At 43.3% G+C, this 134,412-nt stretch overlaps 1 protein-coding gene across 1 annotated transcript; it reads right to left on the reverse strand.

Moving 5' to 3' along the window:
* Positions 1-61,214: 61,214 nt before the first annotated feature.
* Positions 61,215-119,988, reverse strand: LOC145348578 (procollagen galactosyltransferase 2-like). Its single transcript, XM_080196767.1, has 9 exons — positions 119,981-119,988; positions 117,611-117,721; positions 115,450-115,658; positions 110,719-110,946; positions 80,482-80,601; positions 76,238-76,314; positions 69,682-69,788; positions 63,628-63,760; positions 61,215-61,346 (listed from the first exon to the last, which is right to left on the reverse strand). The coding sequence occupies exons 1-9, from the start codon at positions 119,986-119,988 to the stop codon at positions 61,215-61,217; spliced, it is 1,125 nt and encodes a 374-aa protein (XP_080052893.1).
* Between the last annotated feature and the right edge of the window lie 14,424 nt (positions 119,989-134,412).

A 134,412-nucleotide genomic window follows, 5' to 3' on the forward strand; every position in this document is an offset into this window, starting at 1 on the left:
CTTTCCGCATCTACCCTGTCTAACCCTGTTAGAATATTGTAAGTTTCTCTGAGATCCCCTCTCATTCTTCTAAACTCCAATGAATATATTCCGAACCAACTTAATCACTCCTCATATGACAGACCTGCTAACCAAGGAATCAGCCTGGTGAAGTTTTCCTGTACTCTTTCTATAGAAATTACATCCATCTGCAGATAAGGACAGTAAAACTGCGCATACTACACCAGATGTATCCACATGAACACCCGAGAGTGGGATTGAAGAACTTAGCAGTCATGATTGAATGGTGGCATTGAATTGATGTGCCAAACAGCCGAATTCTGCTCCCATATCTTATGGTCTTAAAGGTAAGTGAGAAGGAGACATCAGTCCGAAGCTGGAAAGGGGATGCTTCGGGGTGGCGTGATTGAATAGCCAGAATCGGGAGGGGTTCTCCAGGAAGGGCTGGGCCTTGCTGCTGGGATGGGTAGCTCATTGGCCAAAATGAGATTTTGGCCCTGTCCCTCACATAAAATATGAGCTGCAGCTGCGGAAGAAAACTTCTCAATAGATTATCAATTGATCTCAAGTGGTCTAAAGGAAGGCAGGTATCTGCCAACGATCCTACCACCATGGTAACATACCAGTGGAGCCAAGTAGACAAGGACACAAGCGTCCTCAAGAAGACAATGACTCAATGAATTATATTTTGACTACTGCCTGCCAACCTGTTAATTACCTTCCTGCTTCTAAAAAGCAGCACGGACGTGGATTGCTTCCACGTGTGACTTGAAAGATGATGTGCAGTCAAATCTAAGATATAAATGAGACAAACATCAGACTGGAGTCAAGCCTAAATGAAACATGGAATTTAGAAGATGGCAGTCAGACGTAAATAGATGTGAAAAGTAGACTTCATGTCCATTGCCTATTTAATGCTCACTTTGTCTGAAGACGACAATTCCATGTTTAATGTGAACAGTGAGCCAGTCTGGGTTATAATCTATTAGGCACTCTTTCTATAGAAATTACATCTGTCCGCAGATAAGGACACTAAAACTGTGTGTACTACACCAGATGTATCCACGTGAACACCTGAGAGTGGGACTGAGGAACTTAGCAGTCATGATTGAATGATGGCATTGCTTTGATGTGCCAAACAGCCTAATTCTGCTCCCATATCTTATCGCCTTAAAGGTAAGTGAGAAGGAGTCATCAGTCTGAACCTGGAAAGGGGATGATAGGGGTGGTGTGATTGAAAAGCCAGAATGGGGAGGGGTTCTCCAGGAAGGGCTGGGCCTGGCTGCTGGGATGGGTAGCTCATTGGCCACAATGTGATTTTGGCCCTGTCCCTCACATAAAATATGAGCTGAAGCTGTGGAAGAAAACTTCTTAATCGTTTATCAATTGAGCTCAAGTGGTCTAAAGTAGGGCAAGGTACCTGCCAACGATCCTACCACCATGGTAACATACCAGTGGAGCCAAGTAGACAACGGACACAAGCATCCCCTGCCAACTGACTCAATGTAATTGTGTCTACTGCCTGCCAACCTGTTCCCTGTAACGAGGGATTGTAAAATTCCAGCCAATTTTTCGAGAAGTGTTTCGAAGAAGCAATGATTCCGAGTGATCTTTGCCTCGTGTCATTGATCTCACTACGGTCTGACAACTGCAGCATAAATCTGTGACCGTGAAATGTTTTTCAACCATGACAACACCAATGAAGATGTAAAAGTAGTTAATTACCTTTCTGCTTTTAAAAAGCAGCACGGACGTGGATTGCTTCCACGTGTGACTTGAAAGATGATGTGCAGTCAAATCTAAGATATAAATGAGCCAAACATAAGACTGGAGTCAAGCCTACATTAAACATGGAAGGTAGAAGATAGCAGTCAGACTTAAATAGATGTGAAAAGCTGACTTCATGTCCATTGCCTTTTTAATGTTCACTTCGTCTGAATAAGAAAATTTCAACTTTAACCTGACCAGTGAGCCAGCCTGGGATATAATCTATTGGGCACCTTAGTACATCACCCAAAGTAGAAGCTCTAAACATCAAAAAGTGTGATTTGACTGATATGCTGAGCATTAAAATGAATAGTCAGACTGGTTGTGGGTGGTCACCATTTTGGTCATTCAGGACGTGGCGTATTTGCTTTGTGTGGGCATATCTTAAACTCCCACACATTTTTGCAACACAGCCCATATCGCTTGCTGGACCTCTTGCACCTTGTTATTGCATACCGGCAAGTTAAACCTCTATCTGTGGGGTGAAAGATTGAGCTTGTCCGTCAATGTGAATATGGCATGTTGTGGCTGAAAAGCTGCAAGTGGAGTGGTGATGGGGGAGGTCGGGGGCTGCTTGGGGCGGGTGTGTGGTGCTGGGGTTGACTTATTCACCTGCCGGCGTGGGGTGACGTCAATGAATGCGGCGGGAGCAGAGACTCCTGCCACTAGCACCAATGTCCTACGTCCTCTGACGGGAAACATACAGCTGGGAGTCCGGATAATCTCGTCAATGATTGGGGCTGAAAACAAGGTTGTCTTACACACCCGGTCCATTTAAACGCTGTGATCTGTGGTAAAATATTTTAGTTCTGACAGTGTAGTAACCAACTGAGGATAAACAATCACCTGTCTTATTTCCAAACAGCTGCACAAAACTTGGATTATTTTATAAAAGTTGACTTCGAAGATAATATCCAATCAAATCTAAAATATAAAGGAGAACACATCAGATTTACATCAAAATTAAATTAAAATCTAACAGTTGAAGACTGCACCCAAACTTTGGAGGATAAATGTCACAGTTTTCATATGCCATTTCATATAAAAGCAATGAGTCTTAAAAATAGTTTGTACGTTATGCTGGTGTAATATTCACAATTTGTATTACGTCACTAAACAAGTCAGCATTGACAATCTAGTGAACAATTGAGGATTGCTAATCACCTTTCTGCTTAAAAGCAATGGCAAGGAATGACTCCAACAAGTTGAATTCTGTGATGATGTCCAGTCAAACCTAACAGGTAAATGAGATCAGCATCAGATTGGAGCCAATCCTAAATTAAACATAAGATGTGGAAAAAACATGGAAACAAAGAATCTGGAAGCAGGAGTAGGCCATTCAGCCCTTCAAGATTGCTCCACCATTCATTTTGATCACGGCTGATCACTGAATTCAATATCCTGAATCCCTCTTTCCCCCCATATGCCTTGATCCTGTTAACACCAAGAGATATCTAATTTCTTCTTGAACGCACACAACATTTTGGCCTCAATGACATTCTGCAGTAGTGAATTCCACACATTCACCACCCTGTGGGTGAAGAAATTTCTCCTCACCTCTGTTCTAAAAGTGTTACCCCTTATCCTCAAAATATGCCCCCCCCGCTAGTTCTGGACTCCCCCACCATTGGGAACATTCTTTCTGAATCTACCCTGTCTCGCCTGTTAGAATATTGTAAGTATCTCTGAGATCCCCACTCACTCTTCTAACTCCAATGAATATATTCCGAACCAACTTAATCAGTCCTCATATGACAGACCTGCCAACCAAGGAATCAGCCTGGTGAAGTTTTCCTGCACTCTTTCTATAGAAATTACATCCGTCCGCAGATAAGGACACTAAAACTGTGCATACTACACCAGATGTATCCTCATCAACACCCGAGTGTGGGATTGAGGAACTTAGCAGTCATGATTGAATGGTGGCATTGCTTTGATGTGCCAAACAGCCTAATTCTGCTCCCATATCTTATGGTCTTAAAGGTAAGTGAGAAGGAGTCATCAGTCCGAACCTGGAAAGGGGATGATAGGGGTGGTGTGATTGAATAGCCAGAATGGGGAGGGGTTCTCCAGGAAGGGCTGGGCCTGGCTGCTGGGATGGTAGCACCTTGGCCACAATGAGATTTTGGCCCTGTCCCTCAGATAAAATATGAGCTGCAGCTGCGGAAGAAAACTTCTTAATAGTTTGTCAATTGAGCTCAAGTGGTCTAAAGCAGGGCGAGGTACCTACCACCATGGTAACCTACCAGTGGAGCCAAAGTAGACAACGGACACAAGCATCCCCTGCCAACTGACTCAATGTAATTGTGTCTACTGCCTGCCAACCTGTTCCCTGTAACGAGGGATTGTGAAATTCCAGCCGATTTTTCGAGAAGTGTTTCTAAGAAGCAATGATTCCGAGTGATCTTTGCCACGTGTCATTGATCTCACTACGGTCTGACGACTGCAGCATAAAGCTGTAACCATGAAATGTGTTTCAACCGTGACAACATAAATGAAGAAGTGAAAATCGTTAATTACCTTTCTGCTTCTAAACAGCAGCACGGACGTGGATTGCTTCCACGTGTGACTTCAAAAATGGTGTGCAGTCAAATCTAAGATATAAATGAGACAAACATCAGACTGGACTCAAGCCTAAATGAAACATGGAAGGAAGAAGATGGCAGTCAGATGTAAATAGATGCGAAATGCCGACTTCATGTCCATTGCCTTTTTCATGTCCACTTTGTCTGAAGACGACAATTACAACTTTAAAGTGAACAGTGAGTCAGCCTGGGATATAATCTATTAGGCACCTCAGTACATCAGCCAAAGTAGAACCTCAAAACATCAAAAAGTGTGATTTGACTGATATGCTGAGCATAAAAATGAACAGTCAAATTGGTTGTGGGTGGTCACCGTTTTGGTCATTCAGCAGGTGGCATATTTGCTTTGTATGGGCATATCATAAACTCCCACACATTTTTGCAACACAGCCCATATCGCTTGCTGGACCTCTTGCGCCTATTTATTGCATACCGGCAAGTTAAACCTCTGCCTGTGGGGTGAAAGATTGAAGTTGTCCGTCAATGTGAAAATGGCATGTTGTGGCTGAAAAGCTGCAAGTGGAGTGGTGATGGGGGAGGTGGGGGGCTGCTTGGGGCGGGGGTGGGGTGCTGGGGTTGACTTATTCACCTGCCGGCGTGGGGTGACGTCAATGAATGCGGCGGGAGCAGAGACTCCTGCCACTCGCACCAATGTCCTACGTCCTCTGACGGGAAACATACAGCTGGGAGTCCGGATAATCTCGTCAATGATTGGGGCTGAAAACGGGGTTGTCTTACACACCCGGTCCATTTAAACACTGTGATCTGTGGTAAAATATTTTAGTTCTGACAGTGTAGTAACCAACTGAGGACAAACAATCACCTGTCTTATTTCCAAACAGCTGCACAAAAGTTGGATTATTTTATAAAAGTAGACTTCGAAGATAATATCCAATCAAATCTAAAATATAAAGGAGAACACATCAGATTTACATCAAAATTAAATTAAAATCTAACAGTTGAAGACTGCACCCAAACTTTGGAGGATAAATGTCACAGTTTTCATATGCCATTTCATATAAAAGCAATGAGTCTTAAAAATAGTTTGTACGTTGTGCTGGTGTAATATTCACAATTTGTATTACGTCACTAAACAAGTCAGCATTGACAATCTAGTGAACAATTGAGGATTGCTAATCACCTTTCTGCTTAAAAGCAATGGCAAGGAATGACTTCCACAAGTTGAATTCTGTGATGATGTCCAGTCAAACCTAACAGGTAAATGAGATCAGCATCAGATTGGAGCCAATCCTAAATTAAACATAAGATGTGGAAAAAACATGGAAACAAAGAATCTGGAAGCAGGAGTAGGCCATTCAGCCCTTCAAGATTGCTCCACCATTCATTTTGATCACGGCTGATCACTGAATTCAATATCCTGAATCCCTCTTTCCCCCCATATGCCTTGATCCTGTTAACACCAAGAGATATCTAATTTCTTCTTGAACGCACACAACATTTTGGCCTCAATGACATTCTGCAGTAGTGAATTCCACACATTCACCACCCTGTGGGTGAAGAAATTTCTCCTCACCTCTGTTCTAAAAGTGTTACCCCTTATCCTCAAAATATGCCCCCCTCCCGCTAGTTCTGGACTCCCCCACCATTGGGAACATTCTTTCTGAATCTACCCTGTCTCGCCTGTTAGAATATTGTAAGTATCTCTGAGATCCCCACTCACTCTTCTAAACTCCAATGAATATATTCCGAACCAACTTAATCAGTCCTCATATGACAGACCTGCCAACCAAGGAATCAGCCTGGTGAAGTTTTCCTGCACTCTTTCTATAGAAATTACATCCGTCCGCAGATAAGGACACTAAAACTGTGCATACTACACCAGATGTATCCTCATCAACACCCGAGTGTGGGATTGAGGAACTTAGCAGTCATGATTGAATGGTGGCATTGCTTTGATGTGCCAAACAGCCTAATTCTGCTCCCATATCTTATGGTCTTAAAGGTAAGTGAGAAGGAGTCATCAGTCCGAACCTGGAAAGGGGATGATAGGGGTGGTGTGATTGAATAGCCAGAATGGGGAGGGGTTCTCCAGGAAGGGCTGGGCCTGGCTGCTGGGATGGTAGCACCTTGGCCACAATGAGATTTTGGCCCTGTCCCTCAGATAAAATATGAGCTGCAGCTGCGGAAGAAAACTTCTTAATAGTTTGTCAATTGAGCTCAAGTGGTCTAAAGCAGGGCGAGGTACCTACCACCATGGTAACCTACCAGTGGAGCCAAAGTAGACAACGGACACAAGCATCCCCTGCCAACTGACTCAATGTAATTGTGTCTACTGCCTGCCAACCTGTTCCCTGTAACGAGGGATTGTGAAATTCCAGCCGATTTTTCGAGAAGTGTTTCTAAGAAGCAATGATTCCGAGTGATCTTTGCCACGTGTCATTGATCTCACTACGGTCTGACGACTGCAGCATAAAGCTGTAACCATGAAATGTGTTTCAACCGTGACAACATAAATGAAGAAGTGAAAATTGTTAATTACCTTTCTGCTTCTAAACAGCAGCACGGACGTGGATTGCTTCCACGTGTGACTTCAAAAATGGTGTGCAGTCAAATCTAAGATATAAATGAGACAAACATCAGACTGGACTCAAGCCTAAATGAAACATGGAAGGAAGAAGATGGCAGTCAGATGTAAATAGATGCGAAATGCCGACTTCATGTCCATTGCCTTTTTCATGTCCACTTTGTCTGAAGACGACAATTACAACTTTAAAGTGAACAGTGAGTCAGCCTGGGATATAATCTATTAGGCACCTCAGTACATCAGCCAAAGTAGAACCTCAAAACATCAAAAAGTGTGATTTGACTGATATGCTGAGCATAAAAATGAACAGTCAAATTGGTTGTGGGTGGTCACCGTTTTGGTCATTCAGCAGGTGGCATATTTGCTTTGTATGGGCATATCATAAACTCCCACACATTTTTGCAACACAGCCCATATCGCTTGCTGGACCTCTTGCGCCTATTTATTGCATACCGGCAAGTTAAACCTCTGCCTGTGGGGTGAAAGATTGAAGTTGTCCGTCAATGTGAAAATGGCATGTTGTGGCTGAAAAGCTGCAAGTGGAGTGGTGATGGGGGAGGTGGGGGGCTGCTTGGGGCGGGGGTGGGGTGCTGGGGTTGACTTATTCACCTGCCGGCGTGGGGTGACGTCAATGAATGCGGCGGGAGCAGAGACTCCTGCCACTCGCACCAATGTCCTACGTCCTCTGACGGGAAACATACAGCTGGGAGTCCGGATAATCTCGTCAATGATTGGGGCTGAAAACGGGGTTGTCTTACACACCCGGTCCATTTAAACACTGTGATCTGTGGTAAAATATTTTAGTTCTGACAGTGTAGTAACCAACTGAGGACAAACAATCACCTGTCTTATTTCCAAACAGCTGCACAAAAGTTGGATTATTTTATAAAAGTAGACTTCGAAGATAATATCCAATCAAATCTAAAATATAAAGGAGAACACATCAGATTTACATCAAAATTAAATTAAAATCTAACAGTTGAAGACTGCACCCAAACTTTGGAGGATAAATGTCACAGTTTTCATATGCCATTTCATATAAAAGCAATGAGTCTTAAAAATAGTTTGTACGTTGTGCTGGTGTAATATTCACAATTTGTATTACGTCACTAAACAAGTCAGCATTGACAATCTAGTGAACAATTGAGGATTGCTAATCACCTTTCTGCTTAAAAGCAATGGCAAGGAATGACTTCCACAAGTTGAATTCTGTGATGATGTCCAGTCAAACCTTACAGGTAAATGAGATCAGCATCAGATTGGAGCCAATCCTAAATTAAACATAAGATGTGGAAAAAACATGGAAACAAAGAATCTGGAAGCAGGAGTAGGCCATTCAGCCCTTCAAGATTGCTCCACCATTCATTTTGATCACGGCTGATCACTGAATTCAATATCCTGAATCCCTCTTTCCCCCCATATGCCTTGATCCTGTTAACACCAAGAGATATCTAATTTCTTCTTGAACGCACACAACATTTTGGCCTCAATGACATTCTGCAGTAGTGAATTCCACACATTCACCACCCTGTGGGTGAAGAAATTTCTCCTCACCTCTGTTCTAAAAGTGTTACCCCTTATCCTCAAAATATGCCCCCCCCCGCTAGTTCTGGACTCCCCCACCATTGGGAACATTCTTTCTGAATCTACCCTGTCTCGCCTGTTAGAATATTGTAAGTATCTCTGAGATCCCCACTCACTCTTCTAAACTCCAATGAATATATTCCGAACCAACTTAATCAGTCCTCATATGACAGACCTGCCAACCAAGGAATCAGCCTGGTGAAGTTTTCCTGCACTCTTTCTATAGAAATTACATCCGTCCGCAGATAAGGACACTAAAACTGTGCATACTACACCAGATGTATCCTCATCAACACCCGAGTGTGGGATTGAGGAACTTAGCAGTCATGATTGAATGGTGGCATTGCTTTGATGTGCCAAACAGCCTAATTCTGCTCCCATATCTTATGGTCTTAAAGGTAAGTGAGAAGGAGTCATCAGTCCGAACCTGGAAAGGGGATGATAGGGGTGGTGTGATTGAATAGCCAGAATGGGGAGGGGTTCTCCAGGAAGGGCTGGGCCTGGCTGCTGGGATGGTAGCACCTTGGCCACAATGAGATTTTGGCCCTGTCCCTCAGATAAAATATGAGCTGCAGCTGCGGAAGAAAACTTCTTAATAGTTTGTCAATTGAGCTCAAGTGGTCTAAAGCAGGGCGAGGTACCTACCACCATGGTAACCTTCCAGTGGAGCCAAAGTAGACAACGGACACAAGCATCCCCTGCCAACTGACTCAATGTAATTGTGTCTACTGCCTGCCAACCTGTTCCCTGTAACGAGGGATTGTGAAATTCCAGCCGATTTTTCGAGAAGTGTTTCTAAGAAGCAATGATTCCGAGTGATCTTTGCCACGTGTCATTGATCTCACTACGGTCTGACGACTGCAGCATAAAGCTGTAACCATGAAATGTGTTTCAACCGTGACAACATAAATGAAGAAGTGAAAATCGTTAATTACCTTTCTGCTTCTAAACAGCAGCACGGACGTGGATTGCTTCCACGTGTGACTTCAAAAATGGTGTGCAGTCAAATCTAAGATATAAATGAGACAAACATCAGACTGGACTCAAGCCTAAATGAAACATGGAAGGAAGAAGATGGCAGTCAGATGTAAATAGATGCGAAATGCTGACTTCATGTCCATTGCCTTTTTCATGTCCACTTTGTCTGAAGACGACAATTACAACTTTAAAGTGAACAGTGAGTCAGCCTGGGATATAACCTATTAGGCACCTCAGTACATCAGCCAAAGTAGAACCTCAAAACATCAAAAAGTGTGATTTGACTGATATGCTGAGCATAAAAATGAACAGTCAAATTGGTTGTGGGTGGTCACCGTTTTGGTCATTCAGCAGGTGGCATATTTGCTTTGTATGGGCATATCATAAACTCCCACACATTTTTGCAACACAGCCCATATCGCTTGCTGGACCTCTTGCGCCTATTTATTGCATACCGGCAAGTTAAACCTCTGCCTGTGGGGTGAAAGATTGAAGTTGTCCGTCAATGTGAATATGGCATGTTGTGGCTGAAAAGCTGCAAGTGGAGTGGTGATGGGGGAGGTGGGGGGCTGCTTGGGGCGGGGGTGGGGTGCTGGGGTTGACTTATTCACCTGCCGGCGTGGGGTGACGTCAATGAATGCGGCGGGAGCAGAGACTCCTGCCACTAGCATCAATGTCCTACGTCCTCTGACGGGAAACATACAGCTGGGAGTCCGGATAATCTCGTCAATGATTGGGGCTGAAAACGGGGTTGTCTTACACACCCGGTCCATTTAAACGCTGTGATCTGTGGTAAAATATTTTAGTTCTGACAGTGTAGTAACCAACTGAGGATAAACAATCACCTGTCTTATTTCCAAACAGCTGCACAAAACTTGGATTATTTTATAAAAGTAGACTTCGAAGATAATATCCAATCAAATCTAAAATATAAAGGAGAACACATCAGATTTACATCAAAATTAAACTAAAATCTAACAGTTGAAGACTGCACCCAAACTTTGGAGGATAAATGTCACAGTTTTCATTTGCCGTTTCATATAAAAGCAATGAGTCTTAAATGTACTTTGTACGTTGTGCTGGTGTAATATTCACAATTTGTATTACGTCACTAAACAAATCAGCATTGACAATCTAGTGAACAATTGAGGATTGCTAATCACCTTTCTGCTTAAAAGCAATGGCAAGGAATGACTTCCACAAGTTGAATTCTGTGATGATGTCCAGTCAATCCTAAAAGATAAATGAGGTCAGCATCAGATTGGAGACAATCCTAAATTAAACATAAGATGTGGAAAAAACATGGAAAAAAAGAATCTGGAAGCAGGAGTAGGCCATTCAGCCCTTCAAGATTGCTCCACCATTCATTTTGATCACGGCTGATCACTGAATTCAATATCCTGAATCCCTCTTTCCCCCATATGCCTTGATCCTGTTAACACCAAGAGATATCTAATTTCTTCTTGAAAGCACACAACATTTTGGCCTCAATGACATTCTGCAGTAGTGAATTCCACACATTCACCACCCTGTGGGTGAAGAAATTTCTCCTCACCTCTGTTCTAAAAGGCTTACCCTTTATCCTCAAACTATGACCCCTAGTTCTGGACTCCCCCACCATTGGGAACATTCTTTTTGAATCTACCCTCTCTCGCCCTGTTAGACTTTTGTAAGTTTCTCTGAGATACCCTCTGATTCTTTTAAACTCCAATGAATATAATCCGAGCCAACTTAATCTCACCTCAAACGACAGACTTGCCAACCCAGGAATCAACCTGGTGAAGTTTTCCTGTATTCTTTCGATAGAAATTACTTCCTTCCTTGGATAAGGACACAAAAACGGTGCAAAATAATGTAGATATGGCCTCACCAACACCCGAGAGTGGGATTGAGGAACTTAGTAGTCATGATTAAATGGTGGCATTGACTTGTTCTGCCAAACAGCCTAATTCTGCTCCCATATCTTATTGCCTTAAAGGTAAGTGAGAAAGAGTCATCAGTCCGAACCTGGAAAGGGGATGGTAGGGGTGCTGTGATTGAATAACCAGAATGGGGAGGGGTTCTCCAGGAAGGGCTGGGCCTGGCTGCTGGGATGGGTTGCTCATTGGCCACAATGAGATTTTGGCCCTGTCCCTCACATAAAATATGAGCTGCAGCTGCGGAAGAAAACTTCTTAATAGTTTATCAACTGATCTCAAATGGTCTAAAGGAAGGCAGGTATTTGCCAACAATCCTACCACCATGGTAACATACCAGTGGATCCAAGTGGACAAGGACACAAGCGTCCTCAAGAAGACCATGGACTCAATGAATTATATCGTGCTTACTGTCCGCCAACCTGTTCCATGTGATGAGGGATTGTAAAATTCTGGCCAATTTTTCGAAAAGTTTTTCTAAGAAGCAATGATTCCGAGTGATCTTTGCCTCGTGTCATTGATCTCATTATTGTCTGACGACTGCGGCATAAATCTGTAACCATGAAATGTGCTTCAACCATGACAACATTAATGAACAAGTGAAAGTAGTTAATTACCTTTCTGCTTCTAAAAAGCAGCACGGACGTGAATTGCTTCCACGTGTGACTTGAAAGATGATGTGCAGTTAAATCTAAGATGTAAATGAGACAAATATCATACTGGAGTTAAGCCTAAATTAAACATAGAAGGTAGAAGATGGCAGTCAGACGTAAATAGATGTGAAAAGCTGACTTCATGTCCATTGCCTTATTAATGTTCACTACTTCATAATAAGGAAATTTCAACTTTAACGTGAACAGTGAGCCAGCCTGGAGCATAATCTATTCGGCACCTCAGTACCTCACACAAAGTAGAACCTCAAAACATCAAAAAGTGTGATTTGACTGATATGCTGAGCATAAAAATGAACGGTCAAACTGGTTGTGGGTGGTCACCATTTTGGTCATTCAGCATGTGGCGTATTTGCTTTGTATGGGCATATCATAAACTCCCCCTCATTTTCGCAACACAGCCCATATCGCTTGCTGGACCGCTTGCACCTAGTTATTGCATACCGGCAAGTTAACCTCTATCTGTGGGGTGAAAGATTGAAGTTGTCTGTCAATGTGAATATGACATGTTGTGGCTGAAAAGCTGCAAGTGGAGTGGTGATGGGAGAGGTGGGGGTCTGCGTTGGGTGCTAGGGTTGACTTACTCACCTGCCGGCGTGGGCTGACGTCAATGACTGCAGCGGGAGCAGAGACTCCTGCCACTAGCAAACAACGTCCTACCTCTCACTGGCGGGAAACATATAGTTTGGAGGCCGGATAATCTCGTCAACGACTGGGGCTGAAAACAGGGTTGTCTTACACACCCTGTCAATTTAAACACTGTGATCTGTGGTAAAATATTTTAGTTCTGACAATGTAGTAACCAACTGAGGATTAACAATCACCTGTCTTCTTTCCAAACAGCTGCACAAAACTTGGATTATTTTATAAAAGTCGACTTCGAAGATAATATCCAATCAAATCTAAAATATAAAGGAGAACACATCAGATTTACATCAAAATTAAATTAAAATCTAACAGTTGAAGACTGCACCCAAACTTTAGGGGATAAATGTCACAGTTTTCATTTGCCGTTTCATATAAAAGCAATGAGTCTTATATATACTTTGTACGTTGTGCTGTTGTAATATTCACAAATTGTATTACATCACTGAACAATTCAGCACTGACAATCTAGTGAACAATTGAGGATTGCTAATCGCCTTTCTGCTTAAAAGCAACAGCAAGGAATGACTTCCACAAGTTGAATTCTTTGATGATATGCAGTAAAACCTGAAAGGTAAATGAGATCAGCATCAGGTTGGAGCCAATCCTAAATTAAACATAAGATGTGGAAAATACATGGAAACTGCGTATGATAATCCTGATGTGGCCTCATCCACACCTGAGAGTAGGATTGAGGAACTTAGCAGTCATGATTAAGTGGTGGCATTGAGTTGACGTACCAAACAGCCTAATTCTGCTCCCATATTTTGTGGCCTTAAAGGTAAGTGAGAAGGTGTCTTCAGTCTGAACCTGGAAAGGGGATGCTTGGGGGTGGTGTGATTGAACAGACAGAATGGGGAGGGGATCTGCAGGAAGGGCTGGGCCTTGTTGCTGGGGTGGGTTGCTCATTGGTCAAAATGAGATTTTGGCCCTGTCCTTCACATAAAATATGAGCTGCAGCTGCAGAAGAAAACTTCTTAATAGTTTATCAGTTGAGCTCAAGTGGTCTAAAGTAGGGTGAGGTACCTGCCAACGATCCTACCACCATGGTAACATACCAGTGGATCCAAGTAGACAACGGACACAAGCATCCCCTGCCAACTGACTCAATGTAATTGTGTCTACTGCCTGCCAACCTGCTCCCTGTGACAAGGAATTGTAAAATTCCGGCCTATTTTTCAAAAAGTTCTTCGAAGAAGCAATGATTCTGAGTAATCTTTGCCTCGTGTCATTGATCTCACTACAGTCTGATGACTGCAGCATAAATCTGTAACCATGAAATGTGTTTCAACCATGACAACATTAATGAACAAGTGAAAGTAGTTAATCACCTTTCTGCTTCTAAAAAGCAGCACGGACGTGAATTGCTTCCACGTGTGACTTGAAAGATGATGTGCAGTCAAATCTAAGATGTAAATGAGACAAATATCATACTGGAGTTAAGCCTAAATTAAACATGGAAGGAAGAAGATGGCAGTTAGACTTAAATAGATGTGAAAAGCTGACTTCATGTCCATTGCCTTTTTAATGTTCGTTTTATCTGAATAAGAAAATTTCAACTTTAACCTGACCAGTGAGCCAGCCTGGGATATAATCTATTAGGCACCTCAGTACATCACCCAAAGCAGAACCTCAAAACATCAAAAAGTGTGATTTGACTTATATGCTGAGCATAAAAATGAACAGTCAAACTGGTTGTGAGTGGTCACCATTTTGGTCATTCAGCACGTGGCGTATTTGCTTTCTGTGGGCAAATCTGAAACTCCCACACATTTTCGCAACACAGTCCATATTGCTTGCTGGATCTCTTGCACCAAGTTATTGCATACCAGTAAGTAAAACCTCTGTCTGTGGGGTGAAAGATTGAGGTTGACTATCAATGTGAATATGGCATGTTGTGGCTGAAAAGCTGCAAGTGGAGTGGTGATGGGGGAGGTGGGGGTCTGCGTGGGGTGTGGATGGGGTGGTGGGGTTGACTTATTCACCTGCCGGCATCGGGTGAAGTCAATGAATGCAGCGGGAGCATAAACTCCTGCCACTAGCAAACAACGTGCTACCTCCCGCAGGTGGAAAACTTACAGCTGGGAGGCCGGATAATCTATCAATGATTGGGCCTGAAAACAGGATTGTCTTATACACTGGGTCAATTTAGCACTGTGATATGTGGTAAAATATTTCAGTGCTGACAGTGTCGTGACCAACTAAGGATAAACAATCACCTGTCTTCTTTTGAAACAGCTGCACAAAACTTGGATTATTTTATAAAAGTAGACTTCAATGATGATATCCAGTCAAATCTAAAATATAAAGGAGAACACATCAGAGTTACATCAAAATTAAATTAAGAACTAAAAGTTGAATATTGCATCCAATCTTAAATGCTGGGTGATAAATGTCACAGTTTTCATATGCCACCATTTTTTTGCCCTTTCAGGGTCTGCTAAGTCTTCCTCAGAAACGTAATACTTTAATTTGTGCAGTCAACATTTTTCAATGCACTTATTCAAATTCAATCTCCCCTCACCCAATTGTGTTGCGCCTCTGTGGCGCTTCACGCTCTCCATGTGCTTCTGAGATTTTGCACAGTTCTTTTTTACTCTGTTGTTCAAAGCAACATCTTCCTTTCTTTTTATTTTTTACCTTCTCAGCCAGCTAACATGGCCTTCATTAATTTCACATTCATGCCACTCCCTCAAGATCTGAATGCCCTGTTAAATTGTCACAGGAGAAACCAACACATGTCAGCCGAGACAGTCTGGGATTGAATCTTTCAGATACCTCAGTGGGCCACTCAAAATGGGATTTTTGATTTATATAACACCTTGCACAACTGGAAGGATGCCCAAAGAGCCTCATACCAGAAGTACTTCATTGGCTGTAATACTGTAAATGCTTGTTAGAACTGCAATGAGCTCTAGCAAGTTAGTCAAACATGATTTGGCTTTATAAAAATATGCTGATCTGATGGATAGTGTTTTGACTTCATCATAGTCACAGTCATAGAGTCATAGAGGTTTATAGCATGGAAACAGGCCCTTCGGCCCAACTTGCCCATGCTGCCTTTTTTTTATTACCCCTAAGCTAAACCCAATTACCCACATTTGGCCCATATCCCTCTATATCCTTTGTACCTATGTAACTATATAAGTGCTTTGTCCTGATGTTGCTCCCTTGATAATTGCTTCTAACACTTTCCCAACAACAGATGCCAAACTAACTGTTGACAATTTGCAGGCAGCGAGTTCCCATAAACTGTTTGAGAAAATGATCAGATCGTCTACTTTAATGTTGTTTGTGGCATGCATGTTAGCGGGAATACCAGGGAGAAGTCCAGTGTTCTTCATCAAATAGTACCGTGGAATCTTACAGCCAATCAGGCAGGCAGACAGGAGCTCAGGTTAACATTTGAAAAATGACACTTCTGACAATGCGACACCTGCTTGGTATCGAACATTTTTGTCAGCCTAGATTTTCTGCTCAGATGACTATAATCCAGTCAGAGAGCTGCCATTGATGCAAGTCTGAAATTACTTCTGGCAGCATTGTCATGGTGCAGCAATCATGGATGGGAATGGAAGCAGAAAAGGCCAGAAGGCAAAGAAGCTCACCATTGCCTTCTGCCTCTTCAGGAATTGTTTTTTCTCCTGACCCTTTTTCCACAATTCACTGTGGTGGCTTTAGAATTACACACGAGTAGTTACAAACATGCTCAGCTATTGCAAAGTTAACTGATAAATCCAGGTCAATTTAACAATTTTTTAATTGTGATAATAATGTTTAAATCTATCATGTGCCACCCAATGCAACAATTTTAAGTTAATATACACTGTAGTGTATGTATGTAAGTTTGTACGTCACTGTGGCAATAGGTGAGAGTTGCATTCATTGACTTATTTGGCTGTTGGCAATTGCAATAATAATCTAGGTAGCATTGCACATCATTGTTTAATAAATGGTAAGGTCCTTTAAGAGAACTTTTTCACAGAGTTCCTGACTGGTGTAATCAACGATGGAGACTTTCCACAAGTGAAGTATTCCACCAGCATTTACAATATATGGTTATTAAAGTATACTCCTTTCAGTGTTTGCAAGGAGTTTTTATAAAAGCAATGAGTCTTAAATATATATACTTTGTATGTTGTGCTGGTGTAATATTCAGACCCAACAGGGTCTGAATATTACATCATTAAACAATTCAGCATTGACAATCTAGTGAACAATTGAGGATTGCTAATCATCTGTCTGCTTGAAAACAACAGCACGGAATTACTCCCACAAGTTGAATTCTATGATGATATACAGTCAAATCTAAAGGGTAAATGAGAACAGCATCAGATTGGAGCCAATCCTAAAGTAAACATAAGATGTGGAAAAAACATGGAAACATAGAAACTAGAAGCAGTAGTAGGCCATTCAGCCCTTCAAGACTGCTCCACCATTCATTTTGATTACAGCTTATCATCGAATTCAATATCCTGATTCCCTCCTTCCTCCCATATCCCTCAATCCTGTTAGCACCAAAAGATATCTAATTTTTTCTTGAAAACACACAGCATTTTTGCCTCAATTAACATTCACCACCCTGTGGGTGAAGAAATTTCTCCTCACCTCAGTTCTAAGAAGTTTACCCCTTATCCTCAAAATATGACCCCTCGTTCTGAACTTCCCCACCATTGGGAACATCCTTTCTGAATCTACCCTGCCTAACCCTGTTTGAATTTTGTAGTTTCTATGAGAACTCCTCTTACTTTTCTTATAATCCTAACCAACTTAATCTCTCCTCATATGACAGACCTGCCAACCCAGAAATCCTGTATTCCATCTATTGAAAGGACACCCTTCCTCAGATAAGGAAACTAAAACTGTGCAAAATAATCTAGATGTGGCCTCACCAACACCCGAGAGTGGGATTGAGGAACTTAACAGTCATGATTGAATGGTGGCGTAGACTTGATGTGCCAAACAGCCTAATTCTGCTCCCATATCTTATGGTCTTAAAGGTAAGTGAGAAGGAGACATCAGTCCGAACCTGAAAAGAGGATGATTAGGGGTGGTGTGATTGAGTGGCCAGAATGGGGAGAGGTTCTCCAGGAAGGTGTGGGCCTTGCTGCTGGGATTGGTTGCCCATTGGCCACAAAGAGATTTTGTCCCTGTCCCTCACATAAAATATGAGATGCAGCTGAGGAAGAAAACCCCTTATCAGTTTATCAGTTGAGCTCAAGTGGTCTAAAGGAGGGCAGGTACCTGCCAACGATCCTACCACCATGGTAACATACCAGTGGAGCCAAGTAGACAATGGACACAAGCATCCCCTGCCAACTGACTCAATATAATTGTGTCTCCTGCCTGCCAACCTGCTCCCTGTGATGAAGGAATATAAAGTTACGGCCTATTTTTACAAGAGTATTGATCTGACAAAGGTCTGCAGCATAAATCTGTAACCATGAAATGTGTTCCAACCATGACAACATAAATGAAGTGGGGATAGTTAATCACCTTTCTGCTTCTAAGCAGCAGCACGGACGTTGGACTGTTTCCAAGTGTGACTTCAACGATGATATGCAGTCAAATCTAAAATATAAATGAGACAAACATCAGACACGAGTCAAACCTAAATTAAACATCGAAGGTAGAAGATGGCAGTCAGACTTAAGTCAATGCCAACAGCAAACTTCACGTCTATTGCCTTTTTAATGCTTACTTTGTCTCAATAAGAAAATTTCAACTTTAACACGACCACTGAGCCAGCCTGGGATATAATGACATAATATATAATAGATATAATGCATATAGTCCATCAAACAGCCAAGTCTACACATTTCACTTGTTGGGCTGGTGGACTGTCCAGAGTTGGGGACTCCTGTTGCCAATTTAGCGGTTCCACCAAAGGTCATCTTACCCTTGTTTTTCCCCAGTTGCATTGCTGTGTCCACACCATCAAATACTTCTACACCCATTCAATTGGCTGGCCTCTCTGGGGTTTGGTAAGATTCCAGACTTGCCTTAAATCCCTGCCTTCATTGCTGAATGCCTACTTGTGGACAGGTAGCGCTGCTGGGATTTAATTGTCTTGCAGTCTTGGAGACGAGACTACCACCCCTGATGTGGGCATTCAGCATGTCAGTAACTACCCAATAGTTGTTAAATGGCTGCCAAGTGAGCTGGCCAAGCAGGAGCAGACCTTGTCCCCAAATCTTACACTGAGTGGAAAACTGATGAGGCCATTTCAGAGGGCAGTAAGAGTCAACCACACTGCTGTTGACCTGTAGGCCAGTCCATGAAAGGATCGCAGATTGGTTGCCCATTGGCCACAAAGAGACTTGGGCCCTGTCCCTCACATAAAATATGAGCAGCAGCTGAGGAAGATATCCTCTTAAGAGGTTATCAATTCAGCTCGTGGTCTAAAGGAGGACAAGGTGCTTGCCAATGATCCTACCATCATGGTAACATACTAGTGGAGCCAAATAGACAATGGACACAAGCATCCCTTGCCAACTGACTCAATATAGTTGTGTCCAACGCCTGCCAACCTTTTCCTGTGATGAAGGATTTTAAAATTCCGGCCTATTTTTCCAAGAGTATTTTCTTAAATACATTGATCACACAAAGGTCTGCAGCATAAATCTGTAACCATGAAATGAATTCCAACTATGACAAAATAAATGAACAAGTGAGAATAGTTAATCACCTTTCTGCTTCTAAGCAGCAGCACGGAAGCTGGATTGCTTCCAAGTGTGACTTCTAAGATGATATGCAGTCAAATCTAAGATATAAATAAGACAAAATCAGACTCAAATCAACCCTAAATTAAAACATGAAAGGAAGAAGACTGCAGTCAGACTTAAATAGATGCCTAAAGCAAACTTCATGTCCATTGCCTTTTTAATGTTCGCTTTGTCTCAATAAGAATAGTTGAACTTTAACGTGACCAGTGAGACAGCCTGGTATATAATCTAATAGGCACCTCAACACATCATCCAAAATAGAACCTCAAAGGATATCCCAAAACACTTCCCACTTTCCAGGTGCTTCATTGGTTGCCATCACTGCTTTTAGGTAGAAAAGACACCAGATAATTTGCATACAGCAATTGTCATACACAGCGATGTGATATCGAATAGATCATCTATTTTAATGAATTTGTTTTGAGATTGATATTGGCCAGAACAGGAGTGATAACTCTGCTATTGTTTTTTGAATAGTATCATGGGATCTTATGACCACCTAAGGGACAGAGACTTGATGAAGTGTTTCATCCTGAAGGTGGCACCTCTGACAGAAGAAACATTTTCCATTTGCCCCAATTCAGACACAAATTTGGCCAATTTATTTTTGGTTGTGGGGAGCCATTGCCAATTGCCACAATGCAGACAGGATCACTCTCACTGGCATTCATGTTTCCATTTCTCCCACATCTGAATTTGACCTAACATTCCAACTTTGACAAATTCTGCTCAACTCACAGTGATTTCAAAATACCTGAAAGCGCTTCACGCAAAACCCGCGTGACGCTCCCGCAGTGGTTGTTCTTTCACTCCACTTCAAATAACGCTTTTCCAATAACTCTAAAAACTACTGAGAAAGAAAAAGGCAAGAAATACACTAAACAGCACTAAGATCGACAGTGTTCGCAACACGTTGACCCAAGCAGAAATGAAGTGCACAGCTGTTTTTGTTGACTATGTCATCATAGCTGGGAAAGTTTCCATGGTAACAGAATTATGCTGTCATAGAGCATTGTGAGGTCAGATCAATTTTAAAGGAAAACCTTGTTAAAAATCAAAGTCTGTTTGAACAGTTCAGACTGATGGAATATTTCACTTGTGGAAGCCTTCATCGCTAACAACATTGGGGTGTTGGCGGGGGGGGGCGGTGGTGATTGTTAGTTGGTGGAGGATTGGTAAATTGGGCTCCATGCTATGAGTTCACGTGGCCACTTATCTGTCCCCACATCACTGCTATTATACCAGCAGTGGGGGAAGATGTTGGGAGGATCACCCACTCATCCACAGGTTAGTTATGACCTCAGCATCTTCCCCCATCACTATTCCGATTTTACCTGTGGCAGGAAATGCCCAAGCCAAGTCTACTCATTTCACTGGTTGGGCTGGTGAGCTGTCCAGAGGTGGGGTGACACCATTTACAGGACTCCTGTTGCTCATTTAGAGGTTCCTGCAAAGGTCATCTTACCCTTCTTGCTTTTCCCCAATCACTCTGTTGTATCCACACCATCAAATACTTTCACACCTATTCAATTGGCTGGCCTCTCTGGGGTTTGGTAAGATCCCGGACTTGCCTTAAATCCCTGCCTTCATTGCTGAATGCCTACTTCTGGACTGGTAGCACTGCTGGGATTTGTCTTGCAGTCTTGGAGATGAGACTACCACCCCTGATGCAGGCGCACAGCATGCCAATAACTATCCAATAGTTGTTAAATGGCTGCTAAGTGAGCTGGCCAAGCGGGGGCAGACTTTGTCCCCAAATCTTACTCTGAGTGGAAAACTGACTAGGCCATTTCAGAGGGCAGTAAGAGTCAACCACACTGCTGTGGATCTGTAGGCCAGTCCATGAAAGGATGGCAGATTGGTTGCCCATTGGCCACAAAGAGACTTGGGCCCTATCCCTCACATAAAGTATGAGCAACAGCTGAGGAAGATAACTCTTAAGAGGTTATCAATTCAGCTCAAGTTGTCTAAAGGAGGGCAACGTACTTGCCAACTATCCTACCACCATGGTAACATACCAGTGGAGCCAAATAAACAATGGACACAAGCATTCCCTGCCAACTGTCTCAATATAGTTGTGTCCAATGCCTGCCAACCTGTTCCTGTGATGAAGGATTTTAAAATTCCGGTCTATTTTTCCAAGAGTATTTTCTTAAATACATTGATCACACAAAGGTCTGCAGCATAAATCTGTAACCATGAAATGAATTCCAACCATGACAAAATAAATGAACAAGTGAGAATAGTTAATCACCTTTCTGCTTCTAAGCAGCAGCACGGAAGCTGGATTGCTTCCAAGTGTGACTTCTAAGATGATATGCAGTCAAATCTAAGATATAAATAAGACAAAATCAGACTCAAATCAACCCTAAATTAAAACATGAAAGGAAGAAGACTGCAGTCAGACTTAAATAGATGCCTAAAGCAAACTTCATGTCCATTGCCTATTTAATGTTCGCTTTGTCTCAATAAGAATAGTTGAACTTTAACGTGACCAGTGAGACAGCCTGGTATATAATCTAATAGGCACCTCAACACATCATCCAAAATAGAACCTCAAAGGATATCCCAAAACACTTCCCACTTTCCAGGTGCTTCATTGGTTGCCATCACTGCTTTTAGGTAGAAAAGACACCAGATAATTTGCATACAGCAATTGTCATACACAGCGATGTGATATCGAATAGATCATCTATTTTAATGAATTTGTTTTGAGATTGATATTGGCCAGAACAGGAGTGATAACTCTGCTATTGTTTTTTGAATAGTATCATGGGATCTTATGACCACCTAAGGGACAGAGACTTGATGAAGTGTTTCATCCTGAAGGTGGCACCTCTGACAGAAGAAACATTTTCCATTTGCCCCAATTCAGACACAAATTTGGCCAATTTATTTTTGGTTGTGGGGAGCCATTGCCAATTGCCACAATGCAGACAGGATCACTCTCACTGGCATTCATGTTTCCATTTCTCCCACATCTGAATTTGACCTAACATTCCAACTTTGACAAATTCTGCTCAACTCACAGTGATTTCAAAATACCTGAAAGCGCTTCACGCAAAACCCGCGTGACGCTCCCGCAGTGGTTGTTCTTTCACTCCACTTCAAATAACGCTTTTCCAATAACTCTAAAAACTACTGAGAAAGAAAAAGGCAAGAAATACACTAAACAGCACTAAGATCGACAGTGTTCGCAACACGTTGACCCAAGCAGAAATGAAGTGCACAGCTGTTTTTGTTGACTATGTCATCATAGCTGGGAAAGTTTCCATGGTAACAGAATTATGCTGTCATAGAGCATTGTGAGGTCAGATCAATTTTAAAGGAAAACCTTGTTAAAAATCAAAGTCTGTTTGAACAATTCAGACTGATGGAATATTTCACTTGTGGAAGCCTTCATCGCTAACAACATCGGGGTGTTGGGGGGGGGGGTGGGGGGGGGGGGCGGTGGTGATTGTTAGTTGGTGGAGGATTGGTAAATTGGGCTCCATGCTATGAGTTCACGTGGCCACTTATCTGTCCCCACATCACTGCTATTATACCAGCAGTGGGGGAAGGTGTTGGGAGGATCACCCACTCATCCACAGGTTAGTTATGACCTCAGCCTCTTCCCCCATCACTATTCCGATTTTACCTGTGGCAGGAAATTCCCAAGCCAAGTCTACTCATTTCACTGGTTGGGCCGGTGGGCTGTCCAGAGGTGGGGTGACACCATTTTCAGGACTCCTGTTGCCAATTTAGAGGTTTCCCCAACCCTTGCTTTTCCCCAATCACTCTGCTGTGTCCACACCATCAAATACATCCACACCCATTCAATTCGCTGGCCTCTCTGGGGCCTGCTAAGATCCCAGACTTGCCTTAAATCCCTGCCTTCATTGCTGAATGCCTACTTCAGGACTGGCTGCAGTCCCACTAGTGGCGCTGCAGGGATATATTTGTCTTGCAGTCTTGGAGACGAGACTACCACCCCTGATGTAGGCCCACGGCATGCCAATAACTACCCAATAGTTTTTAAATGGCTGCCAAGTGAGCTGGCCAAGCGGGGGCAGACCTTGTCCCCGAAACTTACACTGAGTGAAAAACTGGCTAGGCCATTTCAGAGGGCAGTAAGAGTCAACCACACTGCTGTGGACCTGTAGGCCAGATCATGAAAGGACAGCAGATTTTCTTCCCTTAGTGAACCAAATGGGCTAAGCCTACTGTGATACTAATAAATAAACATAAAACTATATCGCAGGGCAATCATGATGCTTGGCAACCCTACACTCAGCAGAGATGCTACCTGACCATAAGACCAGAAAATATAGGAGCAGAATTAGGCCACTTGGTCCATCAAGTCTGCTCTGTCATTCAAGCATGGCTGATATGTTTCTCAATCTCATTGTCCTGCCTTTTCTCTGTAACCTTTGATACTCTTACCAGTGAAGAACCACTTATCTATGTTTTAAAAACGCTCAATGACGTGGCCTCCAAAGCCTTCTGTGGCAATGAATTCCATAGATTCACCACCTTTGCTGAAGAAGTTCCTCTTCATCTTGGTCGTAAAGAGTTGTCCCTTTATTCTGAGGCTGCGCCGTCAGATCATAGTCTCTCCTACTAATGGAAACACTCTCCCCACGTCCACGCTATCCAGGCCTTTCACTATTCTCTAAGTTTCAAGGAGGTCGCCCTTCATCCTTCCAAACTCCATTGAGTACAGGCCCAGACACTGAAATGTTCCGTAAATGTCAAGCCTTTCATTCCTGGGATGTATTTCATGAACCTCTGCTCCCTCTTCAAGGTCAACACATCCTTCCTTAGATACAGGGCCCAAAATTGTTCACAATATTTCAAATGTGGTCTGACCAAAGCCCTGTAAAGCTTCAGCAATGCATCCCATATTTTGCATTCTAGTTCTCTCAAAATGAAGGCTAACATCGCATTTGCTGTCCTAACTGCCAACTCAACCTGCAACCTAAGCTTGAGAGAACCCTGGATTAGGAGTCCCAAGTCCCTTTGAACTCTGATTTCTGAATTTTCTCCACATTTAGAAAATAGTCTAGCCTCTATTCTTCCTACCGAGGTGCATAACCTCACACTTTCCCACTTTGTATTCCATCTGCAACTACTTTGCCCACTCCCCTAACCTGTCCAAGTCCTTCTGCAACCTCCCCACCTCCTCAATACTACCTGTTCCTCTGCCTATCTTTGTATCATCTGCAAACATGGCCACAGTGTCGTCAGTTCCTTTTTGTTCCCACCACCCCCCCGCCCCCCCATACTCATGCTGCTTGCAAAAATATCAGTGAATCGGATTCTCACTGCAGAAGCCTGTGGGTGGGGCTTAATGTGCTGGAAACCCTGCCATATTGTAGGGCCCTGCCAGAGCAGTCCAGGCACCTGAACCGTATTTTCAGGAGCCCCATGCACCTCTCCACCATCGCGTGGGTGGCAACATGGGCCTTGTTGTCCCAGGTCTCTACCTCAGTCACAGGCCTCCCCACAGACATCATCAGCCAAGTCCAAAGCAGGTGCTCCATGTCACCCACGAGCCATCACTGCAGCCTGGGATCCTCCTCAAAGGCCTCTGGGATGTCTGAGCTCTTCAGAATCAAACTGTCTTGCAAGCTGCTGGGGTGTCTGGTGCAGACGTGCATGTTGCTCATCTTGTGGTCAAAAACCAGTTGGACATATAGTGAGCGGAACCCCTTTCTATCAAAGAATCTTTGTGGATTCTGAAGCGGGGTCTTGAGGATGACATGGGTGCAGTCTATAGCTCCCTACATATTCGGCATCCTTGCAATGATCATGAATGCTGAAGCTCGGGCTTCCTGCTGGGCCTGGTCCGGGTGAAATGTGATATACTGCCCAGCCTGGGCATACTGGGCATCCGTGACATCCCTGACACAGGTGTGGACAGCAGGCTGTGAAATGCCACATTCAGCTCTGCTGGGGATCTGGAAGGAGCCAATGTCAGAGCAACTGTCAATTTGTCTGCCAACGAGACTGGTGATCCTCCACCTCCCCACTGCCCCAAGGTACCAGGTCCTGCAACAAGTGGCACAGGTGTTGCACTGTCTCATTGTGGCCCAGAGCTGTTGGCAGCACATGGTCTCTGTCATTTGTTCAATTGACACTCGTGTGCAGAACTGCTGGGGTTTCTGCTTCCTCCTTCTCCTGCAACCCCCTCTGGGTGAATGGTGGCCACCTCCTCCCTCTGGTGATCGTCTCCGTCTGGCTGTGCAAGTGGTAAGGCTTGGGCCTCCTGTTCCTGCAATTCATCCTCCAGCTCCTCCTCCTCAGCTCCAGCAGCAACCGAAAGAACAGCAAGATCGATTGGTTGCATCGCAAAAGCCATCTCATCACTCTGAAGGGTGGGCGAATTTGGGGAAGGGAAGAAACACACGGAAAGGTTAAGGAATGCTGCTAGTCCAGCAACATACACTGCCCACAGGAGCCCAACCAACACACACCCTCATTCACCACCCACAGATCCCCCCACCAACACAGCTCCCCATTCCCCACCCACAGACCCCCCAACACAGTCCCCCGTTCCTCAGCCACAGACCCCGAGAAACAGACAACCCCATTTACAGACCCCCCCACCAATACACACCACCATTCCCCACCCACAGACCTCCCACCAACACAGTCCCCCATTCCCCACCCACAGGACCCCAGCAACACACCCCCATTGCCCATCCACACAACCTCCACCACCACAGTCCCCCATTCCCCACCCACAGACCCCTCCCCACCAACACAGCACCCCCATTCCCCACCCACAGATCCCCCCACCAACAGTCCCCCATTCCCCATCCACAGAGCCTCCACCAACACAGTCCCTATTCCCCACCCACACACCCCTCATTCCCTGACCACAGACCCCCACCAACACAGCCCTCCATTCCCCACCCACAGACCCCCCCACCAACACAGCCCCCCTATTCCCCATCTACAGACCCCCCCACCAACACAACCCCCCATTCCCTACCCATAGGCCCCCAGAAACACAGTCCCCAAATTCCCTACCCCCAGAGCACCCCCACCAACACAGCCCCCTCATTCACCACCCACAGGCCCCACCATTCCTCACCCACAGATGCCCCCCAACACAGCCCTCCCATTCCCCACCCACAGGCCCCCCATCAACACACCCCCCCCCCCCATCATCCCCCCAGTATTACTCATCCAGAACCCATGCAGTAGTGAGCATAGACACTGCAGCTTGAAAAGTTCTGAGACTGCAGCAGTGCAATTTCAAAGAGATTTGGGCACATCCTTAGCTGAAAGAGCGCTGCGTGCATTAGGACCCAGTAGCATCCCCAAAACCTGTGGTCAGTGCTAAGACATGTGTCCGTGCTACCAATCAGACATCAGACATCCTGCTGAACAACAGCACCTTCCTCCTCCATCCCGTCACTCCCCCCCACCCTACACACACACACACACACACACACACACTCGCAGAGTCCTCCTAGCCTGAAACACAACATGGCCACCATAAAAGCAATCCCCATAAGCAGCACAGGCCCATCCGATAACAGGCACTTACCTCCTCACTAACCTTCACTGATGAAGCACCTGAAACATAGAAACCAACATAGAAACCCTACAGTGCAGAAGAAGGCCATTCGGCCCATCGAGTCTGCACCAGCAACAGTCCCACCCAGACCCCATCCCCATAATCCCACATGTTTACCGTGCTAATCTGTCTAACCTACAGATCTCGGGACAGTAAGGGCCAATTTAGCATGGCCAATGTACCTAAACTGCTTGCCTTTCGAGTGTGGGAGGAAACCGGAGCACCCGGAGGAAATCCATGCAGACACAGGGAGAATGTGCACACCCTGCAGTGACCCAAGTCGGGAATCAAACCCAGGTCTCTGGCACTATGAGGCAGCAGTGCTAACCACTCACCTAACTAAATACGAGCACCATGTCTCCCAAGATCATGCACTTTTATTTGTGGTGGTGGATAGTGAGGGCAGTGCCTCTCACTTTGGGGAGGCAGGGCCTCTCATTCCTACATTTAAATAAGTCTCCCACAGTTTAGATGGGAGACCAATTTGAAACTTCACAGATTTGCCACCCTCAGGCCCGATTGAGGGCCTTCCTGCCTCAAACCCCCCTCTAATCCATCACCCACCTTCCTCCTACTCTCTCCAACCTGTACCCCCACCGCAAGTTGAGCAACCATCCCTTATTTTACGAGGTTGTCCCATCATCCTGTTTATGCTGTCATTTGGTCCTTTAAGCTTTCCTCATTTGCAGTACCCACCATCCCCATTTTGCATACCCCCACAGCTCTGGCACACCCACCATCCCAAAAACCCCGTGGCAGGCGAGAGTTGGTCCCCTGCCCCTCTCAATCACTCCTCTTTCCCTTCATCTCAAACAATGAAGAGACAGAGTACAGGAATAAGAACATAAGAACATAAGAAATAGGAGCAGCAGTAGGCCATCTAGCCCCTCGAGCCAGCCCTGCCATTCAATAAGATCATGGCTGATCTGAAGTGGATCAGTTCCACTTACCCACCTGCTCCCCATAACCCTTAATTCCCTTATCGATCAGAAATTTATCCACCTGTGACAAACATATTCAACGAGGTAGCCTCCATCACTTCAATGGGCAGAGAATTCCAGAGATTCACTGCCCTCTGAGAGAAGAAGTTCCTCCTCAATTCTGTTCTAAACTGCACCCCCCCCCTTATTTTGAGGCCATGCCCTCTAGTTCTGGTTTCCTTTCTAAGTGGAAAGAATCTCTCTCCCTCTATACTATCTATCCCCTCCATTATCTTATATGTCTCTATAAGATCCCCCCCTCATCCTTCTAAACTCCAATGAGTACATGCCCAATCTACTCAATCTCTCCTCATAAGCTAACACCCTCATCTCCAGTATCAACCTGGTGAACCTTCTCCCTCCAAGGCCAAGATATCCTTTCGCAAATAAGGAGACCAAAATTGCACACAGTACTCCAGTTGCAGCAAGACCTCCCTGCTTTTATATTCTATCCCCCTCGCTATAAAGGCCAACGTTCCATTCGCCTTCTTGATCACCTGCAGACTGGGTTTTTGCGATTCATGCACAAGGACCCCCAGGTTCCTCTGCACAGTAGCATGCTGCAACTTTTCACCATTTAAATAATATTCCATCTACTATTATTTCTTCCAAAGTGGATAACCTCACATTTGCCAACGTCATACTCCATCTGCTAGGTCCTCGCCCACTCACTGAGCCTACCCAAATCTCTCTGCAGACTTTCCGCGCCCTTCACGCAATTCACTTTTCCACTCATCTTCGTGTCATCAGCAAACTTTGTTACCCTACACTCAGCCCCCTCCTCCAGATCGTCTATGTATATGATAAACAGTTGAGTGAATTGAACTTTTATTGAACATATCTATTCCAGGCTGATTCCAGATTGGGCAAACGCGGTAGTAACGGCAAACATGCTGGTAAAGTGGGGTGTGCTGCTCATTAGTTGGATTGAATTCATGCAAAAATACTTAAATTGATGTCGCACCTGTTTGGGTGGGTTCCCGATCATTGCCATTTTCGGGCCTTGGTAAACTGCAAAACGGTGCAGAAACGGACACAGATCACACTACTCACCTCGTGCCTGACTTTACCAAACTTTCACACCCTAAAATGGGCACAATGCAATGGGAAAGTCACCCCCAAAGAGTTTACAGATGGATATTGATAGGCTAGAAGAGTGGAGCAGAACCTGGCAGCTGGAGTTTAATGTGGGTAAGTGTGAGATTATCTATTTTGGTTAGAAAAATAAAAGGGCAAATTATTATTTAAATGAGAAGCAGATTCAAAGTTCACCAGTGCAGAGGGATTCGGGTGTGCATGAATCGCAGGAAGTGTGTGTGCAGGTACAGCATATAATAAGAAAGGCAAATGGAAACTTGGCATTTATTGCAAAAAAAAAACTGGATTTTAAAAGTAGAAATGTTGTTCTAATTGTACATATTAATGGTGAGACCACATCTAGAACATCATGTCAGTTCTGGTCTCTGTATTTGAGGAAGGATATGCTGGCACTGAAGGCAGTTCAGAGGAGGTTCACCAGATTGATTCCAGGGATGAAAGGGCTGCCATGCAAGAACCAGCTGAATCACTTAGGCTTGTAATCGCTGGAGTTTGGAAGAATGAGGGGGATCTGATTGGCAGATATAAAACGATATTGATATAAAATGGTAATGATTTCACATCTGTCTTTACCCATGAGAATGAGAAGGTAGTTATGGAACTTGGGGAGAGAGACTGTGAGACTCTAGAGAAAATTATCATAGGGAGTGACAAGGTATTGCGCAAAGCTCCAGGTCCTGATGAATTGCATCCTAGGCTATTGTGGGAGGCAAGGGAGGAAATTGCAGGGGCTCTGACCCAAATTTTTAATTCTTCCCTGGCCACCGGGGAGGTGCCAAAGGACTGAAAAACAGCTAATGTGGTCCCACTATTTAAAAAAGGTTGTAGAGACAAGCCAGGGAATTAGAGACCAGTGAGTCTCACGCCTGTGATTGGGAAACTACTGGAGAAGATTCTTAAGGGGAGAATCTATCTCCATTTGGAGAGGCAATGTTTGCTCAGGGATAGACAGCATAATTTTGTCAGAGGGAGGTCATGCTGAACAAATTTGATTGAATTTTTTGAGCATGTAACCAAGTGTGTGGATTAGGGTAGTACAGTTGATGTAGCTTACATGGATTTCAGTAAAACCTTTGACAAAGTCCCACATGGGAAACTGATTAAGAAGGCAAATGCACATGGGGTACACGGTGATCTGACAAGGTGGATTCAAAATTGTCTTAGCGGTAGGAGACAGAGGATAATGACATATGGCTGCTTTAGTGACTGGATGCCAGTGGCATACCACAGGAATCCATGCTGTGCCCCCTACTGTTCGTCATTATATAAATGACATAGATGACTATGTGGGGGGTAGGATCTGTAGGTTTGCTGATGACACCAAGATTAGCCGGGTGGTTAACAGTGAGGTTGAGTGTCTAGGGTACAGGAAGATATAGATGAGATGGTCAAATGGGCAGATGGAATTTAACCCTGAAAAGTGTGAGGTGACACACTTTGGAAAGTGTAATTTGACAAGGAAGGAAATGACTGACACCAGGAAGTTCTGAAGAACAAAGGGACCTTGGCGTGTTTGTCCATAGATCTCTGAAGGCAGAAAGGCAGGTAGATAGGGTGGTGAAAAAGGCAATCGGGGTATAGATTACAAAAGCAGAAAAGTCAAGATGGAGTTGTATCGAACTTTGGTGAGGTCACAGCTGGAGTACAATGTGTAATTGTGGTCACCACATTATAGGAAGGACATGAATACAACGGAGGGGGTGCAGAGGAGATTCACCAGGATGCTATCTGGGATGGAACATTTAAATTATGAAGAGAGGTTGGTTAGGCTTGGTTTGTTTTCATTGGTGCAGAGAAGACTGAAGGGCAACCTGATTGAGGTGTTCAAGATTATGAGGAACATGGACAGGATACACAGGGAGCAGCTGTTCCCTTTATTTGATGGGTCAGTTGCGATGAGACACAAATTAAAAGCGAGGGGTGGAAGGTTTAGGAGAGATTTGTGGAAAAACTTTTTTACTCAGAGGGTCTGGAATGCACTGCCTGGGAGGGTGGTGGAGGTGAGATGCCTCACATCCTTTAAAAAGTGCCTGGAAAGCTACTTGGCATGCCATAATATTCAAGGCTATGGGCCTTGCTGGCAAGTGGGACTAGGTGGACAGGTCAGGGCATTTAATGCGTTGCTGAAGACTGGAAGGGTCGAAGGAGCTCTTGTGCACTGCAGTATTCTGTGATTCTGTGATAAAGTGGAGGTTGATCAAATGTGCCCCCTTGTGGGCAGTCTAGAACAAGAGGTTATAGATATAGAGTGAGGGGAGGTAGGTCCAAAACTGAGATGAGGAGAAACTCTTTGTCTCAGAAGGTTGTGAATCTGTGGAAATTACTGCTCCAGAGTGCAGTGGAGGCAGAATCAGTCAACAGACCAAGAAAGAGATAGATATGTTTCTGATGAAAAGCGGGATTAAGGGCTATGGGGAGCCGGCAGGAAAGTGAAGTTGAGACCAGGATAAGGTCTGCCATGATCATGTTAAATGGCGGAGTGGGCTCGATTAGCTGAATTGCCGACTCCTTCTCCTAATTCCAATGTTTCTTTGTTTGTGGTTGGAATGTGAAATGAGAGTGAAGATGATTTGCTGATACCTGATTCGAAATTCAAAGGAAGTAGAAGCACCTTCTTATCCTGTCTGTGCTCACTCCCTTAGGCATTCATATGATGAGCAGCACAGTGGCACAGTGGTTAGCGCCAGGGATTTGTGTTCAATCCTGGCCTTAGGCGACTGCCTGCGTGAAGTCCGCAGATTCTCCCTGTGTCTGTGTGGGTTTCTTCCGGGCGCTCAGATTTCCTGCCACACTCCAAAGATGTGAGGGTTAGGTGGATTGGCCGTGCTAAATTGCCACTTAGTGTCCCAAGATGTGTAGGTTAGATGAGATTAGCCATGGGAAATGTGTGGGATTGGGCGGGGCAGAGGGCCTGGGAAAGGTACTCTGTCAGAAAGTCAGTGTGGATTCGAAGGGCTGAATAGCCTCCTTCTGCACAGTAGGGATTCTATAATTCTGTGATAATCAAGAGGAGGAGCTTGCAGGTAATAAATCCCTCTTTGTCCTTCTTTTACACCTGCCCCTTTCTTACCTCCTTGCTGCTGATGGCTGCAGCCCAAGCTCCCAACTGCTGCTCGGTACAGCAAAGTCCTGTTCTGTCATTTCATACAGCCTCCCTGTCCCACACTTCCCTCAAATAGACTCCCTGTCAAGAGATATGCAGTGCCTACTTAAAGAGGCAGGCCAGGTTAAAAAACACACGACACTCCACAAAGCTTTCTGCATTTTTATTTAATTGTAAAATGTTCTATATATACACACACACATATATATATAATTCTACATTTGCAGAGGTGAAGAGATAGATTTAATAGATCTTATGGTCTCGATAAATAAAAAAGGACACTTACATTAGAACAGGGCATTTTTAAAAAAAATTGTTATCTAAAATCAATATCACCATTTCGAAAGGAAATTGGGTGAATGCTTGAAGGAGAAACCTTTGCAATGTTGAGGGGAAAGAGCAGGTTAAGTGGACCTAATTGGATATCTTTCAAAGCCCCAGCACAGGCACAATGGGCCAAATATCCACCCCTGTGCTATCTCAGTCTATAATTTACCAATAGTAAAAATAGGAGCTGCAAAGAGGACATTGATTTCTTAGCTTCAGTTTCATTCTTTTAGAAGCTATGATGCATTCACCAATTATCCAACTAAGATCTGTTAACCAATGTTCATATTTAAAACAGTTCATGTTTCTAAATTAGGTAATGGTGACACACACACACACACACATGTGCGCACACGTGTGCATGCTCATACGCACACACACATGTCCACACACACACGCACACGCACACGCATGCACGCACAATGCTCACAAATACAGGCACACACACACATATAATTGATCATTCTGAGTTTTTGGCTACATTCCTTTGTGAAAATAAGAATTGTTTAAAATAATCAATTACATCCCAAAAGTATTAGGTCATTTAAATAAACATATTAATAATATTTAAATAAACATTTAAATAAACATTTAAATAAATGGGATTAGGCGGGTGGCCAGGTGTCTCACGTGTGTCGGTGCAGACTCGATGGGTCGAAGGGCCTCTTCTGCACTGTATGATTCTTTGATTCTATGAAAATATAGTGCAGGAATTAATTTCTGTTTCTCGCATTCATAATTGATAGACAAACCAAGAAACCTCCTTGCCGAAGTTAGTTAGGAAATCACTTAAGATATATATATTAGATTTATGATTGCTGGGACATAATTGCTGCTTGCACTAATAAAAATGACCACACAATAACAGCGGGGAAGAAAACACCTTTGAATCGCTGACTGATCGAGGCTGAATGTGTCTTCAGACAATTAGAAAGGTTGTTTCCATGACTTGAAAAGCTTTTGGCAGTACAATGCCAAACTCACTTTCCAAGTAGCTCAGCCTCATCCCCTCTGTACCATATTAACATTGTCTCTGTACATGAATTCACACTCCAGCTTGGCTGTACTTTGTGTCGACATGGGGAAGCAGCAGGAAAATGCTGCTCCTAATGGCTTCGGGAAGGATACACAGGGAGCAATATTTCACCTTCCCAAGGCTAAGGGAGGCTTTTCTCCGTCGCGCCTTTGGTTCAAAATCAAGAATCCATGAATGAGTTGTTTTTTTGAATGGATAGTAGTGCTGTGTCTCAGCAAATCATTTCCCAATCAGAAAAATACCAGGATATCCTATACAGAATGTTGCAGGATGCAAATGATTTCCTTTGGGAAAGATTGGAAATGTTCATCAACAGTAATGCAGCCTGTTCTTCTCCAACACTAATCAAGCCATGCTACTTTTAATTTCCACATTAACTGCTATAAAACTTGCACACATAAAATCCCTACACTACAGAAGGAGGCCACTCGGCCCATCGAGTCAGCACTGACCACAATCCCACCCAGGCCCTATTCCACTAATCTCACTATTTAACCTACAAATCCCCCTGACACTAATGGTCAATTTGGCATGGCCAATCAAACTAACCAGCACACCTTTGGACTCTGGGAGGAAACCGAAGCACCAAGGGAAAACCCACGCAGGCACAGGGAGAACATGCAAACTCCATACAGACTGTGACCCAAGGCTGGAATTGAACCTGGGTCCCTGGCGCTGCGAGGCAGCAAGGCTAAGCACTTGCCATCCACACATGCAAAAGCTTCAATGGTAGACTTTCTGGCTAATGTTTCTTTGAGTGGAAAGGTATCGTGGACTGGTTCATGAACTTGCAGCTCACAGTATTAATATTGCTATCTGTCCTGGTTCTTGTTTTAAAAGCCCACTGGAATTTAGCGAGGTGTGGGGGATGGAGGTGTGAGGATCAGTAAAATGCTGATTGAGAAAGTTTCCCATTGGTAGGATTGCGAGCAGCTTGTTATCCGAATAAGCAATGGACAATTTAAGGGTGATTGTTCCTGGTTGCCTGTATTTGGTCAATGGCAGAGCAGCCCCATGACCACTACGGGAGGCTGCCAATTACATGGAAGCTCTGTGGCACAGGCAGAGGGCTGCCAGCAGCCAATCACATCCTGTCAGCCCAACACTGCTGCCAAAGGGGTCCCCCCTCCACCCACCCTGTACTGTGTGTCCTACCTGCTTCACAATTTATTGAATGCCCACCTTCATATGATGCCTCAAAATGGCAGTGCCCTCATGTTGTCCTTGCTGCCCCAGTAGTGGCACCTCTTTGAGTGCGGCCAACGCTCCAGAGCTGCCTGCCCTCTGATGGGGCTGGCGATGCGGAATGCTGTCCCACTGTCTCTAATTGGCTGCCAGCCCAGCATGTTGGCTTAATTGCCCCTTTCTGGCAATATCGCGTCCCACTTCTTACCCAAGTGCCACCCGAAAACTAGCCGAGTGAGACCTCCAGGACTTGGGCAAGTTCTTACCAAATCTTCTTTCAAAAACTTGTCAAAACAGTTTGCCAACTCCAAAGGACTAGGTGGTTAAATGTTACTAATGGACCTTCATGTTTCCCAGAATGCAGCACTGTCTGTAACCGCAATGGGACATCCTGAAGAAGGACGATTTGTTATTTCTTTAATCAACGTAAGGATATATGTACTGCGCACTGATGAATTACAGAATAATTAAATGCCTCATTCATAATGTCAATTAAATTATTATTGACTTTGACTCCCAGCATGGAAATTTTCGACTGCCAGTATGGGAATTCACAATTGGGGCAGCATGGCGGCAGTGGTTGGCATTGATACCTCACAGCTCCAGGGACCCGGGTTCAATTCCCGGCTTGGGTCACTGTCTGCGTGGAGTTTGCACATTCTCCCCATGTCTGCGTGGGTTTCCTCCGGGTGCTCCAGTTTCTTCCTGCAGTCCAAAGATGTGCGGGGTAGGTTGATTGGCCAGGCTAAATTGTGGAGATAGGGCCTGACATGAGATTCTTGTCGGTGAAAACTTGATGGGCTGAATGGCCTCCTTCTGCACTGTCGGGTTTCTATGACTTCTACAAATGTTCTAGCACTGTTATATCAACATTACTTCAATACATTGACATGAGGAACAGTTGTAAATGAATGGAACTCAAGGTGGAGGATAAACAATCTGAAACTGGTCGCTTTTGAGTAGTGTTTTTAGTTAACAACACACAGAGTTAATGAGATATTGCAACAATCAAACACCTATCAGATAAGCCCACCTGTCTGTCAGGCATTATTCCGAATGACCATGAAATATCCGCTTACAACCAGTTTGACTCTGAGTGCAGTTATATTGTTTATCCAGAACTCTGCAGAATTCAGTTTGTATCTGGCAAATGCACAATGTGTTGACATTCAAAATATTTGCACTCGCAGAGGGAGAAGGCGGGAGTTGATCAATCTATCAACTCTTCCATCATTCCCCAGACCCACTGAGAGAGAAAACAAGAAACAGTTCCTGTGCAGAACACATCTGTGGGAAGGATTTCTCTCCTGAGGAACGAGGCCGGAGTATCAGTAAGGGAAAATTTACTATGCTGAAAGCAGTTAATGACAGAATGTGTTCCCAGAGGAAAATAAAGAAGGGGGAAAGTGGTAGATTGAGAGTTATGTGCTGCAAGGTTCAGGTCAAAATCCTGAAACTCTCCCTGACCTAATTAATAGCACCTTCACCACAAGGATTAGAACAGTTCAGGAAGACAGCTCAACATCACCTTCTCAAAGGCAATTAGGGATGACCAATAAATGCTGGTTTTGTCCTCAGCACCGATATCTGAGAATGAATCTTTTACAGAAAGTGCAAATTGGGAAACTTACAATGATGGAACCAAAAGCAATATGGTGTATGTGTCCCAATAATGTACCTTTGCTGTGCTTACCCTGACTTCATTGCCACGGGTCAAAGTCCGAGCCAAGTGGGGAGGGAATTTGTTACCTCTTCCCTGCCCACGAAAGCGGGAAAACAGGGGGGAGGGGGAGGCTAAAATTTCATTAGTCTGAATCCTCACTGCAGCCTGCTGTGAAAGGGCCCATTTCCAGTTTATATGGAGATGGGTTGGATGGGGGTGGTGGGGTGGGGGGAGGGTGGGAGATAGTGGTAGAGGTGGTGGATGATTAACTTGCTCTGGAGAAGCAGCTCAGTTAATTCAAACTGATAGTAAGGTTCCTGCCTCAAATTTTTATCAGACTTTTAGAATCCAATTTTTGCTAATTAGGTTGTGGGTGAAGTTTGATTTCTGATTCCCTCAAGCAAACTTGCATTCACTCTCCAGGATCCAAAATCCCTCCCTTCACTCGATCTGAAGACCCTCCTGAATCTCTGTTTTTTTCCTACTGGCTGCTGTCTACCCAACACAGGTAACTAGCCTCTCAATCTGGCTGATTATCTGTGCTATGCTTCTATGATGAGATAAAGGTACCAATTCCTGCTAAGGAATTGTGTAAACACATTGTGGGTTCATTTATTGAGACTAGGCACATGAGAATAGATATACCCAGGTATAAAGCTTGAAGACACATCAGCAGCAGAGCTGTCTGGGTTGTGCTCTGCATTAAGCAAAAGTGTAACTAAAACTAAATCATACGATACACTTTCTTTCTAGTGATGCCATGATCCAATCCCATAAAGGGATCCACAACAGTCAGTCGGGCACTGCAGAAAACTATTCAAATGAGATCCTGATGAGAATTCAACACTTGTCTGCATTTTTGTTTCTCACAGCCACTAGAAACCTTCATCCTCCACCCCTACCACACACTGCAGATAATGGGTGGATCTAGTGAACTCCTGGGTTCATGATATGACACAGGACAGGATGCGTTTAATTCTGCAGGAGGTGAATTGTCAGCTTCCCAGGTGCGGGAAGAAAGTTGGGAACTTTCTTCTGGGTGGCATGGTAGCACAGTGGTTAGCACTGCTGCTTCACAGCTCCAGGGTCCAGAGTTCAATTCCTGGCTCGGGGTCACTGTCTGTGTGGAGTTTGCACATTCTCCTCGTGTCTGCGTGAGTTTCCTCTGGGTACTCCAGTTTCCTCCCACAGTCCAAAGATGTGCGGGTTAGGTTGATTGGCCAGGCTAAGAAATTGCCCCTTAGTGTCCAGAGATGCGTAAGTTAGAGGGATTAGTGGGTATAATATGTAGGGATATGGGGGTAGGGCCTGGGTGGGATTGTGTTCAGTGCAGACTTGATGGGCCAAAGGGCCTCCTTCTGCACTGTAGGGTTCTATGATTCTGTGAACTAAATGGGCAGTAGATTAAAGGTGGAACATGGTTCAGCAAGTGCCACATCAAGGTTCTGCTGGGGGGGCTGGAAGTGTATGAGGCTTCTGCTTGGAGATAGGCCATGTGGAGGCAGCCAATTAGATATTCAGAATCGAAACCAGTGGCGTGGTGAGCGGAGCCGGGAGGTTGATGACCCTGCTGTTACCTCAATGGGTCAAAGGTCCAGGGTCCATATTTTTAATACACACAGACAGGCCGACAGTGCCTACAATCCAGCAGCACCAGTCTGGCTGCCTGAGTTGTTACTTTGACAGTGCAACCATAAAATGAGCAAGATAAAAGGTTGCCTAATGTCAGGGAGTGCTTGAAGACTGGTGGTGATCTCAACATATTGACCCACACTAAGGAGAAGGTGGACAGTCTGGCCAGAAAGTAGGATAGATTCTCAGCTGCAGATGGTGAGGCCGGACTGCCAAGCCAACAAACAGCAGACACTGTGACACTGCATTGGGACATGGGATTGTGCATTATCTCAAGCTAATTTTTTGTGTTCTCCAATACAGGTCCTTGTAGATCAGCCACAGTCTGCCGCAAGCCAGAACTCCCACCTCTGTGGATGTTGACACAGAGCAGGTGGAGGATGAACCATTACATCTTTCCCTCATACCCTTCAGCAGTGCAAAGACAATCACCTTGTTGGGAATGCATTCGCAATTAGGCTCAGTGTCACAAACTAGGGAACACTTCAGAGATACGTCACAGCAGCTGATAAAGGATTTGACAGTCAGGGTTGCTGACAGTTGGAGGACTATGTGGGACTAGGCCTATGCTGAGCCCCATGTAGGGGATGAACCCTACCAGAGACACATGGTCAGACAACGAAAATCTGGCAGTGATGTCGAAGGTTACACGCAGCCTTGAGTGAAAGGTGGAGTAAGTCTTCTAAGCCATGAGATCTGTCATATCTCCAGCACACGTGGCTACCACCATGGAAAGAGCCAGGTCCAGCAGTACAATCAGTGACTGCTGGATATATGCTCAGACCAGCATCCTGTCACTCTGACAATGGGCTCTACACAATGGTGATAACCCAAGATGCAGAATGGAGCAGCCTGATCTCCATCCAGATATGTGCATATTCAAAGCAAAAGCAAAAGTGGATCATATTTTTCTTCTAGTGCTGTAATACTGCTATCCCATAAAGGCATTTTACAACACACAGCACCACATCAGGACATGTATGTGATCAATTGCTCCTTCTACCTGAGGAAGATATGGAGCTGGATCCAATAGCTCTGGCTTCCTGGCTCTCAGGGTCTGTGATTAATAACACAAAATCATTGGCCATTTTAGACATGATATTAATGAACTCCCTCATGCTGCTAGGTATGGTTGACTGGGAGGTGCCAAATGTGCGCACAATGGAGCCCTGAATAACAGAATGGCATAGAAATTCTAGGCCACAGTGATTTTTCAGGCTATTGGTGTTACAATGTCTTCCATTCCAGGGTTATAAGTCCTGCAACAGATGCCATAAGTCAGTTTCTTCCTACCTTGCTACTCTCAGCCATCTCTGATATTACCTCTCTGGCCTTTTTAGACAGTTACTCTGCATGCAGTATATTTGGTTACATGATGTTTTTTGGCATCACACTGACCCCTGATGGCCAGCATCCTGAACTGAACAGGCCACTGAGGTGCCTGGCCTCTGAGAAGTCCTCTGTCTGCTCCTCCCGTTCTCCATCACCACAGTAATGAAAAGCATTCAGTGTACGAGAGTTTTGCCGCCTGAGGGGAAGTGCGAACAGAGGCAGCGATGATCTGTCCATCCAGCCTATTTCACCCTCCTTCCTGACTTGATGACTGTGGATCTCTGGGGTGCCCGCTGCTCTGCATTGATGACACCCTGGTCTCCCCTCATCCCCACTGTGGCCAGCTCCCTCCTCAACTTGCTCCAAAACCATCTCTATTGCTTTCGTAGCTATTCCCTGGACACTTCCTCTTTGTAAGGATCTCAGTCATGTCCACTCACTTTGATCTGCCCTCAATCACCCATCACTGTCTTCTGTGACTCTCAAACTACCCATCCACCAACAATTGTCTGGCAATACAGAGCTATCCCCTACTAACATTGAGCTGCAGAATCCATCCCCCCCCCCCCCACCATCCCCTATCCCCGCACCAACCTCCGATCACTGTCTCCCCACCTTGGCACTCCTTCATCGTCAACATGCCAACTGTCACCTTTGAGCCTTCCTCTATCACCCATGATCTGCCCACAGTTACACTCAACTCTCCCTTTATCCTGCTTGAGCTATCAGTACAGAATGACCCTTCCTCTGTGGCCCAGCTCCCTCCTATGCTTTCCAACAACTCAACATCCCTCCCTTGGATGGCCATACTCCAACCTTCCTGGACGGCTGCTACCTGATCCCGATGCAACAGCTTAGGCCCAATAAAAATCCCCCTTCCAAGAAAAACCATTTTTATTCATTACAAATCAATCAGATAGACTACCTCACCTGCTGCACATCACCTTGAACCAGATGTGAATCATTCTCATTTACTGCCAACTTAATTGCAAATTTACAATTTAATCTAGAGACCATGAGTTTTAATGAGTATACATGACACACGATAGATTGACAGTAGCTTCCTGTTGCTGGCTATCAGGAACCAAGGTCCAGCTTTAATCCACCACCAACTTAGTTCCCAACTTTCATCCTACTATCAGGAAGCTGACATTTCACCTCCTACACAATGAAATGTCAACCGCCACCCCCCGCAGCCCATCCACTTCATTTCCTGCTCCAGCCAGCTTCACAGGATGCAACCCATGACCACAACCCCGTCTCCACAAATACAGGGGCCAAGGTTTTTGTCAGAAGTTTTAAGAAATGAGGTTTTCCTTTGCTAAACACAATGACAATTCAATTGGGTTTTGAGGAATGAAATTGTACAATGTTGTTGCAAAAACTCTTACACATGCACATGAAGTTCTTGCATGTTTGCTTTCGTTGAATACTGGTGACCTTGTACTGAGGGCAGAAACAATGGCTGTGTAGAGGAGAAGAATGCAGGGACAGATGGTGAAATAATACATTCTTCTGTCCTGGTTGACAACTTCTGCAAAGCTGCAGGATGAACTGATTGGAGGTAATCGAAACAGGAAAAACCCAACCCCTTCCTCCCTGTGAGTGTGTCTCTCTGGCCTGAAATTACAACAAAATAAATTACATTTGAGTTGTAATAAGAGCAAATTGCAACTATATAGAGAAGCAAGAGCTTCATTTATGTAGCACATTTCACAACCTCATCCAGAATACTCTGAGGCCAGTGAATAGGAAATTCAGTAACCAACTTGCATGCATCAAAATCCTAGCAACAGTAAGAATAATTCATTTTATTGATATTGGTCAAGGGATTAATATTAGTGAGGATGAACGCCCCACTCTTTTTTATATAATGCTATGGGATCTCTTACGTCTATCTGAGAGAGCAGATTTAACATTTTATTTGAAAGGCAGCGCCTCCTCGATGCTCATTCAGTTTGTCAGTGGAGGGTTAGTGCAGATTTTTGTGCTCAAATCTCTACAGTGGGAATTGAACCTATGGTCTGGAGCAAGAGAGGGTCTAACTAATGGGCCTGGACTTTTATTTTCGAGGTGAGTCGGTGAATTGGGAAAATTCCCTGCTTAGCTCACTTGCCTCAAGAGAAAGTCAGGACCTTCACTGCAAGGGGCTGGGGCTTGGTATGGGCTGAAGTTGGGCCAGTCCACCAGGTGAGAAGTACAGAGGCTGCTACAGGGGTTACCGTGTGCAGAGATGGGCTGTAAGACTTGCCGCAGTGCTGTAAGACATTGTCCCCATGAACAAAAATCACAAAGGTCCTCCAGTCCTCATCCCTCCTCTCTGCATATCCCCCTGTGCTAAGCTCTGCCCTTCCACTCAACCCTTATGTCCCCATGTGCCCTCAATGCCTAGCTCTGTCCTTCAATGTATTCCCTCAGGCCCAGGTTTGCCCTACCAATCCAGGGGCCTAGGTTTAACATTTCAGCTGAAAGATAGCATCTCTCGGATACTCGCTCAGTAATTCATGGGAGTTTCAGCCTAGATTTTTCTCCTCAAATCTCTGGAGTGGAACTGAAGTTACAACCTTTAGGCCTCGGAGTGAGGAGATGACTCAACCCCATATGACCTATGATGCCTTTACTGTAGTAAAACACCCAAGTTCCTTCACTGGAGTGTTGTCAGATAATGTTTGACATTGCTTGGTTAAAGGAGTTGATTTTAATGTGCATATTAAAGCGAGAGAGATAAGCGGATAGGTGTAGGTTAGGAATTCCTGAACTTAGGGATGTGACAGCTGAAGGCATGGCTGCTAATGTTGGAGTGATAAAAATCAGGGATACACAGCAGGACAGGGCTGGAAGACAATAGAGATCCCAAAAGGTTGGAGAGTTAATGAAAGATACTGAGATCTCACAGGGTAAACCAATAAATCATTGTTGGCACAAAATAGGTCATCATTTAGTTCTTTTGTGTTAATTTTTCCGAACAAATAATTGAATTCAAGGGGTTAGAATGCAGGCATTTTCCTTTGGATCAATAATTGCAAATAATGTGGGACCACCACAGCACTGCTCCTCCAGCCCAATCGCAGCCCCCACAACAATTCCTGGGCCAGCCCCGACACCAACCCCCCCCGTCCTGGAATGCCCCAATACCCTGGCCCCACCCCCCAACAATGGAGACCCCCCCCATCACCCTCACCCCAACAGTCCCTCCCCCTGCTAAGCCCCCCACCCCTCCTGGGGTCAGACCCACCCCTGGAGGCAGTCCCTCCCCACTGCAGACCACACCGCCTCCCTTGCAGACCAACCCAATCGCTGCCCTCCCTCCATCCCTGACCGATCCCAGTTCAGAGTGGCAGGGGGACCCTCTACCACCAATTGTACTGAGGCCCCACCCACAATAGGCCCATCCCCCTTGGCACTGCCTGTTGCCTGATGGGCAGTGCCAAGGTGCCCCCTGGGTATGGGCACTTTGCCCCTTGGCTGGCTTTGCCAGGGCGCCCATACCCTGGGAGCATCACCGCCCCCCCCCCATCGCCCGACACCATGGGGCCCCGTTTGTCCTCCTCATTCCGGTGGGCTCTCCCACTAATTCCCCGAATGAGGAGAGCTAGTCTGAACTCTGCCAGAATGAAGAACTCCCAGCTGGGTGGGGGATTCGATCGGGACCTGAAAGATCCCGATAATTAATTAACTAAATAGATTTTAAAAGGTTTTCAATTACTTAGCTGCCTTCCCTCTGGTTTCCAGGGTGCTCTGACCGGTGAGTGTTCGCCGGCTCTGGGAGATGTGCATGCATTCCCGGCGAATGCACAAATCCCCGTTCAAGGCCACAGGCGCAGACGCACATCTCCCAACTGGACCAGTCAGAAAAGTGATGGGTGCAGATGGGAGAATCACAACCAAAGTATCCATCACTTGAACTCTGCCGAGAGCAGGTTTTTGCATTTTGTATCAGGTCTCCAACACTGGAATCACATGGGGAGGTGAGAGTGAAGGGGAAATGAAGGGGCAGAGGCAGATCATGGAGGAAAACCATGAACTGAGGGCAGTGTTTTTCCCCTGCATTGGCCAATTAGTGACCAGAGAGTGTCCTGGATACCCAAGTTGGGATGGTGGGGAGGGGGGTGGGGGGGTGGGGGGTGGGTGGTGCGTGGGGACGAGTGTGGGGGCGGTGGGGGAGACACACAAAGCTGAAGGCCTTCAGCATGGAAGAAGCGGTAGCCTGCATTGCAGGTGAGGTCACCTCCATCTTGTGACCACCATCTCAGCCATTTCACAAGAATCTCAAATAAAAAAGGGCTAAGCTGCCAGGCCACGATTACGGTGGGAAAACTCTACCACAGGGTATCTTGTGGCCACAGCTGGATCTAGGTCGGTCGGTGTCTGTGATCCACCCCACCCGACCCTCCAGACTGCTGCCTGGAGACTGCTGCTGTGCTGTGGTTACTGTGAAGTGCCTCCAGGCTGCTTGAAATATTCTAATCAGAGTCTGGTAATTGGCCATACTTGGCCTTGTACTCATTTCAGTTGCTGCCCCACTGCTTGTATCTCTGTTTCCCCCTGATACGGTCTCCAGGAAAATTGCTAAAAGGTGACAAACCAACAGTCAGTGACAGACAATGACTTTTGCTCTTTCCCCATATTGAGGTGAAATATTTGCTCTTACTCTCTCAGATATATGTGCAATATAATCAGTTCACAGAATCCCTACAGTACAGAAGGAGGCCATTCGGCCCATCGAGCCTGCACTGACAATAATCCAACCCAGATCCTAACCCCATAACCCTACATAAGAACATAAGAACATAAGAAATAGGAGCAGGAGTAGGCCATCTGGCCCTTCGAGGCTGCCCCGCCATTCAATAAGATCATGGCTGATCTGTCGTGGCTCAGTTCCACTTTCCCGCCCTCTCCCCATAACCCTTAATCCCCTCTCTTATCAAAAACCCATCAACCCGCTTCTTAAAAATATTTAGCGAGGCAGCCTCCACCACTTCAACGGGCAGAGAATTCCAGAGATTCACCACCCTTTGAGTGAAGAAGTTCCTCCTCAACTCCGTTCTGAACTGCCCCCCCTTTATCTTGAGGCTGTGCCCCCGAGTCCTACTGTCTTTTTTGAGCGGGAAGAGTCTTTCCACCTCTATCCTATCCATCCCATTCATCATCTTATACGTCTCAATGAGATCTCCCCTCATTCTTCTAAACTCTAACGAGTACAAGCCTAGTTTATTCAGCCTCTCCTCATAGCTCAACCCCCTCAACTCCGGTATCAGCCTAGTAAACCTCCTCTGCACTCCCTCCAAGGCCAAAATATCCTTGCGCAGGTGCGGCGCCCAAAACTGCACACAGTACTCCAGCTGCGGCCTCACCAATGCCCTATACAGCTGCAGCAAGACCTCCCTACTTTTATATTCAATCCCCCTCGCTATGAAGGCCAGCATCCCATTCGCCTTCCTGACCACCTGCTGCACCTGCAGGCTGGGTTTTTGCAACTCATGCACAAGGACCCCGAGGTCCCTCTGCACCATCGCCTGCTGCAGTTTTTCGCCACGTAAGTAATAGTCCTTCCTACCATTCTTCCTACCAAAGTGGACCACCTCACACTTGCCAACATTAAATTCCATTTGCCATTTCCTGGCCCATTCACCCAGCCTATCTAGATCCTTCTGCAGACTCTCCACACCCTCCGCACAATTTGCCTTTCCCCCAATCTTGGTGTCATCAGCAAATTTCGACACCCTACACTCGGTTCCCTCCTCCAGATCATCTATATAAATGGTAAATAGCTGAGGCCCCAGCACCGACCCCTGGGGCACCCCACTAGTCACCAACCGCCAATCCGAATAGCACCCATTGACCCCCACTCTCTGCCTCCTATTTGACAACCAATCCTCTATCCACGCTAACACCCTACCCCCAACTCCATGTCCTCTGACCTTCTGCAATAACCTCTTGTGAGGTACCTTATCAAACGCCTTCTGAAAATCCAGAAAGACCACATCCACCGGCTCTCCTCTATCCACCGCCCTAGACACATCCTCATAGAACTCCAGTAAATTTGTCAGACACGACTTCCCTTTAATGAAACCGTGTTGCGTCTGCCCTATCAAGCAATTCCCTTCAAGATGCCTCGCAATTTCCTCCTTAATGACGGATTCTAACATTTTACCTACCACAGACGTTAAACTAACCGGCCTGTAATTCCCCGCCTTTTGCCTGGCACCCTTCTTAAACAACGGCGTAACATTAGCCGTTTTCCAATCCTCCGGCACTTCCCCGGAATCCAGCGACGTCTGGAAAATAACCACCAAGGCATCCACTATCACCTCCGCCATTTCTTTCAGAACCCTCGGATGCATTCCATCCGGTCCTGGGGACTTGTCCACAATCAGCCCCTCCAGTCTGTCGCGCACCACCTCTCTAGTAACAGTAATGTCATTAAGACCCTCCAGTCCTACCACCTTTCCATCGCTAACACCCGGCAAATTATTCACGTCCTCCTCCGTGAAGACAGAAACAAAAAAGTTATTCAAGACCTTAGCCATATCCCCATCCCCTACCACTAGGTCCCCTTTCTCATCCGCTAAGGGACCAACGTTCACCCTAGCCAGCCTCTTCCTTTTTATATATTTATAAAAACTCTTGCTATCCTTTTTTATATTAAGTGCTAGCCCAGCTTCATAGCTTCTTCTACCCTCCTTTATCAACTTTTTTGTCAATCTTTGTTGACATTTAAACCTTTCCCAATCCTCTTCTCGCCCACTGCTCTTAGCTACTCTAAATTCCTCCGCTTTTAATTTAACACTTTCCTTCACCTCCTTCGTTATCCACGGCTTATTACCTCTCTTCCTACTGTCCTTTTTAACCATCGGAATAAATTTCTGCTGAGCACCAAGAAAGATCTCCTTAAAGATCCTCCACTGCTCCTCAGCAGACCTACCTTCCAACGCGCTCCCCCAGTCCACATTCGCCAATTCTTCTCTCATCCTACCATACTCCCCTCTATTCAAACAAAGGACACGTGTCCGGGAACCCACTTTCTCCTCCTCCGTCTGCAACAGAAACTCCACCATACAATGATCACTCTCTCCAAGAGGATCCTTCACCTCAAGGTCCCTAATTCTACCCGCCTCATTACATAGCACCAGATCCAAGATAGCTCGCTCCCTCGTCGGCTCCAACACACACTGTTCCAGGAAACTATCCCGGCAGCATTCCAAGAACTCCTCCTCAAGCCCACCTCGTCCAACATGGGTCGACCAATCAATATGCAGATTGAAATCCCCCATAACTACTGCCGTCCCATTCCTGCACGCCGCACTTATTTGCGCGTTAACAGCCCGCCCCACCTCCAGATCATTATTCGGGGGCCTATAGACGACACCCACCAGCGTCTTCCTCCCTTTGCTGTTCCTAATCTCCACCCACAACGATTCCACTTTCTGCTCTTTGGCTCCGATATCATCCCTTGCTACCACCTTGATGCTGTCCTTAATCAGCAGAGCTACGCCACCCCCTCTTTCCTCCTGCCTATCCTTCCTAAACACTTGATAGCCCTGTACATTCATCTCCCAGTCCCTGTCACCTTGCAGCCACGTCTCTGTAATGGCCACCAGATCGTATCCATTTGTGTCGATCTGCGCCACCAGCTCATCCACTTTATTCCGAATGCTTCGTGCATTCAGATAAAGCGCTTTCATCCCAGCCTTCTTCTGGACCCTATTTGCCGTAACGCCACCACTTGGGACATCCTCAGCCTCTTCCCTTACCTGTACCCTATCCTTAACTGTAGACCTCCTAACATCACCTACCCTCGCACCCTCCCCCCCCCTAATTAGTTTAAAGCCCTGTCTACAGTTCTCTTTACTCGATTCGCCAGCACTCTGGTCCCAGCACGATTCAGACCAACCCCATCCCGCCCGAACAAGTCCCACCTACCCCAATACTGGTGCCAATGCCCCATAAATTCGATCCCATTCCTCCCACACCAATCTCTGAGCCACCCATTCACTTCCTTTATCCTGTCAACCCTACGCCCGTCTGCACTCAGTTCAGGCAGTAGCCCAGAGAAGACCACCTTGTCGGTTCTACTTTTTAATTCCATTCCCAGCTTCTCATACTCCCTCCCCAGATCCTCAGTCCGCACTTTGCCTACGTCGCTGGCACCCACATGTACCACCACAACTGGGTTCTCACCCTCCCACTCCAGATTCCTCTGCAGCCCAGCTGCGACATCCTGTACCCGAGCACCAGGCAGACAACACACCCTTCTGTGCACTTTGCCATTGTGACAAAGGACAGTGTCAATACCCTTCACCCCACTATCTCCAATCACTACTACGTTCCTTTTCCCCTTCTCTTTGCCTATGTCCTGCTGCATCACTGTACCGTGTGCAGTTTGCTCACCAACCTCACCTGCCTCGTCCTCTTCCAGACATATTTACCTTGCTAATCTCCCTGATACTGAAGGGCAATTTAAAGTGGCCAATCCACCTAACCTACACATCTTTGGACTGTGGGAGGAAACAGGAGCAACCGGAGGAAACCCATGCAGACATGGGGAGAATGTGTAAACTCCACACTGACAGTCACCCGAGGTCAGAATTGAACCCAGGTTCCTGGTGCTATGAGGCCTTTGAAGCGTGAGGTTCAGGTCAGGCTGAATAAGAATGATTATCATAAAATACTCATACTTCCTTTGGCACATTGGAATTGCCTGAGGTTATATTGCCAAGAGTTTAGAAAATGAGTGGTCCTCATTGAAATGTAGAAAGTTCTTCAGGGACTTCACAAATAGATGCTGGGAGGATATTTTCCCTGGCTAAGGGGATTCGAGTACGGTTTACAGGCTCAGGTGGTGGGCAGCAGACAAGATTTGCTATTGACTGTTGACAGGGTCTTCCAGTCCCACCAATTCTACAGCATTTTGCACGGCTCGCACCTTTCTTTCCCCACTGGGGGAATCAGCCGAGGGTGGGAGGGGGAGTCAACATCATCTGGACCGGATGATCCCGGAAGAAGGGTTGGAAAATTCAGGGTGTGGAGGTGCCGGCGTTGGACTGGGGTAAGCACAGTAAGAAGTCTCACAACACCAGGTTAAAGTCCAACAGCTTTATTTGGCAACACAAGCTTTCAGAGCAGTGCTCCTTCATCAGGTGAGTGGGAGTTGTAACTCCAAAAGCTGGTGCTGCCAAATAAACCTGTTGGACTTTAACCTGGAAAATTCAGCCCAGGATAAAGGGTCAGCTGTTTAGATCTGGGATGGGGAGCAATGTCTTCACTTAAACAATGTGAATGCTTGGCATTCATTAGCCCAGCGAGCTGTGATTGTGTCATTGTTAAGGGTACGCAGGAGAGAGGTTGAAAGATACAAAGGAAACAACAGCATATGGAGATAATTCAGGAAGATGTTGCGAAGTTAAAAGATCAGCCACCTTATTTGACTGAATGGTGGAGATGACTCGAGCAGCTCAATAGTTCACTCCTGCCCTAATTTCAGAACCATAGAAAAGTTATGGTGCAGGAAAAGGCCATTCATCCCATGTGTCTGTGCCAGCCACAAAAATATATTTTTTTAAACACCCAGCTACTCATTTTAATCCCATTTTCCAGCACCTGCTCTGTCCTCTTTGCAGGTTCCAGCACCTCAGACGCAGATCCAAGTACCTTTTAAATGAGTTGAGTATTTCAGCCTCAACCATCAATTTAGGCTGTGAATTCCAGAAGCCTACCACCCTCTGGGTGAAAACATGTTCCCTCTAATCTTTCTAACAAACTTAATGAGCCAGCCCCTACAGCTCTCTGTGCTAAAGAATTCCACAGATTCACTACTCCCTGAGAGAAGAAATTCCTCCTCATCTCTGCGTTAAATGGACAGACATTTACTCTGGGATTATGCCCTCTGGTCCTAGACTCTCCCACAAGGGGAAACGACCTCTCATCATCCACCCTGTCAAGTCCCCTGAGAATTCTGTACGTCTCAATAAGGTCACCTCTCATTCTTCTAAACTCTGGTGAGAACAGGCCCAACTTACTCAACCTCTCCTCTTATTTAAATAAGGGTGTGAGGAATAAACCAGAAAATTATGGGTTGGGCAGATGAGCAAATTATTGGAAACAAGATAAACTATCACTTAGAATGGCACAGATTGACCAGGACCAGTCAGCATAGTTTTGTTAGAAGAAGATCATGTCTTACTAACAATGAAAATTTTTGACAAAGTTACAAGGAAGATTGATGAGAGTAGAACAATGGGTGCTTAAATATATCATTAAATACATAAAAAAAAAGAGAGAGGCCAAAGTGAACTTAGTGAATGAGAGTGGGACAATAACCATGGGGAATCAGGACATGGCAGGGATTTAAACAACTTTCTAAACAACAACATTCCAAAAATACTAAATAATATTACACACCGCCAGCTCAAGAGGCATCACTGTTACTCCCAAATAATCCTCAGTGCATTTCCTGCCTTAATCCCTCTAACATACATTCCATCCTGGTGATTTATCCACCTTGAAGAATATCAGGCCCTCCAGTACTTCCTCTCTCACTATGCTTATTGTATCTAACATTTTAAACTCTTCCTCTTCAACCAGAATGTCTGCATCATCCCTCTCCATAGTGCTGACACAGACAAAGTACTCATTCAGACACCTGCCCTCATCTTCAGCATCAATGCATAAGTTACCACAAACATCTCTGCTGGCCCCGATCCTTCCCTTACTTGTTCTCTTGCCTCAATGTGCTGGTAAAACACCTTAGGGTTTTCTTCGATTTTAGTTATTAACGTCCTCTCTTTGCTCTCCTAATTTCCTTATTTACTTCACTCCCATACTTTCAATACACCTCAAGGTTTTCTACACTATTAAGCTTATTTGTGACCGTCATAAGCTTTCTTCTTCTGCTTTATTTTACCCTGTCTGTTTCTGAATGACCTTCTTATGAGTGACATTACCTGCAAGGTGACCCTGAGATCATAAACAGGGATTCAGAGATAATCTAAAGTCTTGAGAAGAACACTGCAGTTGTTTTAAATTGGATATACCATGGTCAGCCATAACACCATGGAGTCATAGAAATTTACAGCATAGAAACAGGCCCTTCAGCCCAACTTGCTCATGCTGCCCAATGTTTTTTAAGCTCGCCCCAATTGCCTGCGTTTAGCCCATAACCCTGTATACTAATTTTACCCATGTAACTGTCCAATGGCTTTCTAAAAACAAAATTGAACCTCCCTCTACCACTACCAGATACCCATAAGATTGACGATAACTCCATCGTGAATCACTTCATCAGTCATCATTCTCATTGTAGTAGCTCTTCATCCCAGTGAGACATACTGGAGAGAAAAAGATAAAACAAGGCAAACACTGCTTGGGGGTGGATGGCTAAAGAGAGTGGGGGAGGGATGTGGAGATATGGAGAGGGGTTAAATTGGTCTTCACCAGCTTCCTATTCTTTCATGGGTTATACACATTGTTAGCAAGGCCAGTATTTTGTTGTCCATCTCTAATGGACCTTGAAAAGATAGTGAGGAGCCACTTTCTTGTACCTCAACAGTCCCAGGGTTCTGAGTCAGCGACAGTGAAGGAACGATGAAATGGTTCCAAGTCAAGATGGTGTACAGCTTGGAGAGAAACTTAAAGATAGCTGCATCCCTATGCATCTGCTGCCCTTCTTCTTTGAGATGATAGAGGTCATGGGTTTGGAGGGTACTGCAAGGCTCTTGATAAGTTGCAACAGAGCTTCATCCAACAGAGCTTGTTGGAGCTGCACTTATCCAAGCAAGTGGAAAATATTCCATCACCCTCCTGACCTGTATCTTCTAGACAGTTGATAGGTTGTGGCGCAGGGGAAGGGGTGGTGAGGAGGTGTGTTAATTGCTGCAGTGTTCCAAGATTTGAACTGCTCTTGTAGCCATGGTATTTGTATGGCTGGTCCTAAATCAGCAACCCTTTTCACACCGACTGCAACAGGAAACATTATTGGGTATGATGTAAAATGTGCTGTCGTGAACCAATTCTGGGGAAGATCGATTTCATCCCTGTAACTGTGAAATTACAAACAGAAAATATAATGGAAATAGCCAGTCTGTAATGGGACTGCACTGTGGCACAGTGGTTAAAACTGTTGCCTCACAGCACCAGGGGCCCAGGTTTGATTCCTGGCTCATATCACTCTCTGTACAAAGTCTGCACATTCTCCCTGTGTCTGCATGAGTTTCCTCCAGGTGTTCTGGTTTCCTCCCACATGCTGGTTAGGTCCATGCTAAATTCTCCCTCAGTGTGCCCGAACAGGAGTGTGGTGACTAGGGGATTTTCACAGTACCTTACCTGCAGTGTTAATGTAAGCCTACTTGTGACAGTAATAAATAAACTTCAATGGAAACATAACTTCTGAGATTTTGTACATGACTCTATTCTAATGAAGAGTTAAGAAGGTCATATCTAAAGCATTCATTTAATTTCACTTTCAGATGCCGATATACTTTCTCTACATTTCAAGTGTTTTCTGCCTTTTCACTGCACATTACATGTTATCTGTCTATATTTGTTTGTGAATTGACAGCAAAATGCAATTAAGATAATGACTGCCTCATTTAATGTGTAGCATTGTACACTTGAGTGTGGGAGGGAAGTATATCATAAACTATTTTACAAAATGACTAAAAACATAACCACCCATTACAGCACACACCACAATTAAACCAAAGCTTCCATTAAGAGTCATACCTCAAAGTACTTTACGGGGATAATATATTTCCTGAACAAAAGAAGGGAATGACTAGGGGAGAAATGGAACAAAAGGCACCATCAAAAAGATGGACTTTTAAAAAAGCTTCCAAAGAACAGAGGAATTCTGCAGCAAATGGCTTTCAGAGAGGGCAGGGACTATTGATTGAGAAGAATACATTTACACATGCATCAAATCACGCAGACAGAGAGAATGACTTCTCATTTCTAATAACACAGTGAAGCCTTTTATTCTGAGTAGAATTTATTTTTTTTTAAGAACAATCACAGACAGAAAGAAATGCAGATTTGAAGCAGAACCAGTCTGAGTGACCCTGTCACCCACTGGGAACAATGCTGTAGCTGGGACCTGAGGTCTGGGACTTGAGAAGGTTCCTTTGTGAAATAACATGCTTTTTGTGTGATTGTTTAAATTCTGTTCACAGTCCGTATACAGAATTGTGCAGTTTGTGTGCATATGTGTGTGTGTGCGTATACGTGTACGTGTGTATTTGTATTTTAAGAAATACAGGTTTTGAAGGGGATGGTTAATGCAGGGAAATAAACTTACATGGAAAATACACTGTGGAAAGCACATAATATCCCATTTCCACACACAAAGATAAGCAAGATTTCAAAACACAAGATGAGAAATCAAATCAACGTCAGATAGCATCTTAACTGAGTGTGGAAAGAATAGTATTTTCACACTTACATTTATCCTTTAAACATGTCTAAATCATATCAAACCAAAAAGGGAAAGCTTTGTTCATCTTTTAGATCCTATTATGGTCAAGATGAAACACAGAAAGAGTTAAAAGTGATACATTAAGAAAAGTAAGAACATTCCATTGCTCAGGACATGAGAACTGAAGAACTCTTTGATTTTACACCAGTAAATTTTCCTATTTACATCATAGTCTAAAATAATTTAAAATTGCATCTTCAATACAAGGAATGTGCTTTTATAAATTAAACAATTAAAAAGAAAAAGAAGTAGTATTATATATTAATAAACACATTGTTGCTTTGACTGCTGTACAGTATAAAACTTTGGCAAGGATGAGAGAAACGCAAGATCAGGATGGAAGAGGTAGATGATGGCTGGGATTTTCCAGCCACGTTCACCCCAAAACTGGAAAATTCCTCCTGAGGTTAACGGCCCTTTGGTTGGCTGCCCCTGCCTACCCACCCTCCACCACCCCCCCACCCGCTACGATTCCCATGGTGGGCGGGACGGGAAAATTTCTTCAACATGTCTTCTGAGAAACCAAGAGCTAGGGAATATTCAGTGAGAAAGCACTCGTTGGAAAATTCAAAAAGAAAACAAATCTAAAAAATGCTGAGCTACAGAGATCTAAACCAGCAACTGGATCAGAGCTGCCTGAAAACTTAGCACCTGAAGCTTTGCTCCTGCATAACTCTCTATCTTCCCAAGTTGCGGTGCCACCAATTACAGAGAGAAATGGTGAATGCTAAACAACCACAAAGCATCTAGAAGTGTTTAATTTCACCCTCTCTGCTGCTTGTTCCTTTGGAATGCTCTTACTTTTCATTGCTCTACATCAAGCTGTTTAAATTGATATCACCCTGCTATTATCCAGAACATTTATTTTATATCAGGAAAATCGTCCTTAATAGCACTGTGGATGCTGGGACAGCTTAAAGTTTTGGTCAGGTAACTGTGTTAAGGGAAATGGATTAAAGGTAACTAAATTGAGTTACTAATCAGGAATGATTAAACCAAAACAGATTAATGTTCCTGTGTTTGGTGTACCATTCTATTCAAATGGTTCAAAAGAAATAGCTTTCCCAAATTGTGATCTTTTTCATGATATTTCCCAATGTTACGACATCAACATGATGGCTGAAGCGCCTCTTACGATGCTATAAAATTTGAAATTTGAGATTCCTAGAACAAAACTAAATTGTCCCAGTTATTTGCTGTTCCAGGTTATACCACTCTTGCAGTGGCCAACTCAGCAACCAAATTCATGGTGTGGCTAGGCTCCACCCACTCCCCCTGCTGGCAAGAATCACATTTTGCCTCTTTTTTCTCAGTGCCACGCGATTGTGACTGGGAGCTTACCCAAAAAATGGGTATAATTCTCTCCCATTTTCATGCTCGTTTGGCACTTTAGAATTTTTTTGGTAAGATCGTCTCCAGAAAGTTCCAGCAGCTGTTCTGAACACAGCCCACAGTGGACCTCCATGGCATTCAACATCAAGTACTGAACTATAAAATGATTACTAGCGTGATTAATAAATTATTATATATATAAATAATATATACACATAGAAAACAATGTTATTTACCAGTAGTTCACTGCCTATAACAGCCGAAAGGAGGGGATTAAGGGTTATGGGGAGAGGGCGGGAAAGTGGAACTGAGCCACGACAGATCAGCCATGATCTTATTGAATGGCGGGGCAGGCTCGAAGGGCTAGATGGCCTACTCCTGCTCCTATTTCTTATGTTCTTATGTTCTTATGTTCTTATGACATATTAACCCAAAACAGAGGCCTCCATGAGAAATACCACATTTTATACAAATGCAAATCTAACTTTTTCAATTTATGTTTTAATATCAGTTGGTTTAACACTGAGGACAAGTTCCTGTTCAATTTGATACCGGTATCACAGAAATCTGGAAAAATCAACTGCAACCAATAAGATGGACAAGAGAATGATCCGTGGATCATCCCAACATGCGATTCATGTGAAAACGAACAGTTCCTCTTTTGAACTTGCAGTTTCTAATGGCAACTGAGTCCATTAATTAGATCTCTGCAATTGTAATCATCTTCAATAATCCATTACGGGCAGTCCTTGACTTTATGATGTTCGAATTACGACGAACAGCAGTTATATTTATAAACCTACTTCAAATTTACAATGTTGGTTTTGACTTTTGGATGCCACGCCAGTGAACAATTTCACGCATTTATACGTTTGCATCAACACTTTATATTGCCCACCTCACTGACTCAGTTGCTTTTCTGGTGTGTTTTTACTTGATTATCTTTGGTTTCTGAACTTTTGCTTAGATTTATATTTTATAATAAAAGGTTATTATTATATTACTTTTTTTTATAATTGATTAAGTTTAAAATTTTGGGTTTTTTTTGGTGAAAGTTCAGGGACCAATCCGCCTTTTATAACATTGGGTGGAACTTCCTCGTTTCTTTTTCCAGAGTGTTAACTCAGGTGAGGAAATGGAGTGCCTAATCTGTTGGCTGCACTGCTGGGTTTTCCCTCCAAATTTTTAAACACTCTGCAAAAAAGTCAAGGACTTTTTGCAGGGAGGCAATCATATTTAAACAAATTTAAATGGGGTTCCCATCATTGCATGGCAGGATCTCCATGACATCATTGGTCAGGGGTGGGGACAATTGAGTGAGGAAGTCTGATTGGCACAGTGGTACAGTGATTAGCACTGCTGCCTCGCAGCACCAGAGACCTGAGTTCAATTCTGGTCTTGGTGGCTGTATGGAATTTGCACTTTCTCCAGGTGTCTGCGTGGGTTTCCTCCCACACTCCAAAGATGGGCAGGTTAGGTTGATAGGCTATGTTAAATTGACTCTTAATGTCAGGGAGATGAGCAGAGTAAACATATGGAGTTACAGGAATAATGACTAGGTGGGATTGTTGCCTGTGCAGGTTTGATGGGCTGAATGGCCTCCTTCTGCACTGTCAGGATTCTGTGAAAGCTGTTTTGGGATTCTCACTCAATTCACCCTGCATTCCCGCCTGCTGGAAACAGGGATAGAAAATTCCCCTATTGTTCCTTTGGGAAGAGAAGTTCCAACTCATGACATTTCGACTTAAGATATGGTTTTGTTGAATCAAGCGTCTCCCAAGTCCAGGGCTGCCTGTATTCTATATTTAATTGTTGCCCTGGACAATTAGTGCTTTGAGAAACATTATTGCTATGTAGATCACATGAACAACTGTACCTCTCCATCAAAATATAGAACCCAATCCTAAACAAAACAAAGTAGAATAAAATTGCAAATCAAATATTGCCTAATTTTAAAAAAAACTGGTTAACAATTCAATGAAACCAAATTGTTTTGGGATTGGAGGGGGATGGAGGTGGGAGGGAGGGGGTGGGTGCTGTTGCGTGGTGATGAGGAGCAATAGGTAATATTGAGGAGGATTGCAACATGTTACAGGAGGGCATTAATAAACTTGCAGAATTAACAAGTGATTTCAACAAAGATAAATGTGAGATAGTATATTTTGATTAGAAGAATAGAAAGGTCACTTATTACTCGGATGGAGCAAGTCTAGGTGGGGCGAGAAATAAAGGGACCTCAAAGTACAAATATATCAATCAATAAAAGTTAACAAGGCCATAAAAAGAGCAAACAAAGCACTAGGCTATATTTCCAGGGGGTAGAAATTAAAAGCAGGCATTATTCTAAATCTGTATCAAATGTTGATTTGACCCAGTACTATGTGCAGTCCTGGTTGCCATTTTATAAGAAGGGTACAGGGGCACTGGAGAGTGTGCAGACAAAAAAAATACCTGAAATTAACAGGTATGCATATGTTAGGAAAGAAATGATCGGCTGGGTTGCTTCTGTCTTGTAAACAGACAGTTGAGGAGTGGACTAAACTGGAATTCTCTGATCTCTCACACTCTGTTCCTAATGTCAGCAAGAAGGGAGAATTTAGCGCTTAGCCAAATCTCCGTTCATTGCAGTGGGACTGGAGAATCCCAGTTGCGGGCAAGGTTGGAAATTCCAGCCCTAAGATTATGAAATGACCACCCCTTAATATTTGCCAGAGAACACAAATCAGCAAAAAGTGTTCACAGAATGGAAAGCAAAAGAAGAAGGGAAGTTGTGGGGGGGGGGGGGGGGGGGGAGAGCGGGGGGGGCGGGGTCATTTGCACCCTCAACTCATTAGAACAAGAATTGCAAGCCACTGAGGGACAAAAATAAGTAGAAACAAACCTCACACACATAAACACACAAAACACAATATCATTATTTAAAGTAACAAACTTGGAAAAAACAGTACCACCTACGGGAAATTCTGTACTAGCAGAAATATTAAGAGTTATTCTGAATATTGATTTGTGGCATCAAAGAATGCCCTCTATGTTAACAGCAGTTTGAAAATATAAGCTCTTATTGATTTTGCAGCAGTTGAACAGATAGCCATTCTGTCATGAGCCCTGCTCACTTCCATTACCAGCTTTGTGACCATAGATTCATATCCTTTGTGAGGCAGATATCAAGTGTAATATTGCACAGTGGCAGAAGCAGGACTGTCCTTTGGACAGCACAAAGGAGATCCCACACTCGTGAGCTCTTTATTAAAAGTAGTAGGTGATAAGTTAACAGGTGAAAGCCAATGCAGCGAGAAAGGGAAAAGGGAATAAATACCTTCAAAAGTATCAAATAATCTGACAGAAATTGATAACTGGTCAGCTAAGTCAGCTGCTGCTGTACCACCGTTTGAAAGGAGTCCAAGAAAGAGAGAATCTAGAGCGTTCAACTGATTCTATGTCACATTATCCCAAGAAATTTCTGTAGTTGCCTTCCAGCAGACATTTTTTTAAAATCATAAACCACATCAGTTTGAGAGAGAAGGTTTGGTTCTGATCACAGATCAGAGCCAGATAGTGCAGAACCACATCACAATTCATCTCGAGAGGCTGTATCAATGGGGGATTGGGGCTGCAGTGCCTCTGTATTCTGCGCTTCTGCCCCGATCTCTCCCTGTTCCTTCGTTTTTCTCGATAACTTGCGGTTCCAGTCCGTTTGTATGTTATCATTGTCCCAGATTATAGACGTTTCGGTATCACTCACATAGCCTGGTTCTCCAGTGTACTGCGTCGGGCAAATCAGCAGTGGCTCCACTGAAAAGGCTTTCAAATCACGAGGTTCGTAGAACATCATGTAATCTTCTCTGTTAAAGGATGTAATGAATGATTAAACACTTGATGCATTTTCCATTACTGACTGCCATAAAACTATGTCAGGAGTCTTGGAACCTCATCAATGTTAGTAGAAACCTCTTAAACTCTTTGCCAAGTTGCTGCCTAGACTACTGAGTTAACAGGATTAACTACGTACAAGAAATGAATAAAGGGAACACACATTGAGGATATCCTAAAGCTCTTTGCAATCAACAAATACTTTGGGAGCATCGATATTGTTATAATATTGAAATCATGGCAGCCAAATTGTACAGAGCAAGCAACACTCTCAGGTAATATTCTTTTTTCAGTCACGTTATTTGAGAGAGAAGTATTGGCCAACACACCAGAAGTTCCTGTCTTTCTTCAAATATTGTCAAATAATCACAAGGGGGATACTGGGATTTTACAGCTCTGTCGTGCCAGGAGCAGGGTGGTAAAATGAGCCACGCAAATGCACATTGACTTTGGCGGGACTGTAAAATCCCACTGGGGGAAACTATCACCCCTTCAGAGCACAGAAAAGACCCAAATTTATCATAGCAGTAAAACACCATGGATGCTGAGAAATTAAAACAGAAAGTACTGGAAATATTCAGCAAATGTAGAATTGATGTCTCGAGTGGGCATGATCCTTCTTCAGAATTTGAATGTGAAATGTTGAATGTGCCGTCTGGAAGACAGCATCCCTTTAATACAACAATCCCTCAACACTGTATCACAACGGTAGCAGAACCTCTGTAATTAAGTCTCCTAAATAGGATTTGAACATTCAACCTTCTGATCTAGGAGGTGAGCATGTGATCAATGGAACTAATGGTAATACACTTGCTTAAGTCTCCAACTAAGTGTCTTAAAATCCCAGAACAGCATCTTTCAGTGAGCCGAGATGACATATATTTTATTGATACCAGTATTTACAGTGGCATTTGAATGATTCTGTCAATTTAGTGTGAATTATTTAATTTATATTACAGATTAAATCTTCCTACATGGATTGGGCCTTCAAAAATACAATTCAAAAAAGGATTGTGATGAAACAACACAACATTCTCTTTAAACTATCAGTTATTCTCATTTTATTTTAGATTCTCTGTGCTTCTTTCTCACTGTTCTTGTTGTTTTATAAATTGACATTGGTGCTACCAGCCGTAACTTCCTGTGCTGAAGGAGTCTTAGTGAAACTACAGGAAGAAAGAAAGATTTGCATGTGTATCATGTCTTTCACAATCTCATATTCCAGAGCACATTACAGCTTTGTGACTACGTAGTCACTATTGTTGTATGGAGCGACACAGTAGCCATTTGTACACAGCAAGGTCGCACCAACATTGGCCAAATGTTTCCATCCTTGCTTAAGGCTGGAATTCTCCAGTGCTGCTGGAATTAATGGAGCTTTGGTTGGAATGCCAAATTTTCCATTCTTGGTCTCAACGGGTCTCACCACGGAGGAGACTGGAGAATCCTGCCCATTATCCCAAGCATGTGATGAAGCCCACAGGCTTTTATATTTTTTCATGGGATGTGGCTGTTGCTGGCTGGTTAGCATTTGTTGCCCATCCGTAATTGCCCTTCAACTGGCTTGCTAGGCCATTTCAGAGGGTATTTAAGAGTCAATCACATTGCTGTGGGTCTGTAGTCAAATGTGGGCCAGGCCAGGTAAGGACAGCAGATTTCCTTCCCTAGAGGGAAATTAGTGAATCAGATAGGCTTTTAAAACAATCGATAATAGTTTCATGGTCACTGTTACTAAGACTAGTTTCATATTCCACATTTATTAATTGAATTTAAACTCCATCAGCTGCTCTGATGGGTTTCAAACCCCTTGTCCCCAAAGCATTAGCTTGGGCCCCCTGATTGCTAGTACCCATTGAGGGATAAATTTTTCTTTCAGATGATGCCATGGGATCTTCACTTGGGAAGGCAGAGAGAATTCCTACATTATAGAAGGAGGCCATTTGGCCCATTGAGTCTGCACCCACAACAATCCCACCCTATCCCCGTAATCCCACATATTAACTGTGCTAATCCCCCTGACACTAGGGTCAATTCAGCATGGCCAATCAACCTAACCCACACATCTTTGGACTGTGGGAGGAAACCAGAGCACCTGGAGGAAACCCACGCAGGCATGGGGAGAACGTGCAAACTCCACACTGACAGTAACCCAAACCGGGGGTCGAACGTGGGTCCCTGGTAGTGTGAGGCAGCAGTGCTGACCACCGATAGGATCAGGTGCTCAGGTTTCTGAAGAGAAACTTCCATCTACAACCGTTTGACTAAGAGGCAAGACCCACTGAACACAGCTATCTTACTTGAGATCTGATTTGATCATCAAACTACATGCGCTGTGCAATAAACAGGCATCAGTGTGACTCATTGGTCACACAACTGAAGTTGGCAGATGCAAGTTAAAGCCATTTGTAGAGCTTAAGCATGCCAGTTGCAATTTTAATACAACAGATCCACTCACATATATTCCTCACCCTGACTGTCCACAATTGGTGTCATTCCCTCCTCTTTCCACAATCCATTTCCCCATACAGCATGGAAACAGGTCCTTTAGCCCAACTTGTCCATGCCGCCTTTTTTTTTAAATCACTAAGCTAAAACCAATTGCCCGTGTTTGGCCCGTATCCCTCTACACCCTCTTACTCATGTAACAATCTAAATGCTTTTTAAAAGACAAGATTGTATCCATCTCTAATACTACCTCTGGCAGCTTGTTCCAGACTCCCACCACCCTCTATGTGAAAAAGTTGCCCCTCTGGATCCTTTTGTATCTCTCTCCTCTCATTTTTAACCTATGCCCTCTGGTTTTAGACTCCCACACTTTTGGGAAAAGATATTGACTATCTAATTGATCTATGCCCCTCATTATTTTATACATCTCTATAAGGTCACCCGTGCGCTCCTGAGAAAAAAGGCCCAGTCTATCCGGTCTCTTATAACTCAAACCATCAAGTCCTGGTAGCATTCACATAAATCTTTTCTGCGCTCTTTCTAGGTTAATAATGTTCTTTCTATATTTTCCAGCATGTTCTTGTTTGTGTTTCAGGAGAGGACTGTTCTAGTCAAACTAGTCAATGTGCAGTCAGCACATTGGTTAGTGTGCTCCGTCGCTATGGGTTCTGAGGAAATCAAATTTAGAAAATAGTGGTAAAACAGAAAGGACCTGCAATGTTCAGCGTTAAGTGTTTAATCAATTGCTGCATGTTTAGACTCACATCAGGTCCCAGTCCAGCTGGTTCTCCTCAATATCTTCCATGAGCTTTGTTATTCTTCTTTGAAAATGTGGCTGAAACCTATTGTCATCTTCTAAGACGAGGGCCTTCTTCAGTCCTCGGTCGATAACCTGAATGATAGAGACAGAACTTTTAAAACTATGTTGGGGGATTAGCAGGGTAAATGAGAGTTACGGGAAGAGGGACTGAGTGGGATTGTGGCTGAATGGCTTCTTCTGTACTGTAGGGATTCTATGATTCTGAACTGTGGGTTTACCTCTGACAGTCTCTTCTGCAGCAAGAACCAGGACAAAACATTGAAGTCTGCAATAGAACTGCTCCCCAAAAATTTACTTAATCATAAAACGAATTAGATGCTCCCACACAATGTCCATGTAAAATATCTGATATAACTGAATCAAACCTGTAGCTTTCCTCATAACAATTGCTTCTCAACGGTTCTATCTTTCACACATATCCATGATAATAGAAGGTGTAGTTCTGAAATTGTATCTACTGCAGGGGAATCAGGTTGGCGTAATGTACTAAAGTTTTGAGCTTGTATATAATAAAGCAGAGAGATTTGGAATAGTACATATAATGCCTCATAAGTAATTTCATTTAATCATTGGAAGGCAAACACACCCCGCACACGGAGGAAGAATTTCCCCCAATAGCAGCCCCTGCATACATCCTAGTGATCAGCTGCCCACCATCTCACTCACAGATGGTGAAAATTATGAGAAAACCATCATAAGTGGTTATGATGCCTGGATCCCAATTATCAGGGCCAGGACCAGGACCAGGACCAATTGGCATCCTTGGGACTTGTTGTTGGGGGGGAGGGGGATGGGGGCAGAAGCATCGCAGGAGGCCATTGACCATTGAATCAGGTACTCATCCACTCTGGGTAAGAACCTGACTTGGCCAAGCATAGCGGGCTGGGAGACATGCAATGGGTTTGATGCCCAGCAAGAATCCCTACCTGGCCCTCATGCCCAATTCAACGGGCCACCAGGAATCCCGACTCGGGCATCCCTGGAGAATGGCTCGCCTTAATTAACAAACTCCTGCTGTCATTACTTGCAATTCCTTAGACACAACATATCTTCTGGCTGCAATTCCCAGTTATTTAATTACTGAGGGCAGTGACAATTTGTCTGGGCTTCCATACCTGTTCATGTAAAATGTGGGAAATGACATTTTTATCCCATTCATTTTGAAAGTGTGTGACGACAGGTGCTTTGTCCAACACTGTCAAAACAGACAGTTAATTGTACACCAAGCATTGGGGAAAAAAATGTTCATTCACTTGCATAAGTTATGTCATGTCTTGTTAGCTCAGTACATGTGTATCAGGAAATGTCATCATAACTGAGGAATTACTATCTAAGATCATAAGCGGCAGTGCTGGAGGGGCTGGGAGATTTGTCCATCATGCCCCATTGTACAAATGATACAAATCAACCAAGCAAAAACCATTTTATCCTCAGATGGAGAGATCATATCTGATTCTGTTTTGGCTGGTGTCCAATCACTGTACTGTTCTCGTTATCCAAATTAAATACACATTTGATTACAGCTTTGAGATTCACGCTGAGATTGAAAAGATCAGTTTTCTGGTAGTGGGTCTATAAAATGGCTAACAGCTGCAAGCCAAACTAATGATCTTGCAGGATTGATGTTCACTTTTCTGTTGGTTCAAAAAGCTTTCCACGATGAGTTATGTGCAAGAGGTCTGAGCTGCACTGCAGAACTGCATAGGCAGAATGTGTACTGAATAGCCTTGGCAGGTTTTATAAGGAGACTTATAACTCATGATAATGATGGCATAAAAACTGATGGTATAAAATTACAATCGGTGTCAGAACAGGAAGAAAAGGTTGCCATCTGAAAGATCGGTGAGCATTTATAGTATTGTGCTGGAGGATGAAGGGGCAGCACGGTGGCACAATGGTTAGCAATCTGCCTCACAGCACCAGGGACCCAGGTTCGATTCCTGGTTTGGGTGACTGTGTGGAGTTTGCATGCTCTCCCTGTGTCTACGTGTGTTTCCTCCAGATGCCCTGGTTTCCTCCCGTAGTCCAAAAACGTGCAGATTAGGTGGATTAGCCATGGTAATTGTTCAGGTTACTGCGATAGGATGGGGGTGGGTCTGGGTAAGATGCTTTTTCGGAGAGTCGATGTAGACTTGATGGGCTGAATGGCCTCCTTTTGCACAGTAGGCCTTTATTTCTGAATTATGTTTCAATATCAGCAGTATAAGATAGCCAGATGTATTTACCTCAAGTCACGGAACATTTTTAAGCACTGGGAACTTTAATAGAATGTTTGGAGGTTGACAAATACACCTTTATGCATCGATGGAGCCTTGAAATAGGTGGATCTGTACATGGGGATCCATGTTCTTACCTCTTTCCAGATGTAATAATGACTCAAGAAGCAGCCTATTTCTCCCTGTGTCAGTATTCTTCCTGAGTAAGGGTCATGGTACCCTGGCAACATTTCAATGTTGAGGGCTTTCAGGCGGCTTGTGTTAAGGGCTCTGTCAATACAAAACATCTGTCACATTATGGTACTCTATTTCTGAGTTGGGTTACGGAAAAAACCCTCCACGGTGTGAAACAACCTGAAATGACACCAGAGCCTGTGGCTTTTCACATCATCATTATGTCCCAGTTCTACTGCACCATCAAATGGAAATTTTGGATGTAAACCTCTCAATCTTATATTCTGGGTTTTTTGAAAGAAGCCTAGTTACATGTTACCATAATGTTTGAGGCACATGAATCAATCTGAGCTCCAGTTTCCTCCCACAGTCCAAAGATGTTCAGGGAAGGCTAGGAGGATTAGCAGGGTAAATGCATGGGGGTAAGTGAATGGTGGCATCCCAACGCTGGCATCTCCACATCATGACGGTAAGGGAATGGGGCAGGGAGAAAGGATGGGCCTGTGTAAGATTCTCTGTCAGAGTGTTGGTGCAGACTTGATGGGGCAAACAGCATCCCTCTGCACTGTGGGGAATCTATGATTTGGGTATGAAGAACAAAGTGGAGTGACTAAATTAAAGGAGACAATTCTACAAGGGGGACAGGGACAGTGGGAACTGGAGGTATGTTATTGAAGGTGACAGGGCAGGTTAAAAATCAGTTTAAACAAACAGCAGCATGGGCTTCATAAGTAGGGATGTAGAATCCAAAACAGGAGTTATAATGAGCTTGTATAAAATACTGGTTTGGCCTCAACGGGAATATTGGGCTGAATTTTACCGCTTCGCCTGCCCAGAATCAGGGTGGGTGGGGCTTGCAGAATGGCATTTTCCATTGGCCTCGGATGAGATCTTATGAGCCTCAGGGGGTGAGGTGGTAAAATTTTGGCAACTGTGTCCAATTTTTCGACATCACACTTTAGGAAGGATGTGAGTCCGTCTAAGGGTAGAGAAAGGATTCACAAGGACGGTTCCTGGGATGAGGAAATTCAGGTAGGGGACTGATTGGAAAAGATGAGGCTGATTTCCTTGGAGAAGAGAAGATGAAGAGATATGATGAGGTGTTCCCAATCATGATCAGTCTGAGCAAAGTAGATAGAAAGAAACTGTTCCCATTGGAGGAAAGGGCCAGAAGTCAGAGGACACTGATTAAAGTATGGCAAAAGGAGCAATGGCAACATGAGGAAATTCTTTTTATACAGGGAGTGGTTAAATAGGGAATGCACTGCCTGAGACCGTGGTGGAGACAGGTTCATCTGTGGCTTTTAAACTATAGAACATAGAACATAGAACATTACAGCACAGTACAGGCCCTTCGGCCCTCGATGTTGCGCCGACCAGTGGAACCAATCTAATGACCCACTAACCTGAACTATTCCAATATTATCCATATGCCTATCCACTGACCACTTGAACGCCCTTAAAGTTGGCGAGTCCACAACTGCTGCAGGCAGGGCATTTCACGCCCTTACTACCCTCTGAGTAAAGAACCTACCTCTGACATCTGTCCTATAACTACCCCCCTTAATTTAAAACTATGTCACCTCATATTAGCCATCACCATCCGAAGAAAAAGGCTCTCACTGTCCACCCTATCCAATCCTTTGATCATCTTGTATGCCTCAATTAGGTCACCTCGCAACCTTCTTCTCTCTAATGAAAATAACCTCAAGTCCTCAGCCTTTCCTCATAAGACCTTCCCACCATACCAGGCAACATCCTGGTAAACCTCCTCTGCACCCTTTCCAATGCCTTCACATCTTTCTTATAATGCAGTGACCAGAACTGTACGCAATACTCCAAGTGCGGCCGCACCAGAGTTTTGTACAGTTGCAACATGACCTCACGGCTCCGAAATTCAATCCCTCTACCAATAAAAGCTAACACACCGTACACCTTCTTAACAACCTTATCAACCTGGGTGCCAACTTTCAGGGAACTATGCACATGTACCCCGAGATCTCTCTGCTTGTCAATACTACTAAGAGTCCTTCCATTAGCCCTATATTCTGTACTCCTGTTACTCTTACCAAAGTGAATCACCTCACACTTTTCCGTATTAAACTCCATTTGCCACCTCGTGGCCCAGCTCTGCAGCTTATCTATGTCTCTCTGCAAACTGTAACATCCATCCTCACTGTCTACAACTCCTCCAACTTTGGTGTCATCAGCAAATTTACTAATCCATCCTTCTACACCCTCATCTAGGTCATTTATAAAAACGACAAACAGCAGTGGCCCCAGAACAGATCCTTGAGGTACACCACTTGTAACTGAACTCCAGGTTGAATATTTCCCATCAACTACTACCCTCTGTCTTCTATCAGCTAGCCAATGCCTGATCCAAACTGCTAAATCACCCTCAATCCCCTGCATCTGCATTTTCTGCAGTAGCCTACCATGGGGAACCTTTTCAAATGCTTTGCTAAAATCCATATGCACCACGTCAACTGCTTTACCCTTATCCACCTCTTTGGTCACCTTTTCAAAAAACTCGATGAGGTTTGTGAGGCACGACCTACCCTTCACAAAACCGTGTTGACTATCCGTAATCAATTTATTTCCCTCTAGATGATTATAAATCCTATCCCTTATAATTCTTTCAAAAACTTTGCCCACAACAGAAGTAAGGTTCACCGGTCTATAAGTCCCAGGATAGTCTCTACTCCCCTTCTTGAACAAAGGGACAACATTTGCTATTCTCCAGTCTTCCGGCACTAGACCTGTAACCAATGACAACATGAAGATCAAAGCCAAAGGCTCTGCAATCTCCTCCCTAACCTCCCAGAGAATCCTAGGGTAAATCCCATCCGGCCCAGGGGACTTATCTATTTTCACACTCTCAAGAATTGCCAACACCACCTCCTTATGTACCTCAATCCCGTCTCGTCTACTACCTGGTATCGCAGTATTCTCCTTGACTACACTGACTTTTTCCTGCGTGAATACTGACGAAAAATACTCATTCAGTGCCTCTCCTATCTCTTCAGGCCCCACGCACAACTTCCCACTGCTGTCTCTGACTGGCCCTAATCTTGCCCTAACCAATCTTTTATTCTTGACAGCCCTGTAGAAAGCTTTAGGATTTTTCTTGATCCTGTCTGCCAAGGTCTTCTCATGTCCTCTTCTAGCTCTTCTTAACACTTTCTTTAGCTCCTTCCTGGCTATCCAGTGCCCTAACTCTCCAGTGCCCTAACTGAGCCTTCACGTCTCAACTTTACATCAGCCTCCTTCTTCCTCTTCACCAGAGATTCAACTTCCTTAGTACACCACGGTTCCCTCGCTCGACCACTTCCTCCCTGCCTGACAAGTACTATTTATCAAGGACTCACAGTAGCTGCTCCTTGAATAAGCTCCACATTTCAGATGTTCCCAGCCCCTGCAGTTTCCTACTCCACCCTATGTATCCTAAATCTCTCCTAATAGCCTCATAATTACCTTTCCCCCAGCTATAACTTCTGCCCTTTGGTATATGCCTATCCCTTTCCATCACTAAGGTAAATATAACCGAATTGTGGTCACTATCACCAAAGTGCTCACCTACCTCCAAGTCTAACACCTGGTCTGGTTCATTACCCAGTACCAAATCCAATGTAGCTTCACCTCTTGTTGGCCTATCTACATACTGTGTCAGGAAACCTTCCTGCACACATTGGACAAAAACTGACCCCTCTAATGTGCTTGAACTATAGCTTTTCCAATCGATATTTGTAAAGTTAAAGTCCCCCATAACAGCTACCCTGTTACTTTCGCACCTATCCAGGATCATCTTTGCAATCCTTTCCTCTACATCTCTGGAACTTTTTGGAGGCCTATAAAAAACTCCCAGCAGGGTGACCTCTCCTTTCTTGTTTCTAATCTCAGCCCATACTACCTCAATAGACAGGTCCACATCAAACGTCCTTTTTGCCACCGTAGTACTGTCCTTGACTAACAATGCCACGCCTCCACCTCTTCTACCACCTTCTCTGCTCTGACTGAAACGTCTGAACCCCGGAACCTGCAACAACCATTCCCGTCCCTGCTCTATCCATGTCTCTGTAATGGCCACAACATCGAAGTCCCAGGCACCAATCCAGGCTGCAAGTTCGTTCACCTTACTGTGAACGCTCCTCACATTAAAGTATACACACTTCAAACCACCCTCCCGCCTGCCAATACACTGCTGTGACCTAGAAACCTAATTCATGACCTCCCTATTTTCACCCTCCTGTACATTGGAGCTACAATTCAGGTTCCTATCCCCCCTCTGAATCAGTTTAAACCTCCCTGAATAGCATTGGCAAATTTCCCCACTATGGGTAAGGGTGGGGGAATTACATTAGATATGTTGCATTTGCAGAGAGTCAGCATGGATCCAATGGGCTGAATGGCCTTCTTCTGTGCTACAATCATTCCATGATCCCATGATTATTTAAATCCATTTTCAGCTGGCCATAAGCTGAACCTGATTCTTATTTTGCAATCTCTTTCTATACACATTCTAGCTGGCCAGAGTCACTGCTTTTTTTATGTGTTGTTGAGAATTCCCTTTTTATCCCTGTCCCTACTTGTCACTGGAACCTTGAGCTGAAAGTGAAAATATTGGTAAAATAACAAGGGTGCTATATAAATTATTACCTAAAAATGAGCAGTACTTTGACAATTTTATTTACACATCATTGTAAAGTTAGGGCTGAATTTTCCTAGCCAGGTTTGGAGATGGGGTTGAGGGGCTGGGGGGATGGGAGCTATGTAGGGAATCTGTTGACTATGTGCTAGCAGCCTGTTACTGGGAGGTCGCTGGGACATGGGTGATTCATTTACTTGGAAGTATCAGGAGTATCAGAAGGAATTTCTTCCCTCAGACTGTAGTGAATCTGTGGAATTCTTTACTGCCAACATCTGTAGAGAGTGGGTTGCGAAGTGTGTTCAATGTTTGATTTGGTTTGATTTATTATTGTCACCATGTGTTAATATACAGTGAAAAGTACTGCTCCTTCCTATACAAACTAAACATACTGTTCATAGAGAAAGAAACAAAAGAGTGCAGAATGTGGTGTTACAGTCATAGCTAGGGCGTAGAGAAAGATCAACTTAATGTGAGATAGTTGATATAGATGTCGAGATAGATGTATTTTAATCAATAAAGGAATCAAGGGTTATGGGGATAAGGTGGGAAAGTGCAGTTGAGGATAATCACCTCAGATCAGTCATGATCTCACTGAATGGCCAACATCTTTTGGTCTTATGTTCTAATGGTCACAAGGTATACAGGATTCAACAGCAGCCCAGGCATACTTCTGGAGAGGCCACTCCTCTACCCTGAAGCCCCTCATTGTCCTTTGTCATCTTGTTTACAAGGAAGAGTGAGGCATCACGAGTGCCCTCCATTTCCCTCTTTTGTCAGTGCTCAGCTCTCCCAGCTGGGTTACCGCCCAGGCGTTGTTGATGTTCTTCCTATTGGGCCTCCCACTCCCCTGGTCTACCCTTCATCCTCAATTAGACATCAAACGTGGGGGTGCCAATTAGATGATCCTCTCACAGGAAGTTGCTCCAGCAGGCTCACTGAAACCATGCACAAACTTGATCAGGGCCCCAAATGCACAGGGTAATTCAGCTTGTAAAATTAGTACCGCACAGCTAAAGTAATGTCTATTTATCAAGCATATATAAGAATTGTATAGCGTCTATTTATCACACATATAATAATTGTATTGGAAACTTTAAGTTAATTTTAACTCCCAGCAAGTAGCCCAGGAACCCTGAGTTTTACTGGGAAGCTGGCCCACTTTAACATCTAACCACTTTAACAACCAGGCAGCAACCCAAGTGGAAACAATACCAGAATTTTATGCCCCAACTTTCTCCAATAAATAACATTTTAACAAAAACAGTACACATTGAAGAAAAGCAATAAAAGTTCACTCTTTAACAGGTAAACAGAATCTATATGGAGTTATTGTACATACATTATTTTCTTTAAGCTCAGTACTTACTTCCCATCCACAGCATCTACTATTTTGACGTCAATGTCCTGTTCATAAAGTGTGCGGAGCATTCGTTGTCTCCTGTCTGTTCTGCGTTTGAGGTTTATCATGAAGATCTAAATGCAAGTTCACATGAACTAATTACCAATACTGAATTGGCAGCAATACCTACTATTTTGAGGGCTTTTTTACACCACTGATGTTTTATCCCTTCAATGAAGTACAATGGGAATCTTTTCTTAATACACAAGTGAAACCATCTGCTCTGGTGAAAGGTCATTCAGACTTGAAATGTTGGCTCTATTCTCTCTCCACAGATGTGTCAGACCAGCTGAGATTTTCCAGCATTTTCTGTTTTTGCTTTGAATATTTGCAGTGCTTTGCTTGAAACTAGTCTTTGGAAAATGATTGTGGGTCCAGAATTGGTTAGACCGCATTTGGAGTACTGCATCCAGTTCTGGTCACCTTACTACTGGACGGACGTGGAGACCCTGGAGATAGTGCAGAGGAGGTTTACCAGGTATGGAAGGACTGGGTTATGAGGAAAGATTGGGTAAATTGGGGCTCTTTTCCTTAGAAAGATGGAGATTAAGGGGGGATCTGATAGAGGTGTATAAAATAATGAAGGGTATAGATAGAGTAAATAGTGGCAGGCTTTTTCCTAGATTGGAGACAAATATCACGAGGGGCCACGAGCTTAGGGTGAGGGGGGAGAAGTATAATTTGGATGCTAGAGGGAGGTTTTTCACACAGAGGGTCATGGGGGCATGGAATGCACTACCAAGTAAGGTGGTGGAGGCAGGCATGCTGGACTTGTTTAAGGTTTACTTAGATAGACACATGAGCGAAACAGGGATGGAGGGTTATAGGAGACAGTTTTAAATAAGGGTCAGAGCCTCGGGATGTTCCTTGAAATCTAATGCTACATGTGTTGATGTTTTGTCTCTTTTACTCCGCAGGTGTGTTGGTCCATCTTGTTGTCTAACGAGGGGCATGCACACGGTGGGTCGTGCGTGGGCTGCTCTTGGGTGTTTCAAGAGTGGCCTAGTACTTTGTGTTGTTTGTGTATGCTTAAAACTGGACCAGCAGGTGGGCACCACAACAGCTCAGTGACTATCACTGCTAGCTGTGCAGATACATGGATTTGGGCCTGTGTCTGTGGGAGTTTGCGCATTCTCCCTGTGGTTGCATGAGTTTCCTCCGGGTGCTCCGGTTTCCTCCCACACCCCAAAGATGTGCTCTTAGGCTGATTGTTGTAACAAATTGTCCCTAAATTATTCTCCCCTGAATCTGGTTTCCAATGGGGGTACCATAAGCATAGACACGGGTCAAGGGAGGTGTAGGAAAAATACATTGTTAAGATGGCGGTGCGGGCTCGTTGGGCCGAAGGGCCTGTTTCCCGTGCTGTGTTGTTCTTTGTTCTTTGATCTACTGACCAAGTTAACAATTCTTAGGACGTTCACACCTCCTCTATCCACTTACCAGAGCAAAGGTCTAAGTAATAATGATTCTAAATCAAAGAATTTTATTCTTTTAGGTGGGTGGAAATCATCCCATGGTGTTATTCAACGAAGAGCATGTAAGTTCTTCATATTGGTCATACTCTACCAATCAATGGGCCCAAAGGGATATCACAACACTCCGACAATTGGCGAGTCTGTTGGATTATCACAATATTCTGTGAATCAGTGAGTAAATGGGACTTTTGCAATCTTCCTTCACCAAGAAGTTAGTAGGATTAGTGCATGACACCTGCCAATTAACCTAGTAAATACCTCTAGCTCTGCAATTTTAGTGGTCAGATGTGGGATGGTATACATAATGTATGCAATTGCAAACACATTTATTGCAAACACATTTATTGCACAAAGCCTTGAGAAATCAATTTGCCACTTTGCTGATTTTATCGGTGGTACCGCCCAATATTTTATCATTATCAGGAAGCAACACTTATGACATGTTTGCTACACTGGTTGGCACGGTGGCACAATGGTTAGCATTGCTGCCTCACAGCACTAGGGACCTGGGTTCGATTCTTGACTTGGGCTCACTGTCTGTGTGGAGTCTGCACACTCTGCCTGTGTCTGCGTGGGTTTCCTCCGAGTGCTCCGGTTTCCTCCCATAGTCCGAAAGATGTGCTGGTTAGGTGCATTGGCCATGTTAAATTCTTCCTCAGTGTACCCAAACAGGTGTCGGAATGTGGCGACTACGGGATTTTCACAATAACTTCAATGCAGTGTTAACGGAAGCCTACTTGTGACAGTAATAAATAAATTTTAAACTAGGTGATAGGTTTTGGCATGGTGGTGGTGCAGGATGGGTGACAGTAATGGAACAGCTGGTATATGGGCATTTCCTGAGCTCCATGCCATATGTAAGGCCCCAGTCGTGATCACTGGAAGCTCATTCAGATGGACAGGCTGCCCAGTGCATTCTCAGCTCCCCATCAGGGCCATTTTTGGCAATGGCTTCAATGAGGGCAGATAAGTGAATATCCATGATTCTGTAAGGGTAATGGAGAGTGATACTGGCTGCTGAAACACATAGATGCAGTGCCACAGCATAGTCAGAAATAGGTCTCTCATTGCAATTTTCCCTCAATCACATTTCCCCATCTCTGCCATACTGTTGGAGGTACCTAGCCATTGCTTGGGTGCAAGAGCAGATCAGGTCATTTGCCTTACGTTGCACTTACACCACATTGGCCATACTCCACCAATCAATGAGCCCAAAGGGATTTCACAATACTCCGACAATTGGTGAGTCCATTGAATTATCACAATATTCTGTGAATCAATGAGTAAATGGGACTTTTGCAACTTTCCTTCATCAAGGAGTTAGTAGGATTAGTGCACGACTCTTGTCAATCAACCTAGCAAATATCTCTAGCTGTACAGTTTTAGTGGTCGGATGTGGGATGGTATATACAATGTATGCAATTGCAAATACATTTATTGCAAACTCATCTATTGCACAAAGCCTTGAGAAATCAATTTGCCACTTTATTGATTTTATTGTTGGTACCGCCCAATACTTTATCATTATCCAGGAAGCAATACTTATGACAAGTTTGCCACCCTGGGCGGCACAGTGGCACAGTGGTGAGCACTGCTGCCTCATAGCACCGGGGACCTGGGTTCGATTCCTGACTTGGATCAGTGTGTGTGTGGAGTCTGCACATTCTTCCCATGTCCACATGGGTTTCCTCCGGGTGCTCTAGTTTCTTCCCACACGCCAAAGATGTTGGGTTAGGTGGATTGGCTGTGCTAAATTGCCCCTTAGTGTTAGGGGGACTAGTTAGGTTAAATACTTCGGGTTGTGATGATAGATGCTGGGTGGGATTGTGGTTGATGAGCTGAATGGCCTCCTTCTGCGCTGTAAGGATTCTATGATTCTATAAAATGCAGATCCTCCCTGTGGGGAGAGGCAGGGGAATCCAGTAGAAAATGAAACTTGCTATTTAGCACATTCCTACATGCCTCATCAAGCTCTTGTTTGTTGCTGTTAAGGTTTGAGGCAATTAAGTTTGAGTGTTTTGCAGGATTTGCATGGGTGATATATTCAATTGTAACTAATGTGATAGAATTTCACACATAGCAATTTTATGGATGCAGTATTATGAGCAATGAAAGAAAAATGCTACATTAGCTATTACATTTACAGGGAGCTAAGGGATCAATTTAGATTCAATCTGAATTCACTACTGTTAAGCCAACAATATAAATTGCATCCATTAATTAACCAGTTCATTAGTCAGACCTTTCTTAAATTAATGGAATGATTTTGGTTCCAAAATTTCTCAAACTCATTTCCAGATGCAAAACAATTAAGGGCCAAGCTAATGCTTCATGCACCATTCTATTTATAATAGCACCTCCATTGGACCTTCCAAATCCAATGGCAAGAAAGACAGTTTAATAGGGGGCAATTTTATTGTTATTATTCCTAAGATATTGCAAACTCATCTTGACTGATAAAGGCTATCAATATGTTCATTTTGGTACTATATCATGCTTTTGAAGCTGGCCTTTACTTCCTATAAATAACCTTTTCCATCAATAATCTTATGTTAACATAGTTTTTATGCTATTATTACTATATTGTTGTAGCTAAAATAGTCGTGGATGATTTTAACATTGAAACATAGAAAATAGGAGCAGGGGTAGATTGTCTGACCCTTTTAGTCATTATGATCATGGCTGGTCATCCATCTCAATAGCCTGATCCCACCATTCCCCCGATATCCTTTGATCCCCTTCACTCCTTCTTGAAGGCATATTAAGCTTTGGCCTCAACTGCTTTCTGTGGTAGTGAACGCCAGAGGCTTTCCACCCTCTGGGTGATGACATTTCTCCTCATCTCAGTCCTAAAACGTTTGCCCCATATCCTTAAACTGTGACCCCCGGTTCTGAACTCACCTGCACCCCCGCCACCCTCCCCCCACCACCCCCGTCATTGGGAACATCCTTCCTGAACCTGGCCTGTCTAGTCCTGTTAGAATTTTATAAGATTTTGAGATCTCCCCCGTATTCTTCTGAACTCCAGCGAGTATAATCCTAACAACTCAATCTCTCCTCATATGTCAGTACCACCATCCCAGGAATCAGTCTGGTAAACCTTCGCTACAAGAACATCCTTCCTCAGATAAGGAGACCAAAACTGTACACAATATTCCAGGTGTGACCTCACCAAGATCCTGTATAATTTCATCAAGACATCCCTGCTCCTGCATTCGAATCCTCTCACTATGAAAGCTAACATTTTCCTTCTTCACCCCCTGCTGCACTTGTATGCTTACTTTCAGCAACTGGTGTGCAAGGACACCCAGTTGCACATTCCACTCTCTTAATCGATAGGCATTCAGATAATAACCTGTCTTCCTGTTTTTGCTACCAAAGTGGATAACCTTATATTTATCCACATTATATTGTATCTGCTATGCATTTGCCCACTTACTAATTTGTCCAAATCACACTGAAACATCTCTGCATCTTCCATATCCTAACCTTCGCACCCAGGTTTGTGTCATCTGCAAATTTAGAGATATCACATTTATATAAATATATATTGTGAATAGCTGGAGTCCTAGCACTGATCACTGCGGGACTCCATCCCTGGTCACCCTGCAGCTATGTCTCTGTAATCCCAACTATATGATACCTGTTTATATCTGTTTGTGCAATTACTTCATCCACTTTATTGCAAATGCAACACACGTTAAGGCACAAAGCCTTAAGGCTTGGCTTTTTAAAATCATTTGTCCTGTTCCCATTAATTTTCACTGTGGCCCTGTTTGATTCCAGTCCTTGATTTCTCTGCATCAGTTTCCTTATTATCCTTATTGTTTTTTGTTCTTGTTCTTGATTTCCCCCTCTGCTGACCCTTTGCATTGCATCCCATTCCCCTGCCATTTTAGTTTAAATCCTCCCCAATCACGAACAAGTATTCCCCCAATGACATCAGTCCTAGTCCTGCCCAGGTGAAACCTGTTCAATTTGTACTGGTCCCACCTCCCCCAGAACTGATCCCAATGTCCCAGGAATCTGAAATCCTCCCCACTCACACCATCCCTTCAGCCATGTATTTATCCAATATATCCTACTATTTCTACTCTGACCAGCATGTGGCACTAGTAATAATCCTGAGAGCACCATCTTTGAGGTCCTACTTTTCAACTTACTTTTTAACTCCCTATATTCTGCTTTTAGGACTTCATCCTGTTTTTACGTATGTTATTTGTATCAATATGCACCATGACCACTGGCTGTTCACCCCACCACCTCCAGAATGTCTTGCAACCTTCCTAAAACATCCTTGACCTTAGCACCAGGGAGTCAACATACCATCCTGGAGTCACAACAGAACTGCCTGTCTATCCCCTTTACAATTGAATCCTCTGCAACCATTGCACTCCCACACTTTTTAACCTTCCCCTGAGCAGCAGAGCCAACCATGGTGTAACAAAATTGGTAGTTGTTGCTCTCTCCTGAGAGGCGATTCTCCTCAACAGTATCCAAGTGGGTATGTCTGCTTTGCAGGGGAATAGTCACAGGGAATTCCTGCACTGGCTGCCAATACCTCTTGCTCTGTCTGGCAGTCGCTCATTCCCTTTCTGCCTGTGAAGATTGAGCCTGCAGTGTGACCACCTCTCAATACGTACTATCCACGATACTCTCCACCTCACAGTGTGAAGTAAGATTAAAATCCTATTACATTCCTGAAAGATTATTATCTTTGTGGAATGATCGGTTGGCACATAATTTCATTCTGAGCAATAGTTTGTACGTGCTGAAGCTAACTTAGACCCAAAGCGTGGGAATTTTCCCATCATGGAATCATAGCAGGCAGGGACGGAACACACATTGGTCTGTTGGCCTCGGGTGAGATTTTCTGGTCTTGGGGCGACTGCGGCCAGATAATTATGGCCAAATTCTACTAATTAGGTTCTGGTTCGGTACAGCAAAGACTGTTCAAAAAAAAAAGCTGGCAGTTTTCATTCTAACTCTTCATGGTCTTTCATACTTTAATAATTGTTCAGCAAAGGCTATGCAGCCCTTTCTCTCACCTCATCGAATCCCATCTTGTCTGCATGTCTGACAGGTGCAGAAACATTTTTGGAAGGTTCCAGGGGAGGATGGTCAACTGCAAAACAGACGGGCAACTAAAAGTGCGCACATTTCATTGTGGTTTATATCTTGTCAGTGTAACCAAATAAACTTTGTATATTCTTTTTAAATGATTGATGATTCATTATGATTTGGTTGAAAATGAAAAAAACTGGAACAATTTATGGCTGGGATTTTCCAGCAGACTAGTCAATTGCCTCTTGATGATCCCAGCAGCAGGTGGGGCTGCAATATTCCACCCGTATTTCAGGAGATGAACTGAATACAAATGTGTTGGAAGGCAGATGAATTGAAATAATGAATGTGTGGTTGATCAAAGTTATCTAATCCTGGGGTTTACTTCTGTCAGTGTGTACTCTCTATTTATTATTTATACACACCAAGCAACAGCCTCAAGGCTCCTTTTCCAGCATCTTCCAAACCCGTGACCTCTACCATCTAGAAGGACAAGGGTAGTAGATGCATAGAAACACTACCCCCTGCAAGTTCCCCTCCAAGTCACACACCATCCTAACTTGGAACTATATCACTGTTCATTCATTGTCACGGCATCGAACTCCCTGCCTGACAACAGTGTGGGTGTCCCCAGGGTCAGTCAGAGGAGAGGCCAGTAGGGCCATTTGGCCTGGGCCTCAAATTTAGTCACTTGTTAATTTTTTTGGCATTTGATAAATTTCACAACTTGTTTTTATGTGCATAAGAGAATATTATAGGAGTGAAAAGTAAGTTTTGCTGTTCCGTATTGTACATCAGCGGCATTTGTGCAGCGTACCCTCCTGCCGAGGGTACAAGTATGTACATATATTAAAGCAGCAGAGCTAGCACACAGTTGAAGTTGTACTATTTATTCACAGTGACTCTTTATAATGGATAATTTTTCAACATAAAGTCCTAAGAATGAAAACTCTGTATTGCAAGCCAAAGGAATTACTTCAAGAAATACTCAAATTTGGACTCTCTGGGGTGCTTCATAATATCACAATTGCATTGGCTATTTCTGTTAGTTTGCTTGCATTAGTGGCTTCAGCTGAAAATACTTTCAATGTGTTGAAGGTGGTAAAGAACTATCACCGTTCAGCCTCGGGACAACAACATTTGAATGGTCTTGCCACGCTTAATATCAACTGTGACATTGCACAAAAGCTAGACTTTTCTTCAATAATTAGCACTTTTGCACAAAGAGAAAACTGTTGGTGCCGACGGCTAGAATATTTGCTGTATATTCAGCCTCTTCAACCAAAAACCTTTTTCTCCATGACTTTCACACTGCACCTGTGGCAGCCTGCCTCTGATTTGCTCGCTCTGTCACAACTTAACCTCTGTAGTCAGTGGGCCGTTCCTTTCAAACACCCCACCAGCACTCCCCAGCTCCAAGTCCAGTCGAGTGGAATGGTTGCCTAGAAGACAGCAACAAGTTCCATGGAGGGAGTTCTCAGCAAACTGCTGGATGGTGTTGAGCAGTGACTTAACATCCTGTACCTACAATCGGCCATTTGTCCAGCTAGCAAGGTCAACAACCTCTCCTGGGATGCTGTGTCTGTGATAGTGAGGGCCAGCTCACTCCATAAGAGGACAGGGCCACAGGGCCACAGGGGTAAGCCAGGGTAAATCTGCACTTGCTAACTCACTCCTCACACCTTCATAAAGATCTCACTTCTACTCACCTCGTGGGGCCCCAACACTTGCCATGACAACCTTGGCCCCACCCACCCCCTTCCCATTATCCTCCCAGTAGTTCCCCTGCTCCTTACATCTCCGCTCCCACTCAGCCCCCGTGCATACTACAGGTCAGACGACTATCTGACCTGGCTCCATGCCTGCTCACATTCTCCCCATCTATCTCATTGCAGGGCAAACTCAGGGTCTGAGTGGGCACAGCCAGCCAGATTGGTGCCTGAGTTCAGGGCCTTTACACCCTTCGAGGAATAAGCTCTTGAGCTGTCTGGAGGGGAGCAGGACTGCAACTGTGCAGAGGGTGAGGTTAGGGCTAAAGGCAAGGGAGAATCCTGAACACATGTGAGTGACCTTCCTCCTATCAGTGTACCGCTGCCCAGCACTGGTACCATTTCCCTTCCACTCAAGCACAATCAGTCGAGAAGCCTGGACCATCCTCATGCCCTCTGGACACCACAGAACTGGGCAGCTTCAAGAGGGACATCTCAGAGAGCAGCACTGAAGGGATGTCACAGCTGTCACTCTGACCATGCCCCTCAGAGCAGATGTTCACATCTCAGTGCATTCAACCGATCTGTATTCTAACCTCACAAGAGAATGAGACGCTGCCACCTCTCATGTCTTGGACGGGGTGACTGATGAGCACTACTACCTTACACCAGGGGCAACTTGTGTGAGACACCATGCAGTAATGGAAAGGTGAATGTGAGCCTTGATGTTCAATGCTTAGGCCACAGTTCCCAAAGGGTTAAGTAGTGGGAGCCAATCGGATGCAGATTCATGCATGTTCCCAATTCCAAATGCCATTGTTGAAGACCAATCCCTCACTGGCACCCTCAAGCCTAGTGAGGGAGGGGGTGGGGGGGGGCATGGTGGTGGGGGGTGGGTGGTGGTCAAGGGCAGCCGCCAGAACCCTAGAGGCTCGTAGCATGAAGGGCCACTAGGGCTTGCAAGCAACCTCACTCTCCACAAATGTTGGGAATGAATACCCCTGCTGCTCCACCCATCCCCACCATCCCTGCCCCAAATTGCACCTGTCTGGTTCCCCAGCATCCTTTCTCGTATGGCCTCAGCAATTGGCACCTTGGAGGGTGATGAAGACCTGAGTGCTAACCTCGGATATCCCCTTTAGAGGTGAGGTCACCGATTCTTGTTTTTATACAGCTGTTGTAGATCGTGCCAGTATGACGTCATGGCAATGTGCAATGAATATTCACGGAGGGGAGAGGAGTCCCAACGGGAGGACTCACTAATAAGACGCTAGTGTATCTAAATTAGGTCCCCGAACTTCCCGGATAGCAACCTCCTTCCATCTGCGATGAGGGGTGTGGAGAATCAGAAATCGTGATCGTGCCAGCGAGAATCACGTTTCCTGGTTCGCCCAGGATTTTATGCTCACATTGCCATTCTAGCTGACGGCTAACATGGGCTCAATATTCTTCTCATGGTGTGAAAGCATGTTTTCAAATGCATACTTAACACTTTAAACACTGCCAGCTCATTAATCCAGGGTGATTATCAAGATGTGCCAAACATGTGAAATATGACCCTCTCTACTGTTATCATAAGTTTGCTATTTTTTATATTTGCAGCATCTGAAGTGGAGATGGAAAGAAATTTGTTGCTCAGTTTTCATCTCGATCTCCAGCCTTTGGCAAATTCCGTCAGGGGTCCCTAATGTCCAACTTAACTAGAGAGGGTCAAAGGTACCTCAATGATTTGTAAAACTGGTAAGCCTCAGGACTGACCCCAGCAGCCCAGTGTGCAAAATGTATCAGATGGTACCGCACCATTCAGATCAAAGGTCCCTGGAGTTGATCCCTGTTTTCTATTGAGTTGACCAACCTCGGTTGTTGCGGGTGTAAGTGCCACACTTGAGCCTCAGCAGCCCCAAGCTACAAACTGGAAAAGTGACATGCTCCAGGCTTAGTGTGCACAGCGACCACCAGTGATGGTGCACCAAGTTAGCTGACACAAAATTAGCTCTGATGCCAATCCAAGGACAGAATTGTCCAAGCGCTCCGTTTTCAAGTTTGCCACTGCCCTACTCATGTATATTTTGTTGGGTTAAATGTCTGTCTTTGACAATGTGAGTCAAATGGAACAGCACAGCAATGGGTGGGAAAGCATCTACTGGTGGAGCTTTCATATTCAGAGTCACCTTTAGTGCAAGAGAGGATTTGGATGGGTCGAAGACTTCTGGGTGTCCCCTGGATGGATTTAATTTAATGAATTCTTTGATTCTTACTGAAGTGGTTTACATTCATGAAGTAAAACTAATTCTGCGTGGCTTTCCTAACTACGTAACTTAATTAAGGTAAGTAGGTGAATAAGTAACTTTGCGTTCCAATTATTTCTCTTATAATAAGCCAGTATTTCACACCTTGCCTGTGATTTGGTGATTCCTTTTTCTGAAATGTTCCACTGCGCATGGAGGATTTAAATTATTTATTAGAAAATGTCTCATGGCTGATACAGATTTTTTTTCTGTCTTTGCCAGCAGACTTACTCATTCTTTCGATAAGAACGTGGACAAAGCTTTCAACATCCTCTTGCAAGGACTGTTGGGCCTTTAATGGGACTGGAAGATAGCCGTAGCGTTCTCTGTTGCATATGTGCATCTGAACCTCTAGAATGAAACAGAAAATAACAGTTAATCAGTATTTGTTATGTTAGAATGTGGAAGAACAAGGATCAAACAATATAAAATTAATTTAGGAGTATTAGATTAGGCGTTACTTGGGTAAACTCACAGTTTGCCAAGCAACATGGTTAATTCCCTTTATGATGTGAATTCACTAGTAAGAAATACTCACATGTAAATTGGTTTTCCAAGGTTCTTGCTATAACACTAGCATGTAAGCATATAATCCTAGCCTTGATAATTAAACTGCAGTCAAATAAAAGAACAAAATGCTTCCAGCCCTATTATCTTGTTGGAACCTTTACCTTAACAAAGCAAAATTGACCAAGATCCAGTTTTCAAGAACCAATTCAAAATATTTTTTAGAAATTCATTATAATAAGTTATCCTTTCACTTATTATGGGATATTGATGAAGGGTAGTCTTGTGATAGGTATACACAAATAGGAAAAATGTAAGTATTAGGCAGAACTCATATATTAGGACATTGTACTTTAGAATTGCGAAAATGGTTACAGGCTAACTGGTAGCCATTTTCACCCAGAAACTTGCACATATATGGACAGTTTAGTTACAAGCAGCTATAATTTTGAAAATAAGCACACACTGTGAAGGAAATTCACAAATAAATCAGTAGAATTTATATACATTTAGGATATCATACTATAGAAATGAGACACATATTCATGGATAGCCATTTTTACCCAGAAACATTAAAACATAAACATGGGCAGCACAAGTTCACAACTCTGGTTCCAACAGGTGTTAAACGGATCTTATCTGTGCCACGCATTAAGTGGCATCAGAGCTTTTCTAGTTCTCTTTGCACTAAGGTGGCATGGTGGCACAGCGGTGAGCACTGCTGCCTCTAAGCACAGGCAGTCAGGTTCAATTCTGGCCTTGGGTCAATATTTGTGTGGCGTTTGCACATTTCCCCCATGTCTGCGTGGGTTTCCTCTAAGTGCTCTGGTTCCCACCTACAGTCTAAAGATGTGTAGATTAGGTTGATTGGCCATGCTAAACTGCTCCTTAGTGTCAGGGACATTAGCAGGGTAAATATGTGAGGTTACTGGGATGGGACCTGCGTGGGATTGTTGTCAATGCTGCTGGATGGGCTGAATGGCCTCATTCTGCACTATATGGATTCAAAAAAGATTTTGGAAAAGATAAGGAAAAGCTCTAAATTCATGTTGAAAGAAACTTAAGGAGAATTTACGATGGTGTTGTTTCTCTTACCTATTGAAAAGACATCAAGGGTGGGAATCTGATTGGGGCCAGTGCAGGGGCAGGGAGACTCGCAATGGGTTTGATGCCATTTTGGTCCTCATGTCTGATTCAACAGGCACCGGGAATCCTGGCTACAGCTAGCGGTCACATAGAATTGCCCCCACTGCATCTGGAATTAATTCCCCCACAATAATCTCCCCTTCAATGTCAGTAAAACAAAGGAGATAGTCAGGAAGTGACAGTGATGAAGTGGAAATGGTTGAGAGCTTCAAGTTTCTAGGTGTCCAGATTACCAACAATCTGTCCTGGTCCCTCCACACTGATGCTATAGTTAAGAAAGCCCACCAATGCCTCTACTTTCTCAGGAGACAAAGGAAATTTGGCATGTCTGTTACAAATCGCACTAATATGTACACATGCATCATCCTTGCTAGATATATCACAGCTTGGTATGGCCCCTGCTTTATCCAAGATTGCAAGAAACTCCAAAAGATCGTGAATGTAGTCCATCTTGCAAACCAGCCTCCCATCCATTGACTCTGTCTATATATCCCGCTGCCTCGGAAAAGCAGCCAGCATAATTAAGGACATCAAGCATCCTGGAGATACCCCTCTTCCACCTTCTTATTCGGGAAAAAGATACAAAATTTTGAAAACATGTAGCAACCGACTCAAGAAGAGCTTCTTCCTTGCTGCCATCAGATTTTTGAATGACTCTATCAAATATTAAGCTGTTCTTTCCCTTCACCTTACCTGTAACTGAAACATTATATTCTACATCCAATCCTTTCCTTCTCCCTGGTGTACTCTATGAATGGGATGTTTTGTCTGTACAGCGCACAAGAAACAATACTTCTCGCTGTATCCCAAGTCATGTGACAATGATAAATCAAATCAAAACAGTCAGTATAATAACTGGGTTCTGTGGTTCTTACTGGTACATTAGCACACGTAAAACTATCTTGCCAGTAAAACTGCAATCATATATAAGAAAGATGGACCTCAAGTCTTATTATTTTGTTGGACGTTGTCCCTTGACTGTTAAGTGACCTCCTGTTTTTAGGAATAAATTTAAAATGACATCTCTTCGAAATTGAATGGGCACCCTCATTATAGATGGTGGTTCTCTCACCAAATGTAGGATATTAATGAATCTATTATTGATCAAATGACCATCATTCACGTAACCAATAACTATACAACCCCAAAATTCATCATGAATATCTCAACTCAATCTTATATCTTCAGATTTCTTCATTAACCTGGTCTGACCCCAGCGAATCTTGCATGTTTGGCAATGATGATAATATATCTTTAATATTTGATGAATATCCTTACTTTGAAATGCTCTTTCTGTAACAAGTCTAAACCTAGGATTCTCATACAGGAAAAAGAATTAGCTATCTTCTTTTCAGGATTCATTTCATTTGCAATTTATGTACAACTGCTTCAATTGCATGATTTCCTATTTTAATGAATTTGTGTGTGTTTAAAATGTACATCATCGCGGTAATAATCCTTCATTTGTAGGTCAAGCAGTGTTTACATCCCACTATGTGTCCTTGGGTCTCGCTGCCTCTGACTAAGGTTGTCGGGGAATTAGTCTTTGAATAATCTTTAAATATTAATAACGGTTGTAAGAAATCACATTGTCTTTTCTTTTGGGGATTTTTCTATGGTGTGATTTATGTTTGCAAGTTTTCTTTTCCTAAAAAATCTGTACAGACTCAAAACTTAATTTCTCCCATTTAATCGTCTGTATTAAAGATTCCTGTTCTCTTATAGTGGGGAAATATTTAGTGGGGATTCATCTAAGCTCTTATAATATCCAGGAAAATTACGATCTAGTTAAAAACAAATCTATCAGGTAATCGGGAAGAAGGATATAATCTCGACAGATGGAGGTTGTTTAGACTCAGTGAATGCACTTATGTGTCCTTGAAACTGACTTCCTCTGGTTGAAGTTGAGGTGGGTTAATGAGGAGTTAGGCCTTATCTCAAATAATCCCAAACTATGTCCAAAAGTGTGCAGGATAGGTGGATTGGCCAGGCTAAATTGGCCCTTACTGCCCAAAAAGATGTTCAGGTTAAGTATATTAGCCATGGTAAATACACAGGGTGATGGGGTTATGGGGACAGGGCAAGAATGGGGAAGGGGAGGATTGGCCCAGGTAAGATGCTCTTTCAGAGAGTTGGTGCAGGGTCAATGGGCCAAATGTCCTTCTTGCACTGTAGCAATTCTATCTAGCGGTTCCATTCTATTCTAAATGGGCAAGGATGGCAATTAACCATGGTATTGTGCCCAAAACATGAATCTGAGTTTTGATGCAGAATCTACATTCATATCTAGACGTGTTTTTTATATTAAGTACAGAAGGAGTGTTTTGCTGACAGTGATTCAAGGATCCGCAACAACAAATCCAATAGAGCTTACATGACAAATTCCCTCAATTCACCATTAGGATCGTGAGAGTGAGTGAGTGAGTGAATGAGTGTGTGTGTGTTTGTGTGTGTGTGAGAAAGTGAGTATGTGTGAGAGAGAGTGTGTGTATTAGAGAATGATTGCATATGAATGATTGTGTGCACGAGAGAGTGAGTGAGTGTGAATGTGTGAGACAAAGTGAATGTGCCTGTGTGTGTGTGTGTGTGTGTGTGTGTGTGTGTGTGGTTCACTCCAGCCCTAGAGTTCTTTCACATCCTCATCTTCACTCCCAGACACAACAGACACTCATGCCCACTCACAGGATTGAAGATGAATGGTTGACACCCTGAGACTGAAATGAGCTGGTCATACTACTCTTGTCCTTTTATCCTCTCATACATCAACTCTAATTGTCTTCTTTGTTCATTACATAATTTAAAAAAAATCAAATTGACTTTTTTTGCTCAGTAAGTTGTTTCTTTATTTCATAGCTGCACTTTTTAAAAATTTATGTTTAATGTTGTGCAAAACCTTATCTGCTCCTTGAGTGGGAAAAAATTGAAACGTGGGTCCTCATACAAATTGGATGAATGGAATAGCGATCAGCGAAACTCCAGGCAGGAACAACATTATCCCCAACAGCAAGCTTCTCGGCCTTTTGGTTAAGATCAAGCACAGGATCAAGTCCAAAATCAGCGTGATGCCTGTTCTTGTCAGCTTGGATCTAGTATGTCCCCTTTGTGGGGAAAATGAATTGGATTCAATTCAAATTTGAATTGGTTTTTGAACCAAGCGAGGAGATGGATGAAGGGCTTGTCCTGTCCACTCTATGCATTGGCTTTGTAACTCTGAGAAAGGACAGTGTCCCCAAGAGAGAAAAACAGAAACCAGATAAAAAGATCAGGGCCAGAATTCTCTCATTCCACCCACCATTGGAATTCTAGCAATCAGGGGGCGGCCCATGTAATGGCCTACTGAAGTCAGGCAGGAATCTCCGGTTTTCAGACGAGTGCGGCCGGAGAATCCCACCCCAGAAGTTGGACCAGCAATAAAACTCAGGGTCCTGAGGATCATAACATTCAGGGTTGGCTACCTGACACCCGACCAGGGCCTCTAGAATTCCCGCATGCCCTGGAAATCCTGTCTACTGAGGCTTTCTTTGATACAAGAGCTAATTACATTATTATGGACTCCAGAATTATAAATCTTGAGTGGGTAGATTTGGGAAGCCCAGTATGTAACATACTGTTGGGGGGATTCGCATGCATTCAAGACACAGACAACTGAATGCTGAAACATTCCCAATGCGGTATAAGGGATCACAGTTATTCTAGAGGCAGGATTCGTACCAGTCTAAACCTGTCCTCTCATTACAGGATGCACCAACCAAAAACACTACTTTAAAATTTCAACCATGCATGAGTACTGACTAAGGTGGCGTTAATACCCTGTGGCAATAAAACTTCATTTGATACAGGTTGGCCCCCCCACCCCAAGCTGCCCCCCACCCCCATACAAACAATGGTGAATTTAAGATCATAAAGTGAAATTGGATCTTCTTAACATCATTAAAGAATTAGAATCATAGAGTCACCACAGAACAGAGAGAGGGCATTTGACCAATCAATCTGAACTGACTCTCCAAAAGAGCATCTTACCCAGGCTCACAGCCTCACACCCCACAACCCTGCGCATTTATCATCTTTTGATACTAAAGTTAAAGTTAAAGTTTACTTATAATGTCACAAGTAAGGCTTACATTAACACTGCAATGAAGTTACTATGAAATTCCCCGAGTCACCACACTCCGGCGCCTGTTTGGGTCAATGCACCTAACCAGCATGTCTTTCAGGCTGTAGGAGGAAACTGGAGCACCTGCATACTAAAGAGCAATTTAGCATGGCCAATCCAGCTAATCCACATATCCTTGGATTGTGGGAAGAAACCAGAACAGCTGGAGAAAACCCATGCAGACATGGGGAGAACTTGCAGACTCCACACAGTGACCCAAGGCCGGAATTGAATCCGGGTACCCTTGTTGGAAGAACAAGGGACAGGATTATCTGTCTCACCTGCAGAAAAATTTCTGGTGGCGGGAGGGAGGGGGGAAAGAGATGAGTCTCCGGCGGGACTGGAAGACCCCACTGGCAAGAAGGGCCAGAATATCCCACCCAAGGGATTCTAGTCAAAATGCCATCTCCAACTAATTCATTCACCAGGTGGGGGATGGAGGCTAGCGATTGATTATAGGGCTCATTAAAATTACAGCCCTGCATAATACACAGCAGCAGAATTCCATGGCCCTGCGATCCATTATCAGGAGAGAACATTATGCTGCAATGACCTTGCTAATGGCTTTTTCTCAGAACTGATTAAAGACACTGATTGGAACAAAGCAGCTATGACTTGCACCAGATAGCTCCCGGTATTGCCGGATTTCAAAATAGCTCTATTGTTTTTTTCTGCCCTGACGTGAATATTTCAAAGGACGCTAAAAATGTTAACACTGAGATATCTGATATTTCCATGTCACATGCTAACCTCAGGAACAACTAGAATCCCTTTTCTTACTTTTGCTGGTTTTCTGATAAACATTAAATAAAATCTCAGTTGGTGTGCGGAGAGGCAGACTTTCTTGGATTGCAAAGAACAGGAAAGAGTGGCAGACTGAGATGGATCGTAAGGAAAAACTAGCCACAGTGCAAGATCCTAAAACCTTGAAGAATTTACAGTTCACTTTGAGGCGTTGCAAGGTTTCTCACACCAGATTTTGGTAAATTCTCGCAGGACCTCCATATGCAAGGGTCCCCAGACAATAATCTGGAGCTGTAACAATTACTCAGAGAAATGAGGAAAGCCATGACCTTGAATAGCGAGACACACCTTAATGCTCACATTGGGATATAACCAAAAATAGCAGTTGCTATGTTTTACAATGGAAAGAAGCATTTTGCCTGTCCAATTTCACTCTTACAATTTCAATAATATTGAGACAATATTACTGAGTAACTGAATCACTAGTTAGGAGTATGGTAGTTCAATGTCTTATTATAACAATGGCACCAATCCGGACTGATCCTGTTATAATCTACACTGCAATCCCTTATTTAAGATCTGTGCTCAAGATGGCTTCTGATGAGACAAAAGCAACAAAAATTTGATATGATAAATGGGCATCATTTTTGAACAATCCTATAATGAATTTTAAGTTCCTGCCACCACTTAGGGAGTTTGTCCATCATCCTGTTCTGGAAGGTAATGCTAGCGAGGAGCAAATTAAAACAAATGCCTATCAGACCCACCTACAGAATACTATCAGTTGGTTCAGGCCATTGGTTTTCAGTGTCAACAATTTCAATTCTTTAGGTGCATCCCAGCAATTGTCAGCTTGGATGGGGACTAATGGGAACTTTGAGATCCCTATTCCCTTATTTCAGAAGAATTACTATCCATACACTTTGAGCAAAAAATAAGATGATGTAGCAGCAGTACTTAAAGTTTATTTATTAGTGTTACAAGTAGGCTTACATTTACACTGAAGTTACTGTGAAATCCCTTAGTCACCAACTCCGGTGCCTGTTTAGGTACACTGAAGGAGGATTTAGAATGGCCAATGTACCTAACCAGCACAGCTTTTGAACTGTGGGAGGAAACCAAAGCACCCGGAGGAAACAAGTAATATAGGGAGCTGTACATTATCGTTACCCTTCTACATAGAGACATAGAACATTATAGAACAGTACAGGCCCTTTGGCCTTCAATGTTGTGCCTAGCTATGTCCAATCCCAAGATCAAGCTATCCCCTTCCTATAATTCTGGTGTGCTCCATCTGCCTTTCCAATAACAGCTTGAAAGTTCCTAAAGTGTCCAACTCCCCTATCACAGCAGCAGTCTATTCCACACCCCAACCACTCTCTGAGTGAAGAATTTACCTCAGACTTCCCTCCTATGTCTCTCACCATGAACCTTATAGTTATGCCCCCTAGTAACAGCTAGTCCACCCGAGGAAATAGTCTCTGCACGTCCACTCTATCTATCCCTCTCATCATCTTATAAACCTCTATTAAGTCATTACTCATCCTCCTCCGCTCCAAAAAGAAAAGCCCCAGCTCCATCAACCTTTCCTCATAAGACCTACCCTCCAAACCAGGCAGCATCCTGATAAATCTCCTCTGCACTCTCTCCAATGCTTCCACATCCTTCTTATAGTGAGGTGACCAGAACTGCACACAATATTCCAAACATGGTCTCACCAACATCCAGTATAGTTGCAACATAACCCCACGGCTCTTAAACTCAAACCCCCTGTTAATAAACGCTAACATACTATAAGCCTTCTTCATGGCTCTATCCACTTGAGTAGCAACCTTCAGAGATCTGCGAATATGAACCCCAAGATCTCTCTGTTCCTCCACATTCCTTAGAACCCTGCCGTTGACCCTGTAATCTGCATTCAAGTTTGTCCTACCAAAATGAATCACCTCACATTTATCAGGGTTAAATGCCATTCGCCACTTTTCGGCCCAGCTCTGCATCCTATCAATCGCTTTTTGCAGCCTGCAAGAGCCCTCCACCTCATCCACTACTCCACCAATCTCAGTGTCATCAGCAAATTTACTAACCCACCCTTCAGCCCCCTCTTCCAAGTCATTGATAAAAATCACAAATAGCAGAGGACCCAGCACTGATCCCTATGGTACACTGCTAGTAACTGGCTTCCAGTCTGAAAATTTTCCTTTCACCACCATCCTCTGTCTTATATGAAACATGATGTGGGTATGCCGGCGTTGGACTGGCGTAAACACAGTAAAAAGTCTGACAACACCAGGTTTTAGTCCAACCTATTTATTTGATAATATTCTCACAAGCTTTCGAGGGGTTACCCTCTTCGTCAGGTGAATGGAGAGTTCTGGCCTCAGACAGAGCATATAAAGCACAGACAGTTTAGAGATTACTGATTAGAATGCGAATCCTTACACTTGAACAGCAGGTTAGGTGTAAGGATTCGCATTTTAATCAGTAATCTCTAAACTGTCTGTGCTTTATATGCTCTGTCTGAGGCCAGAACTCTCCATTCACCTGACGAAGAGGGTAACCCCTCGAAAGCTTGTGAGAATATTATCAAATAAATAGGTTGGACTAAAACCTGGTGTTGTCAGACTTTTTATTATATGAAACAGCCAGTTACTTACCCAAACAACCAAATTTCCTTCCATCCCACACCTCCTTACCTTCTTCATGAGCCTACCATGGGGAACTTTATCAAATGCCTTACTAAAATCCATGTATATGACATCAACTGCTCTACCTTCATCTACATACTTTGTTACCTCCTCAAAGAATTCAATCAAATTTGTGAGACAGGACTTACCCCTCAGGAAACCTTGCTGACTATTCCGGATTAAGCTGCATTTTTCCAAATGATCATAAATCCTATCTCTCACGACCCTTTCCATTAACTTACCGGCCACTGAAGTAAGACTAACTGGCCTATAATTACCAGGGTCATTCCTATTTCCTTCCTTGAAGAGGGGAACAATATTTGCCACTCTCCAGTCCTCTGGCACTATCCCCATGGACAGTGAGGACCCAAAGATCAAAGCTAAAGGCTCTGCAATCTCATCACTTGCCTCCCAAAGTATCCTAGGATATATCCCATCTGGCCCAAGGGACTTATCCACCCTCAGGTTTTTCAAAATTGCTAATACATCTTCCCTCAGAACATCTACCTCCTCCATCCTACCAGTCTATATCACGCATTCATCCTCAAAAACATGGCCCCTTTCACTGAAGAAAAATATTCATTCAATGCCTCACCTATCTCTTCTGACTCTATGCACAAGTTCCCACTACTATCCTTGACAGGCCCTCACCTCACCCTGTTCATTCTTTTATTTCTCACATAAGAGTAAAAAGCCTTGGGGTTTTCTTTTATCCAACTCACCAAGGACTTCCCATTCCCCCTCCTAGCTCTCCTAAGCCCTTTCTTTAACTCATTCCTAGCTACCTTGTAACACTCAAGTGACCTAACTGAACCTTGTTTTTTCATCGTTACATATTCTTCCTTTTTCTTCTTAACAAGACATTCAACCTCCTTTGTGAACCATGGTTCCCTCATTTGGCCATTTCCTCCCTGCCTGACAAGGACATACCTATCAAGGACATGCAGTATTTGTTCCTTGAAAAAGCTCCACTTTTCGTTTATGCCCATACCTGACAGTTCCTGCTCCCATTTTATGCTCCCTAATTCTTGCCTAATCGCATCATAATTTCCCCCTATAAACCTTGCCATGTCGTGTGACTTATCCCTCCCCATTGCAATAATAAAGGACACTGAATTGTGGTCATTATCTCCAAAGTGCTCTCCCATAAACAAATCTAACACTTGGCCTGGTTCATTACTCAGTACCAAGATTCTCATAGAATCATAGAAAATAATCATAGAATCCTATTGTGCAGAGGCAGCCATTTGGCTCATCTGGTCTGCACCGACCACAATCCCACCCAGGCCCTATCCCCACAACCGCGTTCATTTACCCTAGCTAGTCCCCGTGATATTAAGGGGCAATTTAGCATGGCAATCCACCTAATCTGAGCATCTTTGGACTGTGGGAAGAAACTGGAGCACCCAGAGGAAACTCACATAGACACGGGGAGAACATGCAAACTCCACACAGTGACCCAAGACGGGAACCTAGCCCAGGTCCCTGGCACAGTCTGTCCACATATTTCTGAGCCATGTGTGTCCATATACTATATTCCATCAAAGGGTGGCTTCACCAGTTGGAGGTGAAGTGGTTCTTTGCTGGCTGCTTGTCTCTTTGCATCCCAACCACCATATACATCAAAACCTTGGAGATGTTCTCATACTTGGTTTCCTGGGAACACCTTCCAGCTGTGGCTGTGCCAAGCAATTGCTGTCCCAAAGCCTTAGGGTTTCCTTGTCATCCATAGAAAGAGACCTATCTTTAGTCTCAGAAGTATATATAGAGGACAGCTTGCTCTATGCTCTGCTGTCTTGCATATTCAATGCAGTGCCACATAAGAGGGTTACTCATCACCAGCAGATTTTAATATGAGTACAAACATCATGTGTTGCCATGAACACATATTTAAACAAATTTGATATATGGGGAAAAGATTAAGTAAAGAGATATTACTTGCAGCTATAAATCTAATTACATAATCCTGCCCGGAAGTGAATGAGAGATAAGGAATGTCCTTATATTTGTAAACAAAATTGTGAATGCTGTTCATATATGCAACGTTACTTAAAATTACCTCTTGCCATACATAGGAACGAGAGACCAATAGTTTAACAAATTGAATTAAGTTGTTGTCAAGTTCATGGTACGGCATGCTGAATGAATATAAGATTTAAAGGTTATACTGTCATCGGCTTTGGGCACAGGCAATACTCAAAACCAGAGTACTCAATTTCCGAGCTTTAATAACTTGTGTACAAGTGAGACCACAATGCAGCACAAAGCATTGCAAGGTGTTCTGTTGATACATACAAACAATTTAGCAGTTATAGTTAATTACAACAAATGAGAAGTGGGTAATTCTCTAATCCTTCAATTGCAAACAGTTCCATCAATCATAGCATAGTCTTTTGCTCTTTCTTATCCAATAGAAAACTATCTCCTGCTAATCCTTCATTAGCATAATATGTCCCCATATCTTGCCCTTTGGATTTTGTTATAGAAATGTCTTATTTTCCATTCTCTGGTGAAGACTGGGAATGAGATGTTTATGGGGCTTACACAGGGTGAAGATTACAGTTTATCCTGAAGATACAAGCATTGGCTTCAATGAAGGCCCTGTATGCTGATGAGCATTTTTCATTACTTGACAAGAGTTTTCTTTTGACACTTATGGAACTTTAATTTTCACGATTGTTGTAATCTAACTTCCACAATACTGGTTAAATCTCTAAAAATATTTTATAACAATTAGCAGGAGTAAGATGCACAAGCAAATCAAATCAGCAAAAATACAAATCAAATGAGATTACATTATTATTACAGAAGTGTTGTCAGGCCTCATTCTTGCCACAAAATACTGGAGAATATTATTCTCATTCGTTTGCTTGCCATGAGTGACAGAGAAGCTATGGAGAGGTATTGAGATTTTATTTAACATGGAAAAAGTTAAGGAAATGTGGCTTGCTTTCAAGGATAGATTTGGAGGCCTAAGAGAAGGCCTCATTGCAGAAAACTTTGACCAAGATTTGGATATGTGCACTTAAAGGCTCCAATTTTCAAGCACTAGAAAGTCGAGGAGTTCATGGTTCAAAAAGAGGCCATTTGGCCCATCACATTTGTGTTGGTGATTTGCTGGAAGCAATCCAAACCTAATCTTCCTGCTCTCCTTGCTGACCTCTACAATTTTATCAATTTTTAAAACTTTAAAATTTTTTAAAAATTTAAAATTTAATCTGACCTTTAAAAATTGAATGGTTTTGCCTCAACCACTGCCTGTGACAAAGCATTTCATGCTCCAATGATTCTCTGTAAAGACATGTTTCCTAAGTTCACAACTCACTCTCAGGAATGATATTAAACTAGATGAGCCTCTCGTCATTGATTCTCCACAGACAGGTTATTCTCTCTCACCAGGCACTGACCCCAGCCAAAAGGGAGGTGGGGGTATTGTCACTGGGCTAGTACTCCAGAGGGTAATGCTCCGAGGAACTGGCTTCGAATCCCACCAATGCAGATAGTGGAGTTTGAAAGTTGAAAGTCTGGTAGCTGCAGCAGCGTCCACACCTGTAGTGGACAATGCTGAGGTTACAGCTCCAGGGAGAGGGTGCCTCAGTGGCAGGGCTCCCTCCAACACAGGTGAGACAAGTTAGGGGGACACCAGTGGCCCTGCTGATAAGGGTGGGGATGGGGTAGATTGTGGTGCATTGGTGGTGCCTTTGCCGTGTGGGATGCTCCACATGCCACAGAGTGCCCAGAAAGATACACTGGAAAGCTCCCAGGGTTTATCCAGCAATGTGGCAGTGGGCCATACTGACATTGGAAAAATTCCCTTAAGGGGTTCACTAACAATAAGGCTGGTTCGAGGGGAGAGATCAGGCTACCTTCCAGACCCCACTTAACTGACCCTCTGAAATGGCCTAAAAAGCCACTTAGTTCATGGATATTTAGCGATTGGAGTGCAATTAGAAAATGCGATTTAGTTCTCTATATATATTGCAGCAACTGAGCTTGTTAGTCCTTTAAAGACATAGGGTGCAATCTTACGAGAAAGGTAATAAGTACTGAACTTGCTAATCAGATTGAAGTGCATATACATATATTCAAATACATATATACTGACACCTCGCCATTTTGGAAGCAATCCTGTTCACACCCAGACAAAGTATCTGGTAAGATGGGATCCGTGTGTGAAAATGAGCACATTTCTGATTTTTTTCCTTCTCATGTGACCTTATAACCTCACCACACTGACTGACAGACAGTGCGAGGTCGTAATAACGCACCCATAGTGTACCTGATCTCCCAGATAACTGTGTTCATTAGTGAGTTTTGGCCTGGATCTTTCTGGGGAATATTAATTTTCTAGGGAAAATGTGTGGCGCTCTTCCCCCCCAACAAATTAAGGCAGTACGATGGCACAGTGGTTAGCACTGCTGCCTCACAGCTCCAGGAACCTGGGTTCAATTCCAGCCTCAGGTCACAGTCTGTGTGGAGTTTGTAGGTTCTCCCCGTGTGTGCATGGGTTTCCTGTAGGTGCTCTGGTTTCCTCCCACAGACCAAAGTTAGGTGGATTGGCCATGCTAAATTCTCCCTTAGTGTTAGTGGGATTAGGAGAATAAATATGTGGGGTTATGGGGATCGGTTGTTGGTGCCAGCTTGATGAGCTGAATGGCTTCCTTCTGCACCATAGAAACTGCAGTCTGCACTCAGAATGGGAGCATTCCCAGCTCCCAGATTGGGAGCATTCCCTAGTTTAAACTAGGCAGGAAACCTCCTAACTGCAATCACATCCCATAAAAAAAAGTCTTCAATTCTTAATTTCAAACAGATGGTAAAAATAAGGTGCATTAAAAAGATTGCAATCTGAGTGTAAGCAGCTGTGACAGGATGAATTTGATGCCATGGCTGGCACGCTGGATTGCCAAGGATAATTTCAAACCAAAGTTAAAGTTAAAGTTAAAGTTTATTTATTTGTCACAAGTAGGCTTACATTAACACTTCAATGAAGTTACTGTGAATGTCTGTTCCACAAACGTGTTTTGTTCTCCTCCCCCCACCCAATAATAACCCTTTAACATATGGCTGTGCAAAATTAATTTTTAAAAATCACCATCTGGAATGACATTGCAATCTGAAAGGATTTAAAATGGGGAAAGAATCATCTCAAACTAGAAGCTAGAGAGAAATCTTGACCACAAGTTCTCTACCACTGGGGTTTTCCTCATGTGGTGTTCTTGGTGTGTTGTGGACTTAATGGTTGATTGCTACCAGTCAAGGTAGGAGCAGGAGGAGGGCAACACAATCATGCTATTGTGATAGATAGTGAACTCTATGGTATTTTTAACCTAGCAGGTCCTTTGTCCCTATATGTCTTGTACATTAGTGCAGCAGCGCCACCTCGTGGCTGCAGTCTTAATTTTTAAATAACATCAAGCAAGAGTAGAAGCGATTAAAATATATGCAGGCTAAACTGGAGTAAATACCTCAGAATTATCACTTTTTACCTATTGTCAGGGGACAGAAAACCCCTCCTAAAAAAATTCTGCACTAACTCATTCAATCATTCAGCTGCAGGAGGCAGAGTTTAAATATACTTAATAGGGCAGCACAGTGGCACAGTGGTTAGCACTGCTGTCTCACAGCACCAGGGCCCAGATTCAATTTTGGTCTCAGGTGACTGTGTGGAGTTTGCATATCCTCCCATGTCTACGTGCGTTTTCTCCTGGTGCTTCAGTTTCTTCCCAGAATCTAAAGATGTCTGGATTAAGTTGCTCATGTTAAATTGCCTCTTAGTATCAGGGAAATTAGTGGGATAAATACGTGGGGACAGGGTCAGGATGGAATTGTTGTCGGTGCAGGCTTGATGGGCCAAATGGCCTCTTTCTGCAATGTAGGAATTCTATGTTATTTGTAAAAGAGCATGAAATTATTCCTACCAGTCTGTACAACTAGATTCCTTCAAAGGTCATTAGACGAGATATTAACATTCCCTTGGGAACATTCCCTTGGAATCACTCCATGACACTCTGTTTGGTGGCTCAATTTACTGTTTATATCATTATCAATTTAGAATTGATAATTTGATAATATTAAGTGGAATTTAGAATAATTTTGTTCATCCAAACTCAGATCAAATGTAAACATCAGTGAGAAATCTTTGTATATTCCTCTCCTCTACTGACTTCTTTCATTAAGGTTTTAATCTTCGTCATTACCATCATCAGTAACATCATTTTCGGGGGGAGGGTTGACAGTTTAAAGTTTTAAAAAGTAAAAGTTTATTTATTAGTGTCACAAGTAGGCTTACGTTAACACTGCAATGAAGTAAAAAATCCCCTAGACGCCACACTCCAGCGCCTGTTCGGGTAAACTGAGGGAGAATTAGTATAGTCAATGTACCTAACCAGAACAACTTTTAGACCGTGGGAGGGAACCAGAGCACCCGGAGGAAATCCATGCAGACATAGGGAGGACATGCAGACTCTGCACAGATAGTGGCTCAAACCAGGAATCAAACCCGGATCCCTGGCACTGTGAGGCAGCAGTGCTAACCAGGAATTTAAAAATAAAGTTCAAACAAAAATGTATTTATTTCATTCATTGTGAGACAACAGCACAGTGATAGTCAATAGCAATGACCGTAATATGCTGGCGAGCACAGTTAAACTCAATATTTCACTGGTCCAACTGCAGTTTTCTACACCTGCCTTATCCCCTAGTAGTGGGTTTTGTAGTTTTGCATCTCTTGTTCCGTGATTTTAGCAAATTGAATTTGTCATAATTCATACTTCTAGGCAAAATGCCATAGAAAGGTAAAAAGTTTTGCATTTAAATAACACCTTTCACAATCTTGGGACATGTTAAAGCACCTTACAGTCAATGGAGGAATATTGAAATGTAGTAACATTGTAATACAGGAAAATATATTTGGCCAGACGGCTGGTTTGTGATGCAGAGTGATGCCAACAGCGTGGGCTCAATTCCCTTACTGGCTGAGATTATTCATGAAGGCGCTGCCTTGGAACATAGAACATAGAACATTACAGCGCAGAACAGGCCCTTCGGCCCACGATGTTGCGCCGACCAGTTAAAAAACAATGACCCTCTAACCTAAACCAATCCCTTTCCATCCATAAACCTATCCACGGATCTCTTAAACGCCCCCAAACTAGGCGCATTTACAACTGCAGCAGGCAGGGCATTCCAATCGCTCACCACCCTCTGGGTAAAGAACCTACCCCTGACATCCGTCCTATAGCTACCCCCCCTTAATTTAAAGCCATGCCCCCTCATGCTAGCTTTCTCTATCCGAGGGAAAAGGCTATCACTGTCCACCCTATCTAAACCTCTAATCATCTTATATGTTTCAATAAGATCCCCTCTTAGCTGCCTTCTTTCTAACGAAAACAACCCCAAATCCCTCAGTCTCTCCTCATAGGACCTCCCCTCCTTACCAGGCAACATCCTGGTAAACCTCCTCTGCACCCTCTCCAAAGCCTCCACATCCTTCCTATAATGTGGGGACCAGAACTGCACACAATACTCCAAGTGCGGCCGCACCAGAGTTGTGTACAGTTGCAACATGACGCTGCGACTCCTAAATTCAATCCTCCTACCAATAAACGCCAAGACATCGTATGCCTTTTTAACAACCTTATCTACTTGATTCCCAACTTTCAGGGATCTATGTACACATAGACCTAGATCCCTTCCCAGCCTTCTCAACATTGTCCCTTGCCTGAATCATCACCAGTCAAATCTCCCCCTCAAAAGGGATGAGTAGTGTATAGTCACCTGTGATTATGGTGACTTTACCTTTACCTACAGAAAAATGTAGCAGCAACTCACACACAAACAAAATCATCGGAGGGTGTTCTTGATAATGTTGGTTGAGGTATCAGGAAGAAACTTCAACCTGCAGCCCAACTGATCAAATTCCCTGGTGACCAACAAGTGTAAGATAAGTAGTTTGGACCATGCTGGGAGTTTAACCATGCTTACTATCCTTGAGGCTTGCAGACAGGTGCTCAGAAAAGACAGAAACACTATTTGAAATGGCACGATTTGTAATTAGTATTGTGTGTGAACCATTCATCCACATCCATTGTATTCGAGCATGAGGAAAAGTGCTGGCAGCCAGCTAGGCATTCATCACAGTTACTCCTGAGGGAATAGAGTCACAGAATCCCTCATAGAGTCATAGAGTCTTACAGCATTGAAACAGGCCCTTCGGCCCAACTTGTCCATGTTGCCCCTTTTTTAACCCCTAAGCTAGTCCCAATTGCCTGCGTTTGGCCCATGTCCCTCTTTACCCATCTTACCCATGTAACTGTCCAAATGCTTTTTAAAAGACAAAATTGTACCCGTCTCTATTACTACCTCTGGCAGCTTGTTCTAGATACTCACCACCCTCTGTGTGAAAAAATTGCCCCTCTGGATCCTTTTGTATCTCTCCCCTCTCACCTTAAACCTATGCCTTCTGGTTTTAGACTCCATACCTTTGGGAAAAGATATTGACTATTTAGCTGATCTATGCCCCTCATTACTTTACAGACCTCTATGAGATCACCCCTAAGCCTCCTACACTCCAGAGGAAATGTACCAATCTATCCAATCTCTCCTTATAATTCAAACCATCAAGTACCAGTAGCATCCTAGTAAATCTTTTCTGCATTCTTTCTAGTTCAATAACATTCTTTCTATAATAGGGTGACCAGAACTGTGCACATTATTCCAAGTGTGGCCTTACCGATGTCTTGTACAACTTCAACAAGACATATGAACTCCTGTATTCAATGTTCTGACTAATTACAACTTAAAAAGATGTAAAAACTCCTGTATTCAACATTCCGACTAAGTATAACTTCAACAAGACGTACAAGTTCCTGTATTCAATGTTCTGATCAATTACAACTTCAACAAGATGTCCGAATTTCTGTTCTAACCAATCCCTACAGTGCAGAAGGAGATCATTCGGCCCATCTGCATCGACTTTCCGACACAGCTTTCACTCAGACCCTGTCCCCGTAACCCCACATATTTACCCCACTAATTCCCCTAACCTATACATCCTGGAACACTAAGGGACAATTTACTATCGTCAATGCACTTAACAGAAAGGACCTTCAAAACCAGTCCACATGAAAATCTTTGGGATTGGCCTCAGCTGGTCCCTGGGATGATAATGGAGAAAACAGGGCCATCTGTGGTTTATACGGTCCAAAATTGTCAGGAAACATCTAGACCATCTCAGGAGTAGGGAGTCCGTGCCAGTGCAAGCTTCATTATCACTGCCAGCACCGAGCTATGACTGGAAGTCAACCCCACGTCCGCCTCTCCAGGTGATGAGGACACGGATTCCAAAATGGAAGCGGAAGAGACTGGCGCCCCTACTAAAGTGAGATCTCAAGAAGAACCAGTGTCAGTGGCTTTACAACGCAAGCGAAGGTCTCCAGTCCAGTTCACACACCCTGACGGGCTCCCTACTCCTGAGATAATGCACATGACAAAACAAGTAGTGGTGAGGCCAAAGAGGGTGTCATCAGCATACATGTTGCATTTGTGGATGATATCGTGAAGGGTTGTTTTTTATTTACTGAGTGAGGAGATGAAGGTAGATTGGAAGGGGAAGGACCCATAACAGAAAAAAAAGAACAATTATCAACATCAGCTAATGCAGGACCAGAAAGGGAGGTTGGATGGTCAGCAGTTTGCTAGGAATAGGGCTGAAGGAGCAGGAGGTAAGTTTCAGATGAGATGAGTGCAAAAGGGACAGAAGAGAGGGAAGTGTGTGTTTGGGACTAGGTCAGGGGAGAATCATATAGGAGGTTTGGATTGGCGGAATAGGGGAATGGAAGGAAGTAGGGGATGCCACCCCCATAGATAGTCTAAGTCTTTACTGATAAAGTTCTTTGCACTTGCTTTTGGAGATGTGAGTGGAGAGAAGTTTGAGAACATAATTTGTAGTGGAGGAAAGAATCCAGGTGACCTTTGCATTGCACAAGGATCCCAGTCTGGTGAGCAGTTCTAAAAGAACCTGATGTTGCCTTGCGTTTAAGAGAACAAGGATAGGATCACTGGTTAGGATGAGAAAGAATATTGGTGGTAGGACATCTAAGATGGAGGTGAGGGAGGGTGGGGGGAGGGGGATTGTGTGAGGTAGGGGAGGGGGGCAGAAATTGTGCAGACTAGTGGCTGTCATGGTTAATGGCAGGCCAAAGGCAAGATAGGTGTAAAATTGAAAATGGTTTAGAAGAGGTGAACAAAGTGACCTTTCCTTGATCATTACATGGCATTATTATGATGTTATTTTTAAGCCATGAATGAAATATTGCAATTGATTTTTTATGGATTAGCATAAAGAAATGCATTGCACAAAAATAATCAATCGTTTGTTTGCAGTTATCAGGTACTGTGCCCTCTGTGATAATTTTTTTGTCAGAGCTTAAGTATAACCAGCATGATTGTAGTGAGTGAATTCATAATGACCTCTGATTGTTGCCATATTATAGGCCTATCCCTAGGGAGTGTAATGACTTTCGTTGCAACCCCTTCACAAACTAATGAATTGCTGCCTTCGGCAATGGATTAATGACTTTACTTCTTGGGTACTTACTGGGTGTATCATTGCAAAGTGGTGATCAGCTTGTACATTGTAAATGTTGTTCAGTCTATGGGAGTCTTCCAAAGTAATAAGAAACTTACAAACACGTACAATGGATCTAAACATAGGACCACAGCTAATATTTTGCAACCCCAAATGTCAAAAGGAAAAATTGACACACAAATCCAAGGTATTGAATGTCACTGTGTTCAATAGGATAGGGATGATCCCAGATACCCCAGCTCAGTTATCCACCATATCTACCAACAAGAACATACTGTGATCCTTAAATATGTCGGCATCATTCAAATGCAATCCCTTAAGGGTTACAAGCATATCGGCACAGTGTACACCCTGCACACAAAAATATCCAGGAGCCGAAAGAGAGGTACAGAATGCAAAGTTATGCTAAACCTTTATACGGTGCAGATGAGGCTCCAACTGGACTACTGTGGCTGAATAGCAGCACCACATTTTAGGGAGGAGATCAAGGCCTTGAAGAAGACACAGAGTCGATTTACAAGGCTGGTAGCAAGTAAGGCAGTTTGCAATTATGTGGAGAGATTAGAGGAATTGAAGTTATTCTCTTTAGGCCAAACGGGAGATTTTGTGTTCAAAATTATGAAATGTTTCGATAAGAGTAAACTAAAAAAGACACGGTTTCCAGAGTCAGAAAGGGTGCATGTCCAGAGGGCACATATTTAAAGTGACTGGCAAAAGGATGAGGCAGCACTTGGAAACATTTTCTTACATGGTGAGTTATGATCTGGAATGCATTGCCTGAAATGTGGCAGAAGATGATTCAACAACATCCTTCAAAAGGGAACTGGCTGAATACTTGACAGGATAAGATTTACAGGACTATGGAGAAAGAACCCAAGAGTGAGACTAATTGGAAAACTCTAGCAAAGAGCCAGAACATGCACAATGGGCTGAATGGTCTCCTGGGCAGTATCATCCTATGCTTCTATATAAAGGGGAGATTTTCTGGCTATGCTTTGACCCAAGACTGGAAAACCCCACCCAAGGTCAACAGACCTTTGCGTGGTTCTGTCCCACACGCTACAATTCCCATGGCAGGTGGAATGGGAAAATTCTGCCCATAATGTGGATAACATATATAGTGACTTAATAGCTCTACATACATCCGCAAAGTTAGAGGGAGAATAGAGGAAAGGGCACATTTAAGATACCTTTATAATAGTCACTTTATAGTCAGCATTTATTCACTGAGAAGCATGAATAATCTGTATACCTTCAAGACATTTTAAGTAAATATATACAAATGCCCTTCCCCACAAGAAGTCACATCTTGAAGGCAAAATGTTTAATTTTCCACTATCAATGGAATGATTCTTTGAATAAGATAAACAAGGGGTCCTTTAACAGCAACAGTTTTTGCACAAAATAGCTATTTCTAAAACAGCATATTATATAAAAAAATTAACAACTAACCCTTTATAGAAGGTGACACAAATTAATTATGCATTAATTGAATCAGAACATAAGAACTCGCAACAGGAGGAGCCTGCTGTATCGTGGCTGATCTCCTTTCCATCCCAACTCCACTTTCCTGCCCGGTTCTCCAGAACCTTTCAACCCATTATTAATTAAAAACTATCTAGCTCCTCAAATTTACACAATGTTCTAGCATCCATCACACTATGGGGCAGTGAATTCCACAGATTCAACACTCTTTGAGAAAAGTCGTTTTTCATTTCTGTTTTAAATCTGCTGCCCCTTTCCCTAAAACTATGACCTCTTGTTCTGGATTGCCCCACAAGAGGAAACGTCCTTGCTATGTCTACTTTGTTAATCCTCTTTGTTATGTCATATATCTCAATTAGATCATCACTCGTTCTCCTAAACTCCAGAGAACATAAGAACATAAGAAATAGGAGCAGGAGTAGGTCATCTGGCCCCTCGAGCCTGCCCCGCCATTCAATAAGATCATGGCTGATCTGTCGTGTCTCAGTTCCACATTCCCGCCCTCTCCCCATAACCCTTAATCCCCTTGCCTATCAAAAACCTATCAACCCGCGTCTTAAAAATATTTAGCGAGGCAGCCTCCACCACTTCAACGGGCAGAGAATTCCAGAGATTCACCACCCTTTGAGTGAAGAAGTTCCTCCTCAACTCCGTTCTAAACCGCCCCCCCTTTATCTTGAGGCTGTGCCCCCTAGTCCTACTGTCCTTTCTGAGCGGGAAGAGCCTCTCCACCTCTATCCTATCCATCCCATTCATCATCTTATATGTCTCAATGAGATCTCCCCTCATTCTTCTAAACTCTAATGAGTACAAGCCTAGTTTATTCAGCCTCTCCTCATAGAAGTTAGGCCTAAATTTTTCAATCTTACTTCATAAGACATACCTGCCATCTCTGGAATCAATCTAGTGAATCTCCTCTGAACTGCCTCCTACATCCCTCCTCAAGTAAGGGGACCAAAACTGTACATAATACTCCAGGTGCAATCTCACTTATGGCTTGAACAGCTGCAACAACATTTACATACTTTTATATTCTATTTCTTTAGCTATAAATGCAAGGTCTACATTTGCCTTCCTAATTACCTGATGTGCCTGTGTATCAATTTGCTGTGACTCTTGCACCTGACACGAGGACACCCAGATCTCTCTGCACTGAAGCACTCCGAAGTTTTTCTCCTTTTAGATAATAAATTGCCTTTCTATTTTTCTGATTGAATTGGCTGACCTCACCCTTATCCATGTCAAACTCCATCCGTCACATTTTGGCCCATTAACCTAACTTATCCATTTGTAAGCTTCTTAATTCTTTATTGTAACTTACTATCTCACCTATTTTAATGTCATCTGCAGATTTTTCTGCAGTACTTTCTAACCCTGCATTTAAATCACTAATATAGATTGTAAATAGTTAGGGCTCAAGGACCAAACACTAAAGCACCACACTATTTATGTCTGGCCAACCAGAAAATGACCCATCCACCCTGACTCTCTGCTTTCTGTTGGTTAGCCAGTCCTCTATCCAAACTAATCAATTACCCTTAACCTCATGTGATCTTTCCTTGTTATATATTTAAAAGGATTGCAGGTTGCTTTAAGAGCTCAACACTTGATTTGTTGGTTATGCTATTAAGGTATTTGCACAGTGTGCTGTTTTATTTTCAGTTGGTACTGTGTACAGACAAGACCTCCTAGAATGCTGTTGTTAGCTTGAATTTACTGGTGCAAACCATATCTTTTTTGTGTAAACTTCACAACTCCTAACATAGTTCGAACTTTACAATTGTGTATTAACCTTTTGTACAGCAACTTATCAAATGCCTTCTAGAAGGCCAGATATAATGTATCTGCAGATTCCCCTTATCTATTTTGCTTGTTACATCTTCAAAGAACATAGCAATTTACAACACAGAGAAAGGCTATTCATCTCACTGAATAAAACATATCAATCCAGTCTAACCCCATTTTCCAGTTCTTGGTTATGCTACTTTGGCCACGACTTTCTGGCCCAGTTGCAACCGATCCACCACAGGGGATGAGAATCATAGAATCATGGAATCCCTACAGTGCAGAAGAGGCCATCTGGCCCATCATTCTGCACTGAGTCTCTGACAGAGGTCTTACCCAGGCCCACTCTCCCACTCTAACACATTTAACATGGCTAATCCATTTACCTACACATCTTGAGACAGTAAGGGGCAATTTAGCATGGCCAATCCAACTAACCTGCGTATCTTTGGAGTGTGGGAGGAAACTGCAGCACCCGTAGGAAACAGACATAGACGTGTACGGGGAGAACATGCAGACTTCGCACAGACAGTCACTGAGGTCAAAGTCAAATCCAGGTCCCTGGAACTGTGATGCAGAAGTGCTAACCAGTGTGCAACTCTGCCGCCCACAAGGTGGCACAGCGAAACATAAGAACATAAGAACATAAGAACATAAGAAATAGGAGCAGGAGTAGGCCATCTAGCCCTTCGAGCCTGCCCCGCCATTCAATAAGATCATGGCTGATCTGTTGTGGCTCAGTTCCACTTACCCGCCCTCTCCCCATAACCCTTAATCCCCTCTCTTATCAAAAACCTATCAACCCGCTTCTTAAAAATATTTAGCGAGGCAGCCTCCACCACTTCAACGGGCAGAGAATTCCAGAGATTCACCACCCTTTGAGTGAAGAAGTTCCTCCTCAACTCCGTTCTAAACCGCCTCCCCTTTATCTTGAGGCTGTGCCCCCTAGTCCTACTGTCTTTTTTGAGCGGGAAGAGTCTCTCCACCTCTATCCTATCCATCCCATTCATCATCTTATACGTCTCAATGAGATCTCCCCTCATTCTTCTAAACTCTAACGAGTACAAGCCTAGTTTATTCAGCCTCTCCTCATAGCTCAATCCCCTCAACTCCGGTATCAGCCTAGTAAACCTCCTCTGCACTCCCTCCAGGGCCAAAATATCCTTGCGCAGGTGCGGCGCCCAAAACTGCACACAGTACTCCAGCTGCGGCCTCACCAATGCCCTATACAGCTGCAGCAAGACCTCCCTACTTTTATATTCAATCCCCCTCGCTATGAAGGCCAGCATCCTATTCGCCTTCCTGACCACCTGCTGCACCTGCAAGCTGGGTTTTTGCGACTCATGCACAAGGACCCCGAGGTCCCTCTGCACCATCGCCTGCTGCAGTTTTTCGCCACGTAAGTAATAGTCCTTCCTACCATTCTTCCTACCAAAGTGGACCACCTCACACTTGCCAACATTAAATTCCATTTGCCATTTCCTGGCCCATTCGCCCAGCCTTTCTAGATCCTTCTGCAGACTCTCCACACCCTCCGCACAATTTGCCTTTCCCCCAATCTTGGTGTCATCAGCAAATTTCGACACCCTGCACTCGGTTCCGTCCTCCAGATCATCTATATAAATGGTAAATGGTAAACATCCTTCACTTTCGGCAGCTCCAGGCAATTTGAGCATCAGATCACCTGGATAGTTTTACCTTTTGAGTGGAGGAGACAGGCAGTTCAGCTTTATGCAATGATATGAATGGCAAGCACAAACCCTCAGAATTCTTACAATTTGCTGTGCATAAACCCCCCAATTCAGACAATACACAGGACTAACACTCCGCAGTTCAGACTGTACACAGCATTAGCACTCCCCAATTCAGACTATATACAGCACTAACACACCCCAGTTCAGACTGTACACAACACTAACACACCCCAGTTCAGACAATACACAGCACTAACATTCCCCAATTCAGAAAATACACAGCATTAACACTCCACAGTTCAGGCAATACACAGCACTAACAATCCCCAGTTGAGACAATACACAGCATTAACACTCCCCAGTTGAGACAATACACAGCATTAACACTCCCCAGTTCAGACAATAAACAGCACTAATATTGGTGCGTATAGACAAAAGCTAACTTCAAATGCCATTTATTTTAGCCAATTAGAAACTGAAGATGGTCCTGGCAATATCACCAGTGAATCTCTAATACATAAAAACTGTCTGTCAGATTTGTTAATGGACCATTGAACTCAATAGTGGTTCAGGGAACAGGATTGGGGCAGGGTTTGTAAACTTATTCACAATGTGGTGAACGTTAAAAGATTAAATGCCTACAGTGGTACTGCCAATGGTAGAAAATGCTGGAAAATGGCACACACCTCAGCCCTCCATCAGCAGTGCCTTCACCAAGGTCATAAATGAATATAATGAATGGTAGAAATTCAAGCACTTATCCCAGAGGGATTTGATGGTTACAACAGTCCAATTTAGTAGTTTAACTTTGATCTCCTGTCATCTCAGTTTAACCATCACATTCATATGAGGACCTTTATTAAATATTGTCTGTAAAATTACATTAGGTCATGACAATTTCATGCTCAAGCCTTATTTATTGAATTCCTATGTTTAAAAAACTCCGATAACGTTGTTCTCGCATTAATCATTGAGTTGTCCATTCGCAGACACATTCCTGGAATCTTCATCACGGGTCAGCCTGCCTTCAAATGCTTCGACCATCTTCTGCAGTATTAATACAATCATAAACAGAAATGCTTAAAGAAAATGAAATAAAAAAGCAACTTTAATTTCTCTCCTGGTTTCCTTGTAGTCATTTCCTGGATCTTTAACTCCTGGAGGCTACAGGACAATCTGAGAGTGTTGACAACTACAATAAGAGCAGGTAACCTTATCAGAATGGGATCCCTAATGTCCCGCTATAACAACTGTTTACATCGAGTTTACAGGGTCCCAATCATTCTTTCAGGGGTGCTTGGGGGGGAGGGGGGGCGGGGGGGGCGAGGAGGGGGGAGGTGTGGTGGTGGAGATTAGGAAAACAGTCAGGTAAATAATTGTTACAGCTCTCAAGCCTGGCCTTTCAGCACCAAAGCTCTTCTCCTGTGGATTCTTTGCCATCAAACATCAGTGTCAAAAGATATAGAATGAATTCAATCTGTCTACCCAAGGAGGTCTTCTGGTGCAGTGGGTAGAATCCCTGTTTCTGAGCCATGTTATAGTGGTATTGCCACTAGACTAATAATCCAGAGACCCAGGAGAATGCCGGGCAGATGGTAAAATTTGAATTCAATAAAACAGATTTTTTAACTGTTCTTTCATGGGGTGTGTGCATCGCTGCAAACATCCCTAATTGCCCTTGAACTGAGTGCTGGCTAGGCCATTTCAGAGAGCATTTTAAATGTCAATATCATTGCTGGGGTGTCACACATAGGCCAGACCAGGTAAGAAGGGCAGATTTCCTTCCCGAAAGGACATTAGTGAACCAAATGGATTGTTATGACAATTAACAATGGTTGCATGGTCATCATTAGACTTTTAATTCCAGATTTCCACCAAATTAAAATTCCACCAACTGGCGTGGTGGGATTCGAACCCAGGTCCCCTGAGCATTACTTTGGATCTCTGAATTACTAGTCCAGTGACAATACCACTATGTCACTGCTTCCTCTAAAATTTGGAATTAAAAGTCTAATTAATGATGACACAAAACCATTGTCAATTGTTATAAAAACCCATTTGGTTCACCAATGTCCTTTTGAGAAGAAAATCTACAATCCTTATGTGGTCTGGCTTATACCGGACTACAGATCCACAGCAAAGTGATTAACTCTTAAATGCCGTCAGTTCAAGGGCAGTTCAGGACTGGCAATAAATCCTGGGCCAGCCAGCGATGCCCACATACCATGAATGAAAAAGAAGGCTCTGAGTTTAAGTTCCACCCCTGGAGCTGATGGCCACGAGGTGGATGCATTCATGATGCAGGCAAACAGGTTGCAAATCTACCTGAAAAATCCTTCCAGCACACAGCAGTGATGGGTGTTAAAAGCAGGAGAGATTCCTGGTTAGCCATGCGATGGAAAGAAAGATGGAGCCTCCACCATTACTATCCATAGCTCTAGACTACAACATACCTGTAAAACTTCATGTTACCACAGCAATTCAGACTACCCGAATGAATTGTAACACACTATCATCGCTTACCTGCATTGTTCTAATGCGAGAGCTACATTACACTTTGCAATGTTTGAGACATGTCAAACTGTTGATAACAAGTTGTTTCTTTTACAAAATTGAAAACCTTGGGAGGTATCATTAACATCTGAATCAAGCTGAGATAATAATTAATTTCTGGGTGAGTTTTTCTTTCTGATCAGCATGATCTGAATAAGTACTTCTGCAGAGTAATAATTAACACGCTCATTGAGATTATCCATATATAAATTATACAATGATGTTGGAATTCCCACTTGTTCCATCCATTCACTCTGGTCTGATTATGCTGCTGAATTTCCATCTCTACATGTTTTCAGTTCAGAGTTTTTTGAAAATTAACAAGGACTCGACTGCTACTTGGTCAGCCTTTTCGCTGGCAGAGAGATGTTCAAGTACCATTTCTTGCTTCTGCCCCGTTTACCTTTTCCTACTGCTATCTGCTTTGAATCAACCAATTGAATCAATTGAATCAACCTTTGAATCAATTGATTGAATTCTTTGAGGAGGTAACTAAGTGTGCGGACAAAGGTAGAGCAGTTGATGTCATATACATGAGTTTAGTAAGGCGTTTGATAAGGTTCCCCATGGTAGGCACATGAAGAAGATAAGGAGGTGTGGGATAGAAGGAAATTTGGCCAATAAGTAACTGGCTGTATCACAGAAGACAGAGGGTGGTGGTGGAGGGAAAATTTTCAGACTGGAGGCCAGTTACCAGCAGTATACCACAGGGATCAGTGCTGGGTCCTCCGCTGTTTGTGATTTTTATCAATGACTTGGAAGAAGGTGCTGAAGGGTGGGTTAGTAAATTTGCTGACAACACCAAGATTGGTGGAGTAATGGATGAGGTGGAGGGCTCTCGCAGGCTGCAAATAGACATTGATAGGATGCAGAGCTGGACAGAAAATTGGCAGATGGGCGTTTAACCCTGACAAGTGCGAGGTGATTCATTTTGGTAGGACAAACTTGAATGCAGATTACACGGTCAACGGCAGGGTTCTAAGGAATGTGGAGGAGCAGAGAGATCTTGGGGTTCATATCCACAGATCCCTGAAGGTTGCCACTCAAGTGGATAGAGCCGTGAAGAAGGCTTATAGTGTGTTAGCGTTTATTAACAGGGAGTTTGAGTTTAAGAGCCGTGGGGTTATGTTTCAACTATACCGGACATTGATGAGACCACATTTGGAATATTGTGTGCAGTTCTGGTCACCTCACAATACATAGGATGTGGAAGCATTGGAGAGAGTGCAGAGGAGATTTAGCAGGATGCTGCCTGGTTTGGAGGGTAGGTCTTTTGTGGAAAGGTTGAGGGAGCTGGGGCTTTTATCTTTGGAGCGGAAGAGGATGAGAGGCAACTTAATGGAGGTTTATAAGATGATGAGAGGGATTGATAGAGTGGACGTGCAGAAACTATTACCTCGGGTGGATGTAACTGTTACTCGGGAGCATAACTATAAGGTTCATGGTGGGAGATATAGGAGCGAAGTTCGGGATAGATTCTTTACTCAGAGAATGGTTGGGGTGTGGAATAGACTGCCTGCTGTGATAGTGGAGTCGGACACTTTAGGAACTTTCAAGCGGTTATTGGATAGGCACATGGAGGGGATAGCTTGATCTTGGGATTGGATGTAGCTCGGCACAACATTGAGGGCCAAAGGGCCTGTACTGTGCTGTAATGTTCTATGTCTCTATGTTCTAACCAAAGACTCATTTAGTAATGTAGTAAAGGCTGTTGGTCCTGCAAATTGTAGGAAAACAACTTCATGTCATATATTCTGGTAAGGCAGTGAGCGAGAGGTGATGGAGACATTTTTGGAATTGCATCCAATCATTACACAAGTGCAGACACTTGGCTGGATTCTCCGACTTCACCCGCGGCTGGGATTCTCCGGTCCTGATGCTGTGAATGGAGATTTGGTTGAGCACCAAATTCTCTCTCACTGGCAGGGGAATATGGCATCAGAGAATTCCGGCCAGGGTTTAACTTGCAGGCATTACACCGGGACACAAGCAATCCACAAATATAATGCAAAAGCTCAGCTCAAGATGGCACCGTGGCACAGTGGTTAGCACTGCTGCCTCACAGCGCCAGAGACCCGGGTTCGATTCGTAGCTTGGGTCATTGTCTGTACAGAGTCTACACGTTGTCTGTGTGGACTTCCTTTGAGTGCTCCGGTTTCCTCCCTCAGTCCAAACAGATGCAGGTTAGATGATTTTGCCATGCATAATTTCCCCTTAGTGTCATGGCATGTTGTTATGGGGATAGAGCCTGGCTGGAATTGTGGTTAGTGTAGACTCAATGGGCCAAATGGCCTCCTTTTGCACTGTAGGATTCTATGTTTTTATGTCTCTGCATAATTAATGTGTAAACGCTCATAGCAACTATCCCTCAATCACCACCATGTCATAGCTGAGTCTAGTCCTAGTGCCCACTGCTAGTTTTAAACATTCATTTGGGATATGGCTTCAATGGTACGGTTTATTCCCTATCCCTAGTTGCTCTTGAGAAGCTGTTGAGTGGCCTTCTTACTGAATGGTTACAATACATGTGAGCAACATGAAAAGCAACAACCAGTTCGACCATGATGTCTCCACACTCTAATAGTGTACAAGCTTACAGCTAAAGAAAGGTTAATTCCACAGCTGGGATTCATGAAACAGTGTCTCAAAAACAGTTGTACCCTCAGAAGAATCAATGGAAAGGGGAAGAGAAACCAAAGAGATTTGGATTTACTAAACAATCTCTGCTTGCATTTCTCCCTCCAGTAGCTCGTTACTTTAATTATTACTGGCAAAATACAAATTAAGTTGTGTGCCAAGCTACTTGCACGTTAATAAAATGATTTGGTTTGAACACAGCAAGATATTTGCCAGTTAAACAGAGCCCAAAGAGAAACACAAGCCAGAAAGTAAAATTAATACATCTTGCCAGTAATCTGGGAAAACAATTTGGCAGTTGTAGGATTTCTAAATATTCATTTTCCAGTAAAGAAGCAGCCTTGTTAATGGAAAGGTAATAATTCAAGGAAGTAGATTTCATGTTAAACATTTACAACAGTTCTCGTGTTCAACATTTGTGACATTTTGGTGTTTGTAAGGACTCTTTATGTAAGAACTGGAGATTAACTAGGTGTTAACAATTACCGGCCACTTTGCAGGAAAATGCAAAGACGATGATGTCATCGAATGCCCAGGTGTAGTCCGGGTGGGGAGGGTAGAAGGCCAACTTTCTCGTCGTTTCCCTGCGCAGGTCAATGAGGAACGTTGAGTGCACCATAGGAACAGGAAAACAATTGGTGCGCTTCCACTCCCTGATTGGAATGTAATCAGGAGTCCTTCTGTAGTAGCCCTGGATGAAAGCAAAACACAAAACTGTACTTGGATTGAAAAAAGAAATGGAGGGGGAGCTGACAATGTATAAGGGTTGTAACTCCTTCAGGGGTGATTTGCATGTTCTCCCCATGTCTGCATGGGTTTCCTCCTGGTGCTCCAGATTCCTCCAAAGATGTGCAGGTTTTGTGGATTGGCCATGCTAAATTGTCCCTCAGTGTCCCAAGTTGTCTAGGGCAGATGGATTAGGGGTTATAGGGATGGGTAAGATGCTGAGTTGATACTGACTCGATGGGCTGAATGGCTTCCTTCTGTTCTGTGGAGATTCTATGATTTAATATCAGCATGAGAATGGATTGAGCCCAGTACAAACTGTGACATAACTTGGTGTTTGGGATTGACGTTGGTTTCAAAAGATTTTGTAAGGGTTATAGGCGAGAGTAGTGTGGAGATTAAAAGAAAAAAATGTGTCATGAAATGCATAAACATCTGAATATAAAATCTGACATCTTAAAATACTCTTAACTATAGGCCTCTAGGAAATGCTTGCACAGGACAGGTGGTGACTGTGTCATATACTATGTGATCGAATTGTGGTATCAAAGTTTGTATTCGTTTTTGAGACAGGCCCAAATTGAAGAGGGAAACTGAGAAGGAAGATTAACCCTTCTAGCTCCTGTAGAAACTAAGACTGAAACTGAGGTTGGAAACCAAAGCTTATGTGGAGACTGAAACGGGTTTACCCGAGGAACATGTGACATAGGCCTTAGGAACAGGAGTAGGCCACTTAGCCCCTTGAGCCTGCTCCGCCATTCAATAAGATCATGGCTGATTTCGTTGTGGTCTCAACTCCATTTTGCCGCCTGCCCCCACAACCCTTGACTCCCTTGTCCATCAAATATCCATCTAACTCTGCCTTGAATAAATTTAAGGACCAACTCCTACAGTTCTGTGGGGAAGAAAATTCTACAGACCAACATCTCTCTAAAAAAAAACTCCTCATCTCTGTCTTAAACAGTAGAGCTGAGGAGGTTCTGCAGATGTGTGCCATTTTTGGTGAAGTGGATTGTGCACAGCTGTCAGCTGGAGATCAGGCTAAATCTTAGAAGAGCACGAACTGAAATTCTTTTGGAGGATTTTATTTTGATTTGATTTATTATTGTCACATGTATTAGTATACACTGAAATTTTTTCTTGTGGGCTTTACAGACAAAGCATATTGTTCATAGAGAAGAAAAGGAGGTTGCATAATGTATTGTTACAGTCATAGTTAGGCTGTAGAGAAAGATCAACTTAGTGTGAGATGTGTCCATTCAAATGTCTGATGGCAGCAGGGAAGAAGCTGTTCTTGAGTCAGTTGGTGTGTGTCCTCAGACTTTTATATCTTTTTCCCAATGGAGGAAGTGGAATAGAGAATGTCTGAGGTGCGTGGGGTCCTTAATTATGCTGGCTGCTTTCTCAAAGCAGCGGGAAGTATAGACAGAGTCAATGAATGGGAGGCTGGTTTGGAAGACAGAGTTTGAAGGACTTTGTGACTTAGATTGCTGAGTGCATCACTGAGCCAATTAATAAGATGGAGCGATTGCCATTTAATAAATATTTTACATTTTGTATTTGAAGGTAGTTTGCCCGTAAGTTCATTTTTAATTTATGTTCATTCTGGATTTTGCAATGAAGGTGATCTGCTTTGTTTGATTGCTGTGTAGTAAAGTTCTTTTGTCTTAAACTGCGGGATCTCCTGGCTTCATTCTTTCACTTAAAAACTAGGATTTCCGATTTCTTCTTTTTAGAAAAATAAAGTTATCTTTATTTTTACATCAGCTGAGATGTTGACAATTAAGCTGTTAGTATCCCCAACCTTCTACCATTTTCATACTGGAAGATATTGCAGAATTGCCCACCCACCGCACACAGCAGCTTTCAAGATGCTGACATGGAGAACAAAGTGCCCCACTGAATGGTGGAGCCCGGATTGTTGCTGATTTTTGCCCAGGAGTGTAGACAATACTGCCTCAAAATACTGACTGTCCATGCAACATGTTAAATGATTGTCATGCACATTAAAATTTATAGATCTCATATTTGTTTCACAAGTCTAACCTCAGGAGAAATGTTTATCAGAAAGACATGATTAAAGAGGAGCAGCAATTGCAGTGACATGTCAACTGTTCTTGTTCACAGGCAACTTAGGATAAACAAAAAGGTTGCCAAATTTTGGGTGTGCATAAACCAAAGATGAAATGGTAAACCCGCTGAGGAACAATTTTAGTAACTCAATCGGAATGTGTTATGAAGGACTGGGTTAGTATGATGCCCTTGGGTTGTCGTGGTGAAACCACGTGCAGGATTTGATACAATTGACAAGCCATCCCCTGCCACCTGGTCATTACTCTGAATCTTTCTCACTAGTTCTGTTGCTGGAAGGTACCCCACAGCTGGGGTCAATGTGGAAAGGTCTCTCTGGTACTTTTTGTTGTCCTCACAGTTCCATTAACTGTTGACATTGATTCCTGAGTGCAAAGGGGGGTTTTCTCCGGGTGCTCTGGTTTCCTTCTACAGTCCAAAGATGTGTGGGTTAGGTTGATTGGCCATGCTAAATTGCCCCTTAGCGTCCTGAGAAGCGTAGGTTAGAGGGAATAGTGGGTAAAATATATGGGGATATGGGGGTAGGGTCTGGGTGGGATTGTGGTCAGTACAGGCTCGATGGGCCGAATGGCCTCTTTCTATACTGTAGGGATTCTATGAAAAGTCTGGGGTCACATACCAACCGATTCAAAAACAGTTTCTACCCAGCTGCTGTCAGTCTGCACTCACATGGGAAGATTTTTGAGCTCTGACGAAAGACCATTGAGTGGAAACATTAACATTCCTGGCCTCGACACTCGTGGGCATCATCGCTTCCAAATTTTCCCCTCCTGCCTCTGTTTCTCTCTCCATGCTGCATGACCTGAGTATTTCCATAAGGAAATTTAGCATTTCCGCTATGACTGTTGTCAATTTTTTCAGATGCACCATGGAAAGCATCCTCTCTTGTTATATCACAGCTTGATATAACTCCTGCTCTGATGAAATTGGCAAGAAACTACAAAGAGTTGTGAATGTAGCCCAGTCCATCATGCAAACCAGCCTCCCTTCTATTGATTCTGTCTACACGTACAGCTTCTTTAGAAAAGCAGCCAACATAATCAAGGACCCCAAACACCCCAGACATTCTCTCTTCCATTTTCTTTCTTGAATCAGGGAAGATTCAGGAGTCTGAGATTAGGTACCAACCCACTCAAGAACAGCCCTGCTGTCATCAGACTTTTGACTGGATCTATTATATATTAAGTTGATCTTTTTCTACACCCTAGCTATGTCTGCAACACCACATTCTGGACCCACTCCTTTCCTTCTCCCCTATGTATTCTATGAACAGCATGTTTTGTTTGTATAGCACGCAAGAAACAGTACTTTTCGTTGTATCCCAATGCATGTTACAATAATAAATCAAATCAAATCAAAGCATTTTCTTTTATCTTAAAATGTTATTTTGATTCAAGAAAGACCTTTTAAGTTCATAGTGAGAATTAAGCTCTATTTCCTGGTAATCTGCTTCTTTAATCATGCTCTGATGGGTGGTTTTTTTAAAAAAAGAATAAAACTTGGAATCCTCTGCTACTTCCGAAAGTATCAAATCATATGGTTCACAGACCACAACATTTTCAGTGCTTACTGTAATGGTAGAAGGTTTACTGCTCTCCCTGTGAAAATGACAACTCGAGATTTTTAGTAGATAAGATTGAGTTTCAGTTCTGAGGAAGGGTGATTTTAAGACTGAGGCTACCAACGGGGAGAGTGCCAAAGAAATCAAATGGAAAGGCAAGCCACAGGAACAATAGGATTTATTGATGAACTGTATTCCTCGCACTCAAGCTCCGGAGTGGCTGTACAGGTGGATCCCTGGACAAGTCACCCTCGTCCCGGGTCACAGTGGCTCAGTGGTTAGCACTGCAGTCTCACAGTGTCAGAGACTCAGGTTCAATACTGGCCTTGGGTCACTGTCTGTGTGGAGTTTGCACGTTCTCCCCGTGTCTGCCTGGGTTTCCTCAGGAATAGGGACTGAGTGGGATTGTAGTTGGTACAGACTCGATGGGCTGAATGGCATCCTTCTGCACTGTACGGGTTCTATGATTCTGAAGATTAAGAAGAACCATTGGAATAACAGAACTTCAGACAGGCTGAACAAAATTGCATAGAATTACTTAGGCTTTATATAATAAGACCTCTGATCCAATTAGTCTCTACCAATCTTGTTGCTCCTTTCCCTCCTTCAACACACCCGATCACCAGATATTGCTAGATTGCAATGTCAACCTGTGGATAGTACAGGAAATTCAATACCCATATTACTTTGTTTACTTTGTTCCCAATACTGTTTCAAATCTGGTGTCTGGCTGCCTCAGTACTAATCTCACCCAATCTGGCACAATTAATTTGAAAAATCTCACAAACTCTGTAGAAAATCAAGACTCTATGCATAGCCTGTTAGTATTTTCTACCAACAATGGAAGTGGCAAGCCATTGAGCTGAAAAGTAGTTTCAACCGTCCTAAGTAATAATTGGTTAAGAGACAGTAACCTGAAATGTTACTCACCAGTATGTAGTCAGCCCACTTCTCTCTCGCGGTTTTCAGTGCCGTTTGCTTGAGTTTCATCATATGTGCAAATCTGGAATTGCTCCAGTGTTTTGGTCCAATTTCGTCAGAATAATGCCTGGGGGAACCAAACAAAGGCTGCTGAATCAGTGGGAACATCATTGGAAGGACACGCTGACTGACCCTGCATTGATATTTTGTCTCAAGGGCTGCTGAACTTCAACTCTGGCAGGGGCACGTTAATGACAAGAAGGTAGTGGGTGGGCTGTAGAATGGAGACTGATTTACTGCTGCCAGTCCTGAACTCATCCTCCTGCCTCACAAAGGGGGAGGTAAGGGTCCTGAACCTATCATTAAAGAAACTTCTTAAGAAACTCCTCAGGTGCATTTAGAAAGCAGCAAGTGTTGCTGTAGTACACCACCCCACTGTAAAATTCACTCCCATATTTCAAAACCAAAATGAAAGCCCATCGCTGCTAATGAACAAATTTGGTAAGTTGTGCATAGGTTAGAGATTCTGGCTTGAAGCGATTGAAACTTGTAGGATTTTTTTCTCTTTTTAAAGGAATTCCAGTGGATTATGCATGCTGTTTATGCTTAGGTTTGTAATAATAACAGGGAACAAAATGTGGGTAAACAGGAATGTGGGGTTGAAGTTACAAACAGATCAGCCATGAATGGTGCAGCCGACTCAAGGGCTGAATGGCCTACTGCTGATCCTAATTCGTATTCATACTCTTTATTGTACTGTCTTCCCCATCCACATGCTTTCAGGTCACATTGAATACAACAGCCAGTGCCACAGCATGTCTAGTTCTATGAACACACTGGCCCTCTTGGTGCCAAACAATGCCTGCTATGTGCACTCATTTCCGTTACAGTCTTTGTTGGGTGCCATTTTGGTGAAGGAAATAAAAACATGGACCAAAGGTATGCCATCTTCAATCAGAATGTGGTGCTGATTTGACACTAGCACTATCATTAGCCTCTCGAACACACACAATTGAAGATGGGTTCAGCAGCATGAAGGATCCCTGGACAGTGCTGTTCAAAGTGATCATCATCATACTTTATCCTAGAATCCTTCCGGTGCAGAAGGAGACTATTTGGCCCATCAGGCCTGCACCGACAACAATCCCACCCAGGCCCTAGCCCCATAACCCCACGTATTTACCCTGCTAATCTCCCTGACACTAAAGGACAATTTAGCAAGGCCAGTCCCCCTAACCTGCACATTTTTGGACTGTGGGAGGAAATCAGAGCACCTGGAGGAAACCCATGCAGACATGGGAAGAAAGCGCAAACTCCACACAGTCGCCTGAGGCCAGAATTGAACACGGGTCCCTGGTGTTGTGAAACAGCAATGTTAACCACTGTGCAACTGTGCTGCCTTTGAAAAATGGTCTGGAATCTCCTACATGCCGGTACTGATGGTTTTATTACTCGTTTAGGCCCTGTCCCTCCTGACACACTAAGATTCCACAAAAAATTTAAATAATAATATTTAACTTGGCCTTTTAAAATTTATTTATTGGTGTCACAAGTATGCTTACACTAACACTGCAATGAAGTCACTGGGAAAAATCCCCTTGTTGCTACACTCTGGTGACTTTTCAGGTACACTGAGGGAGAAGTTAGCATGGCCAATGCACTTAATCAGCACGTCTTTCAGACGGTGGGTGGAAATTGCAGCTCCTGGAGGAAACCCACACAGACACTGGGAGAATGTGCAAACTCCAAACAGATCGTAGCCCAAGCCAGGAATCGAACCTGGGTCCTTGGCACTGTGAGGCAGCAGTGCTAACCATCGTGTCACCATGCCACCTGTGTGCTCATGGTACAGTGTATTAAAACAAGCTACTCTCACTCCCCCACCCCAACTCTTTATTGAACAAAGGTAATGTCCCTTTAATTGCTCTAATTCTACTTTCAAAGTGCATGTTCCTACATCAATTGCAGCATTGCTTGGCTGAGCAAGGTTTCCGTGAAAATATTTGAAAGCCATCTACAAAGTCTTCAAAGATTCGAACAAGAATTTATTGAGATGGTTATGCGATGGAAATTACTCACTTGGGATGGTCCATGGGCCTCCACTCCACATAGTGGTAGGCCTTCTGAACATTCTTTAACCATTCCTGCAATATTGCTGTTGTGTTGTCAATGTTGTGGTCTGTGGCAACCCTATGGAAAAGACACAGATAAAATTGTCAACAGTAAACCAAGCTGAATTAAATTAGCATTTAAAATCAGGAGGTTATAAAAACAAATTGGCTTTACTTCAAATGCAAAAAAAAGTTGCTTTTCTCTCAGCACTAATCAAAATGAGGACAGTTTATAAATCTGCTCAGTGTTGGACCGTTGCTTAGAGAAGAGAATAATTTATAATATTACCTTGACAGATACTATCATCAGGCCCCATTTTAAAAACAGCTCATTCTCACAGGTTTCTTGTCCTGTAATGCCTCATTTTGAATACTATTGAATTGATGATCTGATGCCAAAGGGATTGTTTCAGAGAGAAGAGAAATATTGACATTCCCTCAGATTATTCCTACATCACTTTGAATAGGCAAAGAAATTCCCACATTTAACGTGGGGCTACATGGAAGGAATGGACTATTCTAAAAGCTCTTCTAGGGAACCAGTATAAGGCATGATGGACTGAATGGCTACCTTCTGTGCTATAAGATTTTATCACAATGTGATAACCCCCAGACCTTGCATAGAGTTTCACTGATTGACCTCCTTGTAGGATTCGTAAAATACAAGCCACCTAGTGATTGGTAATTAGTTTACCAGGTGAGATTCTATGTTGAGCCCTTTATAAAGCAGGTCCTTGAGTAGGTCCATTATTGTATTGGACAGGTTAGGACCTGTGTTCACCATAGGTTTGTGGTTTTATTTTGTGCAACAAAGCACTATTCCTTTATGGCTGACTCCTGAAGTTACTATACGCACCTTTATTTTCATTCTCAGGATGGTGGTTAGGAGTCAGCCACCTTGGTATGGAACTGAGAGTCACATATAGGCAAGACTGGGTAAGGATGGATGACTTTCTCCTCAGGAGGATATTGGTGAATTGGGTAAGATTTTGCAACAATCCAACAGCTTCATGGTTGTTTCCACTGACACCAACTCTCAATTCAGTCAGCTGACTTCAACCAGGGGGTAGTTGCGGGATTGGAGAACACTGGGCTGGTGGGAAAGCAGTCTGTGTTCCTAATTCCAATCACTATTCCAGTGAACCTGGCCTTAAAGTGCTCTAGTGAATCCTGCTTAAGGTCAGGATGGGGCTCTGCAGTGATACCCCAGGGGTCAAGTTGCCTGTTGATGCACACTGCCCAAACTCTCATATGGTAGCAGGAGGGCAGAGCACAGAAGAGACTGCTGCATGTTGGGAATTAGACAGGTGGGTGTTTGTGGACTTCCTGGGCTTTCAAAACTCCACTTTCACTCAAGAGGCAAGGAGCAGAGGGTCAAACAATCATCCTGATGCATCTTGCTTGACTGGTGCCTGAAAATGCCACTAATCTTTGGGAATACAAGTCATAGCAGGGGAAGATCACAACTGCAGCAAGGGATGGGCTGAGGCAGCAATGGCCACCATATTTCCATGGGCCCCGCCAATATTCACAAATAAATCCAAATTTATCTTTCAGGAGACTCTTCTATTCCATTACTTGTGAAATTCACAGGCATTCTGGCAATTCCAATAGCCTTAGAGTTTCACAGCGCAGAATCATCTCATTGTGTCTGTGCTGACCATCAAGCATGTATCTAATTTTAATCCCCTTATCCAGCACTTGGTCCGTAGCCTTGTTTGGTGTGGCGTTTCAAGCTCATCTAAATACTTCTTAAAATGCTGTGAGTGTTCCTGCCTCTACTAACCTTTCAGCCAATGAATTCCAGATTCCCATCCATTCTGGGTGAAAATGGTTTCTTCAAAGCCCCTTTAAATCTCCTGCCCCTTATGCTGCTTTGTTACTGACCGTCTACGAAGGGGATCATCTTCTTCCTGTCTATCTTATCTATATCCCCTCAATGAGGTTTTGTACACCTCAATGAGGTTCTCCCTTCAACCTATTCTGCTCTCAATTAGGATCCTAATCACAGTATTGTTACCCGATTTCCATAACAAATGATGCCCATTGCCAAAACCAGGGCCATGACCACCTGGAAGTGGATCTTTCACAAAATTGCAGCTGTCTGAGTCACTGTTGTTAATGGGGCAGTGAGGTCAGCAGCCCTATTTTTTAGGGCCTTACCACCCTGTTCACACCAAGTGGGGTAGGGCACTCAGATTCAACCCCAGAAAATTGAGCTGGTTAAGGAAAACAAATTCAAAGGAATTCACAAATAATTGTGATATGGTTCTCAAATATATTGACACTGCTGAAAAATAGCATTTTCTTTTGTCGAAGCTTTTCATCTTGCACTCACCAGGACATCGGCAATAAGATATTATAAGGGAAATTGACAAATCTATACTATACAAGAAGAGAGCACTCTCTTGTCACACTGTAGAAATGTATTGATTTCCCTTACATTGTATCCTTGCAAAATGCTGATGAATGCAAGATGAAAAGTTTCGATAAAAATGTTTATTCAGCAAAAGTGACAATTGTTATAGAACCAGCTAGAAAAACATTTCTAAAATAAATAAAACCACTGTTGTAAATGTCAGTAAAGTCATTGCGAATGAACCTTACGTTCCACTGTTAATTCATAATTTATCACATTCATTTGAAGTTTCAGCCTCTTTAATATCTGTTTGGTTCAGACATGGCAGTAAGAGTAATAGTCAGAGCGACAATAATATGTTGATGAATGTTCTGTCGTTTATGTTACATTGCTATTTGTGTGCTGCTACCCAATCTCCTGTCCTGATTTGGAAATATATCCAACCTCCTAGTTGGCACCATATTCTGATACGATCCACTTATGAATAAATTTGTTGGTCTTTGCACCTGGAACTGGGTAGGCATAGAGAAGATGGTCTCACATGTGGGGAGACCAGAAATATAAAATAGTCTCAAATAAATCCAACAGGGAATTCAGAAGAAAGTAAAATCACTTACAATTATTATTTTTTCTGTATATATGTGGGATGTGGGCTTCGCTCAACAGGGCTTCATTTCCACGAGGATAAATATTGGTCAAGACACAGGGAGGACTCCAATGCCCTACTATGAAATAGTAACACAAGAACATTGGCGGCAACCAGAGAGAGCTGATGGAACCTCAGTTTAACATCTAATTCAGTAGTAGTGCTGACAGTGCAGCACTCCCTCACTACTGAACTGATGTGCCAGCCTAGGTTATTTACTCAAATCTCAGGAATGCACATTGTTGTTCAGGAAGTTGCTTTAGGAGCTGCTCCTGTGTTTTATGAAGGATGTAAAACTGTAGGTGACAGACTGTTTAGTCGCTTTTGTTTGTGTTGTATTCTGTCACTTGATGATATCGCCAATGGCAATATATACTTGGATTACTGCCCAAGATTTTGTGTCTCCAATCATGTCCTTAATGGAAAGGAAGTACTGCTGTAAAAGAGGCACATGGGGCTGAATTTCACCAGCCCTTTGGGGATAGGCTGAGAAGTGAGAAAGCTGGCAAAATGGCAAGGGATAGGGGATGGGGGGGAGAAGGGGAATGCCTAAAGCTTCCAACCATCATGCCTTTTCATCAGCAGTGGGAAATATAGTAGACATGAACCAAGAGCCCAACTGAGCCATGTAATCAGCCAATTAAGAACGTGTACCCATTTCCACTGGCATTTTACCCATGTCAGGAGTGTCAGTCACTGTGTGGAGAGGCCACCAGGTAAACCTTATTGGGTCCTGGGTCTGGAGGCTTTTGATTCAAGGGCCTCTCTTTTGGGCATGCCATGGTCCATAGAAGCATCGCCTGCAGCAATGGCCACCCCTGCAGCAACAGGCCACCTTCCCCCACCCCAACACACTTGCCTTGCCCAGGCTCCCTAAGACTGCATATTCCTGATGGCGAGGTGTACAATTAACAACATGCCCTCCGAGCCGAGTGTAGCCACTGCAACGGCCAGCGCTCATGGTGACGCTGCTATGCTTTCAGCCTTCTGATTGGGTGAAGGGGAGGCACTCCTTTGACGAGAGCGGAAGATCCCTCAGAATCCAGTAATCCGATTGTCTGAAAAGTTGCCTTTTTCCTTTTCCTGCTCACACCAGAGATATCCTGGAGAAGGTGCTCTGTTAGATCACATCCCCTATGGCAACAAGACTGCTCACGTGTCCACCAGACCACACTGTGGCCCATAGAGCAGCCTGAGAAATGACCTACAACTGTGCACTTACCTAAAACTGCAACACTTTCCTGTAAAAAGGGGAATATAATCTCTAGAGGAAACTTAGAATTTTGTAACGGTGTGTTCCGCAGCCATTTCCCAGAACTGCTATTAATTAGACACAGTAATGGAAAATTCCTGGTTTGCAGGGCAGAAATTCCTGACATTAGCAACATGGTCATTCAACACCACCGTGCTGCGTGACAGCGTATTGTGAATCCATGCTAAACCTTTCACCTTCAGAACTTTCGTGGCTCCAGTACATACACCAAACGACACTGATGTTTCCGATCTTGTGGCCCTTTAATCACAGGATAAACCACGAAAATCAAAGCTTAACTTGTTTTCAGATCTCAAAACAACAAGGACAAAATTATACCTGTTGCTATTGATATTCCCATACCATAGTCTCGATGAGATTAAAGAAATGTTAATTATGGGTACAGGCAGCACTGAAGTTAGATTGAGATTAAAGACTATAAGAGGTTGTTAGCATTGTACCATCATATTGGTGGAATAGTTAGGTTAGAGGGTCATTAGATTGGTTCCACTGGTCGGCGCAACATCGAGGGCCGAAGGGCCTGTACTGCGTTGTAATGTTCTATGTTCTATGTTCTATATTGTGATAATGGCATCCCAAGCTTTACACAAAATATAATCAGGGTAGTTATAGAACATAATTAAAAGAGAATTAAGCATGTTCGTATCATATATATGGCCAATAGCCACACAGAGGCCTTCCTTACCTGGATTTGAGCTTTAGCACAAACAATTGTTGTGTCTGTCTGTGGCTGATGACAGGACAGGTCCTTAAGGGCACTAATGTTCTAATGTAAATGAGATCGTGATTCTACCATATCCTTTCCTTAATTTTAACAGATGAGCAATATTCTGAAGTAACAAAACTGACCAACAATATTAATATTAAACTGTAATTCAGCAAAACTTATTGCTGAAAATAACAAAAAGGGACTTATTTTTAATAATACTTCCATAAATTACAAAGATCCCACATATGTAGCAAACGGTAAGAGATAAAGTTTTGGTTTTACTCAGTTCTTTTTCCCGTCTACCTAGCAAAACAGGCCGCACAGTGGCACAGTGATTAGCACTGCTGCCTCTTAGCAGTAGGGACCTGGGTTCAATTCCTGGCTTGGGTCACTGTCAGTGCAGGGTTTGCACATTCTCCTCATGTCTGCGTGGGTTTCCTCTGGGTGCTCTGATTTCCTCCCATGGTCCAAAGCTGTGGTGGTTAGGTGCATTGGCCATTTTCTCTCAGTGTACCCAAGGGAGTGTGGTGACTAGGGGATTTTCACAATATTAATGGAAGCCTACTTGTGACATTAACAAATAAACTAAACAATAACAAGGCAATGAGAATGTGAAACTACACCAACCGCAAGTCAACAAGCAGCCCAAGGCACTGTATTATTGCAGAACAATAGCTTTAGAGAAAAGCTTTAACTCTGGCAATGCCTAATCCCTCAAAACATATGCCTCAGTTGGCAGCACATTGTCTCAACATCACAAGTCTGGGTTCTAAATCGCACGCCAGGTTATGAGTTCAAAAGTTAAGGCTGACATTCCAGTACCGAGGGAGTGCTGCACTTCTGGAAGTGCTGTCTTTTGGATGAGATGTTAAGCTGAGGCCGCATTGGCCTGCCTCGCTTCAATGTAAAATATCTCATGGTACCATTTTGAAGAAAAGCAGGAGAGTTACCCCTGAGTATCTGGCTAATATTTATCCCTCAACCAACATCACAGAAACAGATTATTCAGTCATTATCACATTGCTGTTTGTTGACTTTGTTGAGCATGAGGAACTACACCTCAAAATTTCTTCATTGGCTACAAAGCACTTCAAAATGTTTGGTGGTTGTGAAAGATCAGTCCCTTAAAGCCATATTCTCAAGACAGCTTATTGTTATGTTTAAATCTCTTTGTAGCCCTTGCCTTCCCCAGATCATGAGCTGCTAAAATCCCTGCACCTCTCCAATTCTGCCCTTCTTTCACATCACAACTGATGACCATTCCTTCAACTGTTTAAGCCATAATGTCTGGCACTAGTTCCTTAAAATCTTGCCACCTATCCTTCTCTTTTAAACAGTCTCCTTAAAAACAAGCTTTTTGGCCAAGCATTTGGTCACCCTTCCTAATATCTCCTTTAGCTCAGTGTCCATTTGCGCCTGAACATGACCCTGGAGAGAAGCTTGGGACAGCTTTCTGTATTGATGGTGCTATACAAAACACAGGTTATTGGAGTCAATTTTATTTTGAAGGATTGGATTGTGGGTACATTTTTTTTGAGTGGAGCAACGTGGATATAGGAACTCAGAATGTCACACAGAATCAGAACGTTCGGGAACTAGTAAATCATGGGAAAATGTTCTCTGGAAGTGGACACATTTCCCCGAAACAAAATCAGATTCATGGTTGACCTCCTCAGATGATTGGATAGGTGACAGGCCTAGCTCTGGTAACCAATCACTGAGCTCAGAATCAGCATCTCCTCCAGTAACAGAGCTGTAGCTGGAACATAATTTCAAGGTGAGTGCCTGCCAGGATTTCAAATCAAATAACGCTGAGTTTTTAAGTTGCGTTCCAGAAGCTTCTTATTCCGTTCAGGGGAGCTGGACATAAGATCAGGTTTATGAGATATTTCGGTAAAGGGTTTCCGGGTAACAGACTCAATACAAGGAGTCTCCATGGGGCTTAATCATTACCAGGTTTTTTAAAAATGAAACACTCTTCTCTCTTGGGGGACCGATAATTGCACTGGCTAACTACCGTAGATTGTGACACATAGTTTGACCGTTGAAGCTTCAGAAAAATCCCTCCAAAAGTAAGAGTCAGCTTATATTTAAAATGTTAATGATTGGTGTCAGTGTAGGTGGTCGCTATTTTCAGATGTGTTAAGATTTATGTTCATTGTTACTCATACACAGTCTGCTCTGTGAGGGCATGTCTTAAACTCCCACACAACATCTCAGCAGCAGACTGCTTGATCCAAGGTATTTATTTATAAGGTGTGTATAATCCTAAATATGTATTTCTAAGCTGAGAAACTGAAGTTGATTCCTACTGGGAGCAAAATTCTAACCATGCATTTGTTAGCTGAAAAATGGGTGTTGGCCTATGCTGAGTTATAGGCTTAAACATGCATTTTGGCTCCAGGGAATGAGAGGTCATCTTTTATGCTGGGTCGACCTTATACCATAATCTATGGAAATAATTGTTAGACATTCTATGATCAATATCACGACGGTTAATGAATTTTACCCAGGTTAATGATGAATTGCTTGATTGTCTTGCTGACAAAGATGTGCTGGTTAGGTGGATTGGCCATGCTAAATTGCCCCTTAGTATCAGGGGGACTAGCTAGAGTAAATGCATGCTGTTATGGGGATAGGGCCTGGGTGGGATTGTGGTCAGTGCAGGCTCGAAGGGCCAAATGGCCTCCTTCTGCACTGTAGGGTTTCTATGATTCAATAACAAGCAGAAAGCAACAAATATAACTGTCAGGAGAATCCTCTTTAACGGTAGGATTCAGGTCTACTATAATCAACGGAGCTAACAACATTTCGATAAGACACATCCAAAATAAGAAGCAATCGGTCTGTGCCTGCATGTTTGCTACAGTGATTGGGCTATCTTGCCTTTTTAATCTCTGGCTTTAATGTTGCTTTGTTTCAGATATTATGGCACAGATGATTTCAATTAGCAGAGCTGTTGCTATGGGTTATTATTGTGTTTAGCTTTCATGCACTTCAGTCAGGCTACAAGCTGTCCCACATTCTTTGATGTCATGTCGGAAATTTTCCTTGACCAGCCTTTACTAAAACACAGCCGAGTTTTGCAAAGGGGGGCAATGATTCCCAATAAGGAATCAATAGTCCTCTATCAATTAATGCAAAAGACTGAGAGCAAGCAAGAGCCACAGAATATACTCCAGCAGCAAGTGTGACACTCCGAGAGTGTGTCTGTGTATATCACACCAAACATACAAATATTGGTGCAGAAAGATTATAACTTCCTGCTGGTTGCAGCAAAAATGATGGGGATTATACTCAAGTTGCAAGTCAGCAAATACATCCAAGTAATTAACCACTAATTGACCCTGGGACATGCCAAACAGCAATCAACCTTGTAGCTGAGGAAGGATGAAGGTCATTGACCTGAAACGTTAACTCTGTCCCCCTCTGTCCACCTGAACAGCTGAGAACTTGCAGAATTTTCTGCATTTAATTATAATTTTCCGCTTGATACTAATTTTGTACTTGTCGTTGTTTCCTTGCCTGGGGAGTTGCTGTATAACAACACATTCATAAGAATAATATTTGGGTGAGTGGCCAATTTGATTATATCTGTAATGGAAATGAATGGAGGCTCCTCTCAACTCATGAGTCACTGGGGTAATATTTGTAATGCTGGAAGGAGCCTGCTGAGAGTTCCACTAACTTGAGGTGTAGCTGAAGTATAATTCTTTTGTTAAAACCAATGTGTAACCATTTGAAGTCAGATGCTGCCATCAGCAGAAACAAGAGCAATGAGGAAATCAATTTTGTACTTTTGACACAAGACAGAAGACATTTTATATTCTAGTTGGGGTACAGAGGGAGCCCCATTTAAGTGGACACCCCAAATGTTCCTGCACCAGCCCTGTACTATTTTCTATTGTTCTATTTGGAGACCAGCAGGCAAAGCTAGGCCCAAGCTGTATGCAAATCCAAATTTGCTGCTGAATAGGGACAAAGTGGGAATTAATGGAATTAGCCTCATGCATTCATAAGAAAATATATATTTTTTTTAAATTCATTTACAGGATGTTGGCTTCGCTGGCTAGGCCAACATTTATTGTCCATCCTCAGTTGCCCTTGAGAAGATGGTGGTGAGCTGCCTTCATGAACGACAGCATTCCATGTGGTCTAGGTACAGCCACAATGCTTTTAGGGAGAGAATTACAGGATTTTGACACAGCAGCTGTGAAGGAGCAACAATATACCTTGAAGTCGGGGTGATGAATAACTTGCAGGGGAACCTCCAGGTGTTAGTGATCCTAAGTATTTTCTGTCCTTGACCTAGCCTGTAGCAGTTATGGTTTTGGATTGTGCTGCCTAGGGAGCCTTGACTCCAAGACAGCCTACCTCCGTTTGCTGGGACATCAACCCAATTTAGTTTACTGCTATTAGATCCTCTCACCACACCTCATTCCCCACCTCTCATATCCCTGATGGCTGTATGCATCCTCCATGCCCCTCACCTAGTGTGTAATAGGTATAGAACTCACTTGTAATGAAATACATCTTTGCTTTTTCATACCATTTCAATCAATTATTCATAATGAGATGGTCTATCATAACAGGGGTCTGGTCATCTGTTCAGCCTCATAATGTTGATGGTTACCAGATGGCTTCATTATGAATGCCTGGCTGAGCTCCAACAATGACTAACACATTCAGCCCAGTAGAGCTTGTTCACATAGTTGTAAAGGGAACTGTTATCTTTGTTTGACAGTTTTATTGCCCTGTAATAATTTGATATTTCTTTGAAGCAGTTTTTCAATGCCCATCTGTTTATTTTGACAGGATTACAGTTTTCTCAATGGCTACATTTGATTCACAGTTTTATGAGAAGTAAGAGGGAGGTTTTCCAGATGGAAAGCTGAATGTCTGATTGTTTTTCTTTTTATTTTCTTGAACATTTCAATGAGCATTTCTAAGACTTCCCAGTATTATGATATAACTCTTTGGTTCGGTATCCACTGAACACTGAAAGAATAATTCAAAGGCTCAATAGATGTTAGGACATTAAATCAATGTGCAAATCAAAGCATAAGATTTCCCTAATTACATTTATATCTGATTTTCCATACTGTAGAATGTAGAAAAGAACTTTATCCACTGGAAAAAAAACCTTAATGGGTCTGAATCATTACAGTGTTCATCAATTTAATGGCTTCTCATCTTTAAAGGACTGTGTCCTATGATCAACTACTGCATTGAAAATATTCTTATATCATCATAAACCCTTGCATTATTGTAGTTGAAGTTGAAACTGTCACAAAAAAAGATGACAGTTCCCTTTGTAACTATGTAAACAAGCTCTACAAAGCAGAATGAAGTCAGTATTCTTGGAGTTCAGCCAAGCATTCATAATGAGATCATGTGGTAACTATCAACGTAAGCAGGCTACATAGATGGCCAGACGTCTGCTATATTAGATTGAAATGGTTATGAGAATGTAAAGATGTGCCTGTGACTTACATTGCAAATGAGTTTCTGCACCTATTGGATACCAGGTGAGAAGGCATGGAAGATGCATTGAGGGCACTGGGGATTTGAACTTGTCCGTCACAAGGTTCCCAAATCCTTAGCAGGTTTCCTCCAAGCTGACTTAACTGGCAGTTCCCACAGGATTCAGGAACCCATTTGTTACATAAAAATAGCAATAACAGAAAAACATGAACTTGCAACTGGCATTTAAATAACAAGCATTTAAATAATGTGCTCAATGCCACTTTAAATGAATATCAAGTCAGGCCATATTTTCCTGACCTGATGAAAATGGAGTGTGGTGGAAATTAGAGGAGAAATTTAAAAATATGGTCCAATGCTCCTCCCGTTTCATCTTCCTGACGTGAATTTGTTGAGTACTGGGAGGTGAAGATTCAGCCCCCTGTCCCTGTTTCAGATGTTTGCCAGAGCTGCTGAATATTTCTAGCACCTTCTGTTCTTATTTCATTTTTGTCATTGTTTATTGGGGTGGCAGCCTGACTGCTCCCTGAGGAATGGCAACAGATGAAACAGTTTATTCCCACTGCAGGTAAGGCCCCCGTGGTGAATCGCTACAACATTCAAATTAAACAACTCCACTCATAATGGAATAAAGACAGGTTTTAAAGAGCATGGAATTTTCCAACGTACTGTTAACTGTGAGTCCTTTGGCACCAAGCCTGCACGAAATTTCATGACAGCAATTCACAACTTTCAGTAATAAGAACATAAGAACATAAGAAATAGGAGCAGGAGTAGGCCATCTAGCCCTTTGAGCCTGCCCCACCATTCAATAAGATCACGGCTGATCTGAAGTGGATCAGTTCCACTTTCCCGCTTTCTCCCCATAACCCTTAATTCCCTTGTCTATCAAAAACCTATCTACCCGTGACTTAAATATATTTAGCAAGGTAGCCTCCACCACTTCAACGGGCAGAGAATTCCAGAGATTCACCACCCTTTGAGTGAAGAAGTTCCTCAACTCTGATCTAAACTGCCCCCCCGCCTTATCTTGAGGCTGTGCCCTCTAGTCCTGCTATCCTTTCTAAGTGGGAAGAATCTTTCTACCCTAGAGAGATTAATTATTAATTCTAATAACAATTAGAATTAATTCTTTCTTGGCATTTTCTATATTTGCAGGCTTGTTACAGTATGTGACAGATCTGAAGCCTGTCTCCTAACTGTCTATATACTTATAATGCAGATACTGGGCCTTTAAGTAACTCTACTGGTGGTTGCAAGATTCTAAGTTGAAGTTGTGATTTTATTTTGCTCAAGTCATCTTGTAAGAGCAATGAAAATACCTGAATCTAGATGCTGTCTATTGAGATTCATGGAGTTGAATGGGAGATTTTTAAAAAATCAGGTTCAGGCCAAAAGTGTGGCATAATGGTTAGCACTGCTGCCTCTCAGTGCCAGGTGCCCGGGTTCAATTCTGACCTCAGGTCACACACAGTCTGTGTGGAGTTTGTATGTTCTCCCCGTGCCTGTGTGGGTTTCCTCTGGGTGCTCTGGTTTCATCCTACAGTCCAAAAAATGTGTGGATTAGGTTGATACTCAATTGCCCCTTAGTGTCAGAGAGATTAGCAGGATAAATATATGGGGTTAGGGGGATAGGGCCTGGGCGAGATTGTTGTCAGTGAAGGCTCGATGGGCCAAATGGTTTCTTATTGCACTGTAGGGATTCTGTGATGAAAGGTCAATTTGATCAAGGCCACATAAGAAGCAAAATCAAACTTCAAAAGTAACTGACTGCTTCTCAAACAATCATTCTGCCAAACATCGGAAACCACTGATACAGCTTCTTTAACTACTTTACTTCAAAAACTGTGCTTTAATACTCAATTGCAATAAACCAAAGCAACTTCCAAAATAACTTGTTTATTCACCTCAACTCTTGGGACTCTTCTGAAGAATTCTGTTTAAACAAAGTCAATTCCTCAGTCTTGCTGCAGTCTGGTTGTCTGTCCAATTAATTTCACAACAGGGTCAAACATGATGATTATATTGTCATCAACAAATATTATAACAAAGGCGTAATCGGTGACCAATGATGAGCACTAACTGCACACATTTACCATGCAATGTTATCTCATTACTCTACAAAACTTATTCATCTTATCACACCCTCTCATTCACTTCACAACACTCATTCAGTCGACTTACAATGCTGTCTCATCAGAACAGGGGAAAATCATTCAACACCTTGAACCTGAACTTCCTTTTCAATGAGATCAAGGTTGATTTGTATCTCAACTCCGTCTAGCTGACTTGGCTCCAAATCCCTGAATAGCCCAAGGCTATCAAAAAAGCTATCAATCTCAGAGCTAAAATTATTAATCGAACAAACATATACTGCTCAGAGAATTCCATTTCTATATTTGCACAAAGAGGTGATTCCTAACTTCTCTCTTGATTGATCTTGCTCAGGATTTTAAGGTAATGTCCCCTTTTCCTAGACTCCCAAACAAAGGAAAAATGTTTCTTTCTATCCTCCATATCAATTAATTTCAAAATTCTAAAGACCTCAATTAAATTACCTCTTACATTTTAACATTCCATTGAATACAAGATAAGTGTTTGAATCACTTTACTTAATCTAACTCTTGGGAGTCTTGGTAACACTTTGGGTGAATTTATGCTGCTTGCCTTCCAAGGCCAATATATTATTTCTAAAATGTTAGGCCCAGAACTGTACACAGTACTCAAGTTAGGGTTTAACCAGGGCTTTGTATCACTGTAGTAAAACTCCGTCACCTTTTCTATTCTAGCCCTTCGCATTCCTTCAGGATTTCTGATTTTATTTGGGGAACTAATACATTTTACTGATCTGTTTGCTTGAACCCTTGAATATTTTTGGATCTTCCCTCTTTCTTACTTTTCGCATTTAAACAAATCTAACCTTTGTCCAAAGTGAATGACCGCACATCTCTCTGCATTGAAATCCATCTGTCACAGTTTTGTCCTTTCACACCAATCTTGTTGTTTTGTAATTTAGTTCTTGCACCTACACTACTTAGTCTGCCACCAATCTTTGTGCTATCAGCAGACTTAGAATTATGGCTCTCTGTTGTGTTACCAAAGTCATTAACAAATAAATTAAACAGAGGCACATTATAGATCTTACTGGAATATTTCCCAAATTTGTCTTCTACTGCCTAACCGACAGTTAGGCAGTAGAAGACAATTTGTCTTCGACTGCCTATAATTTTTTGAGTTTTAATTCACCTTAAAATATTATCTTCTTGATCCAGCAGCCCTGTTGTAATATGAAGTGCTAAACTGTCCTAATGGTTGGAAAGGAAAGTTAAGTTTTTATTCACCCTCGTCTCTCCCTCAGTTCCTATGAGTGGAGGTCAGGGGGTCCGGACACTGGCGCTGACAGTGGGATGCAGACACATTTTAGTGGGCAGCATTGCCTGGGGTAATATTTTTTTTGATAGCAACCAAGTGAGTCCACTGTGGATCATGGAGTGCCCATAAAAGAGGTTCCTAACCCTTGAACCTGCAAGGAGGGCAACAGAGTTTACCTGGTGGCCTCCCGAAGCAGTGAAGGGTGCTTTCTCCATGTAGAGGTGGGAAGAAACCCTTAATTGGCTGAGAAGTGGCTCCATTGGGCTTTCAGTGACTTCATGTGCCATGTTGCTCACTTCCGGCAAAAAGGTGTGATGGGTAGAAAGGTGCCAGGCACCTTCACTAAAACCACCCCCTTCCACCTGCCCCACAACCTGACTGCCCTCCAATGCATTTTCTTGTCATTTTGCCAGCATTACCACTTTCCAGCTCATCCCCAAAGGGCTGGTGAAATTCAGTCCTGTGTGTTTCCTTTACCACAGTACCTCCTTTCTATTAAGGGCATGATTGGAGATGCAAAATCCTGGACAGCAATCAAAGTGTATGTTGCCGTTGGCAATATCATTAAGTGATAGAATACAATATAAACAAGAGCGACCAAACTGTCTGTCACCCACAGTTGTACATCCTAAATAAAACACAGGAACAGCTCCTGAAGCAACTTCCTGAATAACAACGTGTACTCCTGAGATTTCAGTAAATAATCTAGGCTGGCACATCAGTTCAGTACCGAGGGAGTGCTGCACTGTTAGTAGCAACTGCTATTGAATTAGATGTTAAACTGAGGCTCCATCAACTCCCTCCAGTAGCCGCCAATTTTCCTTTGTTACTGGTTCACACAAGAGCATTGGAGTCCTCGCTTTGTCCTGGCCAATATTTACCCCTCAATCAACATCACTTAAATAGATTACTTGGTCATTCTCACATTACTGTTTCTGAGAGGCACGGATTGGCTGTTGCATTTCCTACATTACAACAATAAATACCATTCAAAACTATTTAATTGGTTGTCAAGTGTTTTGGAGCAAAACGCTATATAACTGCAAGTTATTCAACTTTCTTCCAAATTCCCCGTTGGATTTGAGACTCTTTTATATTTATGACTCTAAGTTCTGTTCTCACCACATGCAGAAACATGTTCCCTATGTCTACCCTTTCAAACCCCTATATAGTTTTTAAAGGCCTCAATCAGTTTGTCACTCAGTCTCAGCAAAGAATTATCCTGTGAGCAACTCTAACCTCTGACCTTAGTCTTTCCATTGGCATTCACTGCTCCATGAAGGTTAACCTGCTGAATGAACCCCATTGGTTCATGTTTTTGCACAAATGTCATAGTGTTTTGCATTTACAAATGGTATAGTAATTTGACTGACAAAGGATCATCACCTCAATGCTGTGTGGAAGTTTCCATTAAAGCTGTTTCCTTTTTCGAAGTCACACAGATAAGTTCAATTCCCTGTACAGTTTTTATGGGTCTCCCTGTTTAAAATAGGGTGTCCTATAAAGGCCAGCAGTGCCCACAAACAGGAGAAACAAAGCAAACATCTCCAAATGTAGGCAAGGAAGATTTCACAATGCCTTTACGCGTCTTACATGATGTTTGAATGTCAGGTGCACAACTACCCAGGTGCAGAAGTTAATACAATCCGAAATTGTTTTCTGAAACCTGGCTTGACGATTGTTAACACCAACTGAGAATCAGTTGGCTCCCTCCGTTCTCAAAATAGAACAATTTCTAGGTGCAAAAATCAATAAATGTATTCTTTCAACACCTGTATCAGAATATGGTGCCACACAGGAGACTGGGTAACACACCTAATTGACCCATGAAGGAGTAGATATGAAATAAATTGCAAGACATTTGTCATCAAATGACTCACAAATTGGAACAAAAAATGCAGCAAAGGAAAGAAAAATATGCATCATATTCTTTATTTCCCCATAAAATTTAATTGAAAGTTCATCAATAATATATCACAATATAATATGCCAACAACAAAACATTAAATTTTGTCAACAGTATCAAGAGACTTATAGAGCATGTCTGACAATTTGGTTATTGAAATGATGACCAGTGATATGTTTTCCAAATATCAACAAGAATCCACATGTCAACCAATCAATCAGCACTCTTCTCATGAAGTATAAATTGTTGTTCTCTTACGAGTTGTCCTGAGTGTGCAAGATGAAAAGCTTTTGTGTCTTCTTCAGCAATACTCAAGTTCTAAACCACTAAATGACTATTTATTAGCCAGCATGGAGATAACCTACTGACATTAGCTAAGGCCTGGACACATTCTGATTGCCTGAGGGAGCTGGACAGAATTCCCTACAGATTTCCCCGATTGGGTCTGAGTTTTTATTTGCTTCCTTGAATCTGCTGGGAGGTTACATGGATTTATGATTCACAGAGCAAGACATTATATGGGACAAGCTAAACAGACAAGTCATTCTTTTACTGTCCACCATTTTTCCTATGTTTATACAAAATTAACTGGTCATTAATCTTATTGCAGATTTAGGATCATGCTATGCCTTATGCTATTTTGCTTGTCCACATTTGCTATGTCTCTGATGGGTTAGCTCTTTTGTGAGATGTTCCTGTACTGGAGTAAGGTGCTAACAATCGATCAGTGGTGGGGAGATTGACAGAGACCGGCACAAGCAGTGATCTGGGCGCGGGGGGCTGGGGGGTGACCGGGGCAGGGAGCAATTGGAGGGAGGGAGTGAGAGACAGCACAGGGATTGATTGGCACACCAAGAGCTCAGCAGCTGGCTTCTCTGGTGGGTTTGGGCTCCACTCGTCTCTCCCTACTGGCGAGAATCTCATCCAGGCTTTTCTTGCACTGAGATTGAGACTTGCAGCTCGCTTAAAAAACTGGCGCCATTCTCTGCCATTTTCTTGCTCGTTTGGCACTTACAGTTCT

This window comes from Carcharhinus amblyrhynchos, chromosome 9 (assembly GCF_965287045.1).
Source record: "Carcharhinus amblyrhynchos chromosome 9, sCarAmb.v2.hapA, whole genome shotgun sequence".
In the NCBI taxonomy this organism is placed as follows: domain Eukaryota; kingdom Metazoa; phylum Chordata; class Chondrichthyes; order Carcharhiniformes; family Carcharhinidae; genus Carcharhinus; species Carcharhinus amblyrhynchos.

Coding starts and splice junctions, on each gene's coding strand:
- LOC145348578 (XM_080196767.1), bottom strand. Junction 63,761..69,681: donor GTAGATGCTGTGGATGGGAA/GTAAGTACTGAG, acceptor TTGTATTGACAG/AGCCCTTAACACAAGCCGCC. Junction 61,347..63,627: donor ATTATTACATCTGGAAAGAG/GTAAGAACATGG, acceptor TCTATCATTCAG/GTTATCGACCGAGGACTGAA.